The 144,179-nt window shown below is 37.7% G+C and overlaps 4 protein-coding genes across 5 annotated transcripts; all 4 read right to left on the bottom strand.

Annotated features, from left to right (window-relative positions):
- Positions 1–6,778: 6,778 nt before the first annotated feature.
- Positions 6,779–11,515, bottom strand: GJD2 (gap junction protein delta 2). The gene is made up of 2 exons (XM_041402009.1): positions 11,372–11,515; positions 6,779–10,727 (listed from the first exon to the last, which is right to left on the bottom strand). The coding sequence occupies exons 1-2, from the start codon at positions 11,440–11,442 to the stop codon at positions 9,884–9,886; spliced, it is 915 nt and encodes a 304-aa protein (XP_041257943.1). The 5' UTR covers positions 11,443–11,515; the 3' UTR covers positions 6,779–9,883.
- A 19,486-nt stretch (positions 11,516–31,001) lies between these two features.
- ACTC1 (actin alpha cardiac muscle 1) lies at positions 31,002–36,143 on the bottom strand. Its single transcript, XM_041396014.1, has 7 exons — positions 36,000–36,143; positions 35,313–35,461; positions 34,219–34,543; positions 33,410–33,571; positions 33,106–33,297; positions 31,670–31,851; positions 31,002–31,326 (listed from the first exon to the last, which is right to left on the bottom strand). Exons 2-7 carry the CDS (start codon positions 35,439–35,441, stop codon positions 31,183–31,185), a joined length of 1,134 nt encoding a protein of 377 aa, XP_041251948.1. The 5' UTR covers positions 35,442–35,461; positions 36,000–36,143; the 3' UTR covers positions 31,002–31,182.
- Positions 36,144–60,065: 23,922 nt separating this feature from the next.
- On the bottom strand, positions 60,066–109,419 carry AQR (aquarius intron-binding spliceosomal factor). The gene is made up of 35 exons (XM_041399356.1): positions 109,256–109,419; positions 108,221–108,277; positions 107,890–107,930; positions 106,850–106,885; positions 105,683–105,803; positions 104,230–104,370; positions 102,568–102,636; positions 101,987–102,087; positions 101,255–101,331; positions 99,943–100,007; positions 97,983–98,099; positions 96,383–96,496; positions 95,500–95,603; positions 94,935–95,037; positions 93,808–93,928; positions 90,852–90,993; positions 89,951–90,129; positions 88,014–88,181; positions 87,417–87,586; positions 83,403–83,644; positions 81,761–81,904; positions 81,213–81,282; positions 80,150–80,260; positions 77,984–78,093; positions 76,530–76,665; positions 74,643–74,852; positions 73,693–73,830; positions 72,762–72,833; positions 71,185–71,372; positions 69,379–69,550; positions 67,017–67,187; positions 66,206–66,291; positions 65,205–65,379; positions 63,802–63,915; positions 60,066–60,596 (listed from the first exon to the last, which is right to left on the bottom strand). Exons 1-35 carry the CDS (start codon positions 109,349–109,351, stop codon positions 60,351–60,353), a joined length of 4,407 nt encoding a protein of 1,468 aa, XP_041255290.1. The 5' UTR covers positions 109,352–109,419; the 3' UTR covers positions 60,066–60,350.
- Positions 109,420–119,355: 9,936 nt separating this feature from the next.
- On the bottom strand, positions 119,356–128,202 carry ZNF770 (zinc finger protein 770). Of its 2 annotated transcripts, none has more exons than XM_041401299.1 (2): positions 128,111–128,202; positions 119,356–123,276 (listed from the first exon to the last, which is right to left on the bottom strand). In XM_041401299.1, the coding sequence occupies exon 2, from the start codon at positions 123,133–123,135 to the stop codon at positions 120,943–120,945; it is 2,193 nt and encodes a 730-aa protein (XP_041257233.1). In that variant the 5' UTR covers positions 123,136–123,276; positions 128,111–128,202; the 3' UTR covers positions 119,356–120,942. The 2 variants fall into 2 exon arrangements, with proteins under 2 accessions (XP_041257233.1, XP_041257224.1); XM_041401290.1 differs by having other exon boundaries at positions 128,090–128,161.
- Positions 128,203–144,179: the final 15,977 nt, after the last annotated feature.

Below are 144,179 nucleotides of genomic sequence, written 5' to 3'. Positions count from 1 at the left end.
AAGTATTTTCACCTTCGGTATTGAACTATCCTGGAGCTCTGCGTGTGATGAGTATGAGAAGAAAGTTTTCTAAAAAGATTTCTAAAAAACAGCACAGGGACAATCACATATTATGCTTATCAGTAGTAAAAAAGAAAGTTCAGGAGGAAGTTCAGGGTTTTTACCTATAATGAGATTTTTTTATAAATATAGGGGAACTTTTTAGAAAACTTTTTTAGAAACTTTTTTAGAAAAAGTTAACCTAATTTTTTGCAATCTTCTCTCTAATTTGCATGTGACATTATGTTCTTTTCCAGACAAGTCTAAGGATTTCTAATTGACATTGACACTAGTATCCTCACATTTCCTTAGGTAGAATTTAATAAGAAATATGTATTAATTCTGTAATGAGTCAGCATTTCTGGATGAATGTTCCAACATAAAGAATTTTGCAATGCATATCTCTTAGCAACTGAGAAATTACAGCCTTCATTTCATTTTAAAAATCTTGTGTTTAATAAACCTTTTTAACCTTTTTGTTGTTTTTGTTGTTGTTGTTGTTGTTGTTGCACTGTGGAGTGAATTATCAAGGCTTGCCTTGGACTCTTGGTAATTCAGCTGTCTTGCACAAGATATTGTTCTGAAGGATGCTGAAAGAATCCCTGGACAAGTGAGAATTAGCAAATGCCAGGGTCTTTCAGTTGCTGAGCCCATTACAACCCCTGCAAAGGCACCAGCAGGCAGGAGAGAGCAGCAAGTAAATCCCAGAGCTCACCAGAGCTGCTGGGTCCGGGGAACGGTCACATATGCGAGGTGACAGGCGCCTCTGAGAAGTGAGGACGGGGTGAAGGCAAGGACAAGCACAGCTTTCCTTCCCACTTCTCCTTAGCAGCAGAAAACCGGCAAAGCCAGCTCTTCCTGTTCTCTCTCCCTCCCTCTCTCCCCCGTGGTTTTGCTTAATGCTGCTGAACAGGCTGGAGCCAGTTTTGTGTTCTTTAGTTCCTGTGAGGATATGAGCCACTGTCCTAGGATAAAATCTGAGAAAGAATGGTTGTTTGAATGAGAGTTTTGACTCTATTGTGTGAAAAAGTGCTGGCCAAAGCAAATTAGAGAGGTTAGCTGTTTTAATAGTTAAGTCGTACAGTACTTTCAAGACAGACAACCAATGGCAACTCACATGTTAATTACAATTAAATAGTTTCATACACGGTTGCAGAAGCTCTCAGAGCCTCATAGTATCATTCATAGTCTAGCAGGGGACATTTCTAAGCAAAACTCTAGTTTGAATAGGACTGGTAGTCTAAACACAGTTCCATTTTTTCATATTTTTGTTTCAGAAGCTGTCACATTTGCTAAGGAGACAGCATGGTCAAGGACCTCCTGACCATAATATTGGCAGAATTCCTTTCTTTCTCCTTTATTCAAAGCAAGGTCACTGTAACAAATATTCATAGGCTTTTCAGTACTGAAAGGAATCAAATATCCAATACTGCAGAGTTCCTTGGCACACTGTATTGCTATAAACTCTTACACTGCAAAGTGTAAGGTTCTGTTCCAATGGTGCCACAGTTTCAATGTATCAAATTTGACACCTTTTCAATAAAATAGGCTAAATTTAGATAACCATATGCTCATGCTGACAAACTAACTTCTCCCTGATATGTGTTTTCATTAAAGAGTACAAGAGGGCCTCAAAGTTTAATTAGTCTTAAATTAATTCAAAATATTATATTAATTTACAGTAGAAAGGTCAAGTTGTTGAGCAAACAGCAAGAATGAATATTTTTTACTCAATGCAAAGATTCAGCTGTAAAAATTCCATTAATGTTAATAGGAGTCATGCTGCCAAATTCAAAAATCATGCTATAAATATTTTATCTGTCTATGCTCTTACTGCGCTCTAATAAAACTTGTACAATTAAAGCACCTTCTCTCTTGACTACCTGCTAAGCAAAGTTGAAGGGTACACACATATGAACAAAGAAGTACTACTCTGCACTGGGGCAGCCTCACCTTGAAGGCTGTGTGCAGCTTTGGGCACCACAATGTACAAAAGACATGGAGTTGTTAGAGAATGTACAAAGGCCACGAGGATGGGGGAGGCTCTGGAGGGCAGCTGTATAAGGAGTGGCTGAGGTCACTTGTTCTGCTCAGCCTGAAGAAAAGGAGGCTCAGGGGAGACTTCATTGCAGTCTGCAGCTTCCTTGTGAGGGGATGGGGAGGAGCAGGCACTGATCTCTTCTCTGTGGTGACACAGAGACAGAACCCGAGGGAATGTCATGAGCCTGAGGAGAGCTTTAGTTTGGATATCAGGAAAAGGTTCTTCACTGAGAGGGAGGTTGGGCACTGGAACAGGATCCCCAGGGAAGGGGTCACAGCCCAGCCTGACAGAGCTCAGGAAGTGTTTGGGCACTGCTCTCAGGCTCAGCGTGTGACTCTTGGGGTGTCCTGTGCAGGGCCAGGGGTTGGACTGCATGATCCTTATGGATCCCTTCCAACTCAGCATATTCTGTGATTCTGTGAAGTGTTATCAACAGAGATGTATCTATAATTTGTGCTTCAGTAACTTAAGATGAGCAAGTGTCACAGTTACATTTCAATATTTCCATCATTTTAAGAGATTTTTTAAAAAACTACTTGATAAAAAACTAAAAATGTAATGATTTTAAAGAAATCCTTCTTATTAGTAACTATGTCTTTTTCTTGGTATGACTCCCAACAATACATGACAATGTATTCACGTATGTGTGATTAGGCCATAAAGAGCAATTTAATTAATATATGTTATTTATATGATCAACGTCACTCTAAAATTCATTTCTTGTTCAATGTACTCATTAAGCATTATAATTCTCTTGATAGTTCTTGCTGTGTGTTTCTTACTTCTTTTTGGTCCTATTGGTTCAAAGTTGAAATTTGAGCTATAGATGAGCTACATAGATGAAGGCAGATAAAATTTTCAGTCTCCACTAACATGAAAATTACATTAATAAATGCAGGAGATATAATTTCTAAAAATTGAATAATAATTAGATTATGTTTTACCAGGCTTTTTAAATAAAACTCCCACAAACTAAATAAAACATAATTGAATGCCTTGTACATGTTTTTTGAAAAATTCTATATTTTGCTGACATTTTAAGAATTACAATACCTTGACATATGAGCAGAATCTGAGTTAATAATAATAATAATAATAATTTAAAAAGAAAACCAGAAAAATTACAGTTCCCTGTAGTTGTATGAGACACAATCCAAACAATAACCAGAATATTAAATTGAAGAATGCATCAAGAAAATTTGCACCACACATAATTAAAAATAAATAAATAAAAACCCAAAGCCCAAGTTGCGACATTAATAAAAACATGTTAAATTTTTTTTTTTTTAAATGTCCTTCAAGCTTTTTATAAACAGAAAAACTTCAAAAGTTTCGTGAGAGAGAAATATGAAGAATTTCACTTTGGGAAAATTGGTACAAAGGTACAAACATATGTAGCAGATGTAACAAATTATTTCCTTGGTCCTACAAATTATGTTTCCTCTTGCCTGTGAGAAAATGGTGGTAAAGACTTGAATGTGTTGTCTCTCTATATATGCAAAACTAAATATTGCTCAACTAACACTTGCTGGTGGGCATCTAACAATGTCAGACGTGCACTCCTCTCAGAGTTGTACATGTGTACATATGTAGAATTGTACATGTTCTTACACAAAGAACATTACTAGAACAGGTTTTGTCTTCTTGTTTCAAAGAAGAAAATAAAGGAATTGCTATGTCCCTTCTCTTTCTTCAGAACCCCTGAATCTCTTGCACCTGAATATCACATGCAGTACAAACGTGGAAGCCTCTTTATTTAAGTTGTTTTGGCCTTGCAGTAACTCCATTCATAACACGCTCGTCACAAGTCACCCTTAATGTGCAGCTTTAAGTCTGGTTGCTCCATTAAAGTCTGCTTGATATCCATGTCAAGCACCGCCCAGTTTCAGGCAGGATTTCTGGTGGCAAAATGGCTTTCCTTACAGAGCAGTGGTGCATTTTCAAAAAACCCTGAAGTCAGGGGTGAAACTAGGGACACCAATATTCATTATGGCTTTGGACCGATGGCTTTGTAATGCACTATTTAAATTATTCAAAGTAAAACTGAAAAATAGTTGGAAATAATTTCTAGAAGCATTTTGCTTACGTAAGAGATAATGCAGAGAATCTTGTATATTTGTTTAGAATATGTTCTGAATATGCTTTAATACCTAAACTGTTAAGTACTGAAAAGTAAGTCCATAGCATACCTACTTTTTTCTAATGCTCACAAATCCTTACTTTTTTCCCTCAGTTTTGCTGCTATATATTTCCTTAAAGGTATCTCTTCACAATACGTACTTCTAATACATTAAAAAATCACTGCTCAGTGTAAATTTAAAATAAAAAAAAAAAAAGGATTTGACATATAAAGCTTGTCAGTGAAAAGGAAACCATCTCTTCCAAATGTAAAGTTGCTTTACTGGTACAAATAATTCTCTATTTTAGCATTGCTCAAACAAAATCCCAAACTGTTAGCAGATTTAAAATATAGGATTAATTATTATAACGTGTTTCAAAACATAGAGAGCTGATTTCAAACAGTAATCTTCTAACTTTTCTCTGAAAAAAATGAAAACATCAATCATGATTTCATTGGAAACTTCTCAAAATATTTAAAAAATGAAAGTTACACTTAATTAATTATGTGCCATGAAATATATTTATAGATAAGTCATATGCAGAAAATGCTGTCTTCAGTGAAAGAAACAAAAGTCAAGATTTGTGTAATCAATTTAGGGTGTATTAGTTGTTATCCAGGTACTGGTAACCCTTCTATGTCCTTTTTTGCAACACTACATATGCAAAAAATAGATGGATTAATACCTTACTTTCACATTCTGTTGAATACAGAAGCAATTCTCGCTTTGAGGGGATATCAGGAAGCCATTTTATATGTGAGTCTCCATAACCTACAGATCAAATTCATCCTGTATTTCAGGCACCACCAAGAAAAAGCTGATAGATTTTAAAGTTGTGAAGACAAGTCTCTTAAAAGCTGTCACTTAGAGAGGCACCTGCTCAGCTAAACTCTCTAAAAAACTGGTATAGCCCATAGCCCCAGAAGTCACAGGAAAATGGTAATTGTTGGGGGTTTTTGAATGATCAATATCCATTCATGTCATTGCATCCACTTCCGTTTCTAACCATTTCTGGATATGGGACTTCTGTATCCACCTCTGAAATTCAATCTGTAGCACACTAATTCAGTTCAGGTAAAATCTTTAAACAATCTTGCAAACATTTATTTTCACATGTAAATCTATATGCATGGTTTATTTTTAATGCAGTGCCAGGGAACACTCCATATCTGCACCTATCTAACGGACTGCTGACTCTTGATCGACTTCTTTAGCACATTTTAATAGACAAAATATGAAGCACTTCCTAGTCCAATTTTTCTTCATAGAGACACTATCAGAATTTCATTGAGACGATGGTGATGTTTAGGATCTAGTATTAGTAGCTGATACTAACTTAGTGTGTCTTCTGAAATCTTACAATAAAATAGAATTTCCGGAAAGAACATTCCAAAATATCCAGGGATGGGTGTGCAATACAGAAATGCTGTAATCTCTCTTGTTAATCTCATGAAAAAAAGCATTTCACCCAGCTGAGAATTGACTTGATCCCACAGAAAATGAAGTCTTGTCATTAAATTCATGAAGTACCAGAACAGACTCTAAGTACTGAAAACATATGCCTGTGTTCTCCTCATATGACCCAATTTTTTAATTCCCATTTCTATACTTGTGCACCAAACAAAGACTCCTAACCTGTTTTCCTGAAGGAGCAAGGTGAAACAGTTATATTCAAGCAAAATAAAGCCAAAAGAATGCAGGCATGATGTCCACCTGATCCAGCCTCTTGCCCTGAAATAAATATAATCTTTTAAAACTGCAGGAAAATACTTCCTCACACTTAACGTTCCATGTACATCCTTTCCTACAGTTCTCTACATAGCAGCAGCTTTGTCCTACCCTGTTAGGTATTATGTAAGAAAAGCATTGCACCCACTCTGAAGATTCTGAGTGTTTCTTACTTCTTTAGTGTAAAACAAAGTAAAATCCATCTGACCACTTCTGTGATTCATTAATCCCAGTTGATGTCTCCGTTCTTCAGTTTTCCCCTGAAAACCCTTCATCAGAGGTCTCTAAAACTAAACTCTTTATGGGAGCAGTGAATTCACCTTCCGTATGCAAAAATGTTACATGTAAAAATGTGGCTAGTTTTCATTACGAAAAAATAAAATTCTTATTTTAAAAAATATTTTAATGGACTCTCATTGTATCTTATACATATCTGGTGAAATGGTTCATAACTCCTATGTAAATAGTTTTTGAAATTCACACAGGTGTGGAAAGCACAAGATCAAGTCTATATAGAAATGAAAAAAGTCATTATTTTATGTGCATTTTAAAATTCCATGGAAGTGATGGTTTATTAGATTGTGTTGCAATTTTCCATAGGAGCTTAGTGAATATAGCATTAATGTCTGCACTTAACATGACACATAATGTTTTCCACCAGTGCAAAACAATGTAAACAATGAAGAAAACAAACATTAACTCAATTTTCATTTTTAATATCTGATCCTTATAGAGATGTAAATGGTGAGACTAATTTATTTCACTGAGGCAGGAGCAAGACCTAAGTAGCCAGTAATGTGCTCTTCAGCTTCATGTTCACTCAGTTCTGTTCAGTTAACACACTTTTCCATTGCTGTGACAATTTTAAAGCATTTATTCTGTAAATGAATAGTCAGCTTTCATGCAAACAGTCCATTAGCATTAATCATATGATTCGCACATACATTGACAAAAAACGTGTTTGCTATATTTCTCTTGTCCATGACAAATGAGTAGTTGGTAAGAAATGAAAAATAACAATTTAAAAGGACGGTTAGAACAACTGATCTCCTGACACATTTCATCTCTCATCTGAAATATTAAAAGCTATATTCCAAGTATAGTGGATGATGTTTCTGTTGATCAAAATATAAGTCTTTGCCTACTTTATCTCTGATCCTGTTACATAAATCAGCATTTACATTTCCTGATATTCTTGTCTTTGGACAAATCTGAAGAATCCCAACTTACTGGAGTACAAATGTGCAACTACATTTAAAAAAATTAATTAACTGAGTCATTTGCATTGACTAATATAAACAGATACTTTCTAAATATTACCTTAAAATTTTAAGGTATTAAAATCTTATCTCTTTCAAGACATGCACCTTCACTAGAATTTGACTGAAAACTGCTATGCAGCCACTGGAAAAAAACTTGCATTAGGGCTTCCCCCTAACAGGAAAATATGCTGAACCTGAAGCAAAGCCCAATGAAGTTGCTTTTTCAACTTTAATTTGTACTGGATCAAGCGCTTTGCACACAATGTCTCATTTCTTCAACTTTAAAGGAGTGCTAATGACTATCAAAGAATATTTTTCCTTTCAATATCTGTTCAAAATGAGATTTTAAAAACCATCCCAGGACTCTGCAAAATTAAAATCAGACTTGGATTTGTGTGTCAAATAATAATCTTCAGAAGCTTGTTATTTTGCAGATGGAGATTTTAGTTGCCATGTTGTCCTTCTAAAAATAACATGCAGTTTTCCAGTGAGCATGCAGTCAACTAGCAATATCAGTGTGCGTTTTTATCACAAAGAATTTGAGAAATCCATCTTTAGAGGTTTCTATCATCAAATCAGGAAAACTCTTAAATTTATACATAACGAAAAATATTTTTTAAATCTTTAAAAACATGACACATCTTTAATGCTTCACAGTGGAAGAAAAAAGACAACAGATGAAAGTGATAATGGATAGACTATCTAAGAATTAATCAACGTTTTTTTAAAGTGACAATGCTGGCAAACGACAAGAATGGAATGTTAAGGTATTTGTTGTAAGCCAAGAGGAAAAGATTTATGTGCATCATCTCCAAGCCAATACATAATAAATCCATTTTCAGGCTTGACATAAAATACAATCAAAAGGCCATTTGTGATGCTGAGCCCATGTCTCCTTCTTATGTTATAAAGTACCCCAGATTTTCCAGCACCATTTTGGCCCTTTTCTTTAAAGGGCAGATACTATTTAGTTAGAAATGCACTTATATGTTTTTTAGTCCTGATCCAACTCCTACTGCTGCCAGAGAAATATTTTCTGTTGTATTCAGAAGGAATTTTTAAAAAGTTTAAAAAAATCATTAAGTAAACCTTAGTAACCTATTCTGTATTAAGATAATAGCTGTTAACAGAGATTCATCTGAGACTGCCCCAGTGGCTTGCCAGTAAGTTGATGGGACATGAACAACATATTTCTTAAACCAGCTGTAAGGCAGAAAAGTTGAGGTTACTATTTGGATTCCCTGATGAAAAGCTGCAATTGTTTCATTTACGGGTAAATGTATTCTGGCTATTCCTAGAGTGACCTTGGCAGCCAACTGTGTTGCCCTTAGTGTCAGCAGAAAGAAGGCTGTTGGTGTCAGTGGGCTTTGGATCAGGCTTTAAAGACAGAGGAAGCTTGCTTAAGGAGGAAAACAGACATAAAAAACAGTCCTGATTTCCCAGGTTTTGTCGCTTAGAGTTTAGAATACCAACAAGACATTTTAAACCCTGAAGAATAATTGTTGTAAGTCAATTATTTTAACCCTGTAAGTTTTTTTACAGCTGTATACAAGAATAAAGAACAAATTTCTCTGGCTTACAAAAAAAGAAAAAAAAAAAGGCAAGAATTTATTTATCAATAGATACTTTAGCTGTTTTTTACACCATTGCAATGACTAACCAAATCACATAAAATAAACAAAAGAGAGTATAAAATCATTTCACTCCAGCTGGTATCCCAAGACAACCTTTTGACTAAGTACAGAGTTAGATGTTTCAAGTATGGCACTTATATAAATAAGAGCAGATAAAAGATGATATATTCATCTTTTAAATGAACTAATGAACTTAAGTTCATTAAGTTAAATGCAATGAACTCTCTTCCTTTGGTATGTGTGTCATCATAGGTGGCTGTAGGTAAATGCATAACTCGGCTGGCAAGAACCAACTCCATCTTGTTCATGCACATATTAGGGAATCAATCAAAATGTACTGATATATTCTAACAACTAATACAAGATGTTTAAGGTCTCTGGTGTGTGTGTGTGTGTGTGTGTGTGTGTGTGTGTGTGTGGACAGGCAAAGAAAAAATGGCAAAATTATATTCAGCATTTATTTTTAGCAGGACTAATTGATGCACAAACCATGATAGAAAATAGATAGTAATACACACCAGGAATAGAGTCTGTGATTTAGACAAACAAAATAAGACATCTGTGAGATACGTGAACGCAGATATCCTGACTGAGCTGTGGTTAGGTTCCTTACAGTGTGCTTACCCTCCTTTTAAAACATGCTTATGCCTGCACATTGCAACAGCGTCCCCCACCCCACCCCACCCCATATAGAGTATCCTTGCAGAGTTTTTGATATGAACATTCTACACATTTACAACAATTAGTCAGACAGTTCAAACTGTAAACATCCTAATGACGACCAAAAAGCTGTTTCACTGACAGATAAAACCCAGTCATTAGAAAGAAAAGTAGGAATAATAGTAGCTGTGCTGTAAGGCTAGGTCAAGCATGGTTTTATAGCTGTTTTTTCAGTCTTTTATATAGAGCTGCATTTTGCAGCTAGTTCAGTAAGTGGAGATCCAATACCTTAATGGCTTTCTTGGTGGTTTGATAAAATGCTTGCCTAAGCAATGTACCTTTCTCTAATGGTATCTGGGTCTGTTCCACCTGGCACAGTGTTTCAGTTCTGTCACAGCCTCACACATAAGCTGAGTCACTTGACTGAGTCCTGCCGAAGTTAGGCATGCTCATTCTTGGCAGGTCCTTATTTCTGATTTCATATATGGATTTCCTTTTTGCCTGTACTCCTCTCACTGCCATTTTGATCTTTCTCCAGCCCAAGTGGTTCAGTTCTGCCAAATTAAGCACCACACAAATCCCACTGACAGCAAACATGAATACCAAGAATACAGTCTTCTCAGTGGGTCTAGAAACATAGCACTCTACTTCTTTAATGCAAGGGTATCTGTCACATTCGTACATGGAAGGGACATTGAATCCGTACAGAAAATACTGTCCCACTAAGAATCCAATCTCTAGGGCATTTCGAAAGACCACTTGGATGATATAAAATCGAGAAATGCCTTCTTGCCTCCTCATCTTTGATTTTGTAGTTCTGATAGCAGGATTGGGGATTTCCTTCACTTCTAAGCAGTCTGGTTCTGCCTCTTTGGTGGAGTTCTCAGTGTTTTGCAGCACCCCATTGACAATCGTGTTCTTGATTTTCTTACTGTCCTCACGCTTCATTGAATCCTGGTCCCTTTCCAAGGTAAGGAAGACAGTGGAGTACCTCCGTTCCCTTTGTTTAGCAGACTGGTGAACGGAGTATGTTATGAAGCACAGGCTGGGAGTGCACACCATGATGATCTGGAACACCCAGTACCTTATGTGAGAAATGGGGAAAGCCTGGTCATAACAAGCCTGGTTGCAGCCTGGCTGCAGCGTGTTACAGACAAACATCGTTTGCTCGTCATCGTACACCGTCTCCCCTACAATGGCCACAATGAGAATTCTGAAGATCACCACCACGGTCAGCAGGATCCTGCAACAGAGAAGCCCGTCAGTGCGCGCCGCCGCCGCGCGGCCGGGAGCTGTCCAGTGCTGACCGGGCCCCGGCGCCGCGGCACCGCGGACCGGGACCGGCCCCGACACGGGCACCGGCCTCGGCACAGCGAACCGGGCCCGGCCCCTCTGACCGGCCCCGCTTCCACGCGGGGGGCGCGCAGGCTGTGCGGCATGGCCTCGGCGCGGCCGTGTGCCACAGACCGCGGCCGGCGGTCAGCGCTGGCCCCCGCCCGGTCCTTCGGCCGAAGGGCGATCGCACGGCCCTGGGGCCCCCGAGAGCACGGCCGGGGGAGGAGCGGGGCTGCGCCGGCAGCGGGACCCCGATGGCAGGGGGGTCTTCCCGACGGCCGTCCGGAGCCCCGTGGCTCCTCGGGGACAAGGACGGCGGCGCTTGCGGTGTCCCCGCGCCTCCGCGCTCCGTGCCGCATACCAGCCTCCCCAGCACACACACACACACACACACACACACACACACACGCGAGCTCCAGGCACACCCCGAAAGAGCCCAGCCGAAGGGCACCGCGCAGCCGGGACCCGCCGTGCGCCGCCGACCGCCCGGCCGGCCGGCTCGGACAGGCGGGGATCCCCCCGTGCTCCCCGCAGCTCTCCCGCGACCCTTACCTCCCTATCATAGTAGAATGCTGCTGCACGGCAGCTTCCAGTAGCCTCTCTAGAATAGTCCATTCCCCCATCGCTGTTCATCCGGAGACAAAGACTTTGGCAAGCGTAGGGGATCTCTTCACTTCTGCCTTTTTCACCCCCCCTTTTTTTTTTTTTTTTTTTTTTTTTTTTTTTTTTTTCGGGGGAGGGAAAACAAACCGAAGAGCAGCCCGTCTCTACTGCCCGCAGTCCGGCGGCGGGAGGGCGGGAGGCGGCAGCCCTGCCGAGGGCTCCCGGCTCGGCTCGGCTCGGCTCGGCTCGGCTCTGCGGGGCTTGGGGCCGCTCGGGAGCCGCCACCGGGCCGGCCCGCTCGGCTCGTGGCGCGGCGCGGCGGGCGGACCGGCGGCGTGGAGGGAGGAAGGTTGGCTTTAATGTCTTGCTGCCTCTAATCTGCCTTTAAGTAGTCTCCGCTTGCGTCACTGACAGGTTGGTGGAGAGCAGCCAAAAGCAGCGCTCGGATTTTCTCATTTTTTATTATTCCGGTGAATACAAACAAATAAATGCAATAAAAATAAATGAAATAAATAAACGGAGGAGGAGGAGGGAGGGCGGAGGAAGGGCTGCCCCGGCAGGCACGAGGCTCGTTGTGCAGCCTCCTTGCCGGAGCGCCCCGGCCGGGCTCCCGCTGCCCCGCCGCCCCCGCCCGCCGGCACACCCCGCGCTCCGCCCGGGAGCCTGCCCCGCCAGCGTCCCAAACGCTGCTCTAGGACCGCAGGACCACACACGGCCCCTCCAGCCACGGGCCCCTGACCCCTTGCCTCGCTCCTAGAGATCAAAACAGAAGTGGAATACAGCAGTGACCTTACGTGTTAGAATTGCTAAGCCCTGGAAGATATTTGACTTCAAATTGCATCTTTATTCTCCCCTGATAACAGTTATAAGAATCACTGCAGGGAAATGAAGCTCATTTATACACGTTTCAGAGAAGTCTGAGACTGAGATTGTATTTATGCTAAAAAAGACACCAAATCTTCATAAAAAGCATCTCTAAACAGTACAAGAAAAAAAGTATATTGAATAAATCCCTGCATTATAATCAGTCTCCACATTTTGTTCTCATTCATTTTAGTGATGCCCTTACAGACTGTACCTGAGACATCACCAAACATTTCCACACAAAACATTGGTACCAATTGGAACTGACTTCTCCAGTGAAGCAGTGTAAAATATATTCTCGTATTCTGTATATTTACAAAATAATCAAGTAAACCTTCACACCAGCTCAACTAATCTCATTAAAGAACAAACATAAGAAAAATTTTTATCAGTCTTATCATAATATTCCTACCATTGAACTCAGTAAAATCAAATTCTTTCTAAAGCAGAACTGCACAGGCCATAATAAATAGCGTAGTGTTCTTTTTGTTTGTTGTTTTTTTGGGTTTTTTTTAGCTCACGAACCAATTCCATGTTATATTAAAGATGTTAATTGTTTTCTGAATAAATGGGACCATGTTTCATCTGTGCAAGAAGACATCTGTATGCTTTAGACTCCCCAAGGTTTGTTGTCTTTTCATTTGGAGTATGCAGATGGTCTCTGCTTCACGTGATACTGGGTCAGTTGACTGATTGAATTAGGAAAGTATCAAACAGAAGAGGATCAGTAATACACAGAAATTCTGCACAGAAATTGTGAGATTTTTATTCTCTCCCAGTCAAGAGTTGTTGGCTTTTTGTATATTGTTTCTAAAAATTGCTGCTGCAGCAACACCAAAGCTAAAAAGAATAAGTTGGAGTTTGGTTTGGTTTGGTTTGGTTTGGTTTGGTTTGGTTTGTTTTAAGAGGCCTGTGGTATCTATCTAACTACCCTGACAACTGAGTGTCTCATATAGACCAAAACAGTCTGTTTGCAGATGGATCTGAAAAAGAGAGAAATCAAAGCAGTAAGGGAAGCAGTAAGGCATGTGTAGAATGAGAGAGGGCAGAGAATATGCTAAGAAGCTAATGATGATAATCCTATTTAACACACCAAACTGAGGGAAAACCCATGTTTGAAGTCACTGAAGAGAGGAGACAAGATTTTGTCTCCATAGACAAATAACAGAATTTCTACAAAGGAAATCTGTTCCCTAGTACTGGGATAGAATACCCATTTATCTGAGGTTTTAGGACCCTTAAATGAAAAAGAATTACATTCTGATCATGTCAAACACTGGTCTATTAATTGACAGTTAATCAGTGTTTGCTGTGGTACTGACAGCCAAGTCATGAAGACAAGGAGGTGAAATATCATAAATGAATTCTGCAAACATATAAACATTGTTATTAAATTGCTTTTGAATTAATTATGGTTTGAAATTAAATTCTTTCAGACTGTCTTTTACAGGAGTAGCATCTCATTCTGGAATACCTGACATCTCCTTTTTCAGCAGTAACCTCATACTCCACCCTGCAACCACATTCACTCATAGAATACTTGGTCTTTCTCTTGAGAAAATTTACAGGACTTCAGACCATGGTGAGTTTTGAAAAAAAAAAAAATTCAGTGAGAAGGCCAACATTAATTTTACAAGGCTAAAAAATTCAAAGGAAGTTTTTATATCTTAAATTTACATGTATGATTTTGGAGGCTATGAATTTCTGTCCTTTATCTGAGGCCTGACTTGCTGTCAAAATAGAAGTAATAAGAATCAACGCGATGTTCTCTGAATGTTTTACACAACAGTAAAAAGTGTATGAAGAATGCAATTAACTGCATTTCCATTATCCTTTATGTGAGTAACAGCAACCTCTGGACTTATCTGACAAATTGTCTAAATCAAAAAGTGCTCAGACTATGTATAGTGATGACAGTAAGTTGTAGACATAAGAAGATTTTCAGCTTCTAAAGGTTCATCTTAGTTTTTACACCATTTCCCTGAATGCTTCAGCCAATGTTAAACCAGGATTTGCAGAGCAGCAGGCTGCCAGAGATGGTGTGGATGTATGTTGCACAGTGTAGATATTCAGATTGGAAACCCATGCTTACACTTCATTCAAAAGCATTCAAGATTATCAAAAGATAAAACTTTATCTCCTGGTTTACAAATAACTGTTTCCTAATGAAGCAGCAATAACAGTTCGCAACAGGGACAAGCTTGTCTTGTTCAATATTCTTATCTGTTGCGTAGAAAGGAAGAAAAATCAGCTTGCTATTCCACACATAGGCTTTTGGGTAGTAGGGTGTATTTGTGTTCCTTGTGCTTTGCATTCAAAGAGACTAAGTGTTCCTGTTCCATCCAAATTCAGTATAAACCCTGTCATTCCTAACAGGATCTCAAACAAGCTTTGCAAAAAGAAAATTCAATCTGCATGTGTTCAAAGATGCCAGGGCCGTGATATTAATTTCTGATGAAGTAATGTAGACTAAGTTGATCTTGGATTAGGTCTGAAGAATGAGACTGTATGTGTCCTCAGTTTGAAGCCAAACTGAGGTTAATCTGTCTGTAAGAAGCTGTAGGCCAGATTCTCTCTAAGAAATCCAGCCCTTTTGCCCTGATCTGGTTTTGTAAAGGGTCTGGAGAGCAATCAAGTCTTGCAGAATGCACATTCCTCAAGGACGGAGCAGAACAGACTGAGAGCAGAACTGACACATTTGGCTTGTCTGTCAGACCCCCTGCAACCTGGACGTGGATGACATGAGGGGGTCAGGCTGAGGTAGCCACATGGCCAGTGCTAAACAGCATTATTCCCCTGCTTCACTACTTTCTCTGCTGAGGTTTACTAATGTAAAAACACAATACAGATCTTACATTCCACACTCGCTGCCTCCTTTTAAAGTTATACATTTGTTCTAAATTTACTCTGAATATTTTATCTTAAAATAAATCAAATCAATTATTGGTACTGTGCCAACAGTCTCCCTCAATGCAATCTTTTGCAGCTGCTTGCAGTGTATCCATCATCATAGTATGTGAATATATGTCATATTTATATTCTAAAACTGCATGGCAAATGACGGTATTTCATTGTTACATTGGAAACCACTATTTCCACCGTGTGTAGCAAACTTGAAGCAAATGAATGAAATATAATAAAATTAAATAAATATAGGCTATTAATAAAGAAAATAATGGAGTTTTCTTTTAGCAGTTTTTGTGAAAAAATTACATTGCCCGATATCTGTATAGCATATAATGTGACTGCATTTTTCAGCATTACTTTCATAAAGCTTTAGAACATTCTTTGGAAGACTGGTACAATAAATGTTTCATTTCTGATAGTATTTGGTGTTGTCCATGAAATCTAAGTCATTAGCTACTTAAACTGAAAATGTCTTTTTAAGACCTCTCATAGCCATCTGCTATGCTCTGTTTTCATTTGGTGCCATGTGTGTATTAATGAAATGATTGCATCAGATGAAATCTTTTATTCATAAAATCATCTAGGTCATCTGTTTCTACCTACACTTTCACTCTCATTAAAATGAGCATTTGTGTGTATGTTGCATGGCTACAATTCTAGCTGCAATTAGCTGCTAAATGTAGATCTTCATAAGAAATCCCTCTCAGTGTCTTTTTCTCAAATGGAATTCCCTCAAAGATAACTCTAGTATATCACAGCAGAGAAAGTGTATTTTTTCTGTAGTTTTGAAGGTAATGACATCCCAAAAGGTAAAAGATTTGAATGTGCTAATGACTTCAGTCCTTCACAGGAGAAAGCAACGTTGCAAGAATACTCATTTTGCTGCCAAGCAAGGGGTAGAACATTGTTCCCATCCAAGTCAACAGTGTTTGTGTCAAAGCTGTCAGTCGCAGGGTGGGCTCTTGTGGTCCTTGCTGTGAGCATGGAATAGAGCCTGCATTTATATGCTTCATGCTTGACAGTAGCAGTGTCAAGTGCACAGAATTCAGGGTTTCCTTTAATGCACAAACAGACAAAACAGTTAACTTAATAATTAAATTAAGACTCTATTATGCATCAGAAGTCCATATCTACAAATGAAGATTGCTATAAATGGAAAGCTATTCAGGAAAGCAAAGAATATAATCAGTGAAGAAGGAATGAATCTAGGAATAGTCATGAACTTTGAAAGTGAGGCTTCATAAGTCATGTTGAAGTTCCATAACTATTTTTGCAAGGGGTAGGGGGGCTACCATGAGAAATATTCACAATGGGGGGCAGGTACTAAGTAAATATTCCACAATCTTCTGAGCTAAGGGAATTTAAAATATCAAAATAGATCTGCTTTAACAACAACAACAACAAAAACAAAAAAAATAATCATACTTTCTAGTTACAGAATATTTTATTTCCTGACAGAAAAAAATCACCTAAGTTTTATGGGGCTCTTGTAAGCTGTCCGCAGGGACCTTTCTATGCACAAATTAACAGCTCAAATCAATTTCCTAGGAAATAACTTGGACCTATATAGTGAATTACACTTGCATTTATTTCTGGCATATTTACAGCTCCTAATGCAGCAGCATTTGCACTTCTTGCAAACTCAGATTTATTTTCAGGTAGGATGCAACCACGGGAAGGAAAATATCTTTGAAACAAATACTTATTACTTGACAGGCTCTGCAAAGAAATACAAAATAAGTAAAATATTCTACTGACCTGATCATCTGCTGCCAGTCTGTTGAGTTTCCTTTCTAACTCTCACCAATCTCAAAAAAAACATTCACGTTGTGCTAAAGCATCCAAACATCCATTAATGCAATTTCATGGATTATGATGATCTAAGCATAAATTTGTAAGCCAATCTTATGTGGGTTTTCATTTCAGTTTTCTTTTTAAGTTTTCATATACACTAATGAAAGAGCCTTTCAAAAATATCTTGGACAGAAAAGAGTGTGAAGAAAAGACTGTGTCTCTATAAACAGATTTAGCACACATTTTAAGGATGCAAAAAATATCTACATACATAATTATTACTATCTACATAATATAATAATTAATTCAATATGGGAGTCAAAATTTTTCACTGTTGAACAAATGATTTTATTCATAGAGTCTGTTCTTTCAAAGATACATATTACAAAATAAATGTAGCCCAGTATGACTGATTAGGGAATTGTGATAAAATACCAGCCAATTATACCACCAGTATGCCAGAGCCAATGCAGAATATTATTAGCCTCAGTTTGGCAAACCTTATTTTTCTCTTTTCCATCAAAAAGAGTAACAAATTTTCACCAGAAGAAACATAATTATATTTAACTGTAATAATACCTTTAAAATTTATATCATAATATCTCCATCCTGTGGTAGTAAATTTTCATTGTACTAATAGCAATTCCCACTGGCTTTAGATGAGCCAGAATTTTAAAACCTTGAAGATATTTATACCAGAACATTTTAAAATTTCCTATGGCATAATATGAATTATGAGAAAGTTATTGAATGCTTCAGAATATCCAGAACAATAGAAAAATAAGATCTAGTAATAACGAAAGAGTCCTCTCTACTGGAACTCCTGGTAGCATTTTGATGCTTTTCTTATTCCATACAAAAAGAAGAAAATGAAGTATGAGAAATCATGCTTCAGTATTTCACCATGAATGCATTACATCAAGCACTTTTTTCAGACCTACTGCTTATCTCTGCCCTGTCTACATTTGTCTTCAACCAAATGCTGAATATCTGTACTCCCAGCTGCTTTCAGTCTGATGACGTGATTTACCGAGGAGATCTTTTCCTTTGTTTTGATTGTTACACCACCATATGTCTTCAGTATTCCTGGTGCCCCCCACTCTTGTTCTCTCCCTCCCCATCTCACCAGTCACAGAAGAGAATTCACATTACATTAAAGCTTCCCTTCAGAAGCCAGGCTGAAACAATCTCTTGAAATAACTAGGGCATTCAAGTGATTGACTTGAAAGTAAACTATGTCAGTGAACGGGAGTGAAAAAACAGGAGCTCAGTAAGAAATGCAGAGGGGTTTTAATCCCTCTGTCACTCAAAGATTCTACAGTTGTAACAAAAATTTGTGAAATATATTTGATATTAATTCTATTCCAGATACATAAGGTATAAATACATATTCATGGGTGTGCAGATGTATGTATTTATGCATGTGTGTCCTGGCTGGAGAGTCCTATGCAGTGAGACAGAAACTATTGAGGGGCGAGGTGGATCAATTCAGGTTGCAGAGCTGAAACCCATCCAGCTGGATTTGCACATCACTGAACAAGAGAAATGGCCAGTGCTCCACCTCTACACTGTGGCATAAATGGCACCAAAAGTTGTAGGAGCGTGGCTGGACCAATGGAAAAAGACCAACTGGCAGTGCAGAGGGAAACCTTCTGGGCTACTGAACTGTGGCAAGACATCAGCGCCTGGGCAGAGAAGTTGTCTGTAAAAGTACATCAAGAGATGAACATGTGCTCAAGAGCTGGACTATGGAAAAACACCGCAATGGACAAGTGGATTGGGCTGCCAGGATTAAAGTGTCTCAGGTGGATCTGGACTGACAAGATAAGGGTGAATATTTCTGGCTTGGTGGGCACATGACACCTCAGGTCATTAGGGAAGAGATGCAACAACCAGGTGGGGTTCATGACTGAGGGGTGGACTTAACCATGGGCAGTATCTCCCAGATTATCCATAACTGTGAAACACGCACTGCAATCAATCAGGCCAAGTGGGTAAAGCCCTGTGGTGTAGGGGATAAAAGTAAAAACATAAGTATGGGGAGGCCTGGCAGATTGACTACATCACCCTTCTCCAAACCAGCCAAGGCAAGCACTATATGCTGACCACGGTAGAAGCAACCACAGGATGGTTGGAGACCTACCCTGTGCCCCATGCCACTGCCCAGTAGACCATCCTGGGCCTTGAAAAGCAAGTCCTGTGTAGACATGGCACTCCAGAAAGAATTGAGCTGGACAATGGGACTCATTTTCAAAATGACGACATAGACACCTGGGCCAGAGAGTGATTGGGGATGTCATATTCTCTATCAAGCACTGGCCTCTGGAAAAATTGAGTGGTACAATGGAGTGTTAAAAAACACACTGAAAGTAATGAGTGGTGGAACTTCCAAACATTGAGATTTACATTTTAGTGAAAATTAGTTAACACTTGATTAGTTAACACCTGATTAGTTAATGCTACAGGCTCCACCTCTCGAGCTGGCCCTGCTCAGCCAGAACCTGCTTACCACAGAAGGGGATAAAGCCCCCATAGTGCATATGAGGATTGTGTTAGGGAAGAGTGTCTAGAATAAGCAAAGGCAAATCCATCCATAGGAATTCTCCAGGAATCCTCTTCAGTAATCTATGAGATTACTGAAGTGAGTTAAATTTGTTCTGTGGGGAAAATATATTTAAATTCCACAAGATTCTAGACTTTGTCTCAGGTAAGATCCTAGGTAAAAGCTATTGAATTTTGGCTTTCAGTAACTGGACCAAGAACATATAGTCATGAGACTTGAGAAAAGAAACTTATGTACTTTGTGGAGGTCATTAAATATTTTTTTAATTATTTTCAAATTAATGTAAGTTTATAAATATTCATTAGTATCAGTTTTTTAGTCTAGAAACTTAGACTAGTATATAGAGCTAAGCACTTTTACTGGAAATTACCAACTTACAGAGCCAGAACGCTTTCTCAGACCCATTCCAATCATGCACATCTGAAATTTCACAGGTGGTGATTAAAACTGGCATTTTTGTGAGTTCCAGAACTGTTACTAACAAACAGCATCTGCTCAGTGCTGTGCAACATGCTTTGTTTTCATAACACCATTTGTTATGTTTCTTTCCTAAAGAAAAATATTTCCAGGATGAGTATTTAATTACATTTTTGTAATGTTTCCATTTCAAAATGGAGCAAAATCAAATTCAGAATATCAATTTCTCTTACCCCACAGGAAATTGAATGCTTACCTATAGATTTTCCAAAATATTTCATGTTCTGAAATATTCAACTCATAACTATATTTTTCAGAATCTATTAGAAATGGTGTACTTTCAACTATAATGCAGAAACAGACACAACAAGACAAAAAGATAAATTCGATCATTCATGAAACATTGTAGGACAGCTGCAAATGTGTATGATTTATTTACGTGTACTTAAGAAAAGGACAAATCAGCATTATGTTTAATGTTGCTATAGATTGGAAGTTACAGCTTATTTTTCTAGGTGACAGTGAAACCCACATAATTTCTTGCATAGGTTAGAGTTGCTCAAGGACTGCATTGATTTATGTACATCCTATGCAAATCTGTCCTCGTTTGAATCAAGTATTTACTTGGCATTTTACATTTAGAAATTCTGCTCTGCAGTGTTTGCAACCTCTTTCACAGTTTTCCTGCAGGAACATGAGGATTGCTTTCCTCTGATCAACTTAACCAAGCTATCAACGATTTATAGAAAAAAAAGAAAAGAAAATATTTTTCATGGTACCTTGCATCATGATTTCACTAATCTAAAGCTGTGTCTGCTCTACAAGTAGGAAAGAGCGTGGAGAGACATACCTTCCATCACTCTGTCCACATCTTTACCACATTCCTAGGAGCTGGGGCCTGGGGTGGGCAGGCTGGCTCACCCTACCAGCAGCACCAAGCACCTCTTTGAGTCACCCCTGGACACCTCCACACCTCGCTGAGGATCAAGGGAAGCTGAAGGGCTGCATTACACAACCTGCATTACACACCTCTTGTGTGGATAAACACCTAAATCAGAGCCTGAACTAAAGAGTTTTTAAAATGTTTGTCAGTTGAACTTCAAAGGATGCAACAGAGTGTGAATGTCATGTATTTACATTTACATGAAAATGGATAAATATTTTATATCATAAACATTTTTACCAACGGTTGATTTTTTACCAGTTACTAAGATGTATTACCAATATTTCATCAGGTTTAACCTATGTTTTCTGGGTTTTTTTCAGGTTTTCAAGCATCTCTTACACCTGTATGTCTCTGTATGTCTGTAACCGCCAAAACACAATAAATGAAATATATTTTCTTCAGTAACCCTCCACATAACATCTTCATTTCACATACAAATTCCTCATTACAGAGTCATTCAAGCCCATAAGGAGGTCATACCTCCTAACATGGGACAGTAACTCTCCCTTTCCCCATCCTGATTTACTGCACAGAGGTAGGATGAAACACATTCTTCCTGGTGGAAACTTCTAAGAATGAATCTGTGAAGGACTTGTTGCATCCCAGAGATTTCCCTTTGCCTAAAAAGGAAAGAGGGTTTAGAGTGAATCAAAAAGCCAGCAGGACTAGGGCTCCCAAGCTTTCGATTTAATTAAAATTTTTCAATGCTTAAAATAGATGAAAATTACACACAGCTTTCAGATGGGAGTTTCAAGATGCCGTGGTGAGACACAGATTCCCAGTGTTTTCTCAAAACCGACCCTCTCCTGATCTTAAAAAATAGAAATTAGTTGATTTCCAGCCTGGGTTTCACCGTGTAAATATATCCACCCTACAGTTTTAGTGGACAAAAATCAGACAAGGTGATACAGGTATTTTCTGACAAGCACTAAAAGGTTTCAACAGTTTAAAATGCATTTCAATCAGTAACATGCCAAAAAAATGGATAAATTATTGATCTGCTTTTTTTTATTAGTGTTTTTTGATGCATTTCATAATTTTAACTATTTCCTTGGCATGAGGAATAAGCCTTGGGACAGAAACTGTATTACAAAGGGGAAAGGCTCACAGGAATTCTAGTGCAATGGGAAGAGAAAAAAAGTCAGCCAGTCCCACAGGGCTTTAATAAATATTTGTGAAGCATATTTAGTATAATTACACTAACTAGTTATCAATGTCCCAAGCCATTCTACCTGAAATGTCAGTGCAAACTGTACCTTGGGCTTGAAGGCACAATGCACAGCAAAAATAAATGTGTGAAATCCAAATATGACTGCCACAAAAACAAACAAGGCATGAGAGAAAACACGAGCTCAAAGATAGATCAATTAATCCAAAGAACACCAACTAGACAGGTGGATGAGTCATAGACTCGGTGTAGGCTCAGCTTCTGCTGAATGGAAAATACAACCTAACACTGCATGTTTCACTCTGAAAGACAATGAAGCCAACAAGATAAACTAAATTGGCTGGCAAACCTCCTACCTGTACCGTGACTGTAGAAACATTCTCAAAAAGGAAGCAGGGTCTGAGTTTCCCCTTTTGAAAGGTCATTTCTTCAGCCCTTCTCAATAATGTGATTTTCTTCCGTTTTTAAGACTGGGGTGGGGGCGGGAGGAAGTATAATGTAAAGACATTGATTTTGACATCATAAAAAAAGATGCTATGCTTTCTTTTCACTGGAAGGGTTGGTCAGAGAAATATATCAAGTGTATATATCAAAAGAATTAAATTAAAGATATTTAATTGTTCTTTACCCAGCAGCAGGGTAAAACAGTCTTTCCAGAACTAGAAAATGCCAACATACTTGCTTCACAGGGCATGATGATTGTCCTGCAGAGACCTATCACAGCTGCCTCTGAAACAAATCAAGCATGCTGCTACAATGACTTTAATTAACTTGTTAAAATATTTTTCTTTTTCATTAAGTGAATGTGTAGATAAGAAAACCAAATCACAATACATACAGAAAAGGCAAAGTTAAGGAAGTTCATAACCCAAATTCTAAGTTGTCTTCTGTGACTGGATATTGTTGCCTTCTTACTCAAGTGAGCACAAAATTGTTTCTTATGTATGATATTTATTATGAAAATCATTCTCTCAGAAGTCAGAAAGTACATTCAGAGGTATGCATCAGCTTGCACTAGCAGCTGGATTGAATCACACAGTGTGAAATATCCACACAAAGTGCCCTTTCACAAAGACAAAAATCCACTAGATTCTTTTTAGCTGCTGTATTCAGTGGCTGACTGGAAGCATGCACTGGAGATTTACAGCATAGGAAGGCAAAAAAAACTGTTTTGGAAAATAGCCATACCCTCACCTACTTTAGACAGCCCTACTAGTATCATCAGCTTCAAAACAAGAGCACTGTTTAGATTTATTTGACCTGAGATTTTGGCACTTTTTTTTTTTTTTTTTTTTTTTTTAATGGACCTAAGAATAGAGTGCAGCCTTTTTGTTCCACATTTAAGGTATATCTGAAGTTCTAGTCGTCCAAAGAAATAATCACTGAAGCAAAACACATTAGACTCTTCAAGAGATTTTTCAAAAGGTAAATTTGTGTAAATTTTAAATCATTATAGAAATGGCTGATGTTGGAAACAGTACCCTCTTTTCCTAGCCTACTTCCCTCCATTGCTTTCACCAGGCAAATTGTGGTTTTAGAAAGACCAGTAAATTTGGAAGAGAATAGCAAATGAATGTGACGAGTTCATGTCATGAACTAACATCAGAAGTGACTTGTGGCACACAGGTCTTGCTGATAGCCCAGGAATTTCATTATATACTCTTCAGTGCCATCTGCTGTAATCAGATGCATTCAAAAATTTAAGAGATAATCAAATGGCCAGTCTCAATAGCTGCATGTCAGGGAACTCTAGGCTTAGGGCTGGTCTATGAGGCTAGAATCCATTAAGCAATCAGTGCACATCACTGCCAAAGATGAAGAACTTGGTCTCAACTATGGACACATTCTTTCAACATTTTTCCTTAATTTCTTAAGCTGTAGCAAAACACTCTTCACACAATTTAGAGAGAATTGTTACTTTTGCACCACAACGCCTCCTCCAGCCAAGCAGGGACAGAACTGCACCTGCTGGTGGGACTTGAGGGCAGCTGTCCATTTCACGTTCACCCTGGGAGCTTGGGAAAGAGAAGTCAAGAAATAACATCTTCCAAGGCACAAGTTGGATTTGGGTGCCTAGGCTCCATAAACCTAAACTCATAAGACAAAAGCAAAGCCTTTATCTCCTCTACCACCCACCACTGAAGCTGCTTTTTTAGATGAAGAAAATATAGCTCTGTTAAACACTATATTATCCTAATATCTTTTCTGCAGTTATTGCAAAGAAAATAAGGATGACTTTTGTGTGTTTCTTAGAGCAAGTGTAGAGTGTGATTGATTATATCAATTCTGTCCTTCAGGATTTAAACAGAGCTCCAAAGCTCAGAGTTGTAGAGAACAACTATCTGCAGAAAAGTAATTTTTTCCAGTAGGGATTCCACAATTGTCCATCACAAGTTACATAATGTATTTTCCAATAGAACATTTCATAAAATTTATGTACTGTCATGTACATTTTGTCTATGTGAATGATATGCCATAGCATCATAGAATCATAAAGGTTGGAAATGACCCCCAAGATCATCAAATCCAGCCTTTGCCCAAATATCACCACTAAACTGTAACAACAAAGTAACAAAGTGTTAGTCCATGATCTGGTTTTTGTTAGCTTTAGGGCATTTAAACTTTGATAGGGACTCCATTTCTCTGGAGGCTACAGACCGACGCACTGAAAAGTTTCTTATACATAAAACCTTTTAGTCTAAACAGCCAAAATAAAAGAAAAGAAAAATAATAACCAAAATTTTTTTGCTTTTTCATACTGAGAAATTCCAGCCAGTAGCACCAGAATGGAGAGTGCTGTAGATTTAGCAAAGAACCACCAGCAGTTGGGTTTTGGATAGCAGTATTTATCTGTTCTGTGGTATTTGTGGCATTCTCTATACTTAGATTGGCAAATGCCACAAATTCCATGATAAATTTAAACACTGTGAGTGATAAATGTCAAGCTTTTAATAGCACCCACTGTCCCTCTATCACCACATGACCCTATTAGGAGATTGCACAATCATTATCTCTGTATAATTTCTTATACAAGAAATAGCCTTACAGCACTTTCAATGGCAAGCTATTTGCTTTGTATAAGCAATGGGACTCTTTGAATATCTCCTGCAAAAAGAGGAGGCTGAAGGGTACTTACTATTCCTGATGATTTCACTTGCTTTTTATTTACAAAAATAAAGTCAGAATGTAGTTTCCTATTTCTGTTAGGTGCCAGTAAAATGGAGAGAATTCATGATCTTAGTAGAAATGGCAGAAAAAGTTTGATGACAACAGGTGACAATATGTTCCATCAGGAGGAAAAGTCTACAAAACCATTGCTGCAGCCACTAAAGTGCAGAATGTGACACCAGACATCACGAAAGTTTTCTCTGGCCATTTTTTACATTTTCAGCAGCATAGTATCTCTGTGGCACTTTTTGACTGTAGATTGTAAGAAGGAAAGAGTATTTCACACTGTCACTAAAAATACTTAAACTCTGATCTCAGAATTCCAAAGTTCTGAGGTTTTCCTCTGAGCACAAAAATAAATCAAGTATTAACTTCTGTCATAGGAAAAAGGCCACAAAATATTCACAGTTTTGTCTTACTAAAATATCTCTGTGATGTTTCTGATCAGAAATATTTTCCTTTCCATTTGTTGTGTGGCACAGGCATGGTCTCTGGAACTTGTTACCAAGTCAGGGATGCCCTTCCATTGCAAAGTTAAAGAGAAGGCTTAGGGAAAATATTTGTATGCATATATATGCACAAATATGTAAGAATACATTTCTGTGTGCATGTATGTATATGTGTATATATATATATACATATATATATACACTTTATATATATATATATAAAAGAAGTAAAGTGGTTTTGTTCTTATGACACTTTCAGTGGTTTCTCTTTAAAATCTGCTGAGATTTCTAGTTCTGCAAGAACTCTTCTCCTCGCTGACTTATCAGAGAATCAGAGCATTTTAAACACATATATACACAGAGACCTAAAGCAGACAATTTTCTTGTTTAAGGTTAATGGTTCTTATTCTCTTTAGGTTTGGGGTTTGATTTGGTTTGGGTTTTTTAATATAAAATAGTGACTGTTTTTGAAGATAGAAGCCTGTGTCTTGAAAATAATTTACATCATCAAAATAAAAATAAGATTTAATGTGAAATTAAGTGTCAGAACTCATCTATTACATGAGGATGTGGCTTGCATTCCCTAAATGTTGATTCTTTTTTTGATAGCGGATACTGTAAAATCACTGTGATTGTAGATGCTGTGGAAGACGTCCCCACAACAATTGGCCTAGCAGTATGTGCCTCCCAGAGCCTTTCCTTCCCAGAAAGCAATCAGCTCCACGTTTCACCTGTTTGTTGTCACAGCCAGCTGCAGGGAGCTGCTCAGGGGGGTACCTGCGTGGCAAGAGTTGCTGTGCTGCTGCATTTCCACTCTCTCTAGAACAGTTGGAGTTGAAGGCCCCCTCTGACATTCAGGAGCTCCTTGATTTCCCTTTGAGCACCATCTTTGTGCAAAAGCATGTCCAGGAGCCACACTGTAACTCCCCAGGTGTTTGGCAGCCCTTTGGAAAGAAAACTCATATAGCCCTCATTATTGTTGACAATGACAATGTCAATGATAATGTTAATCACCCTTTCTGGTGATCTAAACCTGAGGGGCTTAGAGACTCAGAACTAATCTTTAAGCTCTTTCTTACTGCCTTCCTGCCTTCATCTTGTTGGGTACCTTCCCAGACTTATTATATCATTTACGTGTTATACAAATCTATGTCAATAAATCTTTAAGCTATGCCTCATCCACTTTTTTATCTGTATGAATAATCATCTCCTGGCTAAAAAAATGTTTCTAAAGTACAATTTATTCCTCTACAAGAGCATATTACCCTGTATTTGGTAGATAACATATATATTGTATTTTGTGAATTCTACCTTTATGATGATGGCAACATAAAATTGCCACCAGATATATTAATTTGTGCTAATTCCTACTATATTAATTTCATCCAATTTTATTCACAATGGACAGCTTAATCATAAATTAAATCCATCCTTTAAATATATAACAGCATTATAACATTCTTCCAATAATTAATATTTCTGATTGCTTACTTTTTATGTTTCAGCAATTGTAGCTGTCCTCAGGATAAAAAGCAAAGGTAATTGGTAGTATATTAACTGCCTGAATTGCTTCTCATCTGAAGTATAATGAGTGAGATTTAATAATCACTCAATTTTATAGTATTTTATTCTCTTTCTTGTGTCTTGATAATGACAGAGACTTCTGTCACAGGTTGCTTCAGGGTAGGACAGGATTCAGCTGTTACTGGAAGCAAGCATCATTTTCTGCCCAGGCATCATATACAGTTATCCAAACAGCAGGAATTTATCTTTTTTTTTCTATTTTAGTGTTAGTATTGTAGGTTAATCTGACTGTCACATATATTTAGAATCACTTGATGATTTCTAAGTATAAAACCCTCTCTCATTCTATGTTAAAATAATTACCACTCTACAGAATGCAATTATTCAAGCCAAAATTTTTCCTATTAGTGCTACCCCTCAGGCTGACTTTCTTAAAGTGTTAGCTAAAACAGCCTTTTAAGAAAAGATTAGTACAAAGTAGACAACTCTATCAAATTTATGACTCTGCTACCAATTTTTTAAGGAAACTTTAGGCACAAACAAACATCTGAAATATCTCTTTATTTCCTGTAAAAAAACCCCATCCATCATTTTAAGCAGAATCACAATGATTCCCTAGCACACACTTAGTACAGATATTAAAAGCATTGTGTTTTGATGGTAATTCTCAATACTCCTAAAATGCCTACAGTCTACAAGGGAAGTTTTCCGTAAGATCTGAGGGTCAGCCAGCGGTGGTAATACCTCAATGCTTTCAGTCAGAAGCATAAGTACTGGGCACTGTTTTTCTGGCTGCCAGAACAGGCAATAAGATTCTGTCTCGGGTCTTACTGATGTATGCATTTCTTAGTAGTACTTCTTAATACTGTTTAGCCCTTCCTACTGAATAAATCTTCTTTAAGTAGCTTAAAAATCACATCAGACCGACTTCCACAGAATTCCTTCCACTCCATTTTACATATAGAGCAGCAAGGAGCTGCAAAGTCAAACAACCAGACAACCTTCAGCATGGCAGACAGACCTTTTGCCACATATCCACACTGCTTTTCAAAATATGTGTGATGAATCTATAATTTGGCTAAACATTTATTCTTGTTCTTCCATTGAAAGGGCATCTCATCAAAAGCAGTGAAGGTTAGCTGGGTTCCTTTTCTCTTCAAATTAATGTCAATTTCTTCGTTAGGTGAGGTGTTTCAGAGGTGAAGATTGTTTACCACAGCAATCTTGGGTACAGATATTTTTAAATCTACCTTTTTGAAGGAAATATCCAAAGTAGTTTTACATATCATATAGGTGCTCTGCAGTTAGTTTCTGCATCCCATTCCACCAACTTCATTTTGCATGCAAAATGTGTAGCACATTAATTCTTGCAAAATGTAAACAGAAGGCTAAGTTTAACAGTGGCCCCTCTTACCAGTATTTTGAATCCTAGACTATGTGACTTAATATTCAAATTCCTCTCAATCAAATTAGATCTAGTTTTGCATCCGTAAAAAGTTATTATAATTTCCATATGAATGAATGACTAGTTTTCATTGCATTGAGCAGGAATACATCATTTTCAATAGCCAAATATGGGATAATTGCACTAAAAATTAATGCATCTGGAAAAACTCCATAAGAAGAGGAAAAGGTTAAGGCATTGATGCTTTTTTTAGTCCTGTCCTACCTATATGCAAGCACATGACTATTTTGTACAATCCTTGCTGCTCATAGCCATTTCCACAAATTGTGAATTACAGACCCTGAAACGCCTGCGGAAGGAATTTTTCCATCAGTCCTGTAGTCAGTGGCTTCCTTCAATTCCCTGCTCATGCCCACACGCCCAGCAGTGAATCCCTGACCAGAGCTGTGAGTGTGGTGCTAACCATTGCCTCCCATTCCTGACCTGTCAGGCAGAGCCAGTCAAGGCAGACATCCACTAGGGCTGATTTAGCACGCCCTTTGCATACTTGCCTAACATTTTAAGCTCCAATTAGTTGCAATTTATGTCCAGTATCACCCTATTAATTCACACTAACACCTGAGATAACCTTTCTGCCCAGCCAAATCTTTCAAATTAGCAAGCAAGTCAAGCGAAAAAAAGTGGAATGGTTCTAAACAGCGATATGTGAAAGTCATTGGCAAATGTCTGCGTTGGTCAGACATCTGGAAGAGTTCCCATGTTTTCAAGACATACAAAATTTCTCCATGGTGTGAACTGCAGAATAATTACCTTCGGTGGGAACCTTCTTGAGAGCAGTGGAGGCAGTTGACTTTGCCTTAACAGATTCACAGGCTAATAAAGTTGTATTTTATTATGAAAAGGCCTATTTGCAGCAACATTTCAGTAATACTGTGTCACTATTAAAATTATATTTCACATTTTTGTTTAAATGTTCATACTGCTAAATTTCATTTTTGCTTGCCTAAAATATTTAATGTCCATATTGTAAAACGTTTTATATGCCATGTTTATGTTTAAGTTTCTTTATATTTGACAATTCCATCCAACTTCTCTGCCCCACCCCAAAAACATCTAGAAATATTTTAATATTTTGATTGCAAGGCAATGCCAGGAAATTACAGTGGTCCCCCAGTAAAATGCCTCCTAATGATAAGCAAATTGGGGACAAATATTAAATATATCTTCATCTTTTTGAAAAGAGTAAAATTGGTTCTATATAATTACAGATCACGTCTTGTGACTATATTTAATGCCTTTCAAGAAAATAAGAGCAAAAAGGAACAGAAAGTTTCCCAACAAATGTGTAAATTATTTTTTTTTTAGTTAACATTGGATTATAAAGTTAGCATAAAGTCTTATCTTTTCAAACAGGTCCAGTGAAACTCAGTTAACTACATACACATTTTGATACATGCTTTAACTGATTTCCTAAATCAAACTTGGGCATATTCCAGTCTCTACATAGTTCAAACTATGACACTGACTGGTTCTACTACTTTTATAAAAATGTCCCAGATCATTCTGTATTTCCCTTTTTAGCTACTTTTTGAAAAAAAGCCAAAGACCCCAGTTATAAGAATTCTTGGTGAGGAACACAAACGCCCACAGAAAGTGTGCAGTTTATGATTCTAGTATCTGGGTCAAATAGCAAAGAAAGGATATCAAAGATTAAGGATTAAAAATTGCCTAAGACATATGAATGATGATGTGAAAATAATTGTGATTGTAAGAATTCTGGGTTTATACAACAAAAGTTTGAGTCTTATGTATTAGTACAATAAAGACTTCACTTCTTTATCTCTGGCTTTGAAGAGACAGGGGAAGATGAGTAAGCTGTCAGTTTCAATTAATGTTTTGTCATAAATATTTATAGCCCATGGAAAACAATTGCATGACTCTTTAGGATTGAGCTAATTATTTATAAGTCACATTCTAAATGTATTAACATAATTCTTTTACAGAAGCTTTGGCTTTTAATAAATGAATATTAAAATGCTTGGGTTACAATAAATGGGATAGAAGAATCTTTCTAAAGTGAGTGAGTGAGTATGAGAGGTTTCTTTTCACTTGTTCCACTTACTGGGTCCACCCTAAGGCTTTTTCTCTATAAGCCTTGAAATATATTGCTTCTTTTGTTCCCAGTTTCAAGATTAAAACTGTAAAGTATAAATTCTTACTAACAGAAAACCGTGACCTAACATGCCTGCATCAGTTAGGACATGGATGCAGTAGAAGTATTCATAGGTCTGATGGGAGTTTCCAAATCCCAGGGGCTTAGTCTCATTTTTCTGACCAAAAAAATACTTGAAATAAAACAAAAGACAATATTTTGTAGGTTGCAAGTCCCAGATCTCATTTATTTATAAAGCAATAAATATTAGAAGCACAAATAAATTGCACGGGTGTGTAAACAAACTGTACAATGACTGAAGAGTTCGGGAAGGTTTGCCAGAAGACTCCAAGAAGCATATTGTCGTCATCCTGAGTGGGAAGTAAATTGAGGGGGGAAGTGCTTAGAAGCACTTGCGGTGTACAATGGATGGACCAGCTTCATCATACTCCTGTTTGCTGATCCACATTTGCTGGAAGGTGGACAGAGAGGCTAGAATGGATCCACCAATCCAGACAGAGTACTTGCGTTCAGGAGGAGCAATGATCTAGGATAAAGAAAAGCAACAAAATCCTCATTTCTGAACAGTGAATCCATATTGTCAATGCTACACACCACTATTTCCTCAAGCAAGTAAAGAACATTTCTATAATCACATTGATCTTCAGCAGCTCCTAAAATACTTGTAACGTATTAAAAAAATGTGTAATCATATTTTCTTCTCTTCTAACACTTGCTTCTAACCAACATAATTATTCTAATTAAATGGAATTTCTGCTCATCTGCCCATCAGCTGTTGATCTCATTTTAGAGTTGCTCCCATATCCCAGTTTAATGAAGTGGACATTGTCTCCACCTTTATCCACACTTTATAACACAAAGTTCCTTACCTTGATCTTCATAGTGCTAGGAGCAAGAGCAGTGATTTCTTTCTGCATGCGATCAGCAATGCCAGGGTACATTGTTGTACCACCTGAGAGGACGTTGTTAGCATAGAGGTCCTTACGGATATCAATATCACACTTCATGATGCTGTTATAGGTAGTTTCATGGATACCAGCAGATTCCATACCTTGAGGAAAAAAAAGACAGTAGGCCAGTGAATTATACAAGAGGTCTCCATGAAATGAAATACTGGCATTCCTGATCATCATTAATATGAACTTCTTTGGCCTTTTTCTTGTAAAAATGTTTCCTGATTATAAAGTGTTACAGAAAAATATTTTAAAAAACAGAATTACAAAACTAATTTAGGAAGTGAATATTATTTGTTAGAAAAGGTAAGAATCATAATGCATGTGCAAAGGCAAGAGACTCAAAATACACAGTGAAATAACAAGTAGTCATGTGAGATAAACTCATTTAGTATATGGCAATGGAAGAAGGGTATCAAGAACAGAAAACTCGAGTACTGGTTTACGTCAGTCTCACTAAAAGCATTAGTTTAATATAGTAAAAGACAGCAAATGAAGACAATAAAAATAGTTCAAGTAGAACTAAAGAAGACAATAGTAAGTTCTTCAGTCTACTCAAAATGTAGTCTATACTACTCAGAGTCATCAAGGCAAGACATAACCGTGACACAGAATAGGATATTAGTACTTGATGGTAAGAAAAAAGAAACAAGAAGCAAGTCTTTGTAGGTTGCATTCCAATTTGTTAATTTTAACAGGTGCTTCCTGAAAGGGCTGACATTGGATCCACAGTAAAAAGTCAGCTGATGAACAACTGCATGTACTACTTGGGACTTAAGTGTATAACATTTGCTGTATCCGTCAGCTGCATGCACAACCAGCAAGGCTTACCACCTCGACCATGGCAATGTTAATTACAGTGTATATAAATATACACACACCTTCACTCCATGTCCTTCCCCTCTCTGACACTTTACTTCTTCATGGAAATAGATACTGTTTCAAGTGTAAGCCTTACAAATACAGCTCTGAAGTCTATTCTTGCCATCAGTGACAGAGAATCATAAAATGTCTTGAGTTCAAAGGGACCCATAAAGATCACAGAGTCCAACTCCTCCATGATGGTATTCTAAATGTATGTTTTATCATTAAAAAAATGTGATCCTAAAACTTGATCTAATGCTTGCAGCAAGAGCCTGGAACTCACCTAATTACATCATTAATTAATGATGTGAGCTTGATGAGCTCACATCAAGCCCATCTTACAGGAAACCAAATTATCTAAATTATTATTCATTCATGTTGGATTTTGTGCCAAATTTAGGTAAGCAGGAAGAGGAGTGGGGCACCTTCCAAATCTTCTGATTCATTCATACCTCCTACAGAAAGGAGAATTTCCTGGGAACACTTACCAATAAAGGATGGCTGGAATAAGGTTTCAGGGCAGCGGAAACGTTCGTTACCAATTGTGATCACTTGACCATCAGGCAATTCATAGCTCTTCTCCAGAGAGGAGGAAGAGGCAGCAGTGGCCATTTCATTCTCAAAGTCCAGTGCAACATAGCACAATTTCTCTTTGATGTCACGAACAATCTCACGTTCCGCTGTAGGTACAGGAGAATCAAATCAAGCTTTGGATAAGCACAGTACTAGAGAAGATGATCAGCCAAGAGAGACGTGAGGACTTTCACAGCAGAGAAAAGCTGAAGCACTGACCTGTTGTCACAAAGGAGTAGCCACGCTCCGTGAGGATCTTCATGAGGTAGTCAGTCAGATCCCTGCCAGCCAGATCCAGACGCATGATAGCATGAGGCAAGGCATAGCCTTCATAAATAGGCACATTGTGGGTGACACCATCTCCAGAATCAAGAACAATACCTGGGAGAGAAATGTCACAGAGCAGTTGAGATCACCTAATGAATGCTTAGAGCCCTTACACACAGGAAGCAGCCAGAAACACAACAAAATAAAGGATTTTTCATGCAGTATGAAGTAGCATAATTCTTTTTCAGACACAAAGATCTTTCCAATTATTTCTGCCTTTGCTTGCATGGACATTCCTGAGAGGTGTGAATTTTCACACAGAATACTTGTTCCATACATATTTTAAGATAATCCATAAAACCAGTCTTCCTCCGCTACTATACTGAGCAGTAAGAGTATCTGCAGTAGTGACTGTCTTGGTCTGATAACGGGCACCTTCAGGTCCAGTTTAAACCCTTAAACTGGTGTAACTGCAGTATCCCCACAGGAATGTCTCATTTGCACCACAACAAGCAGTGGCACAGTCAGTTCCATGGTGCCTCTCCGAAAGCAATGCAAATTGTCTGTGGAAAGAACAACGTGGACCTATTTGGTACTGGCTTTTATGCTACTGTTATCGTTAATTGCTATAAACCAAAAAGACCTATTTTTCTGTAAATTGAATGAGTTATGGTGTGTTTTCCTATTTGGAATGGAAAGGAGGGAGAGTTCCTGAAAGGAAATGAAACAGTATCTAAATGGTGTTTATTTGTTTGTTTTACCTGTTGTACGACCAGAAGCATACAGGGACAGGACAGCCTGGATTGCCACATACATAGCAGGTACATTGAAGGTCTCAAACATTATCTGGGTCATCTTTTCACGATTAGCTTTGGGGTTCAAGGGGGCTTCTGTGAGCAAAGTAGGGTGTTCCTCAGGGGCCACACGGAGTTCATTGTAGAAAGTGTGGTGCCAGATCTTTTCCATATCATCCCAGTTGGTGATGATGCCATGTTCAATTGGGTATTTCAAAGTTAGGATACCTCTTTTGCTCTGAGCTTCATCGCCCACATAGGAATCTTTTTGACCCATACCAACCATAACACCCTAAGAGAAGAAAACATAGAAAAGCATTATTTGAGGAAGACAACATCACAGAGCCCAAACAACTACATCACAGACAACTGGCCGGAAGCTGATTCAGGAGAGGTTTAGACTGGGTATTAGAAAAAGGTTCTTCACCCCGCGGGTGATTTGGCACTGAACAGGCTCCCCAGGGAAGTGGTCACAGCACCAACCCTGACAGGGTTCAAAAAGAATTTGGACAACTGCCTCAGGCACATGGTGTAACCCCCAGAGCTGTCCCATGCAGGGACTTTGATGATCCTTGTTGGTCCCTTCCAAGCCAGGATATTCTACGATTCTGCAGTTCTAACTATCTTATTTTCAAGAAAGATACAAGCAGTCACACCCCTGAAAGGCTGTTCAGGAAAATAAATTTAACATTATTAAAATATTAAGTCAACCGGATCTGAGGTGTTCTCATAAAATATTTTTCGCCTTCCATGAATGGATTTTTCCCCTTTTGTAAAACACCTCTTATATTAATATTCTTTTTTTCTTATTTGTTTCTTTCTGATTTCCAAAAATTTGACTGAAAATAAACGGCACAATATCATGAGCAGGAAAAGGAGTTTGTAAACAGAGCAATACAGAGGGAAATCAGCATTCTACCGATCAAAGATACTTCATATTACTATGCAACCTTAGCAGTAATTTATCTAGGATAAAAAAAAAAAAATACAAATCGTAAATGTTTTCATTAAAAGCCCATTTTCTATGGAGTGTACTGCCTCGGTCCTGCCTCTGAATTTACCTGGTGCCTTGGGCGACCGACAATGGACGGGAAAACGGCCCTGGGAGCATCGTCCCCGGCAAAGCCCGCCTTGACCAGCCCCGAGCCATTGTCGCACACCAGTGCGGTGGTTTCCTCGTCGTCACACATCTTCGGAAGGAAGCACGAACCTGGAAAACAGCACGGCAGCACGCTCAGAGCCCCGCGGGCAGCCCTTCCGCGCCATCCCGGCGGGCACGGCCGGACGGCTGCGGCGGGAGCGGGAAATTCGAGTCGTCCCGGGAGGATGCTCGAGGCTCGTGGGCAGGGCTCTAAACGGGATCCATCAGCCGCTGTCTTCTCCGCTCTTTAAAAGCCGCCCCAGCTCGCAAGACGCTCAATTAGGGCGTCATTGGCCGCAGATCTCAAAGGGAGGGAAAGCTTTTTAAACCGCAGAGATCTGTCTGCCCAGAGCGCCTCGGGGCGAAGCGGCCGATGCTGCGCGGGGGCGGACGGGCGGGCGGCGTCCCCGGCAGCAGCAGCGCTCCGCCGGGAGCTGCACGGCCCGAGCTCCGGGCGACCGGCATCTGCCGCCCGGCGGTGCCTTCCGTCCATCCTTCCCGTGTATTAGCTTCCTCCCATGTATTCCATCCCGTGCCATCCCGTCCCGTCCCACCCAAAGCGTCCCGGCCCGCCCCTCGGGGCTGCGGGTGCCGCCGCGCTACTCACCAGACCAGCACCGGCGGCGGGGCGGGCAGCGGAGGAGACCCTGGCTGCTGGCTCGGCGGAGACGCCCCGATTTATACCCCCCGAGGGGCAGCGTCGCCCGGGGCCGCGGCGGGCCGGGGCAGCCACCTTGTCCTTATTTGGTCGGCTCCGCGCCACTGAGCGTCCGCGCAGCCATGAATGGAGCCGGGCCAGCCCCGGCGCGGCGCGGCCGCCCGGCCCATGTAAGGCAGGCGCGGGGCAGCGCGGCCCCGGCCGCCGCATGGCCAAATAGGGAGCCCAGCGCAGCCCCCGGGGGTCAGCGCCGCCGGGCAGGGGCTGCGCTGGGGACGGGAAGGGGCCGCCGCGCCCGCAGCCCGGCTCGGCCCCCGCGGTCAGCGGCCGCCGGTGCCCGGCCAGGCGCGGCGCCTCAAACTCGTGATGCTCGGGCTAGGCGGAGGGTGCGAGGGAAGCCGCGCGGGTGTTCTCTCCCCCGGCTTTTCATTTTTCCGCCGAAAAGAAAAGGCCAGTCGAGCTTCTGTTTAATCAACGAGTGATGAGATTACTTCGGTGCCAACAACTGAGGCTCCTCTCCTGCACGGGGGTGGCATCTGCTCTCTGTGTCGCCTTAGGAAGGAGTGGTACACACTCAATTTCTTTTAAACTTTGATGATCACATGCTGCAAAAATCACCCTTTTCTCTGCTTTTGGCTGACATCTATGGTGCAAAATGGAATGTACTCACTCACTTAAACTCCTCATATTTGCTCTTTTAATGCACACCAGATCAGTTATATGTAATATGTCTAGGGCAGAGGATGAGATATGGAAATAGCTTGGACAAAACCCAGCTATGGTATTAATGTAATGTGACAGTTGTTTTCCTGCTCAGTTGTTGAAACATCCACATTGATAATTTGTTCCAGTGGTGGAACCTAGAAAGTCCATGTGTCTTTAGGACTTTTTTTTTTGTTTGTTAAAAATAGAAAGACTGGAGAGGCATCCCTTGAGTGGGTTTGGCCTGGTATGTGAAAGCAGAGATTGTCAACTCATGTCCCAGAGAAACTCATTATAATGTGGAGTACAGTGTCCTCCAGGAGCTCATCTTGTAAAATGCCCCATGTCCGCCTGTGAAACAATGCTAGGACGGAGTGAATTGAGGTTTGGGACATGAGGGAATGGTGAGATTCAAAGTCAAGAGAGGATCACCCAAGTGGATCAGCTGTTAAACACAGGTCCAGTTTATGAGATGCCATACAAAGGCTGACAGACATCACATGGGTGTATACATCTTAAATTATGTGGAGGGAAAGAGCTTGTGAATGCTACACAACCTGCAGTCTGGGAGCTTTGAGAAGTGTTCACAGAAGAGCAATCTGCACGGTGGTTTAGCTCTGACAAAGCACATAACAACTGGAAGTCATTATTTGTTTCTAAATGATATCCAAAGGGGGCATCAGAGACCCTCAGACTTTGATTTCTTCTGAAATCAGAGATTGTGGAATCAGTTTCCTTTTTTCTAGCACAATTAATGAGGTGGTTAGCTCCACCCCAACCCGTTTATCTTGAGTTTGTGCCAAATTATGAGCACAGCTCTGAAAGAGATGTAGCAGCAAACTTCTTGGATAAGCTCCTGCTTTTCTTTAAATGTTGTGAGGAAAGAGAACCTGTTCCAGGTGAGACACCATTTTTGTACAGAGTTGTGTATGTGCATTTAATACATCAGTATATATATAAATATGTATGCCCATATATATTTTACATATGCATGTATTTATCTGTGTGTGTATGTATTTATTTATATATTGCTTTTTTGTTTTTCTTAGCAACCTAAGAAAGGCTGTGTAGGACTGTGAAGTGCAGTGACCTCAAAAGGTCAAAGTAGCAAAACACTGTGATTCAATGCCTCTGCTCTGGACAAGCTTTAGCTCTCTGTTTGCTTTGTCTTGATGGAAAATCAACCAAAATCAATACTGGTGGGATAAGGATCCCAAGGAAGTATATGTTTATCTAAATTGATCAGGGCCATGTTAACAGACACTTGGAAATACTTTGGTGATAGCGGTGCCTGTTTATACAAGAATTCATACAGATGCAGGGATTTCTAAGCACATACACCCTGGCACAGAGCATCCTTTCAAAGAAAAAAACCACCATATGTTGCTTTCAGTTTTAAAAAGTCAGCATATTTTACCCCATGGTAAGTTGCCATATATAGTTTAAATCTGCTTCTTTTTTTTTTTTTTTTTTCCTCAGACATCTTTTCTACAGAAACCATATAATGTGAGGGATTGACCAGCTTTGCCAGCACTAGAGATTAGTTTACAGTGTTATCTCAGCTGTTGCTTGGTTCAGAGGTGTTGCAGTATTTACATAGAAGTCCAATGCTGATAGCTGGATTGAATTCCTCCCCAATCAGACCCTCTCTGACACATCCTACATTCCCTCTGGCTAGAGAGAGACAGACTCTCCTGAAACTGTGACAGAACCAGCTCTCACTGAAAAATCTATGGAACAGTTTGTATTTTCTTGTTTACTGCCTAACTAAATTTTTGCTGTCTCTACTATCTCCTCAAGTTTTACATTTCTAATCCAGCAGGACTCAGAGTTAGGATCCGGGTGCACTTGGGAACTCATCAGTCCACACAGAAACACACTCCCATATATTGCAAGGTCAAATGAAAAGGGCACCACACAATGTACATAATTCCAAAATATCATGTCCTTTCCTGTAGCCACTTGAAAATTGCCCAGCTAAAGTTATTCTTTAGGCCAAAATAATTCTGCTTTCTGCAATAAAGTGTCATCACAGACTCAAGTAAACCAGAGAAGCAAAAACCTGCTTGAGGTATGTTATGCAATGTCATCTGCAGGACTAACACTCTAGCTCTGACTGACCAGGGCCCCCACATGCTGTGAACATTTCTCATGACTTAGCTGTTGGGAGTGACCCCAGGGACAAGGGAAACACAGGCTGTACAGGGTGTTGGAGAGCAGACAGATCTGCAGTGGACGTGATCTGCATGTCCCTAGAACAGCCTGAACACACAGGAGCATGAAGCCTCAATGTGTTATTAATGATTATTAATAGGAGAGCAAAATTAAATATATGTATGTCTGTATATATATAGGGAGATGTATATATATATATGTATATATATATATATATATATATATATATAGGAGACTCATGCATATAGGCAATACTGGATGTGTTGTTCAACCAACAAGACACTGTTGTGGCTGCAGCCAAAATCAGAACATGAGTCCTTACCACTCATGGTCAAAAATCACATTGTGATCTTTTGATGCCTAGAAATCCTCACAACTGCTTGGTAAAAATGTGAATCTCTGCATGGTAAAAAATCACATTGTGATCTTGTGATGACTAGAAATCCTCACAAATGCTATTCATCTTTTGACCAAAAAAAAAAAAAAAAAATACAAACACTTAAAAATATAGCCATGATTCTTTAAAAGCTTTAAAGCATAGAACACTTATTACAACAGACTTCAAATTATTTACAGTATTTAGCAATGCATTCAGAAATTCAGCCTTTCAGTTTATGATTTTTTTCCTGTAAATTTCCCAATAAAAGCAATAAATTTTACAAAATATACCAAACAATTTTATATACAGTACATCCTGACCTATCAGATTCTACAGCAACTTCTCACTTAAAATCGCTTTTTTCTAAATCCAATGGATGTTGACATATAAAATCTGTCCTAGCACAGAGCCAAATGTTACCTCTCTTAAGCCTCAGGCCAGTGTAGTCTTTGAAAAAAACTTAACATTTTAAAGAATAAGAAGAAAATGCCATTCTGACAGGTTTTCTTTTGTCTCTTTTGTCTCACAACAGCTGTTTGGAGCTATATGGTCTTTAGAAATATAAGCAGCATTGCAGGAGAGTCTTGTTGATGGGCAGAAGTCCTGATGAGATAAGAATGCCAAACATGCAATATATGATGAAAATCACTGTCATGAAGGAGTCACTGTCACGAAGGAGCCATGTGTTGTTATCAATGTCTGTGCAGTTATGAATCTCCCTGTGTATGCAGACATACCAAGAGAAGCCAGAGAAGATAGTTCTGCAGTCACCACAAATTCCCTGTTGAAGTCTTGAACCTTCCAAAGAGAAATCTTTCTCCTAGAATAGTTACCCAGTTTAATAATTACATTGTCTGGTAAACTTTTCTGGAGAATTTACTGGGTGTTCCCCTCTCTTAGTTATGTCTCATCCACCCTACTAGCCCATGTTTCATGCTTTATATATTCCTTGTCTCCTTAGCATTTAAACCCTTGGCATAATTGCAGGCTCTTATCACCTCTCTGCGAGTCTCTCTCACTCACTCATGTGCTGCTGCACTTCTATAATTAACCTAAAGCATCTTAAGTGTGCGCTGAAAGGGTAAAATCATGAGGTGGGCACTGGGAGTCAGACGTGCAGCTAAAACATCTTGTTCTGAAGCTGACAGGTTTAGGCACGGGGCAGCATGAGTGGCAGTCAAAGGAGTTTGTTCTTCTAAGTCTCTCACTCTCCAGGAGTATTGTTTACCTCATGTCAGTTCCGAAGAAAGGATGAGATTCTTACACCCATTCTGCACCTCTGCTATGAGGAAAAGCTGAGAGAATTGGGAGTGTTCAGCCTGGAAAAAGGAAGGCTTTGGGGTGACCTAATTGTGGCCTTCCAGTACCTGCAAGTAGCCTACAAGAAAAATGGAGAGGGACTTCTTACAAGGTGACAGGACAGGGGGGAATGGCTTCAAATCGAAAGAGAGTAGCTTTATATTATGCATTAGGAAGAAATTATTTTAATTTCAAACTAAAGGACCTTGAATCTTCCAGCTGCTGCAAAGTAAGGTGAAAGTGTCCAGATTGTTTCTCAGCTCCTTTTCGTTTTCCAGAATCAGAGGCAGATGTCTCATGATTACAACAAAACCAGAAATTTAACAGCCTATTATAATTGCATTCTCACGAAAGAATTACCCTTTAATAGAGGAAACCATCAAATACTTGCTTTTCTCTTAACCTTTCTGCATGCATTTGCTTATGCTGTGTGTGAAATCACACATTTCTTAATCTGCATAGACTAAGGAGAGAAGGAAGCGATGCTTTAGAGCTGAGAAGCTAAGCTTCAGCATGATGAAGTCACCCTGGAAATTGGCAGTTTGTGTAAGAATTGAATCCTGCTCCTGAAGACCAGTTCTGCCATAGAATAAGAAGCACTCCATTGCTCTCAGATATGAGTACCTAAGATTTTCTGAATCTGTGGTCTGTGCAGAGAGTTTGCTTTGCCACAATTCATAGATACATCTTTCTGAAGAAATGTTTTGTTACAAGACCCATGGATTCTGCTGATGCTATAAGGAAAACAAATATATTTGATGAGTCTTAAAAATTGCAGTGCTTCCCACATACAATTTTGCAAAGCTTTGAGATGATTTTGATAAAAACATCTCAGTTATTAACAGAGGGTTTAGCTGCACTGTGTTACATGGAGTTGAAGTAAGTGGATTCAGGTGTAGAACCAGATGATGCAGAGACTGGCTTGGAAATTTCTTTAAAAATTTTTTATTTTGCTAAAAAACCAAAGCTTCAACAAAATACATTTACCCCAGAAGTTTGCTACTCCATTTTTCAAAGAATGGTCTCAAGTCAGCTCATTTTACTTTCTTACAATTCAAAAAAATCCACAAAGCCACAGATTTACTTCATAGAGGAACACTATCCAAATTATGAAGAAAAACATTTATTTGATGGGAACTATTTTTTCCCAAATTTTATTTCTAAGTATTTTGATATTTTTGTCCCCCAGACAAATTCAATAGAAAAATTATTTTTGTCTCACTGTTTTCAAAAGATGAAAAATTATCTCAAATGTAACAGTTTATTAAGCAAAGCTAAAACTCTGATAACCAAAAAAAAAAAAAAAAAAAAAATTCTCTGGAATCTTGGTGACCATCAGATTCCCTTGAAAATTGAGCTTGCTACAAAGGTGTCTAAAATTCAAATTTCAATCAGCATTTTGTATAACGTTGTTCAGTTTGTACTACAGGTAGGAGTCGTAGACAGCAGCAATAGAATTTTCCATTTAAAATACTGTTAAGGCATAGCTAAAATTTCTATTGATTGTCATTCATCCAGTAAAGAATTGACAAACAGGAACTATTCTAAGCTTGGGAGCAATGATCCGCTGCAGGTGACTCCTTGCAAAACCCTGGAAAACTTCTGGGAAAAAAAGAGTCAAAATTGAAAGGTTAAATGCATATTCAAGGAACAGGTAATGCATCTAAAATCTCAGTAATTTAAGATCAGAGAAAGTACCAGATGGAAATCAGTAAAATCTCTCTGGCAAAAGTTCATCATTTAAGTCAGCTGGGGAAAGTGTTGCTGAAAACACAGTTTTAATAAGTTGCCTTAAGCATAGTAGATGTTCAGGGGAAAAAAAGAAAGGTCAATTCAATGCTACATAAAGCAATTATTTCCCCATAAAATATTTTCGAAAATAATACACATAGTACAACCAAAGGCAGTGACCACAAGGAAAATCTAAATGTTTTCCTACTTTGCAAAATGGTATCTAAACTACAAGGCCACGAGGTTGCCCTCAGAGGAATGGTTCTCATGACAAGCAGCTGTTTCCCAGTGCCAAAATGTCTTGTCTTGGATTGTGTTGTCTTCACGGCATAGCTTGACATGAAGAAAATTTCTAATATATCATACTGCATTTCAAAATGAGATAAAATGGCCTTAAGAAAGGACTCAGCAAAAACTAGTAAAAAAGAGCAGTTACTTGCTGAGGGTTCCAAGCCATCTCACATATTGCAGGTGGAACCAACACACCTATGCCAATTCTCTAGACTCCTGCTGAGTGAGAGGCAACTAAGAATTAGGTATGCAGCACTCCAACCTTCCTTACATTTAGCACTCTACACATATTTTTTTGAAAATAACAATTAAAATCTATGATGCTTTCAAAAATGATACCATTTCTTTTTAAAGCTAAAGGTCTTAAATACAGAATCTCTACTGAAATGTAAATTTTGTTAAAGCTTTTGGAAACTGAAAAGAAATACTTTGTCTTCTGTAAGACTCATCTGCATTGTTGCGTCCTTTCTTTTGTCATTCATGGTCAGGCTGATTCCCATGAGGACCCTATGATAACTCAGATGGAAGCTCTCTAAATTGCTGCTGTGAGAATTAAACCATTGCATGCAGAATGCAGGTTCTAAGTACTCCAGTCCAAGAAAAATGGGAATTAACTCCGGAAATTCTCAAACATGATATGATATGAGCAAATCTTTAGAAGAAAGCTTAAGGAGTTCATAAAAACTGCACCAAAATTCTTACTAACTCTCACTGAATTTATTGGCTTTGGAATAAGCCCAAGAAGAATTGTCTAGGGTATATTGCTTTCCTATCAATTTAAGAAGGACATAACAACTATTTATAGTTAAATAGAAGGCATAAATGCCCAAGGATAAAGAAATATTTGTTTGATAGAAATAAAACTAGCGTATTTACTCTGGCCATTAATTATGAAACATTGTGTACCCTACAAAACGGTTAATTTAGGTTGTCACCTTGAAAGGATGCTGGAAGAGTTCAAACCACAGCAGAAACTGCACTATTCCTATTGAACTAAGCAACTGACAGATTATTGTGCTGAGTCAATTTCCATAACACCAGGAAGAAAATGCATTGCCATACAAGCTACAAGCACAAAATAAATTCAAGATTACATAAATAATAGGATGAATATTAAAAATATCGTGTCTAAATATACTCTGAAAATTTCAGCTGGCCTGGAAGCATATACGCTAAGAAGCATATAAACTAAATGAGGTCTCAAAGCCTGAACATTAAGACAAAAATATAGAATATGGCTAGCTAACAACCTGCCTCTGTCCTAGAGTCAGTAGTTTTCTGGATCTTGAGAGGTATTCCAGTTTGATATAACTAAGATGTTCATGCTTCTTAGTGAATTTTCCACTCCCAAAAATCCTGTGAGTCTTCTATGCATAAAGCAATGAGGTACAGGTTAAATGGGTTACTGATAAATAGGAAATTGTTGATCAACCCAAAAAAGAAAAAAATTTTCTAAGTACCACTCCAATGTTTTAAGCATCAGTCCTACAGTCCTCAATTTTCTAAATATCCCCATTCCTTTGAGTGTTTTGGGGAATGCAGTTTTACAGATGACTTTGACATTATGACATAGTTGTCAACATGAAGAAACTCCTTTGCTCAGCCATATTTTCCAAGCTGATCTTCTTGAAAGCCCTAGAAAGTACTGCTGGTTTCAGCAATTATACTCACCTGAAGCCAAAGAGCAGTAAGATTCTGTGTTCAATTATTAATAAAAAGGAAACTAAATACTGGAGGCCCTACCTTTAGAAAAATTATCTCTACATTATTCAAATGAAAAAAAAAAAAATCTTGAGCACAGGAACACAAGAAGTTTGAAAATCACAGCTTAACATATCTTCTTGGTTTACCTCCTGGTTCTAGAACTGTTGGGAGAATGTAGTTGAATATAAAAATGTCACTGCTACCAAAACAATTAGTATGATATCATGAGAGATTAATTATTTAGCATGGAAAAAAACTTGTGAGATAGGTGAACTCTAAAAGGAAAACTGAAAAAATTATCCTAGAAATTTGAGTTAGGGAAAAGAATGTTACAAAAGGTAAATGCTGTGGGGTCCAAGTGGCCTGCAAGGACCAAAGGGGCTGCACAAGACAATCCACTGGAGTGCGGGAGGAAAACATTCATTGCACCATTAATAGATAGGATAAAAATATTTTTAAAATTGTGTTTGTTTCATCTTTATATCATTCACTCCCTAATTTTGGGGCTTTTTTAATGTTTTATAGTGTACAGAATGTGTTATTACAGTAGCACTCATACATAAGTTATACATTAATAAATATACATAGATTGGATGTGCTCGCTTAAAAAATTTACTGACAGAGGTGTGTAATCAAAAAACTTTGAAAACCACCAGCCTAGAACACTTAATGCTGGAGGCCCATTCCAACCAGGAAACAGCAATGGGATGTAGTCCAAAATCTGACCAAGGATGGCTGAACAAGAAAACTTAATAACATAAGGTTTAACAGACTGTGATCCAAAAAACACAACAAAAAACCAAAACACCACAACACAAAATGCAACAACCCCTTAAGACACACTCAGCACAAGGAATTCTACAATTGTTATGTCAGGCATAAAACCAGCTTTTTAAATATAAAAGGGACTTTAACAAAGTACAGTGTGTAATGGAAAAGGTAGAAAATATAATGAAGGAAAATAAAATCCATTAACAAAATCTCAAATTAAAAAAAAATCTTACAAGAAAGAAAGAAAAAGAGGACATAATTACAATTAACTAAAGAAAAACCCAGCAAAAATAGGAAAAATAGAGGAAAGACTTAAAGAGAATAAAGATGGATAGCACATCAAGAGTGAAAGGAAAGAGAAAAGAATGGAGGCTATTTGGACTGACATTCACATCTGTCTTGATTGGATGGCTCCAAAACTCATTGCAATCCAAAAGTTTTTGAGCAATCAGCTACCAATTTTTAATTTGAGGGAGATGGGGAGGGAAGAGCAAGGAGGTGCTCATAGACATCACTCAACATTCTAATTCCCAGTGTACGTCTCACAAATCCTCCTGGGACTCTGGGCCACAGACACAGCCTTGACATGTTGGTACCCTGTGGGTGTGTAACTGGGTGTGTGACAAAAGTGACACAAAGAGCCAAGCAGCTACTGCTCCAGTGCTCCCAGGATGCTCCTGCTAGGCTTGAGTAGCTTAAAGATGTTTATACATTGGATGTTTGTACATTGTTCTGTTTTACCAGCCAGTACAATCACTGCTGGAAGTCACACAGCAATATTTATGATTGAGCAGGAAATCTAATTAAAAGATTGTCTTTTAGAAAGTGGACTTCTATGCAGAACAAAAGTTAACATATACAGATATTTCAAAATCAGCTTTCAACAAAAAAAATCTGATTTTTCAGAAGTTTTTCTCAATACTGTTTGATTGTTATGGAGCTATAAAAGAGGGAGAAAAGAGAAAATATCCGAGTCACTCTGTCTGTGTTAAATAAGTCAAGCAAAAAATATGCTTTCATTCCAGCACTTAAATACCAACCTACAGTGATTCCCTCACATGAACCATATACTAAGTTTAGTATGGGTAGGGTTTCAGTTTGGGTGTATTTATTTATCTTATTTTTAATATCAAAAACACATACTGTGCCCAATCTAAATCTCATATTTCCGCCTGATGTATTAACATGAATGTTAGATGAATGTTTAATATCTATGTTTTATCTGTCTGCTCTGCCCTAGCAGAATTCACAGCTCCCATGTTAATCCACAGGGGAAGTTAAATGTTTCAGAGAACAGAATCAGCAAAAAAAAACCCCAGTGAATCACCTCAGTCAGTGTATTCTCTGATCCTATCCTCTAAAATATTAAATTTCTCCTGTGTATCATCACCCAGTTCAGCATAAGATGATGCTTGAAGGTTGAGGCTAAATGAGGACAAGGGTATTTCTGAAATACGATTCATCTTCAAAGCTTAGATGCTCTTTTTTTGCCAGTTTGGATTCACAGCCTGAAACCACTTTCTAAAGACTCAAAAATGCATCAGTTATGGCCAACTTTATTTTCCAGTGGCTTTTTAATTGCAGTAACTTATTCATAAATAGTGTATATAATTCTTTTGTGTTCCTACTGAGGTAGAAACACATGTATCACTGCCTCTCGGAGCCAACTCCAAGGCAGTTGTAGACAGATGCTATTACAAGAGTAATTATGGATAGCTATACACAGGATTGAATCTCTCACTATACCCTAATGATTAGGTGCATCCTCAAAAAGAGGTAATTTTTGAAATATTTGGGGATTGTTTTTCTATGTATTCTTCCCTTTCAATAGCTAAAAAGTACCTGCATTACATAAATACTGTAAACAGCCTTGGAGATGGTTCTCTAAGCTGTAGGCTGGAGAAGAGGAACTCTGGTTTCCTCAGGCATTTTCCCACACCCTTCTTCACCACAGAGTTTTTGGAGGGTCCTGCAGAACAAGAGGATTCATTGATCTCCACATATGAAAAGCTCTGGAATAGGTTTCAATAAAATTAAAGTCTGAAGCATCACACCCAGAGCACATCCCTGTAGTACCCAGAGTGATACCAAAAGCCCTGCTGAAGAAAATATATTCAGTCATTTAACTTCTACTTAATCAGTAAGAGGAACATTCTTGACTTTAGATTCTTGACTTTGCAAGCATGGTATACTTTCACTGAATTGTCTTTGCACAAAGGCTTCAGGGAGATTTAAAAAAGGAAACTGAAATTCAGAAGTGACATCATATAGCACCATAATGCTTTTTCCCTGGTGAGCTTTGTGTCTTTACTTTCACCAATATTACTGTCACAGTAATATGTGTTTTCCACAACCATGTTGGAGATAAGTATCATTCCTGGGTCCATTGTTTTCCTCTAAGTCTTTCAACAACATCTCATCAGCCCTATAACCTCATTCTTACTTCCATTCAAGTCTATCTCCACAGTATAACCTTGGCTGCCCTTTTCTCCTCCTGTTTTCAATCTTTTTTAATTAATTAGGTTTTGACACTGAGTTCAAAACCTGACAAATGCATATATATGTATATATATCTACCTTTTCCAAGTAAGCTACCTTCTAAAAGTACAAGGTATCATTACTCATTTTCACTACAATAGCTTCCGTTGTATATTTTAGGAGACAAACATCTGGATTGTTGAGGTATCTGTAACATGCTCAAGAAAAAGGTCGTTCAGACCTCAAAAACAAGGATTAACAGAGTAAACTACGAAATCCAACAGCCTACAGCTGAGAGCTGGTCTGATGCAGAGCTGTCTCCACTGCCTGGCACAGGAGCTGCCCATTGCATGCATTCTGAGCACGCTGCCTCCCCAGACACGCACCCTTCAGCAACACTTCGCTTCATTCATCAGGTCCTGTTGAAGCCAAGGGAGGAGAGAGGAGTCCAGGGAGGGCACACAAGGCTACACCTATGGGCCAGCCAAGAAACACCAGCACAATGAGGCATGAGGCAAAATAAGCTCCATGGTATGCAGATGGCAGTGGTTTCTGCCATCTGAAACCACTGACATGGAAAAGAAGGGTTGATTTTGACTGCAGTGCATATAGAGATATATAGATAGACTTCTTTTGTTTGAATTTTTTTTTTTTTGAGGGAGAGAGTGAAAGATATTTGCAGCTAAGAAAGATCTGTTTCCTCTATTTAACAAAAGTCTAATTTAAAAAATACCAAGTCACACATGGGGTTTCTTCCTGAGGAAGAAAGGAAAATACCAGATTCTCTTTAATGAGTAGCATTCTAAAGCAGAATGAGTTAGATGCAAACTTTTAACACAGCTCTACAGAGATAAGTTTCAGTGTCCCTTCAATGCATGATAAAATATGGCTATAAATGAAGAACAAAATTAATGTATGGAAGACAATTCATTTGGAATATAATACATTATTAAAATCCCAAGAATTAGACTGTGGCTAGTCCATAAATCTGCAGAACATCTCAGGCTGACAACATTGGTTATTTTCTGGCTTAACAAGGAATAGATTGCACACAACCAGTAGCAGGTTAATTGAGTTTGCATATCTGCTGGTTCTTTTCATTATCACCTACTCCCTGTGATGAGCTTTGAGACTATGTGCTTTATTTAACAGATCCATCAAGCCTATTATCACTAAGAATATTAACAGCTATCTCCCCAATGACTGAGATGGGTTGTGAGCTGTCAGAGTATTTTATTTCTGCTTTGCTCATTCTTTCAGCAGACTGGAAAATTGCAGATATATTTATGATAACACCACACAATTGAAAACACAATCTGCTGTTTTCTGATGGTGTTCTGAGAGGTCCAACAACTAAATAAACCTAGAAAAAGGATGCAATGGAAAAATAAAGCATCATATCTAAAATACTGAGACATTTTTAATAATTCATAATTTAATGGTAAAAATATAAGCTGCTCAGGAAATTATTTTAAAATTAGAATCCAAGAACTCTGTACATTCTTGGTTATCAGATGACTGGTGTTAGCTAATTATATATACAAGGTGATAAAGGGGTTAAACATCAAGGAGAGAGAAAAAAGCAAAAGTTGGGGTAAAAAGCAGTATTACTCAGCCTAATGAGAGATAACTTGATATGGTACAGTATTACTGAGTTAAACAGATTGCTCTAATTCAGATACATGAACAACACACAGGAGGAACCTCTTTAAAATCATGACAAAGTAAACAATGACATGAAAAATAAGAGTATCTCTGGGTGTATGGGCAGCATACACAGTTCCATTTCTTCAGACAAGTTCTGCTTACAAAGCATTTAAAGTATGGTTAGAAAGAATGTTTTCTTGAACACTATAGCTTTACCGAGAGAATGTTGCTCATAGACTAATTTCATAGCAATCACACTGATCATACTAACACAATCACACAATCTAACATACTCATCTAACATACTGCTGCAGTTTTCATCATTCCTGTTAATGAAAATGGACCAAAGAAGGGATCAAAGATTAGAAGGTGTGAATTAACTAGCTGAATTTTTACTGCCTTATGATATCATACTGTAAAGCACACAAAATTATCAATTATGAGTAAAATCAGAAAAATACATGGGAAACAGCCTTCCTTACCTTGGCAGCACAGATTTATGGCTTGCTAAATGATCATATTTTCTCCAGTGTGCATTCACCAAAGCAGGAAACCAATACAAATACAATGTTTGACACACGCCTGTCTCCTATCGTGTCACCAACCCCACCATAGCCAAAACAGGGCCATGCTACAGAGACAGGGGTGGTCTCAGGAAGTGGCTCATGCTTCAGGAGGGCTGCAAGGAATGGAGGGACTTCTGTGGACAGCAAATGCCTCTCAGGAACTGAGGTGCTCTTAAGCCTGACATTCCCCAACACTCACACCTGTAAACCAGCGACCATGGCAGGAAATATCTTTGTGCTGGCTCATGGAATCCCAGCTGGTGGCTGGGCTGTCTGGAGCTGCTGGGCAAGGTCAGAAGTGTGCAGAAGTCACCAGCATCAGCCAGAGACTGCTCATCCCAAGAGGTATTGATGGCTGCCCTGGTAAGACCCTTGTATGTCGACTGTTTTGAAGAGCTGAAGATGCAGCTTCCAGCCTCAGTCATGGTTTGGCAGATGTGTTTTAGTGAATACAGTAAGTTTCTTCTGATCTCAGCTACAAAAAACATGAGGCAGGGAAACTAAAAACAGACACTAATGCATATGCATGCTGTGTTTTGATTAGTGAAAACTTCTGGAGGAAAGACATGGCACACATGAAGATATTAAAAATTAGTCCCTCCATTCCTTCCATGACAGGAATAATAAAATAAGGAGGGCTAGAAAAGTTTTGCAGTGACCTTACAGAAAACTTCCCTGTGATTACTGTGAAAGAGCATATTCTTCATGTCATTCACATGGCATGAAGCTGAATCAGGTGAGGTTTAGATTGGACATCAGAAAAACGTTCTTCCCTCAGAGGGTGGTTGGACACTGAACAGGCTCCCCAGGTACGTGGTCATAGCCCCAAACCTGACAGAGCTCAAGAAATGTTTGGACACTGCTCTCAGGCACATGGTGTGACCCTTAGGGATGGTGCTGTGCAGGGCCAGGAGCTGGACTCGGTGATCCTTGTGGGACCCCTTCAATCCAAAATATTCTGCGATTCTGTGATTTTGGTACAGGCATACAAAAGAAAGAGAAAACAGCCAGACAAGGAGGAAAACATGTCCCAAAAGCCCTATGCCAAAGTTTCTGCTTTTATTCGTTGTACAAGCACTTCCTCAAATCCTCCAATTTACTTGCCTTTGCCATCATTTTGCTAGATGACAAGAACATTCTATGACTTCCAGGGAACGTTCAGTCTGTATTTCTGTTAGCACATTTGGTAGTTTTTTAAAAGGCATTTAATAAATGCTTTTGTATAGACAGCTATTTTGTATAATTCAACACTGTTTATGCTTCAGAAAATTCTGTTAAAATCCATTTAGACTATATTAAATCACATCAGAATTAAATGCTGTAAGATATTCTAAGTAACTTTCATCTTGTGAAGATATCTCAAAGAAAGTCTCTGCCACAAAATGAGTTGAGCATTTAGTTTAACAAAACATCTTATAGTCAATGTAAATATATGCTGATTTGAACTATGTCAACATTTTTTTTTTCACAGTGTATATGAAGAAGTCAGGGTTTTTTCATAAATTTTTTTCCATCACTGAAGTGCTAAACAAATATTTTGGTTGAAAATTTAAGTATAGGGATGTCATGATATTCACAGTTATAATGCTGCTGGCAAGCCTGACAACTTGTCAGCTGAAATTTTAAACACACAGTCAACTTAAGCAAAAGAACAAATTAAAATAAAGTAAATGCACCGGACACAGCAAAATAATGGCATTGTATCTTCAGTCTCATATTTGCTGAACAGGCCCTTAACATTCATTTGGAGATGGTCTGAATTTTTTCTTCCATTCGAAAACAAACAAAACCTTTACTCTGAACACGTACCCACAGAAAAAGTATTGCAAATTAGTGCTTAATTTCTGGTTGCCTTTCCAAAACAATTAAATAGCTAATTAAATCTGTCTTCAAAGTCCTCAGTTATGAATAAATTTACCATGTCCCAAGTCTGGCTTCAAGCTAGAACAAGAGAAGGAAGTGCAGTCTTTGTTGTTCTATTGGGTGATGGAGTTTCTTATTTTAAACAGATTTAATAAGTGATAGTCCAAAAAATTTAATGAAAACATTATGAATGCATTCAAGTCTTTTCTCAGAATTACCCAAAAGATTGCTATGAATAATTGTTCCTTGTCTTCTTTGAAAAGATACTGATACCCATACAGCATAGAGGTGGATCTGAAAGGAAAAATCCCTATCCAAACCAAAACTTTTGTGAATACAACAGCATGTAAACATCAAAATATAAAACCATAACCTGAAAATCTGCACATAGCTCCTACCTAATGCCACAGGGCTGTGTGGCTTAAGAGTGACTTTGATGTACATGGCTGACATTGAGTCAGGCAGTGGCAGTTACCCTTATAAACCTTATGCAGATTTCGTCTTATGAGCAAATTCTTTCTTTTTCGCATTTATCTCTCAGAGGCTCACCTTGCAAGGTGAAGTTTTTGTCTTTCCCTTCAACTGTATGTTAAATGTGGCCGTATCTAGAGTGCAAAACGCTGCAAAACTTGTTCAGCAATGTTTCCAAGCTGAGAAGTTCCTATCAACAGCGAACTGAAGCAGAAGGCAGAAGGTAGGGGAAGATTCCCACTAAGGCTTTTCTGGTTGACTTGAGGAAGAGAGCTTGGCTCTGTGAGAATAGAGACAACACTGTGAGAACAGTAACAAACACAGTTGCCTCTTGCTTCTCAAAGGAGAAAAGTAGCCTGAGGTGCAGACAGGTGCCAACTGGGAAAATATTTTATCAAAGCAGATGTATTTATAGCCCATTTACAAGATGTTGCCAGAAGAAACACGGAGCTGTTGCTACATTCATAAACTAAAGCTAAATCACTGAGGTACATATTTAGTTTACTGCCACACATTACTGGGCATCTCCTCACACTGTGCTCATGGTGTATTATGCACCTCTGATCTAAAGTTCTCGCCTCTTTATACCTATTGCCTTCCAGGCCCCAGTTACTGCCATGCAATCCCTTACAAAAAGTTTGGGTAGCAATTTTTAGGACAAATTTATATATGGATAAATTTAGCATCTTTCCCTAAGGTCTAGGAGAATCAAGATAAGTAGTTTTGATCCAAAGCCTCATTAGCTTGGTTGAAACATGCTTTCCTCTAGTAGTCTCCTTTGCTGGCAGAATTCAGGAATGTAAGCGAGTGATTGCCTTCTCCACACCTCCTCCTCCATGGTAGAGGAGCAATAGCAATAACATTAACTTGCATTGGCCCTTTATTCTACTATATTCATTTTGAAACACTGCAAGACATCATTTCTAAATGTAATACAATAAATGCAAATATAATAATTTTGCAGGACAAACCCTTTTATGTTGTTTAAATTGAAAGGCTTTTTGCATAAAAAAGAAAGCATGGGTACCTATTCACTCATAGTTCTTTAAAATAAAACAGTATCAAAAACCTGGTTTAAACTAATAATTTACAAAAGAGGCCTTCCCTTATATATATATATATATATATAATCTCAGGCTTCATACTGACAAAACTGAACACACTTGTGATAATAGTAAGAGATTCTCTTTAGAATCAGCTTGATATAAATTTACCACTACACAAGGTATGCATTTTTACTTCCACTGATATTTGTGTTTCAATAGATAAAAATTTAAAGTATTATACCTGCTGTGTTTGCTCAGTATTTGTTTCCAATTTACAGTGATTGTTCCAGCTCAGTTACAGGAAGGTACTGAGCACCGAGATGAGTCAGGAGCAGCAGCTGTCCTCAGTGTCTCAGCTCATTATGCAGCTCAGACTGACAGAACGCCAGTGGGTGAGCACTGCAGGAGCAGGGAGCAATCTAGGACAACTGTCCCATCACTGAAGTATCTGTGTATGCAGGAACAAGATTAGTTCATAGTACATTAGAGATCAAATGAGATAAAGGACAGAGCCTGTGAAAATTCCTTAGCATTTCTTAGCTCTGAGTAAAACTAGCAGGTGCCTCAAACATGGACAGAGTGGACAAGGAAAGAAACATTATGGTACTACATCTTTTACCAGGACAGGAAGGCAGGGCATTTAGGACAATTCCAATAGCTTGAACTTTATGAAGACTATAGTGAATCACTCACTTCTGCACAGAGATTGGCCATTTTTCAAAACTGGAACTCAAGCAGTAGTGCAGGAATGGCTCGACATTCAAACATATTTGACCAGAGCTGGTCACAATTTGGCGTTTTCATTTTGCATGGAACTCCAAATTTTAAATTCCTTTCAGTGCTAATTGGATCAACAAACCAAACAAAACCACTGAAATTTTAAACAATCAAATGTTGGGGTGTTTGGTTTGTTTTTGGGTTTTTTTGGGTTTTTTTTTTTTTTTTTTTTGGGTTTTTTTGGGGTTTTTTTTTTTTTTTTGTTTGGTTTTTTTTTTGTTTGTTTGTTTGGGTTTTTTTGTGTGGGTGGATTTTTTGTTTAATTGGTTGATTTTTTTTTTTTTTGTTTGCTTTTGGTGTTTTTCAATGTTGCACCTTTCACTTTCTATTTCATCCCTTGTCTTCCTAAAAATGTATAATTCAGGTAAGGGAAAAGTGCATTACTAAAGGAAATTGCTTGAACAGTTTCTATTTGTTGTTTGTTTTAAATAAGTGCCCAACAAATTGCAACATTAATACAATATTTTGGGAAAAGCATTGCTTTGGGAAAATTGTCATCATGTCTAAAACCCCATTATTTTTGAAACTAATATCCTACAGGAGTTTCCAAATAATGTAATTTATTTTCTGTTCAAAACCCCATAGCTCATCACTTAAAGTGTATGTAAAACACATCTGTTGCAATAGTTCAGATACAAAGTTATAATACAGAATTGAACTGGAAGCCTTGGGTTCTGGCCTTGCCTTCCACAAGATTTCTCACTACTACACATCAACAGAGATAAGAGAATCCAGATCAATACACAGTAGGCTGTGAGTAAAAAAACAGTCTGCAAAATAAGAACTCAAAATTTTCTTGAAGGTGAATATGTAGCATTCTCCTCTAGAATCTGTATGAAACCACAAAACTCCTATCAGAGATTTAGTAAATATTTTAATCAAAGAATAGTAATTTTCAGTATATCTTTCTAATGTGCAAAACCATTATCTCTTCTTATCTTAAATGTAGTCATTATTAGTTTTAATTCAGAGCTATACAGAGGCAATATTTGGATTTTCATGAGTTCTTTTCAAATTTAGATCATACATTACATTGCATAATTGCAATACAGCAGTTTATTTAACCCTGGTCACATTTCAGCGGTTGTCAGTGACAGACAGCAAGAAAACCTTTCCACAGCTGGACTTTTTTCATCCCTGTTAGTCCTATTCCGGTGAATAGGACTTGAATGTGTCCTCAGCAGAGGAAGATTATCGGTGAGTCGATTTCTCCCCTCTCTGACTCAGCTTGCAAAACATGGTCTCATTTTAGAAAACAGGTATTGCCCAATAGGACAGACCTGCTGCTGCCAAAAATCGCTCTGAAAAAATAGGGCAAGCCTAAACTGCTGTGGCTTATGGTCAGAAACAGAATCTTTGTGCCTCTGTGCTGAGCTTCTCCCTACCCACTTGTGCTGCCCCTGAACTACTTGCTTTCTTCCTTTACAGTAGTTAAGACACGTTCTGTTCCTAACGACTGTCCCATCTAAAAATAAGTGCTCTTGACACACAAGAGATGTCAGACTAGCACAGCAGGATGCTGAAGCGTCTCTAGATGCGTAGCAGGGCTTCTCTTACAGTGGGTTGCAGCAATTTAGGAATTCACACTTGATAAATGCAATATGGGCGGCTTCTTTTTATCTCTTGCAAATGGTGCCAGGACTGATGTATTCCTGATCCTTATTTGGCAATCCAGTTTGCTTCTTTTATGCTGTTCTTTGGAATCACAAAATTCTAATGTTTGATTAAGCAAACATGAACTGTTTTTGTATATAGCTTTTTCACTGACATCTATAGGTGAACTAAGTCATTGTCAGCTGCTGGCTCAACCTTTTGCTTGGGTCTGCATTTTCTTAGAACATGTACAGAAACATACTCTGCTCTGACTTTAGTGCTTCTAAAGCAGAAAGATAACACCTGAACTCTGGGAAGTTTCTTACCTCTAGCTGAAACAGCTCCTCTTCAGCTTCTTTTTGAATCTGGTTTTCCAGATATAGTGATACAGCAATAGACTACTCTGTATTCCACATAATGCTATTACTCGATCCAATTATTATTGCCCTTGCTCCTTTTTCAAGGTGAGAGAAAATCATAATGGCAGCTAAATAAAACACAGTCTTTCTTAATAGCAACATATTACATTATCCCTTATATTAGTTAGATTAAGCTAAAGGTCTGCCAGAGCAAGGTCCGGAGAGATGATCTGTCCTTGTTACCTACCCTAAGTGTGGGGAAAAAAAATCACTTTCTCATTACTGTAGTAGTGTTTAGTCTGAAATACTACTATTTAGAAACTTAGAGGGAGTAAGTAACTACAATTATCGTTTCTCTCTCTCCTCTATTCTCTTTAATGTAGCAATTTTGTAGATGGTCATGTTTGCAAGGTTTGGAAGTTTGTGTACTGTACTTTTTCAGATACCTCCCAAAAACTTAGGAAAACACATAATTTACAGAGGCTACATAGCTGAAAGCCATTCAAGAACATTCTTCTGCAATTTGCAATAGAAACAGCATTCTTTGAAAACATTATAGCATATGAACATTACACTGTTATTGGGCTTTTCCAACAGGTGCCTAAGCAACCAATACTTCGAGAAAAAGGATTGCAAAAGAACTACGCTTGAGAAACCACATAGCAAAGACAACACTAAGGGCCATAAAAACAGCTTCCAAAACTCCCACAAAAACACTCATTTTCGATTATCTCTCTTGAGAGCATCACCATATTTGGCAAAGGAAACTATGCTGTCATATATCTTAACAGCACTCACAGCTTCTTGGCTGCTGTGGGTTGGGATTCATTTGTTGACCAGGATATTCACTTTTGTCTGCTTGGTACAAGAGTTCAAGTGTTACCGGCTTCTTGTTTCAATAGAAATGTATGTCACCATGTTTATCCAGCACCTGGATCATCACCACCTCTAGGTCTTCTTTCAAAAGAATTCAGTGATTTCAGAAAGCTGGTCTCTCTGGTCCTGTCAGCAAAGCCATTCTGTTAAAAAAACCCCTTAATTTCTACTCCATGTGAGAGTACTTTTCTTCAGGATTCACAGCCTTTTACATGCCAGGAAATGGCAAGATCCATTCCAAGAGAGAACGGAAACTGCCAGTGCTTGCTTCCCCTCCAAAGGAAGTTAGGTTCTATCATATTGAACACACAGAGCAGTACTCAGCATACACTACTAAAGCAAATACCATGCAGGGTAGCAAAAAGTAATGGCCCTATCTTTAGAAGTTCATCATATATTATTATATTTAATATTATAGATTATATATATTGTATGTCTTACATTTACTTGTCCCTTCTTTTCCCTTGAAACTGCTCCTGAATGTTCTAGTCCTGACTTACCCACCAAGCCCTTTCAAAGTCCCTACAACTAAAGCAAAAGCAAACCATGCTCTGAGAGTTACCAAGGCATTTTCTTTGATAATACCAAAACCTGCACTTACTGCATTATTTCAATCACAGACAGAAACCAGCCTGCATTTATACAGCATTATTTCACCTACATGTGGATGACAGAGCCCAAAGTAAATTGCTCTCTACCTTTCTTTTTCTGGCTATTACAGAAATGAACAGGACATTGCATTACATTTTTACATTAGCACTACATCAGCACCAAAGGGTTCAGCTGTTTCCAAACCAGTCTCTAAGTCTAGGAAGCAGTAACTAAGTTGTTTTACAGGCTCAGTGTAAGAGGAAAATGAGCCAATTCATGGAAGGGTTGGCTAAATAAATATGAAGAAAAAACACTTACAGCTATTTAGTTTCACTCAAATGTCCTTAATGGATTTCTCACTCTATTGCTTTGGAACAATAATATAAAGCAATTTTATATATTTTCCTCCACTTTGTACCCTTAGGGGATCTTGCCCTCAGAAAGATTTTAATTTTGTTCACTAGGTTTTCATGCACTGCTATAATCTTTGCAATAATGTTTATAAAGATTTTTTTAAAACAATTAACAATTATTTTTGTTCATTTAAAGATTCTGTCTTTTAAAAGTAATTAAATTTTTATTTTTTAAAATTTCAATACATTTAGTTTAACAACTGGATATTGTTGTTCACTTGAATAGAGATGTTAAATCCTAAGCAAATATTGCCATATAGATCAAAATTACAGTTTTAGACTCCTTCACTTCTCCCACCTAATCCTTCTTGAAAGAAAATGTGAATCAATCATAAAAAAACTATTTTGGTGGAAAAAACAAAATTCATCCTTTACCAAAAATTAAAAACAGAACTAAAAAGCTTTGGAAGTAAAAGGCCCCAAACCCGACCTCACGCTCCAAAGCAAAGCCTCAAGAACTTTCCAACCACTGCTAGAACGATGACATGATTTTCCCAAATTTCTGAGGGTGTATTCTCCTAATGTCTCTGAAAAAAAGCCAATAAATTTTTTTTTTTTAAAAAGCACATTTAAGCTGTTCCAGCTTTTACAATTGTTTGCAGTTCCACTGCCTCTTCCTGCACTTTAGCCAGAAACAACCTCCATTGCCACTCCTCTCATCACTTCAGGGCAATGCTGAGATCTAGAACAACTCCATACTTAGCTGCTGCTCTACAAGGACTGAGCCAAAGTGACCAGACACACCCAGGGCCTGCACAGAGCACAGCGTGGCACAGCCAGGTGTGGACACTGTCCACAGCAAACTGCACCACTCAAAAAGGTCTCTGCACCCCCTTCCGCTTCGGGTGCTCATTAAGAGCCATTCTGTCCTAATTTTTTAAAGAACCTCTGTCAGTTAAATTACTCATTTTGGAAAAAAAATCCCAAACAACAGGAGAATCATTTTCAAATTCCTAAAATACGAAAGTAAGTAAATGATTGTCAAACTCAGTATTTATAGAAAATTAGCTGGAAAAGATGACAGTCCTCATTTGAGCTAGTTACTTGTGGCCCGAAGGCTGAGTATTAAATTCTGCATGAACATGATTGTTACTGCATGAAACTTAATACCCATATGTTCAACACAATTTGTTCTTCCAACTCAGGAAATTCAGTAATAAACAACACACTCCCTTAAATCAAAACACACAAGGATGGAACACAAATTCTGCATTATTATTAGTTTCTTGTTTGAGAAAACTTCATTTCAGCAAAGGTAGAACATTAAAGAACACCGTGTAGGTAAGTACTTAGATTTGCTACTCCTGAACTCCCCTCTGAGAGAAGGGAGAGAACAATTTCAGAGGCAAGGGCAGATGAGATCCCAGCACAGACTGGCATGCAATAGATGCATTTCATGGGGCTTGGCACACATTTAACTTGATACTGTTTTTTTCCTGTAGTATACTTTAAAAATATTAAGAAAAAAAGAACTTCAATGCTGTTAAAAAAGCTTGGAAGTTAATTATTCTCTAATCATTCTAACAAGTCCATCTGGCAGCTTCACAACTGCAACACTTGAAATCCAAGAGTTTTCCCTTTGCCAGCAAAAGGTGTTCTTATGGCTATTGCTGTATTGAAAATCTACTTGGAAATTCGTAAGTCTCATTAAATGGCTAATTTGACATGATGGCAAGTATTCATAATGAATCAGGGACAAATCCTTTGTCTGATCACTTTATGAAATGTGCGCACTCAGAAGTTACCCTAAAAAAACCCCACTCAACCGTTATGTCATTAATGTAGATATTGTATGTTTTACATATTCTGCATACAGGGAACTATTTTCTATTTTCTTCCTCATGCGGCTTCAGCCTGGGCAATTACTGTGTCTTCTTCAAGCAAGAGAAATTTATTTCAAAACACTAATTTAGAACCCAGTGCTGTTAAAAAGCTGCATCCTTCCTTCTTCCGTAAAGAATAAAAACAACATCAGAATGATAAGAATGATAAGAGATTGCTACACATACGTGGATCCTGAGAATCCACTAAGATCAAAATTCAATAAAGCTTTTGATCACTTCCAAGTCCCATGACAATTTACGTTTCTCAGACATACAATCACATACCTTAATGAACTTGAGCCTATGCTTAAAATACCATCCCAGCACATACAAGCACAGCCCTGCATAAGGAATTCTCCATGGCAAAATACTAAGGAAACCATAAAGCATGTCTGACCAATACTGAATATACTTTGTGAGGTTAAATGGGTGACTGAATTAAGAGTCAAATACTCAAAACTGGTATAAAAAGCATCTTTACTGAACAACTTATAAAAAGGAAAATGCATATAATTTGAGGCCATTAAACAAATTACATTACCAGTAGTGACAAGACCTCAGCAGAATGCTTGCCAGACATCTTGCTTGTCCACCAAGTAAGTATTCAGTGAAAAATATACCAAACAGGTACTACATAGGCAACCATTTAATGAAAGTCAATGTAAAAATGGCAATTATTTTTCCAACTGCTCTTTTCCCTGCCAGTTTCTCAAAATGCATTTGGGAAGGACAAGGATTCCATCAATCACTTTTCAGTCTCATTCTCAGGTTCACTGTCTCCACTATCACTGTCTCTTCCAGGGTGTTCTGGCATTTTTTGATGTTCATTCATTTCATCCACATTCAATTCTCCTTCCTTCATCATTTCTTCCACTATTTCACTTTCTTCTGCTGCATCTTCCTGCATGCCCTGAACTTCACCTTCCACTTCAGTCTCTCCAGCTTGTGTCGGTTCTGGTTCCTCAATCATGGCAGGTGGGGGCAGTAAATGCTGGATGATTGAAAAAGGAAGGATTTTAAGTTTTTACACTTTAGCTTGAACTATGCACCTTATATTTAGGATTTTGCATTAGATAACAAGTTAACAACAAACACTGAAGATTTAGAAGCCATAATGATTTGTAAGCACTTCAGTCCTATATATAAAAAAAATTAGAGTAATGGTCACAGTATAGTCATCTTAAATACATTTTTTCCGGAAGAGAGGTTGTTAAAATCTCAGGACTTCCAATTCAAGCAGAGAAAACACATTTCATTATCCCAGACACTCACACAAGTAATAGGGTTATGGTAAATTCCTACTTGGAGCAATACGCGTATTTCTACCCAAATCTCATCTGTTCCCATTTCAAACTCCAACATATGTTTAACGTGGTATTTGACGCCTTCAACAGGCCTGTCTTTAACAACTCATACCCATAATTTCCCCTTGCAACATCTTATAAAATATGTTATCTGTACTTACGCAAGTTTCATGAACAGCTGTAAACGTAGAACAATTCAAGTTTCACTAACAGTTAAACAATGCTAAATATTTTCACGCAGTACTTCTGAAAGAGTGATTTTGTGTATTCTAAGTGTTCTGCTTACAACCAAAGAGTAGTTTGTAAAACATTATAGGCTGGAATGGTAGCCAAGTAACACAACTGGACAGAAAAGACCAGGAATACACTGAACCGAAGAGTACAGATGAATGCTCCAGGATGAACAGAAACACTCACACTTCTTGCAGCCTGAACTTATTTAATGACATGATGGATATTTCTTTAGAGTATTTTAGATCATTGTAATGAAATGCATTCTTGAAAAACTTAACCATTTGTTTTGCTCAAAAGGCAACTTTGTATCACATGACAAATGAGGTGTTTAATTACAGTGAAGTTTTACCTTCAGTTAGATGACACTAATATTACAAATTTGCATAGGCAAATCTACAAATCAATTATGATTACCAGCAGAGATATAAAAAGCATTTTCCATAGACCTTCAAGTTATCAGACTGGTCTCTATATCCATCTGTGCACAGGAAAGTGTAGTTCTAAATCAAAGATCTTACAAAAATATATTTTTGATGTATGCAACAAACTCAGACTTTTGTGACTTAGATGCACTCTGTGCTTTTTTACAACTATTGTAAGGACTAGTATAAAAGAAAAGGAAAATAATAATGTTGTACTGAATAGAATAAGAGAAATTTACTGCCAGCTTTGCTTTTTTTCAGTAGTTCACTTCTCAGCTTCTCCTGCAAGGAGAATGTCATTCACTGTCACAGTAGGAAAACAGTTTTGTAACTATTTTTAGCTAGCAATGGATAAGATTAGGATGCCAAAAAGAGTAACAGGTATTAGCAGGAGAACTGCATCCATATTTGATTAAGGTGTCAAGCAAATGGTTTTTGGTAAAATTTAGATGCTAGTATCTGCTTTTCAGGATATGTATACACCTAAATGTGGCCAATCTACTGCACAATCTACTAAGTCTTCATCATGTAACATTTTGCATGGCTGAAAGATCTCCATTTAGACAAACTGGCTTCCAAGCAAGTCTTGTCAGGTGCTTATAGGACTGGGTTTCTAAAAAACCAGTGTGAGCCTACTTCACTATTACTAAAAAAATTTACAGTAAGAAGAAATTCTAGTAATATCCTCTAGTAATATCCCCTTTTCTTTATAGCACACAGGTAATTACAGCATTTCTTCAAAATAGTGAGAAGGTAACCTCTCTGTTCAGACAGCCTGCAAACGGCTTTTTCTGGGTAACAAAACACTTCAAATTTTGATGAAGCTTTCTCTCAGAAATAAAAATAAAATCCAGAAGTCAGACACTGTATAAGAAATGCAGAGAAAAATAAATTTTCTGTCTGAAAGCCTGACATTCAGTTAGTTTTGGGTTCTGATCTCTACCGATTACACTGTTCTGTATGACATGAAACATGGAAGTGAAAGAAAAAAAGGAAGAGGATGTGACAGAGACATCCCTGCATTAAAGAAAAGGACCTAGACCTCTAAGACTATCTGTTCAAGGACAGCCATGTTCACATTCTCTTCCCACAGTCAGCTAATACAGCGTAAGCAGTGTACTTTTACATCAATTTTGTCCACTTTTGGAAATCTTTCAGAAGAGCAAAAACCAATAGGGGAACTTCAGAGTCTCATGACAGAAGAAATTATATGTAATACAATATATAGGTAATATATAGTATATGAAGAATAATATGTAGGCAATATAAAGATGACAGACCCTAGAGACTGTGTGAAAGCTGTTAAGGGGTAGCATTTAAGACCATTCCCTTTTGGTTTAACTACCTCAAGGCTTTACAGCTCCAAGTATGCTGAGCAAAGGCAGATTTCTGCTCAGCATACTATCTAAGCAACCTTAATACTCCACTGACTTACATGAGACTACAAATACTTTCTGATGGGTTCTGAATTCTGCTTCAAGGATTAAGCAGTGACAAAACCAGGTACAGAAGTGTCTACAACTGCTTCCAACCCCATGCAATTTTGCTTGATGCTGAAGTACATTCTGAAAAAAATTGCTCCAGAACAAAAAACACTACAGCTGCAAACCAACCAGGATAATAGGGAAACTCAACAGGGTCAAAATGTTGAATACATACACATATGTATGTACACATACAACATACACAAACGAATACATTCACATAGTATTTTATGAGATGTTGCAAGGGAAAAATTATGGGTATGAGTTGTTAAAGACAGGCCTGTTGAAGGCATCAGAAACCAACCTGGATAACAGGGAGATTCAACACGGTCAAAATGGTTTCAAGACATGATCTGGTCTTTCCCTTAAAAACATTATTACATCATGCAGTGGTGTTATAATCCAGCTAGCTGAAATCCCACACTTACCTGAAATGTAACACACAAGTTTCCTTCAAATTAGTACTGGACAAGCTAGTTCTTTAGTATTAATGAATGATATTTTTGGCCCAGACAGAGCCATCAATGCACTTGTCATCAATCACTGACAGGTTTGGGGCCTTAAAACCACTAGAAGATACAGCTTTTGCTACCTCAACATTTTACAAGATCTCAATATTCTCACTTCCAGTCACAAACACTTCTTGAATTTTAAATATAACAGAAAAAGACTCAAATTTCAACAGCTTCTCATGCTATTTACTGAAAAATGACTTTATTTTAAATGCATTCCATAACTTAGATGGTCCTTACCTGTTGATGGTGGCGTGTACTCTGTATCATGTGCATATACATATTGTACACAAAGTTAGCCATTTGAGGCATGTTCTTAATAACATGGATTTGGTGAGCTGGTCTTTCTCCATTCTAAGGAAGGGGGGGAGAAAAAAAGCACAACAACCACCATTCAAAGGTTATTTAACTGTATTAGAAGTCAAAAGCCCCAAGAAATTAAATAATGATTTTCAAAGAAAAAAGAATTGGCAAATTCTTCGGAAAGTTAGGAAGCATAGGTCTTACATTTTCGGGAACTGGATCAATCATGATACTGCAGACTGAAGAAGAAACTTCAAAAGGAGAGGCTGGGTTCTGATTGTTACTGCATGAAGTACATTTTGGACTAGAGTAATTTAACATATTAAAGACACAATTTGTTTATGATCAGATTAGGATTTAGCCTCCTGCCTGGTGCAGCCCAGCTCCTTCCTCACAGTCACTGACCATGCTTGTTGCATTTTTGTTGCACAGTTGATCTGAAAGTTTCAACTGAAAGGGTCCCTCCCAAACTTGTCAACAGCATTTAAGACCAGGAAACGAGCTGTAACTGAGTTTTGGGTGCATGCAGGCATCCCTTCTCAAAGCTTCAGAAAGCAGAGCAGATATGCTCCTTTGTTTCTTCATTTAGCATCCTGCTGTGTGCCTGTGCTTAGATCCTCAATACGTACCTTCATCTAAAGATATAGTGCAGTATTACAAATTAGGTTTTCGTACTTATGAACCTAGCTCAGCAGCAAAACTCTCACGATACTGAAACCAATTTTAAGAGAAAAAAAATTAACTTGTAATCCTGAATTACTCGATTATATGTAATTTTACCTCTTCAAATAAGAAACGAGTAGCTTTATTGTAGCTTTGCTTGAGAAATAACATTATTTTGTTTCATAACAAAACCAAAAACATGTAAGAACTAAAAAACCTTTGACCACAAAAAGAAAAATACTGAATCATTAACACAGGCAGAACTCAGGAAAAAGCAACAGCTACTGATACGTAAATTATACTGATAATTAACTTCCGTGGAAACATCAATTAAAACCAACTGGTGTGTATCGTGACAAAAGATAACTCCATGGAGTTATTAACAGAATCATAGAATCATTAAGGTTGGAAAAGACCTCTAATATCAACAAAATCCAATCATCAAGTGGCACTGTTGAGTTCACCACTAAACCATAACCTCAAGTGCCACATCCACAACTTTTTTTAAATACTTCCAGGGATGGTGATTCCATCATTTCTCTGGGCAGCCTGGTCCAAAGCCAAGAAACAGAGGCAACAGTCTAGCAGAGAAAATAGTTTCACTTCTTACAGCCCGCTCAAAAAAGGCAAGCTAATACAAACACCCATTACAGACACCAAAATGCAGCTGTTCCTACCTGTCTTGCCGTTGGAAAACATTCTGTGGGAACAATATGAAGGTGAAGTGGTCGAGCTGTGAGTTGGCTGAAAGCTGGAGTCAGCTCAAAACAGTTCTGAAATAGTGATACCCTTGCAAAGATATAAAGTCCAAGTCTGGCTCTTGACATGGCAACAACTAATCGTCGGACATCCCTTCAGAAAATAAAATCAAACATGTTCTTTTTCACTGATGACACACTTGCAACAAAAATAACTGTACATGGGAGTCTTAATTAAAAGAAATATAAAATCACCTGCCCAAATACTATCTTGTCTTTAGGTTTTTCTCCCTACACATTGTTTCAATAACTAGCAAATCCTAGTACCATTATATAGAAACATAAATATATTGGTTCACTGTACCAATACCACTATGAAAAAGCACCCTCTACTATTTTCCTACACCTCAGAAGTAAAGTTGAGAGTAAACATTTAGGAAAAAATCCCAACAGAATTTCTGTATCTGAATGAGTAAAGATGAATTTGATAACTCACCTATCTAACTAAGATTAGACAAGACTTCCTCCATCACATCCCAAACCAAAAGTGCAAACATTTAGAACTACACACAATAATGCAACTAACTATGCAATGATCAAACACTTCCGATGCAAAATTTTAAAAAAAAAAAATCTTGATTACAGGAAAGGATCTGTAAGAAAATTTAAGCCTGCATTTGCTCAACAGTACTAGAGTCCTATCATTCTGCTAGGGTGAAACCAAGATCAGCCTATCTGCAGCAACATAAACTAATTATAGGGTAAGAGCCATTACCAAAGGATAAAGTGCTCAAGAAGAGGGTACCAGACAGTTATAAAAGGAAGTCTGTCTGAACTTCATTATTATATACAGCATTGAACTTCATTTCTACTACATACTCATATAACAGAATTTTTTGTATAATGTACTGTAAACATTTCTGTATGTGATACAGAGTACAAGTACTGCTATGGCACTAAAAGAAGATGTTCTTACATACCTAAGGTGGCCTACAGCTTTGGTACGCACTAGGGAAAGCAGAATATAATCGTTCTGTTGGCCTTGAAACCTGTCCACAGTTGTTACCTAGAGAATTAAAAAATAAGAAAAAAACTCTATAGGTTAATCTTTGCCATTTCAATTAAAATATGACACCAAAATTTTAACATTGACTTTGGACTGACATTGCAGTAAACAAGAAGAGAAACTTCTTTAACTGATTAAGCTGGCCTCTAACAAAAAGCCTGGGTTTTTTTCTGGAATATGTTGAGAGGAGATTTTGTCTGACTGTATACTGTTTCTTTTACCTCTTTTTGTTTAAATTCGGACAGAGAAGCAAGGTGCTAATACCAAAAGATTATGGAAAGCCATTAGCTTTGGAATACAGTTTTAACCTGTAGAATTAGCACCGGACATTTATAACTATATTATTTATTTGTTTCTTCCAATTCGTGATCACACATTCTATCAAACAATTTCCACTCTGGGTGGATCTTTCTAATGATGTGATTTGAGGAATGATGTTATTATTGAGGACAAACAAATGACTAAAATAGAGTTATTCTTCCCCACATAGCCTGTAGCGTTTTCACCTACACCAACTTCACTCTGTCACATTATCAACAGGCAAAAACAAGGGCACTTATCTATGAAATTCCATAGAATGTAGGTTCATAAATATGTGGTTAAACAGGAAATACTTCCACAGATACCTCTATAAGTATAGGTTAAATTAGCCTGATTTTCAATATGACAATTTAAAACCACAGAAACCAGAACTACTGCAATGACTGAAATACTTTCAAAGTCACCTTGTTTGGCCTTCCAATCAGAGGATTATTTCCACATCGCTGATTAATGACATCACGGATCAGGTGTTTCTGTCCATTATATGTTGTCAGGATACTTATCCTGTCTGCAGGATAACCAAGCAGGCACATATACATGAAGACTGCCACAACATACTCCGCCTCACCAAGATTCTAAAGTTTAAAATAAGAGATAAAGACATGAAGAAAAAGACAAAAAAAGGGTTACTCATCATGTAAGGTTACAAAGAATAACACCTGTGACACTGTCAGGTATTTAGACAAATATTTTAGTGCTGAGAGAAATGTCCCTAGATCTGATGATTCTTTGCTCACTTCATACAAGCCACTTTGAAAGAATGAAAGAACCGCAAGTAGGTTTAATACCTTCATTCTCATTCCTTTTCAGACAACTGCTAAAAATATCTACATTAATATTATTGTTAGGCACTGACTGAAACTTTGCAATATTTACTCCAAAGTTCCAGCCAGCCAAAAAAGCTGCAATGACTCACTCCCCAGTAAACTGAAAGAAAGAACTAGTTGCAGTATTATAAATAAAGTCCTTTCAAGTATTAATTAGGAGACAGACATCTGGATTATCAAATCCAGTTATTTCCACTGCAGACCATCCTATTCAATTACAAATTACCAGCTGTTATTTCGTATATTGTAACTTTCTCTGTCATTACTTTATGAGTCTGTCTCAAAGTACCACTCTTCTGGCTATGGGAAGCTTTGTTCTATTTCCAGACTGAAGTTATTCATAGTCTATTTAAATCCATTTTCTGTCAACAAAAATTATCTTTCAGGTTAAAAAGTGGTTCTCAAATGCTGACATTTACTCCTGCTCTATTTATATAAAGAATTTTATCCCCACTTGGCGTATGTTTGAATAGGCTGGACATACCAGACTCATTTATTTTTTCTGACTAAGTGGGCTCTGCATTACTTGGAAAATGCAGTTGCCAGGCATATCAAACACCTGTGGGTGTAAAGCTATTCTACAAATTTTAATCCCCTTTAACTCTGGAAAGAAAAGCCCGAATTCACAAAGCAAATTACACACAACAACAATCTGTTATCTCATGAAAAACTTTGAATGCCACTCTGCTAAATATCATTCAATTATCAAGATCACCAAAAAAAAAGTAATGGTAGGAAGTATTAGAAGAGTGTGCACATGGGAGTACTGATATAATGAGAAGCGTGTTCTGTGTCCTCATGTCAGTGTTCTTAATCTTCTTTAGCCAAAGAGTGGTCTAAAGCAGCGCTCCCACTCTCAATTATCAGGCACTCCTTTCAGCTGTTTGTGTTCCACTGGACAACTTTTTACTACTTGCATGTTAGAGTTTCAAAAACAAAATCAAAATAATGTCTCCAACAAATCCTGTCCTCAGTCTAGAAATGGGATAAAGTAGATTATGATTAACCATTGCTTTCTTCTCTAGCAGCACACTAATTTGTACTGAAAAAGTATTGAGAAGAACCCAAGCAAAACCTACAAATATATTTCATACGTTTTTAAAAACAAAGATTTGCATAAGTCTCAGCAATCTTCAGAGGGAAAAATGAACATAAGTATTATCATCATAAAGTGTACTGTTTGATTTACATAATATTGAGCAAAATATAAGGTGTTAATTCCATGTTTGAATAAAACTCCTTAACTTGCACATCGCTCCAGCACTAATTTTTCCAAAGCCCAAGTTTGCTATTTTGGGCACCGTAGTTTGTTTCACCAGTTTTTAAAATAAGAAAAATATAAGGACTGAAAATATAAGCATCTCATTACAAGTGTAAAATGTTTTCCTAATTTAAGAGAAATAGAGACTGTTGATGATGGCTTAATTACAAAATTTAGTTGAGAGTTTGAAAACTTAGTTGAGAAACTCCAAGATTAAGTTTTTTTTGCAATTTACTTCATCCTCAATGTCTCTATGCCTCTTATGTATATTACTGGCAGCACTGTTTTGTTCTTTTATGAATGGTCATTGTAGCATTCCTACCTATAGATCAAATCAACACAGAGACTCTTCAAACTCAGGTATGAGCAACCAAGCAAACTTCATTTCTTTGTGTTCAGGGGAAATGCTACTGTTTTTCACTATCATGGTACAGCTGAATTACAATGGACTTTAATTTGCCTTAGGTCAAAATTATGTTTTTTAATTAATTACACCAAGTCTCATCCCTCCCATAACAAGGAGAAAACGAAGTAATTCACTGAGCAAAAGCCCCAACACAATGTCTTCATTTTTAACATTCAAAATTCATTAAAAGAAGGAAAAAAATCATACACATGACTCAATTATCTGAAAACATGAATTGAATGTCAGTTTACTGTTTTTAGTACTTCCCTTACCTGATAGAAATAAGGATTGGGTTCAGACTCTCCTACACCATTGAAGTCTTCTACATTTATAAGCTGGAAGTCATACAAAAAGCCAGCATTGGCTGTTCTGAACTCTGGCAGAAGCTGCACGTGGGGCAGGTTACCCAGGTTCTTGTAGCGCCAGTTGTAGAGGTTACACAAACTGTTCAAAAGCACACAGACACGAAGCACACACAGTGAGCTACAGCAGGCTCTACCTCACTCAGGAGAGTTCACTTGGATACAAGATCAGGGCTTCTGTAGGTTTTCAGTGAAAAGAGTAACTGTGCTAGGCAGCCTGTACATATATAAATGAACACACTCGAACAATCTATCCAGCAATATTATTTTAAGGTCGTGATTCTGTTTTGTTTCTCTCACTGAAAACTTCAGATGCCATGTCAATGTGGCACACTCAGGTTTAAGTCTGTTCCTCTTGATCAAGCTACAAATTTTGCAGGAATTCTAGCGAAAACTTTCATGCGTAACAAAACTTAAGAAATATTAATCCTTCTTTACAAAACAGAAGGAATAAGGAAAAAATTATTTTCTGCAGTAACTGTGGTAAAGTTTCTTACAGTAAAAATAAATTGATTTCCTTATTTATTTTGTGTATTGCCTAGTATTAACACAAGACATGAAGGAAAACAAACAAAATCTACCTAATTCTGAATGATTCCTGATATTTATAGGGACAGTAATACTAACAAAATGCCTCATTCACAAATGCCCAACAATATCCAGACCAGCTCAAAAAGCAGATAGCTCATGGGGAAGCTACTTGTGATCACAAAAGACAAAGCATGAGAAGTAATTTCTTGATCAAGAAAATACTTGCAAAACAAAGGACTTTTGCTCTCTTATCACTAAGAAGTTCACTAAGATTCTGTAAAACAAACTTTATTCACCAGCACATTCAGATAAAATCTTCATTTTAAAAATCATACTGAACTGTCATTCATAAGACTAGAAAATAATATTCTAGATTCCAAACATTTCCTACACGAAAAAATTGAACTAATCCTTTATATTGTTGACTCCACTTTATGCTTAAAATAAAGATTTGGAACTAAACCTAGAGTAGCAAGATTTTAAAAGGAGCAATTTTCTCTTATTTGGTTTTATTTTTCCTTCTTAATATGGCATCACAAATATGCAATGCACACAATCAATAAATCTGGTATTTAAATTACCACAGTGAAATGACAAATACATAGATAAAAAAGAAAAGCTATTACACTACAGTCGCAGCATCTCCTATATTATAAAAAAGGCCTTTTGTTCTTATGAGGACAACCTGAATGTGTCCCATCTCTGGATCATCTCTCCTGAAATACTACAGAAAAGCAGCCTTTTACAGTCTTTAAAGAAATTATTATATATGAAATGTTAAATAAACCAGATTTTTATTTAACTTTGAATATACTAAATATTAGTTTAGAAAATAAAGCTTCTGCAAAGTTTCATTTGTAAAAAAACTCCATAAGCACCTATGAATTTTATTAAAATTTTATTGTGAAAAAATATTAAAATATTAAAATTATTAAGATTTTATTATGAATTTTATTAAAACACTCATGCAACAGCAGGGTACTACTATATAAAAACAATAATGAAGAAATTAATCTGATTGCAGAGAAGTAAAGTCTGCCTTCCTAGTCTAAGCTGAAATTAAAATTCAAGCTTTGTAAACTCCTGTCCTAACAATAAAAACCAGTTTACACAGCTATGTGTGCCCTTCTCTCATTTTTAACTTGTTACTTTCCTACAAGCTAAACAAAGGATTTTCTGTCTTACCTTGCTCTTGCTCTTCCTTGTGCATCCAAGTCAACAGTTGGCACTCCAACACGAACAAACCGTGTAAAAAGAGACTGTTCCATGTTGGAGTACTTTTGAAAAGCCATGTTCTTAATGACTGGTGGCAACTGGTGATGGTCACCAATCATAATCCACCTCTTCAAACGACTGAATCCATCCTGGGGGTTCTAGAATTGAACAATTACACTATTGCAACTATTCCAATATAATCAAGGCACTCAAAACACATTAAGAGTCAGATTGTCTGCCTTCGTCTAAGCCCTTCAACATTTGTTTTTAAGCTACACTGAAGTTTAGTCTTTTTAAAGACTACTAGCTTCCATCCAATCTGAGTAGAATTGTAAATAAAGTCTCTTTTATTATAAAACAAGTACCTTTATCTACTAAAATCAGTACAGAAGTATCAGTATAAATATCATATTATATTGCTTTAAAGGCCAAAACCCCTGATTACTACACAGTAATAGCAGTTAACCCAGAACTGTCCTCTGAACTTTATTTTTTGAATTCTGAGGTAGTGAATATGAAGCATCTGAAACGGTTTTTAGTGTGCAGATTTCTGAGGCAACACTGAACCCGCCTTTCAAGTGTCTCTGCAGTTCATGTGCTTCATCTGTTTACTTCTGTAATTCTCAAATAGCCTCTTCCACGACCAGGATGTGCCCCATACTAATTCCCATCTTGGCTCTTGGACTGAATGCTCTTCACAATTAGCATCTTGGAGACTTCCAGCTGTCAGATACTCATTATACACTCCTGTGATAATTCCCTTTCCCCATGGGAACACTATTTGAGACAGAACATAAAGTTCCTTTTCCTGCCACTTGAAGTGGAAGAACTCTGAAGCTGTTTCTGATCAGACAGCAAGGAAAGAAAACTGAACTCTGGACTGTCCAGTTCTTGATGCCTTAGTAAGAAAGTAAGAGGATGGAAATAATTTTTATTGGCAAGAGTAAAAAAAACACGAAAACCCAAAACTTTCCTTTTTTTTTTTTTTTTTTTTTTCTTTTCAAAAGCTTTTGCTTTGGAGATGACAAAGCATTCTATATAGTTGTTCTGTATGTATCAGACATTTTAATCTTGGACACAGAGGCCCCCAAGAATTCTGTTTTTAAAAATTTCTCACTGAATTGCAAGTAAAGAAATCAAGTACTGCTACTCTGAAAGGCTACATCCTTAGGTTTTGTTAAAATTAAAACCCACTCAATTTTCAAGGACTATTTGGATGCCTCACATAAATAAACTCATGGAATATCTCCCAGAATATGCCTCTATGGTGAAATGGTCTACTCTAATTACACAAATGCTTCAGTTTCTGCATTTCCCACATATACCTATTTTCCCTCACCTGCCAGATACATCTGGTTAACCAATATTCACTTAAAAATTTGAAAAAAACAATTTCATAACCAACGTGAAAGTTCTTACTAGAAAGTAACAGTTCCGGATTACATCCTGCACATGATATTTTTCATTTTAATATTCAATATTATTCAAGAACACAGAGTCTTATTTATCTTTTTGCTTTTAAAGATCTTTTATGTTTCAAGTCTAACCTGCAACAGGAGAGGTATAAAGGTTTCTATCTCCAGGATCTGAGCAGACTCTTCCATTAAGATGTTGTCATACTGAGGAAAAAAAAAGTAAAGAGATGTCCATAAACACAGTAACACAGATAAATGTATTTATTCAGCCTACCAAAAGAAAGCATCTATTACTCCTTGAGATTTTGCTGGGTGGGATGGTTACAACAGGAATTCACCTTATAGGCAAAATATCAGTATTACCAAATAGGTGAAGTCGTACTACATCAATGGCAGATTTCTCTGTACCAGTCAGGGCTTAAACCTAGAAGGAATCCCTGACTGAATTACATTACATGCTTCCTATATTCCATAACCACAAGAGAAAAGTTTTGTGCAGCGGAGAAAACTAATTTGTGATCTCTGCACTGAGGCTGAAGAGAAGCCATTTTGTGATCTAATACAGTACATGATCAGTGAAAAATAATACTGAAAAAATTACTGGTGGCTGGCTTTTGTCAGAATAAAAGACTGCATGAAATTAATAATTATAGTCACCACTGCAGAGTGAAAACAGCATTGCATCATAGTTCTTTTTCCTCAAATTGTTAATTTTTTAGGTAAACAAAGCTGTAACAGCCATGTTTTTCTACCCAGTTCTGCCCCTATTTTGTTAATCCTATCACTGCTATTTATCACATATTATGGCAAAATGGACTTTTTTAAAAAGGCATTATTTATCATTTTTGTATATACAGTAACTTAAAAGTGATTTAATTGTTTACTTACAGAAGTTATATTTTTCTTCAGAAAAATTAAAAAATTGAAACATACAGGTAAAAAAATGCAACTCTAAATGTAGCTGCCTAGATTTGGGGCAGATAAAAAGATTCATATGGGGTGGGGAATAGGGGAGAACCAACACCAAAATCAAGTAGTACAGTAACACTAAGATAAACATTACTTTGAAACCTAATTCAACCAGGTCACGTCGTTTCAGAGCAGCATGCGTGCAAGTCATGGCAATGATTTTTGCTTCTTTCACCAACAGGTATTTGGATCTATCCAGGCCACTGCGGAGAAGTTCAAATGCTCTGAATTCCTATGGAGGGCAAAAGAAAAGTCTTGGAAGTCAGAATATGAAAAAATATCACTTAAAAAATGAATCCACTCAAACTATGCAGCCACCTTCTTGATATAATTCAACAAGAAAGCTCTGAGGGTATGTACTGTTAACACTCCCATCTGAATAATAATTTGTTGCAGTTTCCAGGTTTAGTGTATTTTGATAAACAATCTTGTAAAAACCTATGAAAGAATTCTTCCAACCTGTACATACATATAAATTTGCAGACAAATATTCAAATAATTCTGAGGAACCCTCTCAGAATGCCCCAAAATTTTCTTGTACTATATCTTCTTGTTTCCTACTTTACTGCATCATAACATGACATCAAATTCAGTAGCAGAAAGACCATTACAGTTAATATAATGAAATGACACACAAATCACCTTTACCCCAACTTTTAATAGCCTCTTAAGCAATTCTGGCAAAACCAGAAGACAATCTGCTACTTCTAGGCTAGCTGATTAAAGGCAACTGACTGTAAATACAAAGACCCTGTGAAGATCAGAGGAGCAGTCATAGGTGAACCAATCCTTGTAATCTCACCAGTGGAAATGGATGCAGAACAGCTGCTTCCCACGATCCAACTAAGAGAGACCAGACACTTGCCCCTACTGTGTAACATACCTATATTTCTCAAAGGTGGAAATTCTTACCTTGTAAGGTAATGAAGCTGCCTAGACATGTATATTTCTTCTAGGATATAGGGAAAATGAGAATTTTGGAATTGTGTAGTTTTTCTACAGGATTAGCCAGATTAGTTTGCCTTTAACAATTACATGTCTTACCTCAAGCTGAGTGAATATTTTCTTAATATGTCTAAAACACCCTTCAGCAATTTCCATATCTTCTTCATATGATTTGCCTTTGAAAACTGGTTGAGGAGCATTTGCAAAATACTGGTGAAAAGGAAAGAAACTGGAGACATCTGCAACATCTGGCGATTTCCCACCTTTAACTTTCACTTTACTGATATACTCCTCCCAGCGAGACATTACCTACAACAAAACAAGGTGGGTTTATATCATAAGGGTTTTTGGCAATATACAGGCTTGCAGCATAGCATAAAAAAAAAAAAAATATCACAGAAGTATGTCTTATGCAGCATTTGACCTTGTGCCAGAATGACATTTTTGAAGTTGTGGTGGGCTGAGCTTGGCTGGCGGCCAGACACCCACCCAGTTTCTCTCACTCCCCCTCTTAAACAGGGCAGTGGGAGAAATTAAGATAGAAAAGCTTATGGGTTGAGATAAAGACAGGGAGATTGCTTAGCAATCAGCATCACAGACAAAACAGGGAAAATTAATTTCATTTATTGCACATTAAAAAGAGAGTAAGATGGTGAGCAACAAAGACAAAACCAAAACCATCTTTCTTCTCCACTCCCTCTTTGTTCCCAGGCTTAATTTCATTGTCAATTTTTTTACCTCCTCCCTACTCTGAGCAGTACAGAAATAATGGTGCTGTCATTCAAGTTCACAACACCACATCTCTGCCACTCACACCACATCTCTCCTACTCACACTTCTTCCCTGCTCCAGCATGGGATTTAGACAGGCTGCCTCTTCCTTCAGGATATATCCACCTGCTCAGCATGGGGAACTCCATGGGCTGCAGTGTCGCTATCTGCTCTGCCACAGCCTCTCCACTGGCTGCAGGTGGAAAACCTTCTTTACCATGGCTGTCTCCACAAGCTATGGGGAACCTATGCTCTGATGCCTGGAGCACCTCCTCCCCCCTCATTTTCTTCTGACCAGGGTGTATGGGGTTGTTTCTCACACTCCCCTCTGTGCCCACAGCTGCTGCTGGTTTTTGTCTTCTTCTCAAAGTGGTTTTCACAGAGGCACCACCAGTTTCACTGTGGATTCAGCTTTGGTCAGCAGTGGGTCTGCTGGAGCTGGCTGTATCCTGCCCAGGGCAGCCCTTGGCCTCTTCTCAGAGGTCATTCCTACAACCACCTGCTACCAAAACCTTGCCACATACACCCAATACAGAAATAAACTTCTTTATTATCTCCGTTTACACTACTTTGATTTAAATGCCAAGTGGGATTCATTTAGGAGGAAACTGAACCAGAAGACATCCTCTTCAGTATTGCTTGCACTCTTCAACACCTAAAGTCCATTTAATGTTATGGTCCACACTAAAGCTAGCCCAGAGTAACTGCTGTAGAAACATACAAAGTAAGTGCACTCTGTAAGCCTCCTTATGCAACACTAATTGCAAATGTACACCTCATCACTGAAAAATACATGGAGGAGAAATGAGGGACATGCAACATACCATTTTGTACACTGTACATTTGATTTCACATAGGCATTTAAAGTTATAAAAGCCTCCTATCAGGACCATCAAGTAGCTGCTCTAATGCTTGTCCAAAATATAAAGCAGCCCACAAATTTTCCTATCTGAAGGAGAAGCTTCAGGTTAGAATCTTTGCCAGCATTCATGAAGGGCAGCAATGACTTGGTGAGTCAGCAGGCAGGATTTAAAACAATAGCAACACAAGCAAGTCATGCTGCAATTTTAACTTTAGCTGTTACTGTATTGTGAATCACCAAGGAAAATGCTTTTTGCTTTTACTCTCAAATTTGAAAAATTCATTGCAAGTTTTACAAAGTGTTTCGTAATGTATTTAGGTCATACAGTCTCTGCAAAAGTATTTCAGTCCTTACTTGGTATAAGAAAAAGTGGCCAGCTGTTTCACAAGTGTAAGATACATCTCCTGGGACTCCAAGGCTCTCTTGTAACCGCCCAACTTCTCGCAGAAGTTCGAGTCTTCGAGCCAGCACATAATTAACTCTTCCATACCTACGAAACAGATTACATATAACATAATTTTTATTAAACTCAAAATATTATCTAAGTATCACAATGAGAGATCAAAAAAATCCCAGCACCCTGCCAAAAAATCGTCACAACTATAACCCTGTTCCAAGACCCCAAGAATTTGCTACATGCTGACTATTTTTATCAGGTGAGCCCTAACAATTCACAAAGCCAAGCTAATGAGAAATAAAGTTTTCACAGTAGTGCAGCCCACCTTCAAGTATATTCCTCAACCTTTACCCCTCTCTCTTGAACTGCCAGAACCCATAATGCTTGCACAAATATCCCACAGGTCTGGACTTACCTTGAGAAAGCATGAAAATAGACCATTTAGCATCTTAAAGAAAACTCCTTTTAATGATGAACACTACAGTTCAAGGAATATACTAAACTATGGATACTACTAAATAAATATCTGCTATGGCATCATTGCAATAAGTTTTTGGCTATCAAATTTCTGGAATAATTTGACTACGTCAAAGCATTCAATTTAAAAGAAAAAAAATCACAAGGTATTTATTTTGCTAAATACTGAACTATGTATATGTGGGTAGCTTCTAGTGACTATATATATTTTTTACTGCAGCTTTTGAAGTCAAAGTATGGCTATGATAATCCAGATCTGGACAGTTCAGATATTTCCAGTGCACGACCATTATACCCTGCTTACATTCATGAATGTTTGTAATCCTACTGACGTCAACTGGACTAATGCATGACAAACATACAAATATTTAGAAGAACAGGTTCTTAAGTCTTTGTACTGACACAAGAGTTGATAGTTTCCTTCCATATGTACACTTCAAAATGTGTTATCAATGAAATAAGCAACTTTAAGGTTACGCAGTTCAAGAAGAATTCAAAGCAGAAAGTTTAATTCCATGTTTATTAATGCAAAAATCACCATTATAGTAGAAGTGATACCATATTTGTACAAAAAACCCTGTAACTATAAGAATCCACCTTATCATTCTAATTTCTCTCACAGATTAATTGTATGAAAGTATAAGGGTCAAAAAAATATATAATTATCTATTATCCAAGCAGTTGATTTTGTTAACAAGCAACTGATTGCCTTTAGATGCTCTAGGGAGCACAACTTCTGTACAGAGTAAGAACCCAAATTACTAAATCTGGTACTGAAAAATAGTGCAATTTGTATTACTGGGATTGAATAATATGAGAAGGGTAAAACTTGTCCACCACAGCTCCTTCACATGGGAGGCAGAGTGGATTCAACAGAGACATGCTGCTGCCATGTTTATATAAGTGAGTTTATCATTAGCATCTCCTTCCTCACCTGCTGAAATCTTTCTCTGTCTCTAATTCCTCTTCTCCATGACCCAGACGCAGAAGGTGACGCTCATCAATGTCTAGAGCCATGATTTTTTCGAACAGCTGGTTCAAAGCCTAAAGATTGACAAGAACAGGAGAAAAGGTAGTTTTTAGAAGTTCAGAGCCTCTGGCAGGGGAAAATGGAGGAATTACTTGTAAGTAAAGTAGAATATTTTGCCTATTTTAGTATAAATGGAAGCTGAAACAAACAAAAATAATGTTGTTTTAACAAAATAAAGTTAATACTGAAACTCCTAATCTTGACAAGGAAATTAGCCTTCTAACACCCTTTTATTTGCATACTTTATACAACAATTACATTTGATTTTACAATTTCAAAATTTAATTCTATCACATAGTTAACTTAGTTGATAAAGCTATCAGTTTACAAAACTGTCTCACAAATACCGATTTTTGTATGATGACATTAAACAATTTAACTTTTACTGGACATGAAAGAAGTATCATTTGGTACTGACTGTCACGTACTGTGACTCTCCCATTTTGCCTAATTGTGCTTAACTAAACTTCTAGGTGTGCTACATCTTCTACCTTAAACTCTTCAGTTCTCTAGTGGCTTACTATCAACTAACTTGTTTATTTCAAAGGAGCAAGCTTGTAAGCACTGGATCATCAAGTTTTGAAAATAAGAGTAAACACAAACAAGCTCCACTTGCAGTTGCAAATGTAAACATCTTAAAGTGCAGCATCAAAGCATGGATAACTACCCTGCTGAAACACAGTTAATTTCCCAGGGTACAATTTCAAGTTAATGTCCTCATTAAAGTCTTGTCTAGTAAGAAGAGTCTTCTATCTGCCTCCATGTATTTCCTTCTTTCTCTCCTCAATGGACATGTTCTCAACCCTTTCTCCCAACTGTCACTCTCCTGCTATCCATTGCAGACTGGCCTGTATTATTCCAGGCTGTAACTCCTCACCAAAACTATACCCCCTCAACCACTCTGTGATCCTGGTTTGATGAAAAATTATGGAAAGTTTTCCAATGATATGTTCAGTTAAAGTAACTCATAACTGAGACAGCACAGGCTAACCAGGGAGACCAGGAAACAGCTGACCCTTGTTTCCAAACAAATAATTCCAAATCAAATGCAGATTTCATAGAATCATGGAATATGCTGTGTTAGAAGGGACCCAGAAGAATCACCAAGTCCAACTCCTAGCCTTGCACAGGACACCCCAAGAGTCACATCCGGTGCCTGAGAGCAGTGTCCAAATGTTTCTTGAACTCTGTCAGGCTGGGGCTGTGACCACTTTTCTGAGGATCCCGTTCCAGTGCCCAGGTGAGGAACCTTTTCTTAATAGCCAACCTAAACCCCCCATGACAACTTCAGTTCACTCCTTCAGGTCCTGTCACTGCACACAACAGAAAAGAGATGCCTGCCCTTCCTCTTCCCCTCATGAAGAAGCTGTAGACCACAAAGAGGTTTCCCCTCAGTCTCCTCCTCTCCGGGCTGAACAGACCAAGTGACCTCAGCTGCTCCTCATACGGCTGCCCCTCAAGGTCCTGCAGCATCTTTGTTGCCCTGCTCTCAACACTCTCTAAGAGCTTTATGTTTCTTGTATATTGTAGTGCCCACAACTGCACATAGGACTCAAGGTAAGGCTGCACCAGTGCAGAGTAAAGTGGAAAAATTAAGAGAAAGACTCTTAAAAACTTAACATTATTATTATTATTTTATATATGCTTGAGAATTAGCAGTTAGACACCATTTCTTAGGAATGCAAAGCAAATATTCATCTGAAGAGGCTTTCCCTCTGGAGCATAAAGCATAGAACAACCAGTGTCTGAAAAAGCTAATTAGCAAAAATCTGCCATGCTTGCAATGCATGTGCAACTGTAAGAACCAAGCAGAGACTTTTTCAAAATACTTTCTTACTTTTGACCTCCAACCAATTAAACACATTGAAAACTTCAGATAAATAGTTTAGAACCACACACCTGAAATTCAAGAACTTAATTTCTCATTATCAAACTGGCAAAACTGCACATAACTCGACTCAAGTTTCCATTGTTAGGAGACAAATGCAATTCCCAAACTACTGATCTCAATACCTACTGCTCTTCTACATTGCAATTACAGGAAAATTCCACACATGATTGACACTTTACCTGATTAGAATGGGTAACTATTAGAGTTCGTTGTTCTGGGAAATTATGATAAAGATTGGATATGATCTGGACTGCTACATCAGTTTTTCCAGTACCAGGTGGACCCACTACCTAAAATCAAACAGACACATAAGAAATAAAACCAAACAAAAATTAATACACAATTTATCAGAATACTTTACAACAAAAAACACCAGAGTCAGTTGGGAAAGAAAAAATCTAGAACAATCTCACAATGCACTGACATTACACACTGCTTCCTGGCTCTGGTGGACTTTCAGACCGCATGCAACATACTCCAAAAGACTCCTTCAGACTATTTTTGCAGATTCCTGACTAAAAGAAATATGGTAATCTAGGACAGGAAGTATGGAAGGAACAGGAACTAATAAGAAAGAGACATTCTCAGAGAAAAAAAGGTAGTTTAGCCTCAGAACAGTCTAAACAGGGGGGAAATAGTGAGAAGAGAATCAAGATGCACAATTGAAAAAGAATAAGGTCAAACAGACATAAAGAACAGGAAAAAAAAATAAAAATAACGAGAGTTGATTCCTTCTATTTACTCAGAAATCTACAACTGATGATACAGACAAATAATAACAGTTAATTGTTTTCATAGGCTCGTTCCACAAACACTCCAAAATTGACACCTCAGATATTTTAAAGATATCCAAGTATTATACAGAAAGCATCTCAAAATAATTTGTTCAGGATTAGGAACCACAAAATATCAGTTTTCATAAGCATCTACACATAAAATTACAAACTGCTTTAAAATAATTCCTGCTTTATTTAAGGACTCTCCAAACACTGCAAAAGCAAATTCAGTTGCTGTGGAAAGCTTTCAGCCACTGAAACACAGGATACAGAGATGTGTTGCCATATGATTTTGTGAGGACTGGAGCATGTTGAGCCTCTGAATGTTAATTTTTCACATCCTTAAACTATTAATAGAAATTACCTCAGCAAGGCTACAGAAAGGGGCATTACTAGTATTTCACTGAATGTATCTAAGGCCAGAATTAAAAAAATAAGAGTATAGAATCCTTAAAAACATTCTTACCATAGTTAGTCCAGGCTGCATTCCTGCACGGATGGCTTCAATCTGAGTATGGGTAAATTGAATAGTATTGCTGTAACAAAGCAAAACAAGATCAGATAATTGATAGATTTTGTCAACAATTTTGATAAAAGCTATTGTTTTAACAAGTTGTATTTCAATTAACTGTTCATATCTTTTCTGAACTACACATTTGCAAACTTTTGCACAAATGAAATCAGCATTACAACTGTCTGTTTTCGAAATTTCTAAGCAAGACAGTAAATCATGCTGTCCACGTGACAACAAACTCCACCTAAAAGCCTGTTTGTCTTTAGTCATTATTTGCAGAGAATGTGTAAAATTATTTAGGCATTACGTTCCAAATATTCAAATTCCTGAGACAAAAACCACTAGAAGACAGTATTTCTCACTGTTCTTCAAGGGACTTTCTTATCAGAAATGGGCAATAGAATATTTTGATTTAAATATAAAACAAACCAGTCTCATTCTGAAAATGAACTGCTATGCATGTGTTATCATTTGAAAATAAGTTCTCATCCATTTTTTACCGTTTTGGTTGATTATATGGATATGGTCCCCTGTTTGGGATAACATGAGGCTCTACAATCAGTGTTTCAGCTTCTTCAGGGTTTTCTTCACTTCCATCCTCTTTTCTTTTCATTCCTTTACCTTCCTTCATTGGGAAAGTTATCCTGTAACACATAATTTAAGGTTACAATTCAAAATGCTCACTATCACATAGACTCTCAGAAGGTGATGAAGAATTTTTCTCACCATTAAGACAAACTTTCATACAAGAGGGAAGCAAGTGCTGCAAATGACAAAGTTTTAAGGAGAATAAAGAAAAGAAATGACAAATGAATTGATGACGCTGATTAAACAAAAAGTCTGTCGAAAGCCCTCTTTTCATAACTGGAAAAGCCAGGAGCAGTGCTGAGAGCCAGCTGGAAAAACACTGAAGACAAGAAGTTCATAAGTGAAAATGGAAGGGACAGGAAAAAAGTTGCAATAGAACATAAGCTGTGTCAGTGTTCCAAACTATTCCATCAGATGAAGGTTTTTATCCTCCAATTTCAATTTTTTATAGCCTTCTATCTATATTAGCAAGCTTCTCTAATTCAGAACCAAATCACAAGTGAAGAAATCCCCATGCCCATCCAAAATGCAGATATCTGTAACAGTAATAATCTCTTACAGGACAAATGCAGCAGTAGGAAGAGCAACAGCTCTTCATGAAGAGCAGTATCTCTCTTAATACAGGAACTGAAACTGAACAACAGGTCATTGAGAAAACTGTGTGTGAGATCTTTTCCTGATACCTTCAGACTATTTTTGTATCATTATATACTGTTAGCGCCTTCCCTACACAAATCCTCCATGCAGTGTTTCCAAAAAAAGTTCAGGAGATTACCTCCCTGCTTTTCAAGATTCAATTTAGCCATGACAAAAGCTGACTGGTGCAGGGGAAAAGCATCTTTTCCCTCCACAGATTTATTCCTTCACAAGGAAAAGATGTAGTTTCTTCAGCTGAAGGAACTGTTCTCCAATACTATGCACTGTGAAACTCAGTTGTCAAAATTCAAGGAAGTGCACCAGGAGGGACAAAATTGTCAAGTCTAAAAATGCTGGACAATAGCACCACTGAAACAAAACAAGCAAATCTCATTTAGCTGCCAATGGCATCCTCCTATTTCAGAAATAATTTCTAAAAAGAAGCATTATGGGATTTCAGACTTAATCCTTTGTGTTGACTGAATGGTGTTTCCAAAAGCTCAAATTTTAACTGACGTTGAAATTGCTGTTCTTAGCTTGTTGTAACAAGATATGTAAGGCAACTATGTAATTAAAATTCTCTAGCCTGATCTTGAGGAGGCTAGACACCATCATGCAGAAGAGAGTATTATTTGTCTTGATTCTATCTCATACTTTTGTTTTTTGAATGTACTCTGTAGGCTGATCTATAAGCAATGCTCTGATGCATTTTTGTACAGAACAGAACAGAAGCTGGTCCTGGGTCTAGCTGTTGTACAGTTAACTCTATCATGTAACTATTTCAATCTTACATATCTAAACATAATCTAAACATATCTCCTTTTTTTAAGAGCATCTCCTTTCAACCCCTGAACATAACTCCACCTGAAAACACGTTTCAGCAAGAATATTAAGAAGTACTTGAAATACTGAGATCACCTGAATGGGGGTACATGCAGATCTGGATTGTCAACAGTGACTTTAACATTGTAGCCAGGAAAGCTAGCTTTTAAGTGATCAATGGACAGGAAAGTGTCATTAAAATCCAGAGTTGCAATCTGATTGGGCATTTTTGAATAGTGTGCACTACTCGGGTCTCCGTATCCAAGAATGATGTCATGCAGCCAGTCAGGAACCACACAATCCGTGTTCATCAGATTCCTAATAGTCTCCAGAAGAGCCTGTAGATAAGAAAAACCAGAAAAAATAGGATTGAAGAGACTGACTTTTTACCAAGCAAAAATCATACTGAAGATCAACCAAATCTGTTTTAAGAAGATAGAATATAACTCTTTAATCGACAGTGTTTGGTTACATTGAATCAATATACAGACAGTGTACATCTGCAACAAAACACCAGTATCAAAGCACAGAATTTATAGACTAAGAGCTAGTAAAGATGACCATAATAATCAGTAAAGTTTTCATCCCAGAACACTCACAGCAAGGTAAAAATGCACAGAAGATCCTCATGCAGTTTAAGGTTTCCTCTTACATGCCTATAAATTTCACTCCTGTAGTCAGCTTAAGCTTCCCTTCAAGCATTTGCTCTTCACCCACAAACTAATTTATAAAATCATCTGTGGTTATGTAAGTTTTCTCTCCTTTCCCCTCTTGTGAAAACAACAATGCTCCAGACCCTAGACTTGCACAGAAGGTGTGCTTTTTAACTAAGAGGTAGCTGAATTTTAGCCTTCCTGTTGAAGGGCTACTTTAATGGCAAGCCTTGAAGAACCATCTCACTTGAACCTGGCATTTAGACACCATGTATCTGCACTGATTTCCAGATCCTCTGACTTCCCATGCCACCAAACATGGATGCAAATGAATGGCAAACAGTGCATCAGCCATCCACACCAGAATATAATACAGAACCTCCAAATGACAATCTTGTAAAAGAACAGTCGCTCAAATCAAAGTACAGGATTTTATTCAGATAGTCTACATTTATTACTCATCTCCAAAGGGTAGGATTTTCTTTTCTTCCTTGTGTTGTATCATTCAAAGAGTCAAGTAATGTGACCACCATCCCTGCTTAGTCAGCCTCTATCAAGGTCCTGATTCTTCCCCACTACTCAGCATGGGCGAGACCACATCTGGAGGGCTGTGTCCAGTGCTGGGCTCCTCAGGACAAGAGACACAGACACACTGGAACGGGTCCAGCAAAGAGCCACTAAGATGATTAAGGGATTGGAGAATCTGTTGCATGAGAAGCTGAGAGAGCTGGGATTGTTCAGCCTCAAGAATACAAAACTCAAGGAGCATTGGAGAATTTGAGTGATTTGTATAAAAAAAATGTAACAGGAGGAAGTAAGGTCAATGGAATGAGAGTCAACTCAATAGTGCCCTGTGAAAGGACAAGGGGCAATGGACACGAATTGAGATATGGGAAATTCCACCTAAATACACCAAAATATTTTTACTGTAGAGGTAATGCAACATGGAACAGGTTGTCTAGAACTGGCTATGTAGTTTCCACCACTGGACATATCCAATTTCAACTACACTGTCACAAGATCTTAAGCAAATTGCTCAAGCTGACTCTGCTTTAAACAGGTCTTGGACTAAATCATTTCCAAAGGTCCCTGTGACCTCAACCATTCTCTGAATATGTTTCTTCCAGTCACAGTCATGCTGTGGATTCTGTGACAGACCTGTAAAGCTACGAAGTTGAAGGCATCTTAGCATTTCTGAAGTCGGAATTACTTCAAAGATATATGGATGGACAAATCCCATATTAACTAAAAACTTCTATATTTTTATTGCAAACACATAACAAGTACTTCTGGCTCAAACATATATTAAGCACAGCATAATATGTTTGTGCTAATAAAAGAACACAGAAATCAGACAATGTCACATTTTCAGGTAGCATTTCTAAACCCAGTGATCAGTTTCTAAGAGGAAGCAAGAAATATATTCCTAACAACAAATGCAGTACTTCTACATCACAAAAACTTTGCTTCAGCTCTTCAAAAAGTAATTTCTATGCATGTAAAAATAGTAACGTTCATTCTTGTAAGAACTAACACTACTGACCAATTGTAGTGACACAGCGGTGTCACCTCCAGCCAACACACTGTATTTGCACTTTCTCTGCTGTCTCATCTGCTTAATTTACAATGACTGCACAACAGTTCTCGTCTTCTCTCCTACAAGCTCAGCTTTAAACTTCAAGCTGCCTTCCATCTGCTGCATACACTGTCTACACTAATCGCAGCATCATCTGGTTTTCTTTTTTCCAGCTGAAGCTAGAAAGGTTTGCAAATGGCATAGAATGCATGCAACTAAACTTGCAGCAGTGTGATAAATGTGGCAATACCTTAGATTGTCTTGAAAAATGAAGGTATGAGACTTTCATAAATGCCAGCATAAAATGGCTTGCATTGGGATTTGCCTGTAAATTACTGCTGCAAGAACACAGCACAAATGATGCCACCACAATGGTCTATGCAGGCTGCAAGCTACTGCTTCACACTAGAGCTGTCTTTCTAGATACAGAAAGAAAAAAAAGTCCAAGTCTTCCTGCCTACCTGTTTATCCATTTACACAGAACTTGCTACAGAATCCCTCAAAATGAAAATCACTTCAATTATGCAGTGCATGATTTTAAGGCACCAAAAGAAATGCAGTTTTTCATTCATGCTGCATTTTCAAAATTGAAAATTCAAGGAACATTAATGATTCAGAGATCTAAAAAGCAAAGAAACTGAGTAAGAAATATTTCAGGTGTATAAAATTATTCACCCTCACAGTGAAGGTGGCCTACAGCACCTTGTGCTACAGTATGAATTTGCCCAGCAGGTAAAAGGAAGTGGCTCCTTCCTTTCTGCTCAGCACTGTTGAGGCTGAATCATTCAGCAGTTTTAGCTGAAAGGAACCCTTAAAGCTCATGTAGTCCACCCCCCCGCAATGAGCAGGGGCATCTTCAAGCAGTCCAGGTTTCTCAGAGCCCTGTCCAACCTGACCTTGAAAATTTCCAGGGATTTCCACCTCTCTGCCCCTGTTCCAGCATTTCACTACCCTCATCATGTAATGTTTTTCTTATATCTGGTCTGCATCTACCATCTTTCAGTTTATAAACATTTACCCCTTGTACTATCACTATTAGAAAGTTTATCCTCATCTTTCCTATAAGCCCCCATACTGAAAGGGTGCAGTCAGATCTCCCTGAAACCTTCTCTTCTCCAGTCTAAACAACTCCAATCTCTCAGGCTTGCCCCGTAGGAGAGTGCTCCATCCCTCTGATCACCTCTCTGTCATTCCTCTGGACTGCTCCCACAGGTCCTTCCTCTGTAGGGGAGCCCAGAGCTGCATGCAGCACTCCAGGTGAGGTCTTACCAGAGCAGAACAGAGCGGAAGAAGCATCTCCTGCGACCTTTTGGCCGCCCCACTTCTGCTGCAGACCAGGATGCAGTTGGATTTCTGGACTGTGAGTGCACACTGTTGACTTATATCAAGTTTATCATCCACAGTACCTCCAGTACATCCACCAGTACCTGCTTCCCAGCAGGGCTGCTCTTGATCTGACACACTCCAATGACCAGTAAGAAATTGATCCAGTGACCCTCCCAAAAGCAGACTCCTCTGATTTTCACATTTTGACCTTTTTACTCTTTTTCTTACAGCTGACTATTACATTACGTAACAAAAACATTCCACATACTCCCTCAACCCCGAAGTCCAAATATGAAGGCTTCCCCTTAGAAGACTGAAATTATAAACTAATGTTTTATTATATACTCCAGCAAAGTAGCAGTATTCTGGTTTTCAGTGTAAGAGTTATCTGCAGGGGAAAATAATAACCAACTGACATACTACAGCCTCCTGCAGGGAAAGCCTAAACTTTGCCACCCAAAAAGCCCAACATATGCATCTAAAATAAAAAAGCCTCAGTACTGACAGCATATTCAGACATACTCGTACCTAAGAGGCAAGGAGCAAGTATCTTACCTTGAAATTGTTTTCTTTTGGTTTTCTTCTCATTATTATATTAAATGTCTCATAGACATCTTCTGCCCCATTTTGGATTGTATTGGTCATGTCCTGCTGATACTGGTTTGGGTCCAAAAATACTCTGTATGTTCTGCAATCACCTTTAAGTATTGGTTTTGGTTCAGGTCCTGCCCATAATTAAACAGCAAGATTAGAATTTGACTCAGTGCTAAAAGCAAAATATTGTTCAAATAAGTGATCCATAATTGTCCCTCAAATGAAATTCAGACATATTCATATGATGAAACTAATTTCTGCATAGCAATGGACACATTTTCACTGCATTATTCTAATAGTTTTTGAACAGAATCTATTTTACTCCTTAACCCAATACTGGATTTATTTAATTAATGTAGCTACAGAAGATTTTACCAGAGGAAACTAGTTAACCTTTCTCAGGCTGCTTATGGAATTGGTTTGTTTTTTTCCATGTATGTAACCAATTCAGTGAGTATTCTTTAAAAGAGCAAAAAATTATCAATTAGGCTGTTAAAAATAAAAAAAAAAGAGACAGAAAAAAGATAAATCTCTTGAACAAGTTTTGGTATATCATACCTTCTTCAATAACACGACCTTTCTCGTCCAACATGCCCTGAATTTCACAGCCTCTGACATACACCAGGCCAGTCTGCTCAACGAAAGGCTGCCTCCTGTCAAACCTGGTGCCGTAAGGCTGCATGGGACGCACGGTGATCAGGAAGCAGACGTCGTGCTTGCGCAGACCTGAGCCCCAAAAGGAACAGTCAGTGATTTGACTGAATGGCTTTGTCCCCATCAACTCCTTAACGTGTATACAGAAGAATGCACTTAGATTTCTTTTAAATAAAATCCCACCTGTATATATTTTGTTTTGCTTCAAAATATGCCTCCAATTTAGAGAATATAAAACCATAGGCCATTGTGATATAATAGAAATAAAAAATAGAAGTTGAATGCTTTTTTCATAACAACAAACATTATTTCAAGATTATTCTTCTGCCAATAATCTTACTCCAGTTATTTCTACCTAGTTATTTTCAATCTTCCCTAAAGAAGTGTCGCATTAATATCTTATTCTCAGTGCTTCCCTCTGGACAAACCTCCAATTCTTTTCCTTTTTTTACAAGTGCAGTGCCTAGAACTGGGCACAAAATCCTAAACCAAGTTACTTATCTACTTAATAGAGTAGGAGGTCACTTAACCAAGTTACTTGTTTACTGTAACATTCCAGTTTATAAATGCCAATATAACTTGAGGTTTTTCTTTTTCCCTCAGCAATAACATGATGTTGGGGAATCACATTCAGCTGTGAGCAATGATGACCTCCGACCTTTCCATTCTGCAGAGGTACTGCCTGATAAATTATTCCCCCAACATGCTTTTGTACAGTGACTTGTTCTTGCTTAACAATCATCCCTGTTGAACTACATCCTACTTTTAAAATGCTGCTTCTCCAATTCACTGATGTAATTCTGAACACTAACTTAACACCAGTATACTTCAGGAGTCTTAGAGTCTTAAGAACCTTCAAAGTTCAGAAAACAGGCTGTATTTTTGAGACAAATAATTTCTCATTAATCACCAGATACTATTCAACAGAAGGCACTTTCATCAAGATCCTGTTACGTCAGGCAATGATTTATGAATTCTTCATCTCAGTTTTGACTTAGTCAAAATATGATTTTTTACAAATCACAGAGGCTGTTTTAGTATTTAAAAAGCCGCATGCACCACTATATAGATACCTTCATTACAGTGAGTTCTCTGCCATCCTCCTAGACTTCTACTTTTAAGAGAAACCTACAGCCCCAAACTGGTATCTGTTGATTTATCACACAGTCCAGCTTTAGCATTTGTGCTACGTGACCTGTAATCACACTATGCAGCTCCAGCACATTTATCAGGTTTCTCTAACAAAAGAGAAAGGAGTGACATTTACTGATAATACAAGTATAACTGCATGCTTCTATGTCACTTGCCAACACGGTCAACTAAAGTTCAAATCCCCAAGCAAAAGAAGTGTCGCCTGCGGATACTTACAAGAAACAGAATTTGGTACAGTCAGCACTTCGTAACATTCAAAAACACTGAAAACTACTGAAATGCACTGGTTTGAATTAAATACAAATCTGTCCACTTGTGTATGAGACAGATATCACATTCCCCATACTTTTCAATATGACATTTTTAGCATACACATTATTTAAAATGCTAAGTTAACTTTCCACAGTCCCTGTAAAGGTCAGCATTTTACAGTTGATCACTGACTGACATCAGTCTGAAGTAATAAACATTCTGTTCCCAATGAATGTCTAAGTAATTATTTCAAACCTCATTTTATGAAAATATTAACTCCTTAAACTTGGAATTTGAGTAACAGACTTCTGAACTGTGTATCAGGATTGAAAAACCTGTATCGTGGTTTAAAACTTCTTCTTACAAATAAATCTACATCAAAATGTATTTGGATAAGCACCAATTTTGAGCACTTTATTTGAAAGCATGTTAAGTACCTTCCCATTCATCTTTGATGTTATCTCGAACATTCAAATTAATTGTAACATCTGCTCGCACTCGCATGGGCCAGTTTTCACCAATGTTGGGCTTGGCCACCTCCACCACTGTGAAAGAGACAATGGGTTGTGCCATCCTAGCCCATCCACCAAAGACCACACCTCCATATTCTGATAACCTAAGAAATAAACCCCAAAGTTTTGTTAGTCATTAGCTGCTAACAGATTCAATTCTTTTTTAAACTATTAAAAAATTTACCCCACAGTAAGTTTTAAGACAAAAGCAGAATTCTTAACTTTATGTGCTACTGAATTAGATTCATGTAATCCTGCATTTTAGAACTGAAGCAGAACATAACTTATATCTCAAACAACAAGGGCAGTTTATGCTAGCATTATTCAAAAAAACTCGGAGACAAAAGATAAAGGAAAGGTAACAAAAAGCAAGAACTGAGTATAAAAGATATCACACCAAATAAACCTTGTAAACCAAAAGAGGAGTTAAATGTGGCAGATAGAAAACTCAAGAATACTGAGTAACATCTCCCACAAACAGGAGTTTATGACGTTTGCGTATTTTGTAATGTCAGCCAAGGCTTAGTACTCATGGAAAATTGACTCATCCATCTTAACACAACTAAGGCTGTTTGTTAGCAACCAGCATACTGCATTTAACATACCTACAGGGATACATAACCACAAACCCTTAAAATATTGTCAACCCTTGGGATGACAACACCTTGTGGAAGGAGTAAGTACAAACCACAGTATCTAGGTAACAATTTTAAACACATTTGTTACTATGAATTTATTTACTACACACACAGTATCCGTTTCTGATTCCTAAACACACTTTGATTAGAAGTGAACTGACTGGTTTGCACCAGTTAATAAATATTACCATGGTTTCATCCTACTGACACTGTCTTCAATGTCCTGTCTGATCTCATAGGTAGACTCCAAGCGGAAAAGATTGAAGTTTCTCAGCAGGTAGTCATGGAGAGTCAAGAACTGTAGATTCAACTTGGGGAGTGCAAGACAACCTAAGGATTTAAGGGAAGAAGGAAAGAGGTATTTGAGGGACAAACAAAAAAAAAGATTAATTAATACACTGTTTCTATGAATTCATACATACATACACACTTTACTGTACAACTGCCATAGTTGATATCCTTGGAGATTCTAAAAACTACCCCTTGTATGAACACACCTCTAAAAAGCATGTCTTTTTCAGATTCTCTCTAAAAGAACCTGCACAAGACTGAAGGGATTTTCATCCTTCTATCACTAATACAGTGAACTACTTAAATATTAAATCCATCAATGTATTCAGACAACAAAATGAAGTTCAGGAAAATCAAATGCGCAACAAAGTAATGGTCTTTGGAAATGCAACAATTAAGTTAGCATTAAAAAATTACAAAGAAGGTTAATAAAATAATAAAAACCATGCAACATCCAACAATTCCCCTGTTCCCATGCTTTATGTTTATTAGATGCCATAAAAACCGTTAATGTAGAAAATAGCTTGCAGTCAAGAAATCAAATTTTAACACACATCTCTAAAGTTTCTGTTACTGGTTTGTTTTTCAAATGAGAAAGAAAAACACAGGAAGATTAGATCCTACTACACAAGGAGTATTAGAACTCCTAGACAGGTCCTAAAGCTTCTTACATTGTTTTTGGATAGCCTTAGATGCAAATTTTCCATAATTAAAATTCCTGTAAGTTACTCATCTAACATTACTGGACTACTATTCCAGTTTGATACCTGTGTTTAAGACCTGTGAAAGCATCTTGCTTATGAAACTTGCAATATCATTGTTGAAATCTTTCTCTGGTATAGGTACCACATATTGACTTTCACATGCACTGAGATACAACAGCAGTGAAGAAAGGCAGCAGAACACAGTAATTTCTATTGTGGAAAGCCTGATGGTGATAAAATACTTTAACACATTTCCCAACACCAAGCAAGAAACCCTGTCCTATAAAGCTAGTTATATGCACAAAGGGCAGGGTGTGAAGCAACAGCTCCTTAAGGCTGCACAGTATTCATCAGAGAGATATTCTTCTTCCCTCACCTTCTAAAAGGAAATAGAAACAATACTCCTAACATTCTTGGGTTAAATTACTCCTACATAAATTTTAGACCAATCTTATTTAGTTACTTTTAAGAACACAAAAAAACCCCCTTAAAATACCACAAAACCATCACTGTCCTGTTTGAAACTAGGACAGGAGAATACATGGAGATGAAAAAGAGAAAGTACAAACTAAACTAAGAGAACTGGTCCAAATATTCGGACCAGTCTGACAGCAAATGAAATACTTCACAACAGCACCATCAATACCATAATTCCAAAAGTTCACCACAGGAGGAAATGTTTCCACTAGCAACCAGTGTTACTTGACAAAATTACATTTAAGCATTAACAAAATTTCTTTAATGCATTATTAAAAAGTCACAATGATGACATGCCCTCTCCTCCTGCCCCACCTTCCCTCCCCCACTGTAACCCATACTGCCATTAATATATTTGGCTGATCAAACACAATCACACAGCACACAGAAGTCAACCACCCAGAGCAGGATGAATGACAGCAGAGCTGCCCTGACCTGCATTTAAGAACCTGAATGGTTCAGAGCATTAGAACAACCTATGTGCTGGTCACTGAAACAAAAAAGAAAATTAAAAAAGACTTTGTTTATATAATAATTTCCTAGAAATTACAGCAACCTCCCTGTTTCATGGGTTTTTTTCTTTTGTTTTGGTTTGGGTTTTTGGGGGAAAGAGGGGCAGTCTCTTTTTAGTTCCCTTTTTTTTTAAAGATTAAACATCAGCAGCAGAAGAATCCAAATCAACTTTTAACAAACTGCATCATACTGAAGACAAATACTTTTTTCCCTCTTTTGGAGCATATCTCGAGATGATATTTGTATCATATCTTGTTGAGAAAAAGGTCCTTTGTTGCCCATAAACCTGCCTATCTAAAGGGGGTCATCTCTTTCTTCTCACTAACACTGGTTTTGCAGAGAATTTATCCAAAAAGACTAATTTATGGCAAGCAGCTGAAATTACAGCTTACACCTATGCAAAAAACCTCCTCTAAATCAACACTACACAGAGAAGGGTATGGAATACTGCCTGCCAAAAACCCAAAACAAACTTTATACTATTCTGTGAAGACTTACGTTGTTATTTGAAATTGTCACATTCTAAATTAAAATTTTCACATTTCTAATTAAAATTTCTCATGATCTACATTAGATCAACAGTTTTTAAAAGTAGCTAAACAAAAATGCACGTGCTGTTTATTGCAAACCTTAAAATTACATGATTCCTGTTTGCAATACCAGCAGTTTACTTGGTTGATCATGAGCACATTAGGTTTTCAGAGTAGTCACCTTTCAACGTTTAGGTATACTTTTACCTTGAAATAGAAGCAAGATCAGTGGTGTTAATTTCCTCCCAATACCACCTTTTCCGCCTTTTCAGAAAGGCTTTCTTGAACATACTTCAGCACAAAGCACAGAAAACAGCTTTTCTGTTGCTATTTCCAACTTTTTTCACATTACCTGTGCCTCAGCTGGTAGTACAGCACATCAATTATCCAGAAGCAAATTAACATTTTTGTGTAAAAACAGATTTTTTGATTTTTCTTTAATTCCACTATATATTTGCTAACAATTTAATCTCAAGAGTTCCTGATTTATAGCTGGAAAAAAACCCCTGATCTTACTCTAAGTTACTGGAAGATTCCGAAGTACTGTGTTTAAGTTTCTTGGACAGAACAAACATAATACATCAGAATTCCTTTTTTCATTGCAGCACTTACTGAACTATTAATCATACCTTCTCCAGAGTAATATTCAGTTGGCACAATATTTTCATCCCAAATAATCTTCTCTGTGGGATATAGAGGCATTTGATTGAGCTGCTGAATTTGAGATATTCGTCGCTCATGACGGGAAACCTAAAGAAAGAAGCATTTCAAACCTCTGAGTCAAAAAGCAACAATAAAGATACTTTTGAAACACAGACAATAATTCATAAGGTGGTCACTTGCATTTTCTCCATTAATATTTTTCTAATTAAATATTTTAATATAACTAAATGCACACAGTGACATCAGAAGATGAGCAAACACATAGTCCAACTACTGGACATAGTGAAACAATCCTTTGGGTATTCACAAAATGGCACAACAGAACTGAAAATACTCAGTCAAGGTTCAGCAGAGAATCGACTTCAAATAAAACTTATCTAACTTTCCATTAAAAATATGGTCAGTACCTAACTAATACTACTCATTCAGTAAGAATTAGTCTTTGTTTCCTCTTTGGGGACACAAAAACATCTATCTAATATTATAATATGTTATCTGAACAAATATCTTTCCATGCAGCCACAGGCATATCACCACCCTCAATACCTTAGAAAACTACATGAACAATTTTTTAAGAAATCAACAACCACAAAACAAACTCATGAATGAGATTTTAAAAAGCAGCTATGGTATTCTAATACTGATATCAAATTAGAAGGCTATAGTAGTATTGCTAAATCTTGAATATCCAAAAACCCATGATGTGCATCAAGCAATATTTCAAATTGGTTTGGGGCCCAAACAGGTACTGAATATCTAGATCTACTTTAGCAGATCTTTTTGTTTTTAAATGTGACAAAAACTTTTTCAGAAGAACCCAAAACCGTTTCCAAGGCTCTCCTTACTGACCTAAAAAGATACACATTAGTTTCTCATAGAAACTATATTTATGAATAGGCATTTTCAAATACTTAATTTATATGGTATTAAACCCCGTCTTAACATGCCAATTACTGCTACAACACTGCTGTGGCACACAGGTGGTTCACAAAACGTTCTAAACGACTACTTGACTGCAGTGTAGCTGCTGGATGTATGCTATGCCTTGAGTTTTCAACAGAAAAAGTGCAAGGAGCATCAATCATGTTTCTACCAGCAATTCCAGCAGGAACTCCTTCTCGTGGCTCGTGTCCTCGCCCTCGGCCAGCGGCGGCAGCAGGCACAGGTACGACGCCACCTGGTGGAGAACGTTGGAGCTGCACAGAAAAGGAAAACGAGAATCCTCTGTCACACTGAAACCAAAGAGAGAGCACTCGCCGCAGCTGCTTTTTCCTTAAGGAAAACTCCAGCTCCCTGATTCGACCAGAGCTAAACAATTACGGGTCAGGGTTTTAAGTGAAGTTTGTGTATAAGGTGTAAGCTGAACCTCTCACCTACAACAAACATGGCAAGGGGTGGATATTTTTGTATTGTTTCAAGACCTGGCACGGAAGTAAACAACAAAGCATAGACTGCCTTTGTCAAAATACATACTGCTGTCCTTTTACTCACAGCATTTACAATATAGTACAGTTAATACTGTGGCATGCTTTCATGATTTCTAAACAAATTAGAGGTTAACTACTGGCTACGCACAAGAGAAATCAGAAGGAAAAAAGGCTGGAAATTCGTTAAATTTAATCATACTGAGAATCAAGAATTTCAATTTGCTAACTTACCTAAGAGGTCCAAATAACTTCACCAGAGCATCACGAGTATCTACTGCAGCTACATTTGAGAGCGCAAAGTCATATAACTCTGGGAAATGTGCAAATGCTGCTCTCTACAAAAGATGAATGCATGAAAAGTGGATGGAAGCATATTAATGAAATTATTTAAAAACAGTTTAAATATTTTAAAGAAATAATAATAAAGAAAAGCACAGTTTCCTCTGGTTCATAACATGAACCACTCTATAGACCCTACCAGGAGAGAAATACAAGCCAGATTAGATCTTCATTTTTCTTTACACCATCTATCCTCTACTTCTTTACTTCTGACACAGTATATTCGTTATTACACCCTTCCACCAGCATTTGCTGTCATTAAAATAAAACATAAGAGAGAAGATACATGGCTTTGCAGGCAACTGAGAAAAGCCAGGAACAAGTTTAACTTAACCATGCTTCCTTGAACTGTTCTGTTAAAACTGATGCAAACAATTCTAAAAAGTGTGAGTGAATTTGTTCAAGGGATCACTGTAGGCACATGTGCACACTTGAGGAAATGCTGCCACCTACTGCATCACCACAGGGTCCTACAGCATTCTGCTTTCCCTTCTTAACAGACTTGACAGGAACAGTTCATTTTGGTAACACAAGGTCAAAAATGCTGATGGTTTGCTAAAGCATATTAATTATTCATAGTCCCATCCACCATGCTGAAGCATTACATGTCTTCAATATGGTACAGGCAATCAAGCCAAAGCTATTCCTGTAACTTAAGAGGGAAAATAAGGAGTTTGATTTGGGAAATAACCTCATGCCTATTCCAGATGCAAATTAGATTAGAACAGCAAAACCAAATCCTCTGTCTCTCATAAGCACTTCATCCTCTACTTACCTGTAGAGAAGTAATTCTGTCATAGTGAATTGTAGTCATCTCATTCTCTGTCAAAGCATTTCCAGTCTGATCATTGATTTCAAAGCCAGTGTAGAATTTGAGCATATCTAAAAGCTGAGACATCATCAATATAAATTAATGGATTAACAATAACAGACACCCTACAAACACTACGAACAAAACCACAGTTCAAGAGGACAAATGTACAAACAAGAACACCTCAAAGTTCAAGAAGAACTGGACTAAGGAGTGGTATCTGAATTTTATACTTGGTTGATGCACAAAATAGTTTTTGCTAGGTTATCTCATCTGCAAGCCATCAAAATTTCAGAATAGTCCACAAGCAATATGGTTTCTTGATATACTAGGACTTGAAATTCAAACTGACCACGGTAAAGTGAGCTAGTCAGAGGCTGTCATTGAACCCAACTTACAGCTTCCTGTTACCAAAAGGGAGAGGGCTTGTGCCCCTCTGCCCTCTCTGATGGCAGCTCTCAAGTTCATCCAACCTTTCAATGGGATTATTTAAATTGGAGGAAGAAAATTATTCAGATGTGCTGCTGCCTTTGTGCTCTATCAATACTGACCCTCAGAGAAAATGAACAAGCAGCACAGACGGGGGACAGCAAGCAGCAGGAAAAGCAGCTGAGATGCAGGAAAGGGGACAGATCTTCAGATCCTGCCATATAAAAAACAATGTACTAGCTATGAGTGAGTAAACTGAAGGGACAGGAGTGAAAAACAGCTGCACTGCAAAACAGTGTGAAGCCAAAATGAACAAGAGAAGAATGCAGTGGTGACAACTTCTGCCATGTATGTGGTAAAGCATGCCAGAAGCTGCACTGTTTCTAGCTTGTACTTTAAAGAACTCCTCAAAAACAGAACCAGAGGTATTATTCTGCTCTTGTGAGACCCCCACCTGCACTACTGTGTCGAGCCTTGGGGTCCCCAACACAAAAAAACCTTGTTGGAAAATGTCCAGAGGAGTTTACTACAGGGTCAATCAAAGCACCTGTTCTGTAACAACAGGCTGAGAGTTCAGACTGTTCAGCCTGGAGAAGAGAAGGCTCCAGGGAGACCCTACAGCTTCCTTTACAGTATCTAAAGGGACCTACAGGGATGGAGAAGGACTTTTCACAGGACATGTAGTCATAGGACAAGAGGGAATGTCCTTAAACTGAAGGAAGGCAGGTTTAGATTAGACAGAAGGATAAAACTTTTCACTGTCAGGATGGTGAGGCACTGGAGCTGGTTGCCCACAGATGCCCCATCCCTGGAGGTGTTCATGACCAGGCTGGATGGGACTCTGAGTAACCTCATCTAGTGGAATGTATCCCTGTCCATTAAAGGGGCATAGGAAGTGGATGATCTTTAAGGTCTGTTTCAACACAAGCCATGCTGTGATTCCATGAAATGTATGAAATGCTATGTGAACAGTCACACACATAGGTCCAGGTAAGAAAAAAATACCGCGTCAAAGATTTAAATAAACATGTAGTTTGCATCCAAACAAAAGCCTATCTTTCATAAAAAGAAACCAACTGCAGCATTCAGAAACAAAGGGAACAAAAAAGTTATTTTCAAGAACTTTGTATCTCACCTGGCAGAAGAGATGACCCTCTTTTTCTCTTTTAGCAAGACTAGACAGGTAACAGTGAACAACAAGATGGGAGTCATCCAACACTGTATTAAACCAGCGCCGTGTGGGAAGCAAAGCCTGTGGTAAATAACATCATGTTAATACAAGCAACTTTTCAAAAAGTAAGACATCCTGGCTTCTCAGGATTTTCCATTTCAAGAAGGCATGTCAAGATAGATTGCTGCAGTTAATTGCATATCTAATACCCTCACAGAGGTACTAAAGCAGCATTTATGTATGCCAAGACACTGGGTTTATGCAGGTAAGCTGCTACAAATACAGTTCTTTATGTAACGGGGAGCATAGCATGAACTTGCCATAAGTGAGAATTCATCCTGCCAGTCAAAATGTAAATTAAATAAAGCAATTATTCTACTAGTAACTGTCTACATAATGATTGTGTGTTACAAATGATATGTCAAACTGCTCCAGCATTGTTTTAAACATCTTTTTTCTACACTAATTTAATGAATTTTAAGCCAATTGCTTCTTCTAAATATGAGAGGGCATCTTCTCTTCTTTGCAAAATACTCAAGTATTTTTCAAATCTTCAATAACAGAGATCTTTCCTTCTCCATGTAAATAGATTAAGCTGCTGTATGTAGCAACTGTTGAACAGCATACAGTAGAAGACCACAATTTAAGAGAAAAATTAGCTGTTCTCTACAGAATTTACAAAGCCAAAAAGCATCAGCATGATGTTTAGAAGCAAGATGAAGAAGGTAAAAGAATCTGTAATAGATGTTGATTGACCTGCATAGTAATTAGAAAAACAAACTCATAAAACCGTAAGAACTCTCCACTGAATTATTACTTTCAAATTACCAAATCACCAGTTTTGATCACAGCATACGCACTGTATTATGAAACAGTAATATTCTGAAAAAAGCTAAGTGAAAAGAGCCTATTAACAAAGTACATGCTACAAAGGCAAAAATACTTGGATTTACAGCTAATTTCTCATTTGCTTGTTCCAGTCACTTAAACAGGCTGCATAAACCTGTCTGAATTTCTTTCTTACCTTTCTGTAATATCTAGAGAGAAACAATCTTAAAAGTGCTGCTTCTAAACATTTTAAGTAAACAGACATTAGTTTACCTTCCATGTTTTCTCTTACCAGAGTATATTACATACATAAGATAGCAAGCCCTAATTTAAATTATTCAATCTATTGCAACTGCAAGCACAGACTACTTCAGTGATTTAACAGTCAGTTGCAGAAATTCACCACAAAGCCATTTTGAAGTTCCCTGTGATACTGTTCCGGAATATCCTTGTTTTATTTCACAATGCCTTCTGAATCTGAAGTTACTCTAAATAAGTAATTACTCATGCAAGAAATTGTAAATGAATGCCTTTTAATACTGGTACTGTGGTGCTTGAAACTGTCTCACTTTCTTGGTATCTGCTGAAAAGTTTCACAAAACTTTGCTCCACACCTTATTACTCTAACAAACTGCAGATCCCCAGACCTGGTACTTCTAAATAATGAACTCTAGTCAAACAGGAATAGATTGCATTTCAGACTACTGCTGCTTTCTGGGATTTAACACAACAACACAAAAGAGACTTTAAGTGACCTGTTATGCACTGGGAAGAGTAATTCTGAATTATTCCTACCAGATTAAAGCATTTTCAGAAACTGCCAATATTATTACCACTATTCCAATTAAATCCTCTTCACTAAGCACTTTAGGATCCTAGCTTTGTCTGCTGGCTTATTAGCATTGCTGGTCAGCTCCCAATATGGATGCAACATTACAACCTCTTATTTACAGATGGAAAATCACTTTTAAACAACCATATGCACAGCTGCAACATAATCACCTCCTATTTGGGATAAGGCTGTAAAAATTACTTTATGCACTTCAACCCTAGAAAAGTACACCTGGAAACTGGCTGAATTAATTTAAAAACTTACCTCGAGGTCTAGCATGAGTTCAATAAACCTCTCACAATAATGAACTTTGTCCATAGAAATAGGACCTGGATAAAAAAATAAAAAAGTGTAAATTGATCCATATCACAATATATTTTTGTGAACAATTCCTTAAAAACTAAATAAATGCTACAAATGTAAAAGTATTAATTTTAATCTTGTTAAAAACTAATTAAAACATTACTGACTTTTCAAAACAATTCTTTCTTGTATTAAAAATTCTTCTGATTAACAATGAAAGAGTAACAGAACCAGAATTTCAGGAGTGATTTTATCTGCTTTGAAAAACTTTGAATGTAACATGCAAAAATGCTCACTTCCACAAGGCATCACATGCCCATTATGTTTGTTAAGAACTTTTAATGCCAGGTACTCAAAAATACATTTTTAAAAGCTGCAAACAAGATGTGTGCCAAAGGCCTTGACCATGTTCAAAGGCACTTAGAGGTGACTAATAAGGGACCTTTCGAACCATGTCAAAACACACCAAGTCTACCTTAATGACTTTCCAGTTCTTACAGCCTCCAAAGAAATGTTGAAGTAAATCTTCCTAAAACAGGTCTAGCATAATCAGGAAAACAGAAGGGGTAAGTATCCTTTCTGAGGAAGCCACATTACAAAATTTACAGTTCAGGTAAGAGCTGAAGTTTGCTAAGAGTGTAACAGAAAAAGCAAACTCTGGGAATTGATTTCACCCAAATTGTGCTGTGCTTAGAGCATAATAACCCTTTTCTGTTAAAAGGCTAACACCTTCCTCCACAAACACTTTTCCTTTCTAAATCAGGTAAGGAGATAATTTTGCTTGTCACAATGACTCAAGAGCAGTCAAATCTTACAGAATTTCACTTCACTTAGGCTTTTGTTCTTACTGTAAATCAACAGTATGAACAGACAGAGCCTTTTGATATCCATTTATACCACCTATTTAATAAGGCACCTAAGTATGTATCAAATGCTTTAAGGCTCTAAGCACACAGTAAAGAATATCACCTCCCAGAAATATTGTTTTTACTATGTACATACTGAATAGAAGGAGGTTCAAAGTAGCTTTTTGCTGTTTCATTTTTAAAGTATATACAGATTTGAAATATATTTGAATATTTCAAATATATAAAGATTTGAATATTAATTTTGATATGAAATCCATGCAGACAGGCGTAGTGTTTACTACAAGCCTCACCTGAATAAGGTCCCCAACCTCAGGCTGATATCCTAAGGACTAGTTGCTTCAGCAACACAAAAAGATTTTCATACAGATTACCAGATAAAAAAGTAACATAAGAAACACAGTTACCTGAGACAGGTATTGACTTTAGAACAGTAATGAACTTCTGAATGAGCTGTGAAAGGAATCTTCTCTCTCTATATGCTCTAAAATTGGACATATGACAAAAGAATTAATACTCCTTAAATGCAGACTAGAAGTACATTTCAGCTTTCACCAATACAAAGTTAGCTGCTTCAAAATTATTATACTGATAGTAGGTTGCTTTGAAACACACCTAAACTGTTTAGATAATAACTTTTCTCTCTCCACTCAGGAAGACAGATTAGCAGCCTACATCTTTAGGCACAGAAACTGATTAACAACCTATGCTTCTTACTATGTGAAGGAGAAGTCAGTCCCCTCCCACATCTTAGCACACTGCAACACAAAGGCACTGGAACATCTAATTTTGGTGAGATAGACACAGATTTATTGAAATACTTGCATAAGCTATATGCCTAAAAGTGAAACATTTGCTAAAGGTCACGAGAAAAAGTGAGTAGCTACATGAATATTCTTTTGTGCTCTCATCCTTTAGTTCTAAGATTTGATATCACAAATTCACTGACCAAATAGAATATAAAGTTCTATAACGGTATTCTGCATAAGGAATACTGGAAAACAGAACAGCTTCCAGGAGACCACGTATGATCAATCCTCATTTGCCACAGGTTTTCAAAAAACACCATTTTCATTGAAACAATTTAATTTAGCTGAAACACAATGAATGCATTAAGGAAAAAAGACTTCTGTACATACTGCATTCTTGACTCTTCATCCATTTTTGCATCATTTTTCTTAATTAGATTCCAGAATTTTCTTAGTTTTGGTGTCTTTTTCAACTCTTGTTCCAGTCGATTCTGAAATGTTAAAATGATATTCAGTCACCAAGGAACCTTGCTTTCATAAGATAAAACTACAGTCCAGTCTTTTTATTAGAAAAAAAAATATATAACAAACTGAAATAAAGAGCTGTCTCTGGCTATTCTCAGTATCACTGTGAAACAAAAATGCAATAATGCTAGAGACATGGCATCCAGCCACGACTAGATGTCAACTCCTCTGCCTCCCTGTGACCTCATGGCCTTGTCTACAAATTATAGCCTGAAGAAGCTATAAACAACAAAGCTCAGTTTTCTGAAAAATTACATAAAAAACATTACTACTATTACATGAAAATTTGCAACAAAAAGAAAGAATTTAGCAAAGCACACAAAAATGTATTCCATAGCAATGTTATAAATATTAGAGTTCCTCAACAGTATTCCATGAGAATTTACTGCACAGGATTTGGACACTGCCTAGAAAATTGCTCTGCCAGTTAACAGTGTTATGCTTACAGGTTGTAGAGCCATCCACATCGGTAAGGAAATCAGCTGCTGCACCTGACCTCTGATCAAATCCACTTCCTGTTAGAAAGTTACAGAAGATAGAAATTTTTAGAACATTCTTACATTTTCTTATATGCCTGTCTTGCAAAATACATCAACGTACATTACCATCCAACAAAAATATTTATATAGTTCTATCAGATTTCACGATTTCCTAACAGGAAACTGTACTATAACCCTACTCAGTGACACCCCTGTATTTTAGGTTCTCTTCATGCAGTCTGTCAGTTCGTAACACTTCACCAGGGGTCCCATCCAAGCAAGTATTTTTAGGACAAAAGCTGCTGAGAACTGATGTTCTTTCTTCTGCCATTTCTTATTCTTGAACTCACCTACTGTGCTTTCTCTATTTGTTTTTAAGTTGTTCTTTGTCTCCTGAAGCCCTTAATTTATCAAGTTTCTCTTACTTCTTCTACACTCTTCCCATTGTCTGAAACAAATAATTTTCTCCATGTCAGTTCAAATATGCTCTCTCCAACTACCCCTATGATCTGGATCCACAAAGTTTTCCTTCTCTCCTGAGCTACTGAAAAACTTCAATTAATATCTTAAATATGTCTTCATGGACAAATTCTAAAATTCTCAGCATTCTGAAACTTCCAACTTCAGTGCCCTTCACTAAAAACACTACTGTGACTATTCCATTCTGCCTTTCACAAAGAAGAGCAGCTTCTAATAACAGCGTGCTTTTACAGGCATATTTTCACCAGGTTCCTTATCATGTTGTATTAGAAATGTGCTCTACAAGAAGGATTCTGTGGTCACCATCAAACTATTTTAAATGAAGATGCATTGTACCATGGCCACTACAGAAAAATAGTATCTCAATAAACTATGCATGTAAAGTTCAAGATGGTTACTGGTTCCCAAAATCATTCCTAATCCCAAAATCAACTAATACACTTTCTATGTTGTTTTGTCCAAGAGACAACTTTATTTGTGCAGACCATGACTTTGGATAATACACCCCACATGAAATGTAAGTAAGGAAAAAACCCAGTAGCAAGAGAGGTTAGAGAGCAGTGCTTCATATAACAGTTAAACTGTTCCTCCTGCTTGCTACTTAGGATCTTTTAACTCTGTTTTAACCATAGATTGAGAACACAAGTTGGTCTAATGCTTTCTTAAAACTAACTCAGGAGAACTGCAGATAAAAATTCTATCTAAACCTGGTTTCAAAAGTGAAAAAAACCTCGCTGTCTTTCTCAGTAATTAATGGAAATAATTTTTGTGCTATTTCTTAGGCAAACTAAAAAGAGCACCATAGTAACTAATCAGTTTTAAAAGTAAAGCACCTTTTCAAATATAAATACATAAATTTTACAGCACCATTTTTAATAAAAAAATTTGTATTAAATCCTGTATTTTAACAGTCTAACTGCCAATCCTTCGGTTGCAAGTCTCATCTATGACCTCATGTCAGAGAAAAGCAAATGTGTTCAGACAGATAAGTAAGAGTCAAACACAGGCTAAAAGCCCTCTGGTACTGTGTTTTCCTTAAACTGGAATCTTGCTTCATCTGCCTTGTAAGAAGAAATTGCTGAAATTAAACTGCTACAAACACAAAACAACATAAACACACTGAAATATTTACAGTTACTTTTAACATACCAAACTATTGAAGCAGTGATCAAGGAAAAGCAGCAGGACTGTCTGTTCATGCAGAGAGTACTCACTCTCATTTTCGACCAGCGATGCTTCCAGTATGCGTTTAAAAAAGAAAGGAAAATGTTCTGGCCTTTTTTTGAATGTCTAGGAATAGAAGAGGAAAGTAGTTCTGAGTCAGGTTGATACAAGTAATTTCAATCTTCATTCACATAATATAGCTGAAGTTATCTAAATCCATTTAAATCTATAAAAGAAGGGATTAGTTTTTTTCATTTTCATTTATTCTAACCAGGCAGCACAAGCAAAACAGATTAATGATACTCTCCTGACAAGGGATCCTTCCCCTATACCTTCTGCATAGTCTAACAGGTGATGCACAGGACAAACTAAACAAAAAGCACAGATGAAGTCTTGTGGGAATGTTCAGCTCATGACTGCACAGCAATACTCTAACATCTCCCAGCTAGAAGATACATGGTAGGTTTTGGCCAAGGCCATAGCAGCCTTAAGTGACGTGCAAGAAGTGAGCAAGTAAAAACCACCAGAGATTAATTATAGTCCTGGAACTTCCACTGAGCTACCTGAGCAGGAAAAAGATTAAACTGAATAATCAGCAAGATAAAATAGTTCTTTTACAAGGGCAGTCATATACCAAATAAATTTAACTAAGCTGCTTGGAACATAACATGCACCTGTCATTTTACTTCTAGCACGTATGCCAGAAGAAAAGCACACAAGATAATATATGGGCAAGTTATTAATCCTCTGTGCTTTGCCAGCACTCATGTAATGGCACACACATTAAAGTAAGCGTGCTTCTGAAATGATGCCTGCATAGAATGTATACATAGGCTTCTGTTGTTGAGATGGCCTGTAAAACCTGGATTGCTTGTAGAAACATTAAATAATCTCTAAACCTATTATTACAAAAAAAAAAAAAAAAAAAAAAAAAAAAAAAAAAAAACACCCAACCCAAAACAAAAAGCCCAAACAAAAAAACCCCATCCAAACAATACACATACAGGAAGTAAGACATTATTTTAGTATAAAAAGATAGAAACCAATATTCACATATTTTAAGCAAGACGTTATTGGAAAATATGTTAGACTTTCAGTGGTGCGTTCTTGAATACACAGATACAGAAACCCTTCTCTTTCCTTCAATATCAGGACAAGAACTTCCCAGTAAATACCCAACCTCTGTCAAGTGCCAAACAAGCAAATGCTAGTGCTAAGGACATTCACTCCAGAAGGGATCAAGTAACTTTTCACCTGTCCATTCCCTTCTCCAAAAAAGAATACAACGTTTAAAACACCACATGAGGTATTCCAGCTGAGGCACCATCTCCTTTTAACACTACAAGCTCTTCTACCTTCTGTCACTGTAAGTGAGCACGCTGTAAAAGCTGCAACTTGCAGATCAAAGTAAATTCTAGCTGCAATTGAAATCAGTTACCTCCCACGCAGGGACATTCTCTCTGAACTTCTCATTCACCATACAGCAGATTGACATTAAATATGCCTTACTGGACACCTCTGGAGAATAATTCATCCATAGGTAATTTTCAAGGTACTGACTGTGAAGAGATAAAGAGTATTTCATTAGCTGCAGCCACCCACATAATCTGTCACTCATTTAAAAAAGCAGTTATCCACAGGGGTTTTTTCCCTCCTCCCCTCGAAAGCTATCTTCATAGTTTGTGAGTAGTTCCTCAAGTTACCTCTCATCTAGGTCACTGAAGCAAAACTTGTTAAGACTCAGTAACTGGTGACACTAACACTTTCACACAAAGGACAGGAACCTCTAACTGTGGGCTACTGCTGACATACAAATTCTAGAAGTCAATTGCATGCCATTTGTCAGTGTCAAACCCTTAACCACAATTTACATTTTCTCCTCTCTGCTTTTTCTAATTAAGATGCAAAAAACTGAGAGAAGTTTGTCCTTTTGTAGTTACTGGCACTAACTTAGGGACTTGAGCCTTTTTGAAACAAAGAATGTACCTCAAAGAAGAAACATCTCATATTTGTTTCTTAAGATTTGAGAGTTAAAATAATCAAACAGAACATAAAACATAGTGGGTTTAAGTACATATTGATAATATTTATTTTACATCATTTTAGACATACTCTAAGCTCTTTCAGGAAAGTCTGCAGCAGTTGTAAACGACTGTTTAAATAGACTTCCATTCTTTTTCAAGAGAAGAACATGTTAATGATGCTGCTGCAGCACAATCCATTTTTATCCTCATAGTAAGAGACATAATCCAAAAACTTCTCTGATTTCAGTGTGTTCTGATTTAAGGCTTAATGATACATTCCAAATTACAGACCCAAGTTTTCACTTATTTCATTCATACTCTCTTTCTCGGTGCTCCACTTACACTAGAAACTGAGAATCATAAAACAAGACACTCTGAGATGTCACTTACATTTACGGAATTACTTCCTCTTTAAACTAAGCTCTCCTCACTTAATTTTCCCCAGTACACAATTCAAGGCCTTATGAAGTATGAAGGAATACACTACCTTCAAACTGTCTTACTGCCTGCATTTGCTTCTCACCTTTACAGGTGAGGTTCCTATGAAAATATAACTCCAAATTTCCCTCCCATTAGCTTACCTGAATTCAAGAAGCATTATCTTTCTAATCGCAAACCTAAAAAGGAAAAATTAATCAATTAACACAGGAAAGAAAGCCTCCCACACACAGCTGCATGGAAAATGACTATATTTTCCTTTATTTCATTATACAAGGAAACTTGTAGAAATAATCAGGAATTATTTCTGTCCTGATATTTCCATGCAATAGCAGCCACTTGAATGCAGAAGCAACTGCTGTAACACTGGAGATGCTAAAGTTCATAGAGACTCATTAAGCAATTAAATTCACATTTTAAAGAGATGAACACAGGTCTTTTAAATATGAAAACACCACTTCTAATAGCCTTGATGATACCAACTGCTAGCAGATGAGTGTCTCCAGGAAAACTACAATTATATATTTAATCTGTTCATAATGGTATTTTTTCTTAATGACTGGAGATGGAAGTTTGCTTTGATTCCATATGACAAATTGTTAGACTGCTTTCATACAGAAATAATACAGAGAATTCTCTGCAGAGCTCAATCTTCCCCAAAAAGCTCCAGCTACAGTTACACCTCTTTTCTGCACAGAGAGCTGCAGAATGCAGTGTATCTTGGATTTGTCTCCCCCATAGTACAATTCATTGAATCTACTCTCCCTTGATGAATCTGGTAACAGCAGCCAGAACAGAGGAGGAAGCCAGAGGCAGTGCACTCTGCAGCAGTTTTTTTTCTTTACATTCCTTAGTGACAAAAGAAGAGAACAGCCTTCTATAACCACCACAACAAAACCAACATAAAAGACAACAGACTACCAGGGAAAGGGTCTCAAAAATTAACTCCAACCATCATGTTTAAGTTTTACGGGCTTAGGAACTCTCTTGTTACCACATTCAGACTTTGAAATACCATAATGGTTAAATTACTTAAATGCACTTGAGTAATTTTCATCTGCTTTTAACACATAGATGAGTTTGAAAGTATTCTATCAATAGAAAGTATTTTCTATTAGAAACAACTCCAACGTGGATAATGTTGGAATGGTGGTAAATAAGAGAAAGCAACCGCTGTACTTACTTTGACCTGACAATTTCTTTTGTATATACATCTTCAATGACCTATGGAAAAAAATTTAAGAGAATTTTATATACCCACTAACACAATTCAAAATGCATGAAGACATTTTATTCTGAATAGCACACAAAATAACTGCACACTACAGCATCCCTTCCAAACAGTGCCTACATTTATAAACTACAAATACATAACAAATTACAGTGTCTCAAGCAAAAGTTGACCTTCCAAGCAGTCTCCTATTGTCTCATATAAAATAAGCAACACTAAATACTGGCACAACACAGACTGGCTCTTTTATGGCCCCCAACAAAATTCCAGCAGAAGTAATTACCTTTACATCAAAAGACAATGTTTTCTTCACATGTGGAGCCCAGTATTTATTTGCTAACTGCACAAGGGAAAAAAAAAAAAAAAAAGAATGGTTAAATACATACATGTTCATTATTTATTTGCTAACTGCACAAGGGAAAAAAAAAAAAATGGTTAAATACATACATGTTCACGTGAATGATAAAACACCTTCATAGCATATCCCATCCCCAAACTTTATTTCACTAGTATCTTGCTTACTTTCAGCTTATGCTAACTATAAGTAACAAAAGTATGTTTTTTAACAGCAATGTTTATCAACCATTTAAGGTTGATAAGCACTGCTGTTTATAGGCTTTTATGCCTAAACCTCTTTCAACAGAAATGTAATTCTTTGGAAAAAATTTCAGATGCATAGGCTGCTATCTAAAAAACATTTCCTACTCTTAACTTACATCTAACAAATCCATCAAAAATAAGCCATGATCTTTCAGGAACTGCAAATGCCAAGTGGCTAGTGATTATGCTTCCTTGAGGAACCTGACAAGTAACTAGAGGCGATATAGAAAAGTCTCGCATTTTAAGGCTCTTTGCTGCAGCCATCACTTCATCAATACTCCTGGGCGGTGATGACAAGGGCTTCCTATGCAACTTTATTCAAGCTTCTTGATGCTCTGGAAAGAAAGTGAGCAGATTTCCAAGAAAAATTTAAAAAAAAAAAAAAAGAAAAAGCAGAAAGAAAAAAAGCAAGAAGACTTATAGAAAATCACTTAGAACTTTAGCCAACAAGGAACTCTCGGCAGCTTTTCACAAGTTAAAACACGCCTTACAGCGATGCACACTGTACTGCACTCATGCGTTCGGTAGCGCTGCTTTGTAAATCCCGCTGGCCCGGAAGCGCGGGGGGAAACACCCTCTCGTGCATGACAGAGGCGCCCATCCCTCGTCAACTGCGACCAAGCAAAACCCTTTCCCCATCACCCACGGCCTGCAAAGGCTATTTAAACACCGAGGCACTCCCTTCGAGCGCCGGCTGCGGCCGCGGCAGAGGCCCTACCTGTGTCACGTACTCCGCGTTGATCTGCGACACCGTGGGCGCCACGATCTTCTTCGGCGGGGCCGAGGACGCCGCCGTCTCCGCGGCCGCCGCCATGGTGCCGCCGCTGGAGCCGCCCGGCACAGGCCCTGGTCCCTCGGCGCCGCCAGCCCGGGCCAGGCCGAGGGAGGGATCTCCGGGCCGGGAGCAGCGAGGCGGGAGCGCTTCCGGGGCCGGGAGGGCTGGAGCGGCCGCGGGGAGGCGGGCGGCGGCCGCGCCATCTGCTGCTCCCTCCGTGCCGCTGCAGCTCCGACTTGCACCGCCACAGCTTCATCCTTGCGCTGCCACAGCTGCCCCCCTGCACCGCCACAGCTCCATCCTGCGCCGCCACAGCTCCATCCTTGCGCCGCCACAGCTCCCTCCCTGCACAGCCACAGCTCCCTCTCTGCCGCCGGCCGGAGGTCAGGAGTCGGTGTTGAAAGGCTGCGGCAGATGAAGGAGGCTGCCAGCGCACGGGGTTGCTGCCACAGTCAGCCTTCTAACTCTCAGGGGCACTCCTATTTTATGTGTCACTTAGAGCTCAGCTTTCTGTCCATCTAACGTGGAAAAACCACACTCTTTTTAATATAAAACAGTTGCCAGTGACTCCTGAGCGTTGGTGAGCACTCTGTCCCATCCACAGGCCCGTAATTAAGGCCTTTTACTTTAGAGTTGGACAGTATGATCCTTACGGGAAAGGCAGAGGTGCAAGGGCAAAATTGCATGCTCAAGAAAGTCAACAGTTTGGTAATGCTTTAGAGCGGTTTGCAATTAACTTATTCTATTTGGTACCCTAATTAAGGAGGAAATTAACAGACTCCCCAGGGAAGTTACTGTGCTTTGTTTCTGGGCTCATTATCCATCACCTGCCACTTGAGTGCTTTAAACTTCCAGGCAGGTCTCATTGAAGCCTGTTTGAATATGACCTCCTTTGTTTTTATATCAAGGTGATCTCCATTTCATTTCTTCAAGCAGAGGTTAAACTAAATATTCTTTTTGAAGTTGAATTAGAATGTACAATGGGAATGGGAAAATTAATGACAGTACCTTGAATAGGATCAGACAATGGCTACATTCATATAGATATGCCTACTGCATGCCTTTACTTTAGAAGATCCAGGGAGATGAAAACTAGTAAAATTTAAAATTTACAAAAGTATCAATAACAAATTTTTTAAATCACAAGGCTTGAAATTGAAGCTACACAACAGTGAGAAAAAAGGACAAAGGAGTGTAAGTTTATTACCTATAAATATAGGCTGAAAATAGGAAAGTTTCTGAACTGGCTTTCAGATGGAAGCCAAAAGTTTGATTTGTGCTAAGACGGGAAAATTAGGAGAGGCAAATGCATTTTGGACTTTGTAAATTTTTTAAAATATTGTGAATTTTCTAGAACAGCCTTGCAATGCTAACTTAAATCTTCTGGTTATGATGGATCGTCAAGGTCTCTGTAAAAACCCACAAATTTCCATATGTTCTCAAAGCTATGAAACCTCAAGGAGGAATCCACATTTACCTAACCTTTGGCATTTGGGTGTCCCAGTGAGGAGGTCAGTTGTCTTCAACCTCACTACAGTCTGTGTGGCACCAGAGGTCCTTCCAAAGGGCAAGTCAGGACTAATCTAAGTGCTCTCATTCTCTGAAGGAGCTTCTGATATCAGAAACTAATATTAGATGCCTAATGTTAGGCAGTAGGATTACAGCCCTCAGTGAAAATGTCAAATCAAGTGACAAAGGTCCTCTTCCTATAAATAATACATTATTTTTTCTCTATACAGGGTATTGTTTATTTAGAGAGTGCTGGGGACAGTTGGACTACAAATGAGTAGCAAAAGTATAAATTAGTGCTTTGGAAAAATATGTTATTTTCATCCTCAAGAGCAGGGGAACCTTTAAAGAATTTTGGTGAGACCAAGCATAATGACACATAATGTTGTACCTTTGTCCCATCTGCAAATCTCACCCCAGCTCACAACTGTCTAATAAGACTGGTCTCTTGAATTCCTACACTCAGTTTCCCCCAGAGTGGAGGCACATCTGGCACTTTCCACTCCAAACTCCTTTGTAACTGAGGAGACAAAAAACCCTGTACCCCATCATCCCAGCAGCCTTCTGTGAAGTTCTCCATCTTTCTATACTCATTGGCTTAACATGTCAAGAAAATCAAACATTCCTTTCAAAAACCTGTTAATTCATTAATGAAGACATGTATTATTTAAAAGTCACATATTTGAGTAGATGCAGTTTTCAAGACTATTATTCATTCCTAGTCTGCATACAGTCCTGGTCAATTTATATTCCATGCTGCTTTCTTGCGTAATTAGCTCCTCTTGTTTTGGATGCTTCCCCTTCTATATTATTGTAACCAGGAAAAATATGCTTTTCTCCTTTTCTTTGTAAACCATGTAAACCAAGGTCAGCAGTAAGCTGGCCATTGTTTTTATTTTTTATTTCAGTTATACTCTCCTGAGCACAGTTCCACCAGTACAGGAGGTTCCTAGTGATAATCAGCAGGAGTTGTGTCTATGTTATCTATTTTCTACCATGCAGGTTATTTTAGATTCTACCTAGAGTCACAGAAAATATTAATTCCTAGCAATGAAAATTCCAGACAATTAATAGATAAAGATTTCAAACATTGATTTTGTTTGTTACTGTTATAGAGTCATCAGTGAGACATGACAAGTGAATTCAGCAGATTCTGCTGTGCCATAGATTCAGCAGGGCCATACTTCTAATATAAACACTGTCTCACTTTTGACTGTTTGTCTATCACATGAAGATTTAGACTTCAGCTTATTAGACATAAACTCTGCTCTAAGATGCAGACTCTGTGTAGGGATACCATCTTGCAGCTTTGTATGGGAAAGTTTTGTTCCAAAGCAGGTAAAAAATACCAGCACTGTACTTAGCATGCAAAATGGCATGATCTTGCCCATTCCAGTCATCAAATTTTTTCAGAGTTATGAACAGGCATCTTGTTTGGTGAACAACAGACTTGTTCTCCTTCAAGGAAGCATTCTGTTGGGAATGATGATTCCCCATGTGCCTCAGCCTGGTCACTGCAGCAGAGCAGCAGTGACTATTCCTGGCTCTTTGATCTGGAATGATGGGGTGGCTACTATCACAACTCTGCTGTCACCTGGCCAGGTGGCATGGGGAGCAGAACAAACATTGCCTTGACATAAGATGGACTTGAAGATACCAAAACCTTCTTTCCAGTGTGAAGATTCTGTTCCCTCATAGCTGAGGGCATACTAACACCGCTCTCATGACAGAGAAGAGCAGCTCACAGACAGCAGCACTGTTGTACTGCCCCATGCTCTCCCATCCAGGAGTTGTTTTGTTGCTGTACAGTTTCAAGCTAGGCATAAAGTCCCGGTACATGACCAAGGCTGTTGAGTCTTTGGCCTCAACTGATTCTTGATAGACACTGGGGCCTGATAGATGGAGACTCTTCTTCCTTCCCAAATCATTGACTGTGGCTGTACTTCCCCTTTCAACAGCAGTTTTTTCTCCTTTCTGCATATACTGAACACCCTTAAGTGTTTCTTGGCCCATGTGTTCCATAATTCAGAGGCCAAGGGAAGTTTACATTCCCTTTTTGAAAGTGAGCCCTGAGTGTTCTGACAGCCATGCTCTGTGTGCAGGAAGTCAAAACCAGCTAAGTTTTGATGACTGAATTGTGCTTTCTCTGTGCACAACTTGCAAATTATGAGGCATTTTTTACTAGAACTGTGCTTCTCAGGATGGGGGTCAAAATATGTGGGTTGCATCTCACTGCTGTATGGGTACGTGTTATCTGGCCTAATGGCATTGCATCATACTACATGTGTGCACTTAGCTTCGGGGAGGTACCCAACTGCACGCTGCACACCTTGATTTCAGGCAGATGAATCTCAGCCTGAGTGACACGAAGCCATATGTTGGGTAGGCTTTCTGTGAAGCAAGTCTGTAAAGCTTAGGGAAACACATCACTTTAAAATCAGCTTTTATCTTAGTTTATTGACTTTTGCACGTGCACATGAGATTTGTCAAGAGGCATCCCTCTGAAAAGCTCTGAAAGCGAAATCTTCACATATGAGGATTTCAAGTGTCATCACGCATCACGTAAATATACCAACTTGCAGGTACAACTTTTCTTCTAACCAAAGGATCAAAGTGACTATGAATATGCAATATTTAGAAATATTTCTTGCTAAGTTATATGAAATAAGTTTTTGAAAGGGATGAAGGGATGAACGGCATGTAAATCAAATAATATGTACATTAAGCTAAGAAGAGCTGAAATCTCTGTGTCTCTTACCTGTTGAAATTATAGAAGAAACATATTGATTTAAACCTGCTTTCAGGTAAATAAAATTTGGAAAATCTTCTCAAAAAAGATTAGACGAATCCTTTAACACATAGAAAGCTTAGGCACAATGACAGGGGGTTATTGCTTTGGTTATGGGTCATCCTTCATAGCAGTTAATATTCATATAAACTAAATGTTCAGGCTGTTCATTACAGCTTTAATTCAATCATGTCACGTTGGTTTTACTATTTTATTTATGTGCATTCTTCTAGTCCAAGCCTTTTATCACTGTGTTCATCTCATTAAATATGTGTACTTCCTCTCAGTAAATATGGGTACTTTCAAAAATGATGCCTCAGTTTAGTAACAGATGCTTCTTAAAATATTTAGAATTTTAAAGTGTAAAGAAGCCATCAGTAGCATTCTGATTTGTGTATAAATATTTATTTAGCACACATTCTGGCCAATGTACTGCCCTTGATTTTTGTGCAAAACTTACAGTAACTTCAATGGATATTCTGAGCTCATGACTAGAGGAAAATATGGTTAATTCAGCAACCCAGATGCTTTTATATCCCAGAATAGCAAGCAGTGCCTCTAGTGAAGGAGATGGTGAAAGAGGAGACTTTGTGTCATTCTTAGCTTTCTGTTGCTGGGCTCACATTTGGGTAACAGCTCAAGTTAGAGCAGACTCAGGACTATTCTAATTTGCTTCAGAGACTTCTAGCTAGGTTCCTGCCAGCTGAGAGAGAACAGTGGTAAGAAGTTGAGATTAGTGGTCAGAAAAGCTCTAGCAATATTTGCTAAAAATCCTGTGAGAGGCTTTTACGTGATGACTTTTCTGTGTGGAAAAAATTAATATGAAATAAATCTGTTTGATGGAGAAATTTCATCACTGAAATGAGATTTTAAGGCAAATAATTTCCTTTCTGCTAGTGCTGGCATGAGAAGTGCTATAGAAATTTGGGTCTGTTTGCAGCATCATTGCAAAAGTACATTCTTGATCACATCTCTCTTCTCACAATCAAGGAAAAAAATACACACTGCAGACAAAACTGTAACATGTCTAATATGCAGCATAAAACTCAATCAAGACAGCACTTCTAAGATGCTAAGAGTTAGCTCCAGTTTCCTAAAGCTTTCATCCTTTATTTTCTAGGTTTTTGGTAGACATTTCCATTAGCATTTCAGGATTTTAAAGGAGTATAAAATGGCAATAAAACAGAATGCCTATGGAAAACAGCAAATTCACACCTGTGTAATACAAAAAAAAAAAATGTTTTGACTTTTAATAATTCATTTTATTGAAGAAACTCTTCTACTGTAATATAAACAACAACATTACCCAACAACTCATTTTAGCTTATTAGCAAATAGACATTTTTTCCTCCACTAATTGCATTAGCATCAGACACATTATTCAACACCTGAGGGGATTCCTACAGAGATATTTTCACTACCCAAGTATGTACCTGCTATTTTTAAGACCCAGAGTATAAAATACAAGGTATAGTACACTATAGCAAACAATGTTGGCAAGATACTGGTCAAAGGTTGCTCTCAGTCATGAAAAAAATCCTAACCTGTTTTGATCTTAAAAATTATCCTCAAATTGGCTGCTACACTTGGAGTGGCTAGATAGCTTAGCAGATTTCTGCTTCATTTAGGAGGACTGTATTGTCACTAACTAATCTCTCTGCTCTGCTGTGTTTTCAGGATCGTCTTAGAAACAAAATAAACTAGAAATTGAGGAAATAATCTGATTTCCTGTGGCTCAGCAAGCTGTTTTTGCAAACACATAATAGGGATTAAAATTGATACTCCAAAAAATGACATAAAATAATGCCACTTAGCATCGAGAGAGTGTTTTCCTTTATGTCAATAGGATTTGAGTGCAGGGCATTAGGAGTATAAAGGGGAGACATCATGCATAGCTGGCTTCTTTAGTTTAGGAACAGTCTTTTACTTTTTTAAATAGCAGTGGCCATGGTAGTCTGTTCTCCTCCTTCACCATGTCAGCAAGGAACGTTCCAGTGCCACAGGCACACCCTGATGACTAGAGTGGAGAATGACAGGCTACAGCCTACATCATCACCAGTCAGCTTCTCACATCTTCCTGCACTCACATCCTTGGGCACTATTTTACACCCCATGGCAGCACATGGGCAACAGCCAGCTCCGTGACTCGGGCTAGAACTCACAGATGGGCTTTAGCAGAGCCATACAGACTGGCACCAGGGACATTGGAAGGATTCCAGCGGAGAGGAGAAATGTCAGCCACGTATCCAAATCATGCAAGTGTGTAAGAGTCAAGCCACCCATAAGGATATCCTGGGAGCAGTCAGGAACTGGAATGGCAGAGAGCAGAAGTAAAACAGCATTTTGAGATGCATGACAACTCAGCATAATGATGCTTTTATGATAGAACAATACTTTCTTAACAAGGAGATATCAGTTCTCTTGTCAGTGATTTTGTTGTCATAAGACTGATTTCTCCTTCACTTCCATGGACTTTGAAGATTCCCTTTTTTAACAGATGCTAAAAAAGCTGTTTAAAAGCTGCTTGACAGAACTAATCATTATGTGAAGAAATACAACTTATTTGCTTAACCTGGAGAAAGAACATTATAGGAGAGCATAGAAAAGTCCCTTCTGTAATTTCAATTTTCTTTATGATAACTGCCTCTCAGACACATCTCATCCACAGCCATCAGACCGTAAAACCAGACTATTAAGTTAAAACTTACACTTTAAAAATCCACAAAACCTTGTGCTAGGAATATGAACCATTACCACTTCAGTTATTTAGGAGGTCTAGGCATTTTCAACATCATTACAAGGGGCCATTAGATGCACTGTATCCATAGTCTTTATTGATTTAAGAGTCATCCAACTGTACTTAGGTAGATGTTACTTAAATGAGCTACTATTGAGAGATTATGACTTTTGGAGTTTTACATTTATACTAGGAGGCAGTCAGGAAAACTAAACATTAGATCCAGCATCTTGGTTTGAAGCCTGAGGTGTCATAGCTTCAATTAAGTTTCTTTTGTGTCTATCTCCCACTTGTCTCACTAATTTTCTTGTTGGCTCTGGGTGTGTGAGAGCAGACCACAGCCGAGTGAGAAAGTGAAAAGCAGTGATGAAACAGTTTTTCTGTGGTTTGTTATTGCTTTTTTCTCTTTTGAATTTTTCTGTAGACATATATAGGAATACTTATGGTTTGACTTTCTGCAAACCTTGTGTGGGGGTACAGCTGCCACCCACACACACACACCTCGTGCCACACTATGATCTCAGAACTGCTCCTTGGGCCTCGGCCTTGACGAACAGCACTGGGGCTGAGCTACTCTTGAGCTTATCAGAAACACTGTCTTTTCTTGGGAACTAACAAGTTATCTAACAAGCTCCTGGTTTTTAACAAACAGCCTTGGAAACTTATTTTTGTTGCCTGCATAACAACACAAGTGGAGCAAATTTTTTTTTATCAAACTTTCAAAGAAAGTTAGAGCCAAATTTCATCCAGATGGAAAGTTACTGTGACTAAAGACAACTCTCTAGCGACCCTATAAACAGCAGTCCTAAGTGAGACCCTTGGAGCTCTCCTGAATCACAGTGGGCTTCAACCCACTGGGCACTTGCCCTCTAAGTGGGATTGCTCTCAGCTGGTGAGCTCTCAAGCTTGCTAAACTCTGAAGGCTGCACTGAACAGCATTGCCAGAGCCTGGGTTGATACTCCCAGGTAGCCCTTTGCCCACTGAGAAGATGCAACAGCATCTGATGTGAGAACTTCACTGGAGTGAAATTTTTCACAGGTATATACCCTGGGCATACTCCTTTAGTTCTCTGCATGTGCGAGTGTGAATCTGCTGAAGGAAACATACCATGAGTGTTGCTCTCTTGGATTCTGAAGTATGTTATATTTGTAAGTTTGTCCTGTTGAGTTACTGTAGTGCTATATAAATTCCACAGAATCTTTGGGAAATGGTTTAAATCAAGTGCCTTTAATGCTGTTACTTTAAGCCTAAAGTGTTGATCAAATATGGGGCTAAGTTTGGCAAGGGGTTCTCCTCTGAACCTTGTGACTCAATTGAAGCATCCCCCTTATTTCTTTTATCCTTACCCTTTTCCATCCTTAGCCTTTTTCCATCAAGAGCCTCCACACAGATTATTTTAGGTTGATTTTAGTAATAGACTGATTTATTTTAGCTTTTAGTCAGATTTTTTGTGGAAGCGGTTTTACAGCAACTTCTGTGAGCCAGAGAGAAGTTTGATAAGAGGATCCATGTTTACCCCGAAAGAATTTTCTACCAAGGTCATTGACATAGAAACCAAGAAAGAAAGGATAAATAAGAGAAACCTGCAACTGCCTATTCCAGTAAGCACTTTGTCTCTCGTGACCAAAGAATAAAGTGTAAACGAATGAGTTTTGTAAGGATGTATGAAAAGCATGCATGCTGTAGTAAAAATGGTTGGAAGCCTTCTGGAAATGGAGTGTGTTGCTTTGTATTGTCTTCGACTCAACTACAATATTTGTCTGTGTGCTTTAACAATATAATTAGCAGAGAGAACACTGCCAGCAAACTTTGTTGTGCTTTCACTTTTACAATAAACCTGCTTTTGATGATACCTTTGCTGGTGATTCCTTGAGCCACCTAAAACAGTCATTTGTGACACATTGCAGTGATAGTACAGCATTAACATTTTAAAGACATCCACAGCCACATCTAGACAGCAAAGGGATGATGTGATTAGTTACTACTGCAGCTGCATAACTTGTCTGAAAAAAATCTTTTATCTTTTTTTCTGCTTGTTTTAAAATATTTGACCCTTCTTCTATTCCACATAGACCAACCTCAGTGCTAAACCCATGCTGTTGGAGAAATTCTCCTCAGCAGGAGCTCATTGTTAACACAGGAGGACCCTCTGTTTGCCTCAAAGAATATGCTTTGGTTCTGCTTTTGGATTCTCAAAAAATCCACTACTCCAGAACGATCAGATTATTAGCACTAGCCATCGGTTCATTCTAACAAAACCACAGGCAATGTTTCTGCCACCAAAGATACTTAAAAGATTGATGGCTTGAACTTGCCTTGAAGCATTATGGAAAATGACTGACATATTAATCAACAAGAAGTGTTACTGTGAACACAGAGAAAACTGTTCTAGTTCAAATTCTCAAAGATACTTGAAGAATTTCACTGTTAACTGCAAAAGACACCAGGATTTCAACCTCGGGTTTTTTCTTTCCTGACTCTTAGAAACCATTTAACCCCTTTCTAGCTAGTTTATTAAATAATCCCCATAAAATAATGAATTTATACTGTCAAAATTTTTTATGAAGGGATGGAGAGCAGATAGACATTGTGGCTCTGAAATCCAAGCCCAAAGATTTCATTACTTTCCAAATTCATCAGACAATAATACTTCATGCAAATGTCTATTCATCCTTCAAAATATCTTTTTGTATTACTCTCCATTTTATTTAAATTGGTATTTTCAAAACATGAAAGTTTTGTTTTCTCTGAACATTACTCTCATAGCATTTTTAAATGACTGTAACTCCTTAAGATGTTATCTTTAAACATATTTGTATTTTTTAACAAAATATATCTGAAACCACACCTATCATTCTAACATACAGTTATTTTGATATGCAGTCTTTTCTGCATAATGAATGTTATATAGTTTCAAAACTGGTTTGCACATAAAGCACACTCTGAAAGTACAATATAAATAAAATAGTTTATTACAAGTATTTTAAAAGAGCTCTACAATATGCTTTCAAAACATTTTATACAGCATTTTGTCTTTCAATATGAAACAAGGAGAAAAAAACCTCAATATATAACTATAATCATCATTAATATACTGAATTTGTCTGTCATACAAAAAGCAGAGTAACTACAGACTGTTTCCAAGTATTTTTCCTGGTTTTATTCTCAATGAAAATGGAAAAGAATAACATGTATGAAAATAAAACTCCCTTTACCCTTCATATTCACCAAGTACCAGAAGATTCATGTCATTTCAAAAATATAAAAAAAATACCAACCCATTTTACTTAAATAAATAAGATTCTATTTAAATACTAAAAAAAAGTCATGTGTCTTACAGGTATGTTAATTTAGAAATAGGAATAACAACTTCAGGATTCAGCTATTCAAAAGCTGCGTAACAAAGAAAGTATCCTAAAAGGTAGTTTTTCAGAGGACAAAAAAGAAGAAACAAACTTCATTCTTGCTCATGATGTTTGAAGCTCCACTGCACTTACACTTCCTGCCAGCCCCATTAGCACAATGGACAAAACCATCTACTTACCAGAAAGTAAAAGTACAGATTCTATTAATACAAAATCAGAATTACTTAATTTCAGCTAAAAGTAATTTTCAGTCTCTTATATTTAACGTAATGAGAACATGACTTCCTGACAAAACTGCTCATCTGAGTTATTATCACATCTTAGAGAACATTTCTTTTACTGGTTCACTATGTATGCTAGAAGGAAAGGAGACTGAACAGAGAGTAAGCCCATTTTTAACCTTAATGATAATTTCTTGTCTTTTCTTATAGAAAAATAGTTCAGTAAAGTATAAATTGGCCAAAAATGCTACAGAAGGCAAGGGATTTACAAGGAAGTAGAGCTAATGAAGTGGTGAAATGGATAAATTGGTTATAAATCCTAATATTATAGCATTGTCTCCTTGTATTTTATATAAAAAGGGAAATTATCTAATTCCTCATGTATAGCTCTGCAAGCACATTAAGTGTAAATAACAAAGCAGTTATTTTTTTTCTATCCTATAGGAAATAGAATCTTCTATAACACAACATCAACATTCTTCTCATTGAACTTTCTCCCCTTTTACTACTCTCTTCTCTCTAAAAATAACCTTTTTTTTAAAGTATGGCATAAATACAGCAATAATCTTTTGCTTGGAACATATGGGGAGCCAGAAGAAAGTAAAAGGACCTTTTTTTTAGTATTCTCAAAATTACCTTTTTGTCTTTACTGGTAGTTTAAAAGTGTTACATTTTCCCATATAGTATTTTAGTTCAGTGATAAATTATCTTATTCATGGAACATTGTAGATTACTGCAACATTATTGATACAACATGAATGTGTATTTATAAACTTAATATAGCCAAAGGGAATGCAAAGAGCTGCAAAGAGCGTGTGGGTTTGCTACATTTTAAAAAAAACATCTCAACATGAGTATCTCACAAATTATATTAAGTAGACAGTTCTGAAGACAGTAAATTAACTTCACCAGGTCATCTCTGTAATAGAAAATATGATTTCCTTCAGTTAATTGTTTGGCTTAATATAAATCTTTTATAATTATGCAACCAAAAAATTTAAAAATTATTTCATAGGATAGTATCCTGTTTTGATAAAAGTAATACATTCTCTGCTTGTTCGTCAGTGGAACTAAGCTTTAAGCTCTCTTTAAAGTGGATAAGGTGGTGTCTTTTCAAATGTGGGGCCTGTCTGAATTTTTTTCCACAAACTAAACATTCAAATGGCTTCTGTCCAGCATGCATTAGGTGATGTCTTTCAAGCTTAGAAGGAGATTTAAAAGTTTTAAAGCAGATACTGCATTGATATAATTTGTTAACAGCTTCACTTTTTTCACTGCCTTCAGAAAAATCATGCCAATAGCTGTAACAGCTTTGCTCTGTTTCCAGCAATTTACTGCACAAATACGGCTGTGGGTTTCCACTGCTGGTGTCAAGAACAAAATCCCCTGACTCAACTTCGACTTTGATTTCAGCTGCTTGGTTTGACTGAATCAGCTCAAAGTCTTGAAAGCCAGATGGCTGTGAAGGTGTTTGAGAGTAACCTGAATAACCCACAGGCTGAGAAGACATAAATTCAGCGTGATCTCCCTGGTGATTGAAAAGTTTGTTCAGGTTTACAAATTCTACCTGGCAAACAGGGCTTTTACACGCTCTCTTTTCAGTATGGGTGAGCTGATGTCTTTTTAAGTGAGCTGACTGTCTAAATGCCTTCCCACAAACATTACAGCCAAAGGGCTTTTGTCCCGTGTGTATAAGATAATGTCTTTGAAGTTTGGATGAAGATGGAAAAATCTTTTCACATCTGTCACATTTACACACTTTGTGTCTGTTATGTGTATTTTTAGCAGAAGATGAAAAAGCACAGTGAATTACTTCTGGATTATCAAAAAAACTATCATTTGACGAACCATAAAAAGCATCATCTTTATTATCCAGTGAATCACCAACATTTAACATGCTTTCATCAGGAAGCACACCTTTTAAATTACTGCCCAAGTCAGGAGGTTGTGGGTACTCTTGCCAAGGTAATGGCACAGCAAATGTTCTTTTCATCTGACTACAAGCTGACTTGTGCAGGTCACGCCTGCTCCGGCGGCCCTTGGAAGGTTTAGTGGACACATGCTGATCACAACGCTGATCTCTAGCTGTAATCAGGTCAGGACTTCCAATGTGACCTGATTTAATTTTTTTTCTGTCCGTCAGAGAAAAATCTGTTGCCTTTCCTCCAGTACGCTTCAGTTTCACCAGGCTCTTATTTTTCCTGTTGACTGCGTGTCTGCGTGCTGTTGTACCATTATTTGAACTTCTGCTGTCTTTTGGATAACATTTGTGCAACTTCAGAACATGCTCTGTTTCAAAACACTGCTCACATGCTGGGCACTGAAAGGGTACAATATAAATTGAGTGCACATCATGAGGGTCATTCTCCAGTGACTTGTGTGTATCAGCATTCTCAAAACTATCCCATTTTCCTTCTAACACATTGTGTGGTCTGGGATATTTAAGAGTCTTTGCTTTGCATACAATATTGGGGAAAGTCTTATTTCTGGCATGGAGCTGTTTATGCTTCATGAGTTTGCTCTGTATTTTAAATCCCTTCTGACAAAAACAGCACTGAAAAGGCCTTTCTTCTGTGTGTGTGAGCTGATGAATTTTCAAGTGTGTTGACTGTCTGAAAGATTTGCCACACGAAGAACACTTAAAAGGTTTCTGGCCAGTGTGAATAAGGAAGTGTCTTTCTAGCTTGGATCTTGATGGAAACGTCTTGTTACATGATTCACAAATGTGAGCTTTCTTCTTTCTCCTTCTGGCACCACGTAGATGATCTGACTTGAGACACTGATGCAGCATCCACCTCTCTTCAGTTGCAAAGGTTTTCCAGCACACAGAACAATGAAATATGCCACAAGTGACCCTGTCTTGCTCAGAATTCACACAGTTTTCTGCTTGCTTTGTATCATTCTCATAATTTTCATTATGAAGCTGCTGATGCTTTAAGAAAGTGATTACATTTTTGAAGTTTCTGTAACAAACAATACACTTAAAAGGCAGATTATGGGTTAACTGATGCCTCTCCAGGTGGACTAACTGCCTGAATGTTTTATTGCATACATGACATTCAAATGGTTTTTGACCAGTATGTATGAGATAATGCCTAGCTAATTTTGATGGGGTTTCAAACTGTTTATAGCACATGTCACAAATATATGGCTTTTTCTTGGTTATCTTGACAGCTGTTACACAATGCTGAGTTTTTAACATTTTTAAAAGGTAATTACGCCTCGCCTACTCTTAATTTCTTCAGATAGGTATTCAAGTGAAATCATCAAATGCACACTAAGATGAGAAACTGTAGAAGCAGCAAATTTTCTTAGGAGAGAAATTCTTAAATCCCACTGGTCCCTAAAATAAGAAAAAAGTATTATTTAGCCTATATTAATGCATAATTGCCTAAGTTTGTCTCTTGTTTTCTACATAAGATACCAAAAGTATCTAGATTAGCACATTCTTGATTTAATTTAGCTTAAAATACTTTCCTTGTAACAGAGTAATCACTAGTTGTTATGTGGTACAGAAAAACTAGATTACTTTCCAGAAGAAAAACAAGTTTAAGTCATATGTGCTATAAATGCATCTGTTCTTCCAAATAACACACCATTCAACTACATTAAATTTTTTAAAAATTCAAGAACTTATTGCAATAAATGTCTTCTCTACAGCAGTAATTCTAACTCCCAAATAAAATTTATGAAGATGAGAAGAAAAGAGAAGAACTAAGATTTCTTGCACTTCAGAAATACATTAAATGAATGCAGTGTTAGTGGAAAGAAAAACACTTAGCTTCAATATATTGTTAAATTTACTATTCATGTTTCTGCATCTCATCAACTGTATCCAGCAGTATAATCAATTTTGATTTCTCTCACAATGGCAAATGCTGGAGCCAGTCAGCAAGAGCAACACTCTAGCCACAAACTATAACCATAACAAAGACAACTCCCAGAACATGGAAAAAACCACAGGCTATGTTTGCTGTCACACCATAAAGCTAGAATATCAGGGCTGGGATACCTAGCCGTGCATATACTGTGAAGTCATCATGAATACCAAGGTAGTTATCATAATTCATTAGTCTAAACCAAAATAGTGAAATAGTTTTAATTTTCTTTGTACTTTCAATGTGGAACACAATTGGGCAAGCTACTGTGCCTCAGCTCAATGACTTACAAACAAGAAAAAATAATTTACAAGTTCCTGAGTGCATGAAAAGTTATTAAAATATTCACAGAAACAGCCAGGAAGTACCACAACCAAACATTTAGCCCAAGCCTTCCACTGTGAGGCCAATCCACGTCTCAACAGTGGTCTTAAAAACTTCCAGTGAGGGAGGTTCCTTAACCTCAGCAGGGCTCCTGCTTCAAAGTTTCACCTCCTCATGATGCTTTTCCTTGCACCCAGCTGAGCTTTTCTTTACTACAAAGTTATTGTCAGTGTTCTCTGCCACTACTTTATGTATTCAAAGTCTGCTTTCTCCCCTGTTGTTTTAAAACTAGGAAAATTCTGGGGTTTTCTAAGTATTGATTTTAGGTTCATCAAGAAAAAAAAAACCTGGTGTTTTTAATCATCTCTGGACCAATTTCAGTTGGTCACTTTATTCCTAAATTACAGCATCTAAGAAAGATTAAGTATTCCAGTCCACAAGCACAGTACAAACAACAGAATAAAAAATCCTCTACGATATTACCAATATAAAAGGGATAAAGGGAGCAAACTTTAAAGCAAGAGTATAACAGTTAGCACCTGAGTTGTAATATCAAACTACCACAAATTACAGTTAATAGAAATGTCTTGTGTATCTCAAAGTTATTACAAGTTGAATATTCATTCAACATACCAGCAAAATAAAAAATTAATTTCTTCAGTGCCTCCAAAACCCCTGTCACTTCACAAAGATATAATGTTCTTATTTTAAAAAAATTCATAAATATCCAAAATGTCTATTCAAAGTAACTGCAAAGAATAAAAGCCTACTGCATTTTAAAGCAAGTTACAATGAGATTCAAGAAACACGCACTAAGACTGAAAATATCCAACGAATGAAGATTTTTCTTAAGCTTAATGGAAAGAAAACCTGGTAATGAGGTAGAATTGTTCCATCCCTAACAGATATGTTCCTATACAACTGTGGGCCTTGATAAGGAACATTTGGATGTTTGCCTAAGATGTGATTGTCACTACACTGAGGCGTTTGTTAATTTCACTGAAACAGTTCAGGGTAGATAAAGCAGTTGAAAAAGTCACCTTTTCCTTTCCAATTCTCTTTTCCTGTAGAATTTTAACATCTACTCAATTTCAATCTCCTTTTGAAGATGCAAGAAAACACAACACTTTTAGGAGACCCCATTTTCCTCCCAGTTGTTACATCATGTGGAAGCTAGGAGTTTAGAGAAAGTGTGTGACACAAATGCTTTCTAGTTGGTGCTACCATGAAGCTAAAGACAGGCAGGCTGAGAAAAGAAGAAAAGATCCTCTGCTATGCTGAATTTCTGTGCAGCTCAAGGCAGCCTCCATTAGCAGGGAAAGAAAACCTCCTGAGGAAGAACTGTAAAGAGTGATGAATTTCAGTTAACATACTGTCATTCAGATCTAATTTACACATCAGGAAAATGCTTATACACTACAGTGACATGGAGAGAAAAGAAGTCCGAAGTAAGAGACAGCTGTGGCATATTACACAAGGGATTTTGTATTTAGCTTATAAATTTTTTAAGATTCTATCTGGTGAATGAGGAAAATGCTCTGTAGTACAAGGTGTCAAAAACAGAGTAGAGCTTCTTGCTGTGATCTTCTTGCTCTGCGAAAGACTGAAGGCTCAGAAAAGCTAAACTAAGGGGATGCAAGGGAAGGAGAAAGGAGCCAAGACAGGGCATTACTGTGTGGCCCAAATATATTTTCAAATCCTATTTACTAAGGACAGGCATCTCCACATCTATTTCAAGGTGCTCTGTGCCTTGCACATCTAAGGAACAAACATGCTGCTACTGAAGATCAAAGAGCTAAAGACAAGCTTGGAATATTGCTTCCTGCTAGCCTTGAAAGTACACAGGCTCGTCCTAATTAGAGTTAGAAAACATACTTCACTATGTGATAAGGATTTACTTTATGGCAAAAGTCCAATTTAATATTACGCTGTCTCTACTTTTCATCTTGGCTGCAAGGTCATGCAGAAAAATAGAACCAAGGAGTTATACAGGCCACTGAAAGTTCACAGAGGACCCTCCTCAGTGGTGTTGTTTAATAATTAACTGTTTCCTTAATATTACAGATGGCAGCAAGCTGCAACAAAATGAAAACGTGATGGAAGAAAATCCTGAATTTGAATCCAGTCTTTACAAATCAGAAAAGTTTGCACTGTAGTGTTTTGGGGTTTAAAAAAAAACAAACCAAAAAAAACCCCCCAAAACTCCAACCAAAAAAAGAGTAAGCAATCAATCAGGAAGAGGGTACTTAAATAAGAACAAAAACAAGACCTTCAGTTTAGGACAGAATAATCCCCTGGTGCAGAAAATATCTAGAGTCTAAGCTGGAACAGAAGGTGAATATGCCAAAGGCTACACCATCCATACCAGGATGAGTGAACAGATGTAAAGCTTTGAGAGGACATAAATTTTCCTTCTTACTTACTTATTACTGTTTAGAATTCAGCTACAGTAGTCTATCCAGTTTTGAATATTGCCCTTTGAACTGAGTCAAACATATGAATTGATGAGAATGAATGAATTCAGAGAAGAGGATCAAGAATTATCTGAGCTTAAATGCAAAATATACAAGAAAATATTAAAGTAACTGGGAACATTAGGCTAAAAAAGAGGAGATATAATTAAAAAAAAAACAAAACCCACACACACCCTCTAAGACAAAGCAGAAGAATCACTTTTAAGGGAAACAGAAATAAGCTGTTCCCCAAACCATTTATTGTTGTGAATGAAAATGACTTCAAATTACCATAGAAAAAAATCAAGTATATTATTGTCCTTACAGCTGCAAAGTGTTCCTTAATGAGCATACAAATAAGTTATATGAGGAGATTGCTCTGCCTACATTGGTGGTCTACCAAAGAAGGTTGTACAAACACTTCTCAAATTCCCACACCCATACAGCTGACCCTACATAAGAGAATATATTCTTGTATTGTTTTTGGTGACTCATTATTGTAATTCAAAACAAGACATTTAGGAATTGAAACTTCAATCTATTTCAAAATTTTCCCAGCAGGATTCTTCTGCATTATTATTAGTGTAGCTTCAAATCCTTGAGGCATGCTAATGCTTATAACCTCCCAGAAACAATTATATAAGAAAACAAATTATAATAATAGATGTGTGAAGAAACATAAGGTGCCTCAAGTAATACTAATGACTCAAAAAGAAAGTGAAAATCTAGCTACTGATTTATGAAACACAACATGCCAGAGAGAGGAACCTGAGCACCAAGACAAACACGTTGCTTGCTGGATTTCCTCACCATCTCTCCCAAGAGAAAAGTTTAGATTGCTACAGTGGAAGAACAAATCATATCAGAAATGGAACCTTAACTCGCCAGTTACTCAGAAATCAACATCAGGCATTACGGCTCCTCAAAACTAACACCCTTTATTCTCTCCTCTTTTCCTGGTAACCGTCCCATACACTTCCTGAAGCCAACCGAGTAAAAGATGTATGATGGTGAAGCAGGGCTGGTTTAAGAACAGACGCACGTTCTGCTGCAGGGGCCTGAGACCCCTGGGTCTAACACCAACACTCCCGCAGCAGGACACACGTAAATCCAGCTAGAAACCTACGAGCAGGTGTCGAGGCGGCCCTTACGGACAGCAGACCGCGCACACACACACCTATACACACACACACCTATACACACACACATATACACACACACGTATACACACACACATATACACACACATGCAGCACCCCCGCCCCCGGGCCGGCTCTCTCCCGGCGCACAGCGGGTTCGTGCTGGGCCCGGCCCGGCCCCGCCGCGCCTCCCCCCGCGCGCGGAGACCCCCCCCGGCACGGCACGGCACGGCACGGCACGGCACGGCACGACCCCCCGGCACGGCACGGCACGGCACGGCACGGCACGGCACGGCACGGCACGGCACGGCACGGCCCCGCGGTGTCCCGGGACAACGACCGGGAGCGAAGAAGGGAGCGACCTGGAGAAGCAGCTACCGCACCTCCACCTTCCTCATCGCTCTCGGGATTGCTGCCGCCTAAACTCTTCCCCCCGGATGGCACCGGGACAGCGGGAAACCCGGGCCGGTGCTTTCCGTTCCCCCGCGCAATCCGGCCCCGCCCGCCGCCGGGCCGCGGCCGGGGCCGGGACCGGGATGAGGGGCAGGGGAGGCTTCATTAATTCCCAGGCAGAAAATGCCCCCGGCCCTGCTGATGAATTTTTAATTGGTGTGGCACGTTGTTCCGTACGAGCGAGACACATTTGCTACCGCAGCAACCCAAAAGCACATAAGCAATGCCCGGTGGCTGCAGGGTTGCAAGCAGAGCGCGATGGCACTTATGTGTTAAACGCACCGCAAAGCCAAACCTAGTGGCCCAAAAGGCCAGGAAATGGTACCTGGAAGGGAAGGGGAAAAGAGAGGCTTGCCCGGGAATTCTAAACACACCTCAAATAACGCGTGCACGCAAAGCTGACGGGTTTGCCTCCTCTGCAGGAGAGCGGGAGCAAATATGCAGGAGCTGGTGGGCTGGAGGATGGACGCCTGCCCAGCACTAGGCAGATCTCCCTTGGTGGCCACGGCCTGGCTGAGGCGACCTCAGAGGAACGGCCAGCAAAGGGCTGAAAGCATACAGAAAAAGACAGAAACCATGGTCCTGCATCCAGTTCAGGGGTCCCCAGCACAGGACCTGCTGGAGCAAATCCAGAAGAGGCCACAGCAAGGGGCTGGAGCACCTCTCCTGTCAACACACACTGAGAGCTGGGGCTGTTCTGGGAGAGAGAAGGCTCTGGGGAGACCCTGCAGCTGCCTCCTGGCCTTAAAGGAGGCGTATAAGACTTCCCAAGGCTTATAGTGATAGGACAAGGAGCAAAAATTTTAAACTGAAAGAGAATACCTTTAGATTGGACATAAAGAAGAAATATTGCACAAATAAGAATAAATATTTCACAAATAAGAGTGGCGAGGCACTGGAACAGGTTGTCCAGAAGCTGTGGATGCCCCATTCCTGAAGTGTTCAAGGCCAGGTTGAATGGGCTTTAAGCAACTTGGTGTAGTGAAAGACGTCCCTATCTACAGCAAGGGGTTAGACCAGGTAATGTGGGTTTGGTCCCTGCCAAACCAAATCACTCTATTCTGTGATTCTGCATCATAAAAGAGCATGCAAATGACACAGCAAAATGTAAGAGATTCATCATAAATGTCTGTTAACAAAACACAAGGACGTGGATGAGGCTGGTTACGTTGTCCCCATTGGGACAGAGGATTTCTAGTCACAAGACTTTTGACTTAGCCACCTGCATTTACAGCTCAATCTGGACTCTCTTAGTTAAATCTTAAACTCTTTATCAAAAGCACATAAAGACAGATTGCAGATTTTTTCTATTTTTTGTAATTTATTATTTTTAAGGTATCTGCCATATCCCAGGAATTACAGAGGAACAGCAGATGTCTTCTGTGCTTTCCTTTTTCCATTAAAAAAGGGACGGCTCACCAACCCCCACCTTTTTAAACACTGATAATTTATTTGACCATCTTTGCGAGTGAAATTGCAACACTGAAGACAAAATAAGTCATTCACTGAGATAAAGCTTATAAGAGGTTAATTTTTTTTCATACAGATGCATTTTCCTAAGAGCTTTGCTTATTTTCTTTTGTTCATGCAGACTGAAGTTAAATAATTATTTGCACGTGCAGCATTAATTTCTTAGAAAAACATGACTGCCAGCTCACTCATCTTTTTTCAGCTGTCCTTTTACCCAGACTCCATCTGTGTACAAAGGATCTGACTCTTTGCAGGAAGAACAGAAGAGGGCAGAACAAACAAAATATCAAAGATGTAAATTAGTAAAGTTTTAAAAAGGCTGCAGTAACTTAAATTGCCTTTCTGCTCTGGGTGTTAAGCCCTCTCTCCCAGTCCTACTGGGAATTCAAGTAGAAATCATCTGTGGTGAGGAAACTCCAAACAACTGCTGTGTATATAAAATGTAATTGTTTACTCATGAATGTTGTATACATTAATGAAAGAGAAGTTGGCAGCATTTACTAGCCTAAGGATAATTTTTGCAGGCCCTGGTGTCTGTGAAGAACTGTTCTTAAGATTCCTAGAAATGTCCTTTTCTGATACCTAGAAACAAATGTCTGTAGAACAATCACTAGTTCTTAGCTTAGCAACATTAGAAATCAAATTATTCTCATTGCCAGTGGTATAAATAACATCTGACCTACTTTACAACACACGAGCCAAATTGTAACACTACAGAACAAAATTTATTTCCATTTAAGCTGAAATGCTCAAGCAAACAGCTCAGTTAGTGTTGCTTGTTGCTTTAGTAGCATACAGTCACATATTAACCTCCCTGAAAGGGAGCCAAGTCTTGTGGTTAAAACAGGATTGGGACAGCCTAGAGCTGAAGGCTTGGAAACAATATATGACCACAGGGAAGTCACTTAGGCTTCTAGATGTCCATGCCCTAGCTATAAAAACTGCATAATAATTGCCATGTGCATCTCATAAAGCTATTCAGAAATATTAGTCATCATTTAATAACTGCAGATGACCTGAATATATATATTTTTCTTTTTAAAAGCATCTATTTAATTTTAAAGTGTATCCAGCCTTAGCAGCCTGCTCATGAAACCTCTGGTCTGGTCTGAAGCAAGTACACAAGCAGCTGAATTCTGCATGTGTCTGGTAACAAGGTAGTATACCAGACCCACAGCTGGTGTAGATTTTTGTAGCTTTCTTGATTTTAATGAAGCTGTTGCAATGAATACCAGCTGAGAATCTTCTTGTGTAGTTCTAGAAGTTACCAGAAAGTATAATCCAAAAATACTAAATTCAATCCTAGCCCAGTTATAACAAAACAGGTGAATTAATTCAACATGTTTTTGTAGAAAACACTGCAAACACACGGAGTCAATTATATGGTTTTATGATGCCAAAATAAAAATAGGCAGGGTTTGTAGGAAATCATGTTGCAACATTGTAGCAACAATGCAAGACCTCCTAGGAGTGGAAAGTGGAAAAATAATTAAAAAATTATTTTAAATCTAAACTGATTTCAGCTATTCACTTATGCCTTCTTCCCACATCTCGGTTGTGGATGTCTTCTTGTAACCTGACCACACTTATTTTCACAATCCTGTCCCACTTCAGCAAGGCATTGGGATTTACTTGCTGCCCTTGCCTCATCTTGTGTGCTTCGAAGCTGTAGGTAGATCTGTGCTGGGATCTTGATGACCTGTTAATCGAGGTGCTGTGATACACACCACCCTGGTAACTATTCTCCAGCTGGTTTTTCTTTCTGATGCTTCCACACTCAGATGTTATTCATTCTCCCTGCAATCTAATATTAACATTTGTGACAGTTTTCTACATGCTAAGAATATGCAGAATATTCAGGATGTGCATGCTTTGGTATACATATTATCCTTGTTTTACTTATCTAGATATGGTTACATTTAACAGATAATAAACCAGGAGCATATTGAAACAATCTGAATGATTGTTATCTAGCTTGGCACTTGAGAGGTTTTACAGAATTAGCTGTAGTGATAGCTATAGTGTTACATGCAAAATCCTTTTAAAGTTTTTTTTTTTCCAAAGAAAATGAAATGTAAAAAATAAACTAAGAAAGAATTGCTAAACTTGCCTTAAATAAAAATTGTGCAATCGAATAGTTTCACTGGCTAGTGCTGGATGTCAAGGTCCTGAAATGCTCAGTGTTCCTTCATTTGTGAAAGAAAATTTTACACAAGAACATAAGTTGTGTAATCCTTTTATGTTATTATTCTAAATGCATATTGCTCCACTTCTTGCAGAAGACACACTATCTAGAGTAGGTATTAACATCTCAGTCTCAATTTTAACACAAAATGAGTGATTAGTCTTTTTGTGGGTATATGCTGTAGTCTATTGATATGGAAAGCCAGATCTCATTCAAATAAATTTCTGTTCCCATTAATTTTTAGGAAGCATAAGATTTTGCCTTGAAATATTGTGAAGATGCCTCTGCAAGCTGACAGTTGGCAATTCAATTACATGAGTTGCAGGGACAGTCTGTGAGTTAACGGCAACACATTATCATTAATCTGCTCTTGTCTGCTTTTGTAAGGTGTTCCCTACTTTAAACACAAGCTGTATATGCAATGTGTTACAGCGATTCCCCTGGTGTTATTTTTATTGTGTTACAGGCTAAATAGACACATAACACAGTATATAACTTGCTAATGTGTCAATTAATGCCACCTCGGGGCTGCAATAAATTGCAAAGGCTTTTAAAACTGTGAATATGCATTTAATGTTAGTCTTAGGTTTCTTCCTTTTTCTCTTGCCCTATTTTCTGCCTTTTTTTTTTCCCTAAATAGTCCATCTTAAAGCCCTCTGGTGCATAACAATGAATTGCCTTGAGGGAAGATAGTTGTTTAATGAATCTCAAAAATATGTATTCTACACATGCAAGTATCATATTTTATTTGATTAAGCACTGTGTGTCAAGAGCTCCATAAATTCTCTCTGTATGCTCAAAACAGAAAACAAAAAATTTCATTTGCAATGAAATTTTTGAGAAGAGTAAAAGTTATTCAGCCAGACTTATAAAAACATAGGAAAAAGAAAGAAAAATTTCCAAAGAATATGATGAAATTTTAAAGACAACACATTCTACTCATTTAATTCTATGAGATGTAAGAATAATTACATTTCAGTGCCTTTAAGAATCACTTTCATTAACTTTTTGGCTTTGTCTAGCAATATATTATGCTTTATTTAGCAGTATATTTCACAATAATTTTCTTATCTGGTATAATGTACTTGAAACTTTTACACAAACCAGTGTATCTACATGTTCATTTGTTGAGTGAAAAACCCACAAATTGCTGGCTCACAGCTCTTAATCTCTTCAATCCCTTAAGAATCCCTGCTTTGAAATTAGTTGCAGGCTCTATCAATTTTATCTGTTTAAATGGACAAACCTAATTACTACAGAAGAGCAATTGATTTTTAAATTACCACTGATTGCACAGTGGGTATTTCAGTGGGAAGACAGGTACATTCAGGCTCTCAAATGGAATCAATGTATTAATTAATCTACAGATTGACATACTCCATAGAAAGTTCCCCTTCTCTTCACCTCCTTCCTGTAGATTCATTTGTTTCAATTTAAAAGAAATTTCTGATTATATAGAAGTGAAAAATTAATATGCAATATAAAATTGCACATGCTGTGTCTAATATGTGAGTTTTGAGTTTCTCACTTCACACATCCTATGCCATTTGCTAGCTTAGGTGGACACTGAGTGAAAAAGTATTCCTTACATCACTGAAACATTAAATTGTGGAATATAATTCCAAAGTATACGCATGCATGCAGGAGCTAAAAATGACCTTTCATTAAATGGAAATGAATTCCTTTCATGGAATTAGTAAAATTAACATAAACAAAAACAGATACGGAGAAAACAAAACGTTCTCAGTACTGTGTCCACTGCTGGCCTTCCCAGTAGAAGGTAAAGCTGGAAATACTGGAATGAGTCCAGCAAAAAGGCACTAAGATGATTAAGTATCATCTGCTCTGTGAGAAGGAGCTTGAAGAGCTGTGACTGTTTAGCCTCAGAAAGAGAAGACTTAACAGGGATCTTATCAATGTGTTTAAATACATTTTGAAGTGGGAGGCAGGAAGGGAAGAAGCTGGAGCTCCTCTCAGTGGTTGCCACTGCAAGGGCAGGAGGTGCAGACTGAAATCCAGGAAATTTCACCTAAACATGAGGAAAAAATCCTCAACATTTTTGCTTTGAAAATGGTAAAACACTGGAAGGGGTAGGTGTTGTGAGGTCTCCATCACTGGAGATATTAGGGACAAAATTAAATGTAGCTGGAGCTGATGGAGGTTTGAAAGACAAAAGGATCTAACATTTAAACTGGCTTATAGGTGTGTAGACCATAGCTTAGTTAAGGAGAAATAAATGAGCTAGGAACACAATAGTCAACATTACTGCTGGACAGATCACTTTCTGTGTCATTCCCTCAGAAAAAAAGTGTCAGTAAGAATATTCAGAACCAGTTCTCCCCAGATTTGGTAAACAATAGTGAATGATTACTAAATAAAATAGAGCTGATTCTATTTTAGAACTGATTTACATTAGATTTTTGAAGTGGTATGTGCACTAAAGAATAGCTGGTCATAAAAACAACCTTTTAAGTGATGCCATACAGATAACATTTTGATTAGCTGATAGTTTAACAGAAGTTAGTCTTCAAGTTTATTGATTTCAAAAGAAAGGCTGAATTTCATGAATTTAGAATTAATTAAACCAAATAGTGGTCAGCAAGGAAAGCTAAACATCAGTGATGCAAATTATAGTGGTGAAATAAGATTTACTGAAAATCAAGCATTATAAATCTTAAAAAAATAGATAAGAAAAGGCTCTTCATCCACATAAATTTAAAAGAACATTACGTAATGTTCCTGTTCTCTGAAGATAAAGGAACAATGGAGGATAAACCATGCATGCATGGTTCAAAATGCACTGAATATTCAAAATGGATATTTTACTTCAGTTTTCAATATGGATCACTAGGCAGGTGAAAAGAGAAGGAAACTGAGAATCCTAAGCAGCAGCAAAACTTGTAAGGCTTGAAGTGAAACAATTAGGAAAGGTGTATGTTTATTTTTCCAGAAATATAACAGCAGTTGATCATGAAACACTTGACCACCTGTGGCACCAGGAAATTGGATTTGATGAGCTACGAAGTCCTTTCTATTCTTAAACTCCAGTGCCCCTGTATTGACTTGCTCAAAAACTCCTGTCTGTCAATACAATTAATTTTATCTACACTGCAGAGAATCTTAACAAATCAAATTGTCAAATTATCAAATTATTTGATAACTCAATAAATATGTTCAAATTTAATATATGTGCTTAATGTCAACTAAAGTCATATTGCAGGAAGGATACAATTAGCTTGGAGAAAATATACTTTTGGCTTCTAAGGTTAGATATTTACTTGCATAAGATCTGTAGGATTGGCTATTAAGGTAAAAAGTATTTTCTGCCTCACAGTGCTTTACCTTTCCAACTTCAGCTTTAAATGACCTTAACAAGAGTAACAAAAAGAAGAAAATAGAAAATTGGTAAATTCTACACACCCGACAAGCCCTCTAGTTATTAAAATACATTATGGATACTCATGTCAGCCTACACATTTACTTGTGTGTCCTTGACTACTCCAGAACTGTCATGAGAGTGTAACACCTTTAACTGCCAGCCTACATCTGCCTACTTCCACTTTGCATTGGAGAGAGAGGAAATGCTGATTTTTCAGGGTCCCATCCCTTACTTCCACAGATTGTCTACCTTTTACCATAAGTTATGGACATTGTCAGCTATTTGTACTTTAAGTACTCTTCAGGTCCCTTACGTGACAAAATATTTCTTGGATGTCTGGTCAATCCTAAGAGCTCCACATGATCCTCTTAAAATCTGGAAGATTTTAAGATTTTTGTGTTTCCATTTAGAACATTAAACTGAACTTCTGTTCACCATTGTTGTCTATCCTTGCCCTAGTGAGTATGCTGGGGCTTTTCTAGGAAAAAGTCCAAACTACTTTGTTTGCTTGACATCATCTGATATCACTATGCAGACTGATGGCATAAGTAAGCTGCCGGGCTTTTTCGTAACTTTCCATTAAAATTCTTGTTTCAGTATGTCAAAAGCTGAAGGTGCTTCACTATGTAGGGTTTGTCTTTGATCCAGCAAAAGCATGCCACAATTTTACCATCCTATAATGAATTCTGAGTTTACATGGTACGTGGGGTTTTTTTCTACACATTTTCCACTCATCTTTTGTATAGTAACAACTTAAAAACATTAAAAAGATGAGACTTCATAACCTGTAGAAGGTCCACCAATGAATAGCTAAAGTAAACAATCCCAGCACCTAAAAGTCACCTGGCAGAGATGAGTACAATATATAGAAAGGCTAGAAACCAAAGCACCAGTCCAAAGAGAAGGTTTCATTTCTGTTACTGAATGCTGACAACTGGAGTGAAAGGAAAATGGTTCCATGTATCCCATTTCTTGCCTTAGCTCCTTTTGGAAACCCAATGACCGCAGAACCTCTTATGTTTTACTCAGGTTCATGAGTTAGAGAAAAAGATACTCACTCAGTAGTCACAAACATCTTAATTTCAAGATGAATGATTGGTTGACTAAGAATGCTGTAATTACCTTCTAATCAGCAATAGTCAATGTTGGCCAATTCATAATGCTTTACTGCTCTTCACAGTCCTGCACCATCCTATGTTTTTATCTGAGTGTACCGTAGGATTCCCTTCAGTTCCACTCAATATTTGCTGAGCCATGTCTTCATTCATATCTTCAGAATCTTTGTTTTAATGTTCCAGCACAACTTCAGATATTTGTTCAGGAGTCTATCTGTATTAATCACCATAAGGAATAACAGATCTCTAGGCCACCTGCCAGTACCTAGGAGAAAAAAAAACAACAAAAGAAAAATGATAGAATGAAAGAAGAGAAGTTATAGAAGCTATTTAGTTTCACTCCTGGTCTGAAATTATATCATTTTCTGATAGGGGTCCAACAGTACATGACATCATAAATCCAGCAATACATGCAGTAACAGTAGAACACTGTGATGTATGACCATGGCATTCAGCACTGTTTTTAAAACACTGCAGTGTAGGGTAATCACAGAAATGCAAAGGAAAGATGTTTAGGTGCATATGTCCACACATACAGCATGATGAGACCTGGTGTTGAAAATCATTTAACCCTCAGAAAAAACCTGGCAAATTTTAAAGGTATATGTAACCCTGGAAGAGCATGAAACTAAAAAACTTAGGGTACTGTTTTGATGCACTCAAGTAAAGCATAGGACACATTTCTAAACTCTCTCACAGAATGAAATGTTCTCTCCAGCCTGGGTATTGTAACTTCTTATTGTATTCACTTCTAGTACTGAGAGGGGAAAGATGTATAAGAAAATATATACTGCAACACAACTTGCTGGATTGCTTCAGCATCTGTGAGCAGCATTTATTAAAAAAATACAGCACTGAAATCTGTGTAATGTATTTTATTCTTAAAGCTTATAAAATGCATACAACAAACAGCATAAATTGATCCTGATTTATTTTGCTTACATGCTGTCATCATCTATTTTCCTGTTGAACAGCCAACTTGTGACAATACACTTAATGAATGAGATAAAATAGTTTTTAAATTTCATTATACTCTTTGCACTTGAAGTGCGAAGGTTGTGTTGGCACTTCCATTATGAGCTCCTGTTTTGGCAGGGTTTATGTTGTCACCATAAAAATGTGTTTCTAACTTAGTCTGGCTACCTAAGACTGCTGTCTGAGGAACAAATAGATTAAGCATAATTAAAAATATATTTTTATGTGCACTTCCATACTTTGGAACATAGTTAATAAAGATTTTTAGTATCATGATCAAAGGCTGACTACTGCTCCTTTCTTTACAACCTTATATCTTTTTTTATCTCTGCATCTCCTTCCTTACTTAGCTGATAGAACTTTTCAGGTATCATCTCCAAGAGGATTCCAGTTATGTACTAGAAAGAAAAAATAAACAAAAAGAAACTTTGTATGTTTCTAAATATTCCCAGATATGTAACCAGAAATTCCTTTCAAAAAGGGAGAGGTTAAGTGTTGTGTTAGTTTTCATGCTGAGGATTATGAAATTATAGTGATACCATCAAGAAATATTTTTGTATAAATTTAATACATTTTTAATGTATTATAAAGTCACCAAAATTTGTGCAAAGCTTACATTAGTGGAACTAGTCAAGAACTGCCTGAAGGAACCACCTTTTTATTAGAAAATACTCATTCACTAAACTATTTTTTGACCCACCTATCAGTTTTAACACAACCTTTTTTGGTGAAGTTATCTCATGTCAAGAATGTGTTTTTCCTGACTGAAATTGGAAAGTGAGACTGCCCCTCTTCCTGAACAAACAAATAGCTAAGACATTCATAGGGGATGTGTAAAATCCCACTTCACTGCTGTGCTCAGCAACTGGCAAAACTGGAATTTAAACCCATGTGTCTGTATGTGATGTGTGCCTGAGGCATGAAGCTGCTGATTGTTGCTGTTTTGCTAGTTAAAAGAAAACAGCTCAGAGTTAACCTAGCTTGCTGTTGAAGCTGAGATATCCTGAGATCTCCCCAGCTCTGTGCATGTAGCAGCTGTTGTCAGTGTAAATTAAAGTACTGTATGTAGTCCCATAAAATATTGTGCCATGTTGACACAGGTACAAGTGATCCCACATTACATGAAGTAGCAGAAAGACTGCCTCTGGAAGGGATTGGACTTGCTTCCATTGTGCACTGCATACAGTCAGATCTAAAAGCCAGAGATTTAATGCCATTGAGTGGATATATTAATATTTTTTAAAAACCCTAAAATTTAAATGCCAGTGTATGTGAATGGTTCAAAGTACACATTCACAGTCTTGCAATGTCAGAATATATGCTCAACATACACACTACAACCAAAAATCAGTTTGGCAGGGAATTCCTTGACAATTCTGGCTTGAAACTCAAAGATATATTAAACCTCCTTCTTATCTCAAAACAGAAAGCGCACAAGCCGAGATTTGTCAGTGGGCCATGCCTTGTGCTGTGTCCAAACTGTGGTTGTGTTTATGGCTATGAAGTAGATGATGAATGTACTTTTTGTCTTCGTGATGAATTTGCTGCCTTATGGTTAATGATGAAGATACAGGTATAAAGTGTCTGGAATTTTTGTTTGTACATTGAACCCTTATCTGTAGAGAATAATCAGACTGAGGATCGGGATTTCAGGATGCTGTGCTTTCTAGGGCAGCTTCTTATAGGGAAACAATGAGATGAGGAAGATCACAGCAGAAGACCTAATTATTCCTTATTATCTTCTCTTTGTTTTTTTTTTCCCTTGTCCCCTTGATTCTTGAGAAGGATTTATTTTCAGAGGCAGCCATACAAAACCATTTTTTTCTATTTTTGGGGGCTATATTTCTTACTTTTCAGTAGGATAAGTCAGCCAGTCCACCTTCTCATGGTAAAATAAAAATAAAAATTAAAAAAAAAATTTGAAAGTTTAAAATTTTACTTATGAGGAAGATCAAACTGTCTATTTTTATTGTATTTTTGAACTTTAGGCAGATGACTTAGTAATGAAGAGGTTAAACCTCCCATGTGACTAAAATATGTTCTTGGGAATAGATTTCAGTTAGGTCAAAGCAGCACAAACATATCAAGTCTCTATATAACTCTAAACAATTCCCTTTCAACATATGGCTAGGAAAGGACATTGATGAAAACAGTGCCCTAAGAATTTTGAAAACCTCTGGCATAAATACTTCAGTTAAAAATAGAGATATAGTGAGAAGTATGGGGAATTTAGGAAACCACTTGGGGTTAATATTCCAATAAAGTACATGAAAGATTAGTCTGAAATTAAAGGCACTTTTCATATCTCTAGTATAACTGAAACAACGAAAACAGTTGTTGAACATGTCACTCACTTTTTAGACATGTCTCAGCTGTCCATGTGCTTACCACATCACCCTGTTAAATTTTTAGAGTTTTTAATATGAATATCAATCCTTCTTTTCATAAATGTAACCCATAAATGCCAGAAATCCCTTAGGAGTTTTCTCAGACTTTATTTAATGCCCCACAAGAAAGGATGTAAAAGAGACCTTTCTTTTGTAAAGTGATCCTATAATTCTGTTCAATATCCATCATTTTCAAGGCCAAGTAATCATATTTAATGGATCCTAAATTACTTTCTGTCAGGCAAGGATTCCCTCGATAATATTAACCAGTACAGAGGGCTGACACTTGGAGGGCTGAAACTAAGAGGTTTTTTTATTGCAAGCAGCTTACAAGTACTTAGACTGGGGTGATGATCACTAGCCCTTCAGTCGGCAAGGGTCAGTGTTTCCATTTTGACCTGCGTTTTCAATGGGTTTTACCTTGGCTATAAATACTCAAATTAGTTTCTGGCAAAAAAAAGAGCAATGCCTAAGGTGACCTGCAAAGGATTTTTATCCATTGCTGTGTTTGTCTTCTATTTTTTTCTCTAATTTTTTGATTTCTTATGGCATTTTAAGATACTGTCTGAGAGCAGCAGGAGCAGGATGCTCTCTAAAGAAAAGGGAGCCAAGGGTGACCAAAGGCAGGTGCAGGGCTGTGATTGCACTAACAAAGGTCCAGTCCCATAAAACCCAAAGCAGAGGACAGCAGGTCTGGTGATGGCAATGAGGGTCAGCCAACAATCCAGGGGTTGCCAGACAAACTTGCCGTGGTGAGACAAGTGCATGTCCAAGCTGCAAAGGCAAGTCAGTGAGTCAGGATCAAGTCTGGATCACTGGGGTACATGGCCAGGCGTGGCCAAGGACCCTTTGCAGGGATCAAGTGAAAGAACAGGGAATTGAAAGCAGCTTCTGAGCAAGGAGGGTTCAAGCAGCCCCCTTCTTACATTTTTTTTCTCATACCAGTCTTTTCTCAACAATCTAAACCATGATTATGCAGCTGCACTCTGTCTGTGGTGCCTTGAGAATAGACAGAGAAATCCCCTGGAGCAGGGGCATGAGGCTGCACTCAGAATACTGGTAAATGCAAGTCTGCAAGTTTTTTCCTACCTCATATTTTGTTCCTTTTTTCAAATACTTTGCTTTTTCTGCTGAAACATTTAAGAGTCCAGATAAGCAGCATCATGTCTGGTCTTTAATCTTGAGTAGAAGTTTTTGTAGAGAGTAGCTTCTTGTGCTCTAAAGAGGTGGCTGGGAATGCATCCACTCTATGAAGTGCCTGGAATTTTACCTAGGGTGCTTTCACTAATTCAGAAGTTATGGAATTGATATTTCAAAAATGACACTCTTTTTTCCAAGTATTCTGTAGGAATTTAAGTTCAGAAAATATTTAATAAAAGCTACTTAAATTCATTAGTCAAACATTATCAAAGCACTTTCTGTCTCAATTTTTTCAGTAGAGGATGGTACTGAAGATTTCAGGATATGGAAGATTGGGGTTATATGGTCTGGACTGAGTTTGATAATAAGCACATGATTTTCTGTGCTGTCAAATGAAAAATAATGTATTGTTACCTCTATTATACAATGAGAACCAGCACTAATGAGGAGGGAATCTGCTCTACGTTACTGAAATTAAGGACCCATAATGGGATACACTGAAAACTTAGCATTGCCAATCGAGTTTTTAATAAGATAGATGCTCAGGCTCTGAGTGACATTTCTCAGTCTGTTTGCTAAAAATTTCTTTTTCATTACAAATGAGTCATTTAAAGGATGGTCTTTCACCCATATGTAATTGCTTACAAGGGTGAGGTCACCCCAAGGTTTCCCTAGTGGGAAATATCATTCACCTCCCACATATAAATGGTTTCATTGTCTACTACAGAGAAAAATGTGACTTTCAGACTTCATCTGTGCTTCAGTTTGTTTCTGAAAAATAGAGAGATCAAATATTTTCTTGATCAAAAAAATGCTTTAAAATAAAATTTGTTATTATTTGTGCAGTGCTGAAACACCATTGTACTTGGTGTCACATCATGCCTAGGAACAAACATTCCTGCTATCTGGAGAAAATACAATAGTTTCTGTCAATTCTCCCAAAGTCACATTGTGCAGACATAGCTACAGGTGGTGATACCAGGTCTCGAGTCATTCCATTACTTCTGCATTTTTCTGTATCATCTCCATAACAAACAAAATAGACAGTAAAGATCCTTTCCATCTCCTAAATAGTAGTGACATTTTATTGTAAATTTCACATTCCATTTTTCTTTTATAATTTCTACTAATTTGTACTCTTTTGTACTCAATCCAAGCTTCCACCCTTGTCTCTGGTAAGTGCTTTACACAGATCCTACAGAATTTATCTGAACTGTACAGATATTCCTAGGAATCTAACCACCAGATGATCATGGACTTCAAATGGAAAAGCTATTTCCATCATCCCAAAGTACTGTATTTAGGTGAAGAAAATATTTTTCCCCAAAAGTAACATTATTTCACAGAAATATTTTTTCTTTTTTTGGGACTGACAGGTTTTCCAGTATTCATATACAGTGGAGAGTTTGAATCAGTGATATCAGCATTACGCAGAAGTCTATGAACGCAGGCCTAACAAAGAAAATAACTTTTTACAATGTCATATGAAGCACAATGAAGATAATTTATCAGACCTTTTTTTTTTTTCAAGTATTCAGGTAGAAACATATACTTCTGTTTACTGGATTGCATGAAAGAGAGAAACAAATTAAATCTTTAAAAATGTTTTTATTAGGAGATAGGAGTAAGGATCAGTTGTGAAAGCAGTTGAAGGAGGCATTATGAATTTGATGGTCATAGGAGAGTGAAAGACTGGGAGAAAATGAAGGTGAGCAATATCAACATATCCAACAAGAAACCTAGGTTTTCTTAGAGTCAGGACAAACAAGGCAATGGGAAATCACTGACACAAATGAAGTATCTCAACAATTTTCTGTGAAGTGTATATTATTAATATGCATTCATTCTTTGAACGTTTACATGAGGTCTTCTGGAGGCGATGATTTAGTGTACAGGGTCTGGGTGGGGAAGACATTAAAATCCATTTTTTCTCCGATTTAGAGTGGCCAGGGACTGATACTCTGTGCTGAGTGCAAAAGGCAGAAAATACATATCTGACTTTGATGCCTTAGGCCAATACCCTAACCAGCAGGAAAGGAGGTTCTTTATGGGAATTTTAGCACCATTATGGTTTTCAAAAGTCTTTTACTCATCCAAAATGTAAAGAAGAACAAATGTAAATACTGCTGTAGCAAGAGGAATTATTGTTATCTTTTTAGCTGCACCTTCTTTAGCCCTGCTTTTGCCACTTCTGGAATTTTAAAGCACAATCTATTTCATACACATTTTCCAGGAGAAAATCAATATGAAACTCTAATTTGAGCTATAAGTAGTTGCTACACTGAGAAAAAAGTTTGATACACTGAGCTGCTCAACCAAATAAATAATTTAGATAACTGAGTCAATGGCACTGAAAAGTAAGTCTTCATTAATGGGTATCACTGAGAGAGCAAAGAAAGCAAAATGAATCATCAGTCTCTTGCCTTTAATAATATGATTAAAGAAAGAAGGTAGTGAATTATTAAGAACAGTGGGCATGGAAAAGAAAAAGAGCAAAACCCATAAAGGTACCAGTTTGCAGAATGATGATGAACTGGTTACTCTTGCTATTCTGAAGGGCTTTGTTTTTCTTTTAATTTTATAACTCTCTTTTAATTTTAGAGCTGACAATTACATAGGCCTTGATTCTTTACCTAGCAAAATCACAAGCATCTCCTTCCCTTCAATTCCATATAAATCAATGATTTATGTAATTTACATATAAAAGTGGATTAGCAAGTGACATTTCAGAGTCCCCTGAAGTAGTATGACAATCAAGTCTTATTCCTTTAGAGTTAATAGCAAAACTCAGAGAGACCCTAATGAGGACAGGAACAACCTCCAGGATTTTGGAGATGGAAGAGGAGAGTAACTTACACAGTTTGTTTTTCAGCAGAGAAATAAAGATGAATTCACAAAATTTAATTCCAAGAGAGAGGAATATTTTAAAATTATAATAGTGTGCTTTGAATCCACCTTCCAGATAATTCCACAAAGCCGATTCCTGTAGATTCCCTCAGGCATTGCTTCAAGAAAAGGCTAGCTTTACTGCCCCTTTTTATTTGACTGTTCAGCTGAATATTGTTCTTCATATACAAGCTTACGTGTACCCTTAAATGGGATGTACAGTTCAAAGATTTCTTGTATGCTGGACTGGTTTTGCTCTCACAAATGATCCAAGTCTGCTCTCTGGATATAGAATCCCTAAGTAATTATACATTTGGATTTAGTTTTAGATTTGCAACTCTTCAAAAGAATATTGTAAAAAGCTGAGGTAAGTCCTTGTCCATGACATCTGTGCATAAAGATTTCCTCAGATTCACTTGGTTATCTAAGTACGTGCTTTTTACATGCCATTAAAGCATGATG

This window comes from Onychostruthus taczanowskii, unplaced genomic scaffold (genome assembly GCF_017590055.1).
Source record: "Onychostruthus taczanowskii isolate IOZ18803 unplaced genomic scaffold, ASM1759005v1 scaffold1, whole genome shotgun sequence".
NCBI lineage: Eukaryota > Metazoa > Chordata > Aves > Passeriformes > Passeridae > Onychostruthus > Onychostruthus taczanowskii.
The sequence above is the reverse complement of the archived record's forward strand: the minus strand, read 5'-3'. Positions and strand labels throughout refer to the sequence as shown.

Bases quoted from the DNA above. Each gene is read 5' to 3' on its own strand.
- GJD2 (XM_041402009.1), bottom strand. From the start codon at position 11,442: ATGGGGGAATGGACTATTCTAGAGAGGCTACTGGAAGCTGCCGTGCAG. The intron at 10,728-11,371 runs GTAAGGGTCGCG...TCTCTGTTGCAG, and splicing joins CATTCTACTATGATAGGGAG to GATCCTGCTGACCGTGGTGG.
- ACTC1 (XM_041396014.1), bottom strand. From the start codon at position 35,441: ATGTGTGACGACGAGGAAACCACCGCACTGGTGTGCGACAATGGCTCG. The intron at 33,298-33,409 runs GTCAGTGCTTCA...CTGTACCTACAG, and splicing joins CTACTCCTTTGTGACAACAG to CGGAACGTGAGATTGTTCGT. The intron at 31,852-33,105 runs GTAAGTGTTCCC...TTTTTCCTCAAG, and splicing joins ATTCCAGCCATCCTTTATTG to GTATGGAATCTGCTGGTATC.
- AQR (XM_041399356.1), bottom strand. From the start codon at position 109,351: ATGGCGGCGGCCGCGGAGACGGCGGCGTCCTCGGCCCCGCCGAAGAAG. The intron at 93,929-94,934 runs GTAGAAACATGA...TTCTTTCTTTAG, and splicing joins AGTTCCTGCTGGAATTGCTG to GTTTCCCGTCATGAGCGACG. The intron at 88,182-89,950 runs GTACTTAACATG...TTTGGGGCTCAG, and splicing joins CATCAAAGATGAATGGGAAG to GTCTGCGCAAGCACGACGTC.
- ZNF770 (XM_041401299.1), bottom strand. From the start codon at position 123,135: ATGTTAAAAACTCAGCATTGTGTAACAGCTGTCAAGATAACCAAGAAA.